This window comes from Rhopalosiphum maidis, chromosome 3, assembly GCF_003676215.2.
Source record: "Rhopalosiphum maidis isolate BTI-1 chromosome 3, ASM367621v3, whole genome shotgun sequence".
Lineage (NCBI taxonomy): Eukaryota > Metazoa > Arthropoda > Insecta > Hemiptera > Aphididae > Rhopalosiphum > Rhopalosiphum maidis.
In genome coordinates, this window is record NC_040879.1 from 43,593,984 (window position 1) to 43,738,162 (window position 144,179).

A 144,179-nucleotide genomic window follows, 5' to 3' on the forward strand; every position below is an offset into this window, starting at 1 on the left:
AATATACCTACCTTATACTTTAAAATATATGATTTATTATATTTTCGCGCAGCTAAGAGAAATCCTTAGAATATGAAAGCCTCCCTAGACTTAAAAACTCTAATATTAAGTACATAATAATAGATGACATCACAATATTTTAATTTTTCTATATATATATATATATTGTATACATAATATATATTGTAGATACGTATTAATAGACAACAGTATCAATGTATTATATTATATACAGCCATACGAATATTACATATATTTATATCTTTTTAATTATCATTTTTTTTATTATTATAATTATTATTTTAGATTATACTTAATATATTAATATGCACAATGCGCATAATATAATAAATTATTATAAAACAACCGATAGGCGCACATGCCGAGTACACCACATATGGTATATTACGAAACTATATGATATAAGTATATAACTTATGATTACAGTTAAAATAATTGTTCATGTTTTATCGTCTGATAAAACACATTTTCTGATGCTATATTCTCATTATTGATTCATGGATTTTGATGACTTATCGAGAATTCCTCGACAACAGAAGATGTCTCTTTGAGCCTTAGAGTGGCGTTCGAACAATGTCAGTAAATGATACGTGAATGTAGAAATGTAAAATATAAAAATTACGTGCTACAGCATTACCTAACTAGAATATTATAGTATTTTATTTTTAATAATATAATAATACAAGGAAAATATGAAGATAAAGTATATACACAAAAGATTCCGGTTTACATTTCTTGTGAAACACTACAATAAAAATATTGTCTTTAATTATTAAAAAAATGTAAAATATCTATGGTAAGACACTGGAAAGATTTGTATATACGAGTATTACTATGTATATTTTCTCTATTTACTCTTACAGTATTATAAATTTTCGAACGAACTCGGCTGCTACTGTTATTTCGATTGAAAATCGAAATTTCATTATCAATTCTATTTTAATTTATGAACCTAAGTTTCTATTTAGGCTCTAGTATTTTACATTTCTTTTTTTTTTTTTTTTTGTAATTAAAATTCGTATTCCTAACTTCTATACGCTAATAAGAAATTATTTTATATTCTAAGCGGAGAAATAAATATATTGATTTTACAATGACATGTGACATTGTTATTTTGTCTGGTGACTTCTGATAGAAAATTTCATCTAGTTCTTATTAGTTTTTTTTGGTAGAGGGGAAAATTCAACAGTAAAAAATGTTTGAAAAAAATACAAAATTAAAGAAAAATTGAAATTTGTACGTAAAATTAGTACTCGATAAAAACGATTTTGTTATTTATTGCAAGTATAATTCGAATATGAACAATATTTGAAGTTATAATCAAATATTTATACTGAAATTTCCTATATATAGTAAAATTTTCTAAAATATTTTACTGTTTTTATGCTATTAATAGGAATAAAAATTTTTTAATAATCTTTTTCTTTTAAATACAACAAATAAAAATGTAATTGGTCAAAATGCTTAAAAACTTAATACTATAAGTTCTTTATACTTTTTATTATACCATTTCCATTGAAAAATATTTAAAATGAATATTATACACAATTGTTTATATTAAGTAGTTCATACTGAAACAAAAAAATATATAATATATTACAAGCAACATTTTTTTCATAGACATTTGAAATTAAAATTTGGGTGAATTAAAATGTTTAAACTATAAATAATAATGTTCATAATTTTGTTATAATTAAAAATATTATTCGTAGCAACTCCACGTTTATTATTAGTTTTATTATGTACATGAAACTTTCAAAATATATAGATTAATTTATAGACAATACTTATTTATACCATGAATCTAATTACATTGCTTTATATGTTAGGTGGTATTGAGTATTGACTCATAAGATAATAACAATAATATAATATTGTATAAATATATATTATTATAATAACTAATTAAATATTTATAATATTTATAAACACAATGTTTTTGGCATAAATTAAATCAACCTGTCGTAATACTATTGTCTATTAGTAAAATAAATAACTTTATAAAATTAATACCATAACATATACTCAGTGGTGTAGGCTGATAGCCCATTTTCAATCAGAATCGTTTTTCATTAAAAATATGATATATTATTATTCATTGGATTCAAATTTAACACATCCATTAAGAATCCACTATCGACCTATCGACATTTACGACATCTACTGTAAAATAGTACTACTGTGTAGTTCTGTACAGCAGAACGGTACTCATGACTTTCCCTTAAATCTTATTCTCAGTTTAGCTTGTGGTTTATGATTTATGGCTATAGATTTTTGTATTTATTATTTTTACTTTTATTGATAAAATTTATATTTTTTAATATTATAATAACAATAATATCTTATGAAAATGAGTGGAAAAATAATAACACTGAGTTATAATATTACTTGGAAGTGGCGCAACTACTAGAAATTTAATAATAGAAAAAAATTTTAAAATGCACTCGCTATTTCCAAGCTCTTAAATCAAATAAATATTGTATGACTATGCAAACCGAATATTTGATTTATCATATATGTTAATTAAATGTTAAGTGTTTATTTTAAGAACTATAAAATCACAACCATGTTACAACCGCATATAACATGATTGTTATAAAATAATAAATATTCAAAATAATATTATTTTTGCTCTAATTTTCACAATATTTAATTATAACTACAATATGCATTTATATGTAGTCTATATTTTGGAATTCATCCAATAGGATAAAATACGATGCATTTTCTATTATTCATTTTCACCATGACACTAAAAATTATTATAATTGTTGTTTGATATTATTTAAATATAAATATATAATAACATATTCGAATAATATTATTATTTTTGTTTAAATAAAACAAATAAATCGTATATTTTTTTTTTCTTTAGCAACTCATTATTGTCTTTTAAAAAGCGACCTAAAATTTGTTTTTTCATCAATCTCCAGAATTACTGGTTATAAAAGCAACTATTAAATATTGCACAGCTGTTAGGGGTCGTACACAAGAAAATTTCATTAATCACAAATTATGTTAGTTATGTTGGTTACGGAATAACCATATTATATTGTACAGTTAGGTATAATAAAAATTTATGTTTGAGTCATTAATCGAATAATATTCACAAATATATATACATATGATGTACATTGTACATGGGGCATAGGTAAGTACATTTTTTTTCGCACACTAACTTTTACATAATATTGGAATTATGTTTAATCACTCGTGATTAACAATATATTAATTATCTGAGAAGTGAGCTGTGACTGGTGAGGACTTCAACCATCGTCGTTTGCCATTATAAACATTGAGGTGATTTATTGATGACACTTATCGTTATATTACTTATATTGCATATACATACATATTTTATGTGTTTATCCGATGGCTAATATTATTATCGTATTGACCTTTAAATAGTTTTGATAAAATGTAAAGATCTAATTTATTTTTATTTACATGTTACTCATTAAAGTTTGTGAATGCTATACAAATATAAATAATAATTTAATAAATATTTAATAACAGTGCATAATATACTCACTAAAAATACTTATTTTATATTTCAAGACGAGTAAACTCACGCGTCGACAGTTATCACCAAAAATACATAAATAGTCTCTAGTCAGAGACAAAGTAATTTAAAAATTTAAAACTTCAAGTAATAAGTATGGACAGTATGGTATAGTCGACGGGTGTTTAAAATATTACTGTATATTCAAAATGACATATGTACTAAATTCCGTTATTGTAAATGCCTCTTCAGAGAATTTATACTATACATAAAATACGGTATGTGAAGTATACAACTGCTGTCTAACATTAAAGTTCAATGCAAAATTCAAATCGTACTTTCATTGTATTCGCGATAAAATATTTACTGTATTAAAAAAAAAATCCAATTCAGAAATAGTAAAGTAACACGTAATTTACATTATAATATAAGTATATGAGGAGTATTTAAATGTGGACTAGATGTCTTAATACGTTTAGTCAGCGCATGGCGTTTGAAATATTCAATACATAATTTATGCAAATGCATAATACAATGCACCTTAATAGTTACAAACGAAAATATTAAAAACATATTTAGGGATATGAGTGGTGTGCATTCGGGAGATTTGAATAACGGTCTACAGCAATATGACGACTATGTGGTACATATTGAAACTTTTTCTTTTTAACTACATTTAGTATTTATCGTACGGGAAAATCAAAATATGATTTCACTCCATAGCGTTTTATTTTATTTGTGCATAGGACACGGGTACAGCCAACAATAATGCTGTATAATAATATATATATTATAATAATATTGTTGCGTGTCATGATCTAGTCGTGAGCGGGAAATTGCCCGTTGGCCACTCACCGTTCTCATTAAAACGTAAGACAAACCTCGAGTATCTAAGAGTTTATTGTTCTGAGTATAACAACAGTTGTATTCAAGGTCGATGCTATCTCGGACTCACTACCCGCCAGTCTCACTGTACACTATAATATGAGCAGACAAAAACTATGACTGTAAGCACGATATGTTGCATACTTAACTACCTACTCCGAACTGCAATGATTTTAATACTGAAAAACTATAATATTAATAAATACATTTCATATATTAAAAAAAGCAATATATATATAATACTTTTTTTAAGTATACTAAATTTTTTTCAAAAACCCTTCCACGAAGAAATCTTGAGCACGAGTCTGGCAGTAATCTTTGATCTTTTGTGATTAGTCACAACCCATTTTGGTGGTTGTTATTTTTTTCGACACAATGTGCCAGTGTCATGTTAAATTGACGAGTAAAAACATATACTCAGCATTCAATATTTAAAATATTGTAATAAATAGAGTTCGAAAATTATTGCAATAGCAAATTTTCTATAAGCTCTCGATTTATAGCAAACCAAGGTAGAAATCTATCCTATACCTATAGGATATAACCTATACACTAACGAGTTTAATATAGTTTAAAATATACATTTTTATATTTATTTTTTCATAAAAAAAAGTGCATACTTTATAATTTTTTTGTTTATTTGTTCAATATATTCTAAGCATTTTTTATTATAATATGTATTTTATTTTTCTAGAAATATGTGAATTATATTTGTTATGACCTGGTCAATAGTACATAATATTATGTACGTCACATGGCGAGATAATGGTAATATTATTTTTTTTTGTCTTAAGTTTTCTATTACATTTATTTTAATATCATTGTTATTTTTTATAAAAAAAAAAATAATATGGTTACTATGTATGTTATAGCAATATAGTATATAGTGTAAATATATATAATACATAATATTATTTATTTAATAAATTTGTTTGTATATTTTAGTTTTGTTTGTGCATATTATTGATACTTTATCGATTCATCTTGATATAAACTCTAAGTTATAATGTTTTACTAACTATTTACTGGTTTATATAACAACTATTTATTATTTTTAATTATCGGAGAAATTATAACTATGGTAATGAAGAATTTAAATCAAAAAAGTCAATAATAATAAATAACAATAAAGAATATATTTTTAATAAAATGTTCACTTTTTTTTGTTGATAATACATTTTTAATATGAATCACAGTTTGTCAAACAACGAAGATTTACATGAAGAATTTAAAACTCTCTTAATTAAAATTGAACCATACTTTGTTGCATTAAAATCAGATCTCGGTATTTATGAAGTTTTACTTTATTTATAAATCAAAGAATACCATTATCATTTATCAATATCGTATATTATTTTATTGAATAATGGCAATAAATAATTTGTTTTTGAAAATTAAAAATTTAATAGTATACTAATTTATACTAATATTTTTCGAGAAAAAAAGTTTACATAATCCTTTAATTATAACTAATAGTTCAACATTTTTATGTATAAAAGTAGTAGTATTAAGTTTTGAAATAAGAAATCAAAAAGTAAATTTTGTCATACACAATAACAAAATCTTAAGAACGACAAAGATAACATTTGATAAAAAGTATATTTTTGTTTAAAATACTTAGTAACGACTTAACTCAAGTACTTTGACTTATGAAGAATTTTAAGTATCTATTCATTTACAAGAAAATAATAAAATAAATACATTTTAATGAGAACACCTTTCAACATCGAACAAATTTGAATTTTAAACGCTCATAAAAAATTAATTTGACTTTCGGTATAAATGTTTTGTTTAATAGGTATACATAGATTGAAAAACATACACACGCACGCGCATATACAAACAACGAATTGAAAAATCAGTACATTCATCGCTCTGCTCGGAATCTAAAATGTTGATAGTTTTTTCTTTGATTAAATAACCACTCGGCACTCACTAATACTATTGTGTATGCCAATAATTATAAAATATATGCTTTTAAAATTTCAAATAAATAAATATAAGTATAATAATACACACACACACACATATATATATATATAGTACCTATATACGTTTGTATGTGTGTTTAATATTGTTTTTAGAAAAATTATTATGTCGAGAATGGTTACACAAGTTATTTAAAGCTGCAACTCAAGAAGAATCACTTAGAAATGCTTACCTAATCAAATTACTTGATCAACTAGAAAAAGGAGGGAAATTAAGCGAACCATTTAACAATCTTCCTAAACATAATTCACCTTTGTTACCTTTAACCACACATAATATACCGAAGCAGGTGAGTATATTATATTGGTTCTTCGATTAAGTAAATTTAATTTTGATTTTTTTTTATATATGCAAACCTATATTATTTGTAAAAACATGAAAATTTAAACATATACTTGTATATTATAACTATTTAAATAATTTAACGATGTTAGTTTTTTTTTACCTAAAAAATGATTAAAATTTAAAAAAATATTTAAAACAATTCTGCTTATAATTTTTCATTAAATTCTTTTTTTCCATCAGAATATTAATGTTTGTGATAAAAAAAAGATAAAAACAAAAGAGGAAACTTTGATTGTGGATGTGGTAAATGTTCACAATACTGTTGATAATCTTAAATCCACAGAAAATCATGAATATACTAATAAAATCAAAGGTAAATATAAATTTAAATTTTATAGTTTATTTATAAATAGATTATAAATGTATAGGTTAATTAATAATTATTAAAAATGTAAGTCTAATGTGTAAGCTTTTATACCTCTGGTCCTTTTTGTATAATTTTAGTTCTATAATAATAGTGTTTAATTTAATGATTAACAGTAAATTGAAATACTGTTTATCCTGTTATTTAAAAAAACTTGAATTGAACAAAAAATAAACCAAGTTTTTAATAAAAAATAATGTAATGTGAAAGCAATTTAGAAAAACTCAACACTCGTACTAGTATTCAAAGCTAATAAATGAATACAGTGTAAACTATATAATTTAAAGTTTAAAACAAATTTTCTCTGTATATTTTTGTTACTGAAAATAAATAAATATTTAAACATTCTCAATATATCAACTATGCTTTTAACACGTTTAAAGGATTTTATTATTCTATAGAACATACAAATTCCAACCAAGAAAAACAATTGGATATAAATGAAATTTCAGTTGATTCAGAAGGAGTACATTTGCTTGGTAAATTCTTATTATTTAATCTATAATTGACAGATGTAGCATAAGTATTTAAAGCGTTTAAAGTTTTGTTGAGCATTTTTTTGTATTATTTCTCTGTAGTGAATGAGAGTTCCAACCAAGAAAAACGATTGGATGTCAATAAAATTCCAGATGATTCAAAAGAAGTGCAGGTAAAACCATAAAACTCAAACTGATTTTAATTCAGTTTTTTATTTTGCAACGTGAGGAGGTTCAATTTACAATATTTAATAATTAAAAAACAACAAAATATTATATTCAGATACAGTGATATACTCTATTACTCTATACATTCTTAGTAAATCAAAAATAAAACATTAATTGTTATTTTTATTCAGAGCAATAAATCATAAAAAAAAATTTAATGTTTCTCGAAATACTCATAGTTTTACAAAAATATATATTTTGTTTGTTTAAAATATTTTATAATAAGTATTATTATTATTTTATGTTAAGTAAGTAATTAAGAATTTTAAATATACATCTCGAATAACGTAATAATACAAGTAATGACGTAATACGTATAGTATACCTTGAACTTAAACTCTACTCAATAAAAAATGTATTTGATGTATTCTATACTTAGATTAGGTATGGTTATCTATTGGTTATAAATGTTGTTCTTGGTTTTATAGCAGCAAAAACTAATGGTAGATAAAAGTGAAGGCGGCGATGGACTGACATTAAACGAAGAGACTAAATTAAAATTAGAATCTGTTGAAAAAGTGTCTAATGAATTAAAGGCGAGTATTTACCCCATCGTAAATAATAGACCGTGTGTTTTGATTAGTTTAAAAATATATATATATATCATAAAATTTTGTACGCAGAAAAAAAGTCAACTTCTAGCGGAACAACTTCAGGAAATTGAGCTGTACGCCGATAAAAATCTAATAAATAACGACCAATTAACTGTACTTAATACCGAGTTGAACAAGTTAGTTTATATCTGATATTTATTACATTATATTTACGGGTATCCGAGCTTACCAGACACAATTTATTAATGATTTCGTTATTACTCGCCTAGATGTAAAAACGATATGGAAAGAATGTGCAATGCTGAAGCGTCTGGCGAATTGTGTGTATCAAACTTACTTAAAATTATTTTGGACAAAACTACTGTGCTTGACGACACCATTGTATCAGAAATGCATCGTTTAAAAACTATGGTCGAGGACGCGTGTGCGAGTAAAAAATGGATGAATTTTGCTATGGAGCAATTGAAAGAAGAACACCGCTTGAAAATGGACGAAAAAGATAAATTCCATGACGAGCTGAATAAGAAATTATTGGTCGAAATTTCCCAATTAAAAGAGTACGTAAGTAAAGTTGAAGAGGATGCCATGTGTAAACAGTTTAGTAACGAACGTTACGAAGACGAATATAGCAGTACTTGATCGATGTTTCGACGTATCTTATTAATATACTTAAACGAGTATGCTTATTAATATTTAAGGTACATGGAATCGATAAACGAGCCAATATGATATTGATTGATTTTACTTATTCATTTTTGATAATAATACAAACATTTTTCAACTAATCCTTGTGACTTGTTGATTCAATACAACATCTGTCCATTGTTTTTTGTTATCAAAATTTAAAGACATTTATAAATGATTTTATACCAAATATTTTTTTTAATTCGTCAAATATTCTTATCAAAAAAAAATACTTATATACTAAATACTTATTTTTTTACTAGTATTGACAAAATATGCACAAATAAATCAAAATTATGCATTTGAATCTCAATAATAAAAAATGATGTGGCTCACATAGGTATTTGTAAGGAATATATTTTTTTTTATTTAGGCACATTTAATTGACAATTACTTTGTTCATTTTAATAAAACAATTACCATGCAATATATTACAAATGACAATACGACGACGATAAATTTTCTACTGTAAAAAAATGTCTTAAGATACGAAAATAAAAAACTAAAATTATTGTAAAATCAATATAGGTATTCATAGTGTCTACATATTAGTATATATTACACATAAAGAGTTAAAATATTTTGAAAATTATATCATACCTACCTTATTATTAGAAAATTTTTATCTTAACATTTAGTGAAAATTTCAAGTATCTATGATTCTACGATAATTCATTTTTATTACAAGAAAATAATAAAATACATATTGTCAAAAACTAAGTATTTTGATTGAGTATTAAAAATAAAAGTGGGGATAATTTGAATACATTCATAATATGTAACTTACATTATAAAATAATACATAATTTAATAACATTAAAATTGTAAATGGAAAAATAATATAATAATATCTTAAGTATCTAATATCAATAAATCGTATTATTCGTATTCGTTCACTTGTACAAGTATATCTATTATCCTTTTATAAGTATTAGTAGTATTACGTAGATATGTATGTGCCTTAAGCACCTATATCTTAATACTATTGGGTCCTGTTAACAAATAAATTGTGTTTTGATTTCCCGATTTAGTTGGCGCAGCAGTCCTTTTATGAAAAGTACTATATATATATATATATACATACATTTTTTTACCAGAAATCACCCTCAACCCTGTATATTAAAGCATCTTTTCTATTCGAAGCACGATGACAGACACACAAAAACTATACAATAGGTTTATCTATACACATTCATCGCTCCGCTCAGAATTTAATATATTGTTGCTTATCTGCTACATTGATATAATGATATTGTATTTTTTTTTTAATCAAAATAGTGGGATCCATGTCCCATACACAAAACGATTAATGTGACAATAACTTGTTGACAGACCGATTGTTCGATATAAGTTGTCAAACATCACCTCCTTCACACTGTACGTGCCGATTTCTTTATTCGACCACGTTGGACGTGTACCTTAGACAATAAATCGTTTTGTGTACGGGACCCTAAAGGTTAAGGGGTTTAACAATCTATATACATTATACACATATACATATATTTACAGTGATGTAAGTATGTAACAAGTGTTAATAAGTTTTCATAGATCATATCATAATAATATTATACCCTATTCAATGCACCGTGTTGCGTCTGCCGTCTGTGCGTCAATTTAATAGTTAACACTAACTGATTTTCAAGATAAACGGGCATTTGTACTATTTGTTGCTTGAATAGCATACCGTGGAAATTTTTTGCGGTGAAAATAAAATATTATTAGACAATAATTGAACATTTATTCCACTGTATAAAATGTATCTATCTTATTGATATTATTATTATTATTATTATTTATAATTTTTTTTTTCAGTTTTGAACCGACGACGCCGTGGGAACTGCTTTAGCATTACTTCCACGGCGCCGCCATCGTTTATTTGAAATCAATTACGCGTTAACAATAGGGGCAGTCAGGACAGTCCCCGTGACTTGCCCCCTTACAGATTACATTACATTACCAATACTTACTTCTATTTGAAATCTACAATTTTCAACTATATGACTACCTGTAATTTCTTATTTAAAATTGTTATTTTAATTATGTAAAATATTTACATTTTTATCTACTTAAAATAGTTCTAACTGTCCGCGCTTTTATTTTTTTAAGCTACCGTAGAAAGTGTACTGCAACCGATTTTTAATGGTTAAAAGTAAGACTTAAACAACGATATTACAATCCTAGGTACAAATGATGTTGCTATAGTCGTTATAGATATTACTTAGGTACCAACTTGGCTACTTGTATAAGAAGTTTTTGTTCTTTGCATAAAATAAAAAAAATAAATAAAATCTACCATAAAACCGACTTTAAAAAAGTAATGTTGTACGGTCCGTTGTTAAAATTAAAAAACGCGAACACTTTGCACGGTCGGATAAAAATTTGAGTTTAAGAATACGGACACTTTGTACTACGTATTATATACATAAAGTATATATTAATTTCTATAGTTGTATAACTAAGTAGTAATTATATAAAATGTAAAATTAAATATAAAATAAAAAGTAAATAACAAACGTTATAAAATAATAGTATATTAACTACAAGTCAAAATAATCAGTTCTTTTTAATCAAAATATTTTAAAAACCCTAACAAAAATGTTTACAAAAATACTTATTTTGTATAATATTGTAACTTGTAAGTAGTACGTATCTATACTATTTGTGAAATATATGTAAGTACTCATTATAATATTATATATTTTTGAAAAAAATAATATTTTTTAACAATAAGAAATATACTATAGTATAGTTATTTAAACATATATAGTAGTGATATATAGTAGGACTCACTGGTTGTATATGATTTGTAGAAATTTAGAAGATACTTTAATTTACCAAATAATATTTAAATTTAATAACATTTTTAATAAAATTGATCATGACTTCAGACTTATTTATATTATTTTATACTGTATACGTTATGTGTATAAATGTCGTATAATACGAAGTGTCTGCGTTTCGCACTTTTAATGCTCGACCGTACAAAGTGACTTGAGTTGTCAATTCTTATTCTGGGGCATAATGCGTTTGGGCGAATTATCATCTTACCTGTATATAACAAAATCAATGTGTTTGGACGAGTATGATACGTCCAGATTTAACATTCGTCTACAGTGAATCTATCTCACCAGCACGATTCCCACCGCCGCGACCGGCAAATGGATTATCTTTTCGTACCTATATGCAACCGTTGACAATATTTACTAAAATATAAATGATAGAAATAAAATTATGCAATAATAAATGAAATCTATAGTGAGTTTAATTTTAAAACAAAAATAATAATACATTACATTACATAAAACAAGTCAATTTTTAATCATACCAGTGGAAGTCACGAAAAGTCTCAAGTCTGTCAAAATGAGAGAAAAAATAGATTTATAAAATACTGTCAGAGTGTCCAAACGAAATTCAATTACAAATTCGCCCAAATGCAAACATTGACACATTACATACACATGCATATATAAATAATATTAAATATAACTACATCAATATTACACAATTATAATAATAAAAATAATGCAAATTATAAGCCTAACCTAACCTACTATATATAGAAATTACAATCAATATCTACATTAAAATAATTTTGAAACCATATATTGCAGTAAGCCAGTAAGTACATTATTACTTCAATAAAAATTATTAAGTAATATTGAGTAATTTATATGAAGGGATTAAAGATTTACCAAACGGCAAGCATAATTTACAAACATTTTTACCTTTAATGATACGAGTACATTTATTAAAATAAGCTATAAAAGACCACATTTTCAAACAAATAAATTATTATTTTAAACTTTTAAAAATTGTATTGTCACTAGGTTCTTCTTCTATCAAATAAAATAAAACCAAATATTATAAAATATTGATCCTTAAGAATTCCTACTTAAGGTATTGGAAGAAATTCATATTAAAACTGTTGAGAATATAATGTAACATTTTATTTGGATACTTAAAATTATACAGTACGATTACAAAACATTTGGTAATACGATTAAAATTATAAATATATTATTATACTTATGTACAATATATTTATATAAGTATTATATTATCATACACACATGTTATGTATATAAATGTATACCTATATAAAAATGTTGTATCGTTTAGGAACCACTCACACATTTATTACCTGCCCATTGTGAAGCAACTATAGATATGTTTTGGTATATAGTTTGGTACTGTACACCCTTTTCGTTTGCGATAAAATATAAGGTACGTATAGGGAGGCAACTCTCACATAATACAGACCGTAGACAATATGTATAAAAATTATCGATCTTCTTGACTGTGGGAGGTAACTAGTGACTGTGCCCAATATTATTAAATTTTACTATATACTTTACGTCGCACAACTGTAATAACTAACAACGTGTATAATTATATTAATAAATATGATTTAAATAAATTTGACTGTTTTATGCTTCCCATTTGTTTTTCATACAAAATATGTGATTACTGATTGCAATATTGAATACGGACCGCTTTAAATTTTAAAAAATAACTTTTTTTACGCATTTTCATTATTTTAAAGTTTTAAACAGTATTTTTTTTTTTTCATAGTAAATAATTTAAGAATATAAATTTTTATTTTTGTCCTGCCCACGAACTCTTTTTAATTCGTGAATGTGGCCCGAGAGTCCAAAAAGGTTACCTACCACTGGATTAAACACTATGCTGACTGTACTATATTATATAATATAATAAGACATAAAATATATTATTTAGTATTTGCTATTTGGTTTACTGCAGTAAATGGCTCGGGTTCCCACGATTCGTATGTGTTCGATGAATAATAATATGGGTATTTCATTAACTCGTGTCGCCATTACTGCAGATATTTCGCGGGAAGTTGGCGAATAACTAACTAATTACGATTTTCGAATAGGTACCAAATACCGAAAATTCGTACACAAATGTTTAACTCTTTTCCTACTACATGGCGAGTATCAACGAATATTGAATACTCTTCAAATAATAATCTAATCGTGCTGGGAATTCGGCTTTTTATAGGCATTAAGTAATAACAAAAAAAAAAAAAAAAAATTGAGAAACGTATAAACGCATAAACATTAAACATAGACATATTATTGTGTTTATTTCTATCTCAATTATCTTCAATAGACGGAGATAAATGATAATCATTTTTAAAAAAAAAAACGAGAACGTATCAAATACTTCTGAGCGGATGCTGATGAGTGGATTCTTGTGAAACGTGTTTATTAATGCCGTCTTCTGCAGGAATAATAGTTGACAATTTACATGCTTATTTCATGGCATTTTATTTTTTAAATAAAATGTCATTTATAATTAAATTACATAACGATTAGCTGCATCATTTGTCGCTCGTGCCTAGTAGGTATCAGTTTTATTCAATATTTATTCATAAAAAAATAAACGTGGTACACGATTTTTTTTCTTAATCGCAGTCCGTAGCCATTATATTAAAATAGTATATACTTTCTTATAACAAAGGTTGTGCAACTGCAACAGTTATTCAAGCATTGACTATGTCTGATAAAAATATTTCACACCACTTAATTAAATCGTTTCGTAAATCATAGTAAATATTAATCTTAAAGTGTATTAATGATTTACATACATAAAAATATTAAACATTGCTATAGATATTTGATTGACTAATCGATTTAAAAAAAAAAGAAAAGAAAGATGCCAACGGCACGTAGTAGTGTTCCCAAGCGGTCACCCATCCAAGTACTAACTACGCCCGACGTTGCTTAACTTCAGTGATCGGACGAGAACTGGTGTATTCAACGTGGTATGGTCGTTGGCGAAGAGCTGGTGTTGTCAGACCCGATCATATAATAATATGTCTACAAATAACATAGCAAATTTGATTTTAGTAGATCCGATTTAGTATGTTAATCAGTTGTTGGCTATTAATATTAGAATGAATTGACTTAAATTTTCAAAATGAAGATAGATACGATTACGATCTGTGCGTTGGTTTTTTTTCGGTATTTTAATTTTTAAGCTATACATGAAACATGATCATTTTTTACTATTTAGATTGTAATATTTTATATGCCTACTCTATACTCATACCTCGTTTAAAAATTAATATATCAAAATAATAAGCCAATGCTTAAGCACAGATAATGCTCATAACTTTGACAAAAGTGAAGAGAACAACACAAAATCAGTCCTACTTAACGCAATTTATCCATATTATATGTTTGTAAGACCGGGTCAATAATTGAGAGTTTTGCTTTCTTCCAACTCAGTTCAGTGTACCGTGTTCACCTAAAACATCCGGAAAGAGTTGTACGATTAAACGGCCACAGGTTGCGCTCCGGTCTCGTTCGTATTCATCTCATATTTTAATTTTTAACTCGTGTAATATAAAAACGTTAATGAATATATACCTAATGTTTTTCATTTTTTTGAAATATTTAATATTTTGAACCATGACCATACATTATACATTTTATAGCTTGTGAAATCACACATTCTTATGTAATGACTCAAGCATATTATATTATGTTATTAATTATTATTACTATAATGCTATTATAATAAATCAATATACTGCGGGGCCTAAAATACTGTGTGCCCTCAAAATCAAAGTGAGTCCCCTGAATGACAAATGTGTGTCCCAAGTTTTATAACGTGTTTTTAGTTTTGATTGCAGAAATAAGTAATAACATATATTTAGGAATTTCAACACAATTTAAAATATTTTTAACTTATTCTTGTATTTTTTTTTTTTTAATACCAGTATCATATAAATAATATTGATGTGACAGGTAAGTGGTACATATAAGCGGGGAGATTATGGGAGTTTAACCTCCACAGATTTTTTTTGCTATGGAAATCTGTCAATGCCCAAAGGTAATAGTTAAATTAATAAGTGTGTCCCCTGAAATTAGATGTATTTTAGGCCCTGAAATATAGGTAGCCTATTATATTAAGTTACACAACATCTAAGTCTCTAATATTTATAAATTATTAAAATTAACAAATTTTCATAACTAACTTAATACTTATTTTATTATCCCTGTATATATTACATATATTAACAAACCTAAACTATGTTTTCATAAATCATAACACCTAATAATATAAGTCAGACCACTCAGACTTAACCTAATTTAGTAATGCATAAATTCCAACGAGTCGTCCACCTTTAATAATATACAGATGAGTGACAAAAAAACCGCGAAAAACAGCAAGTCGCTCTGCTATATTTCAGTATTAGTAATAAATAATAACTAATACCTATGTTGTTGTTGTATTCAACAGTTGATAAAATTATATATCTTATTTATAAATTGTTTAAGCTACTTATTATAGTTTAAAAAATTATTTTGTACTGATTTAATTCTAATCAACCTAAAATTAGTTAGGAATGAACAACCATAAAGAATTAAAAGAACATAAGTAGATTTAGTAAAGAATTACTAATATTTTAAATTAATTACAATAAATTATTGTCCTATATAAACTAATTTAACTCAGTTTACATATTTATAACGATTATGTTCTTCTGAATAGATTGTGTTTAAATACATTTTTATTTTTCATAATTATTACCTAATTTACTTATCTTGTTTTTCGGGAATTAAACAAATTTTAAAAAAGTTAAGTTTAAAATTCAAAATATAAAACATTTTTTTTTTTTTTAATAATTTCTGTTACTTACCCGGTAATTTTGTAAAAAGAAACTCATAATAATGATCACTACAAGTACTTTACATTTGGTTTCATATTAATTAATACCTCTTACCTATACATAAGACATAAGACCCTGCACAAATTATTTTTTTAAATAATAATAAATATAAATATACCTATAGGTAAAAAAAGAATTTATTAGAATTTATAAAAAAAATGTTTATTTCACATTTTGATTCAAATTACAACATAATTCACTATTAATTACCTTATTTGATTATACAAAGTATGTTTTTATATGACATTATTAATATTACATAATGTATTTCAATTTTATATTTTAATAGACATCTAAAATTATTTATTTAAGTAAAGGTCATATTCAATAAAAATAGTTTTTTAACATATAGTAATGAATAGATTTACAAAATAATACATAAATAAATTAACAAATAAATAAACTAATAGAAATACATTTTTTTTTTTTAATTAGGAATATTTTGTATGAGAAATCGCATATATAATATGCAGTAATCTCAGACTAAAAACCTCAGCATTATACCAATATGTGAATATTAATTTATTCTACCTATTAAATGACAATTTATATTAAAAATTACAAACCAATTATTATCTATTGAACAAGGTTACTGGATCCTAAAAAATAGTAATATTGTAGTTTAGAGATACCCAAACTGTGCATGAAACTACTGGTTGAGTGTATTTTTTTTTTATTAGCTGTAGCATATGTGAGAAAGTAGGAAAAAATTTAATATGAGATTAATTGTTTAAGTAGTAACACTCAGCTTGAAGGGTAAAAACATTGATATTCTATACATAATTATTATTTAATTTGTAATCTAATATAATTGAATTATTTATAATATATACAATTATAAATAATTAAATATCAAACGTTAGAATATTATCTTTTTGTGTTCTTAATACATAATTCGAGAATCAGCAAAATGTTATGAAAACAATAGACAATGGGATGAACTAATTTGAATACCTCTGCTGTATATAATATCTAATATTACCTAATATTATATTAATTTTATTGTTTTAATAATATGGGCAAGTAAAATTTAAAACTTAAGTTTTAAATGATTAGAACTAAAGTACATGTGGTTCATATTGAAAACAAAAATGTATTTCTCTTAGATATAAATTGATGCATGGTAACGATAATAAGTAACTAAGGGCTCACAACATGGAAATTTATTAATAGTGCCAATTAAAAATAAATTAGATCCTAAATATTAAAATAAGATTTATGAGTTACATACCTATAAAAATACAATATTGTTTTGTTTTATATTTTTATATTATTAATATTATAATCTATATTATTCTATTTGTTATTAATATAAATAAGTTTTTAGTGTAATATACCTTGATATAAATTTTCAGTAACGACTAATAATTTCATTTGATTTGTTGTCTTTGGGTCATCATAAATGGTGGACACGTCGACTATCACATATTGGTATAATTTACAAACTTTAAATACTAAAACATTATACATACATAATACTTCTATGTAAATATATATATATATATATATGTATATATATTGATTTGTAATTACTATAAAGAATACAAAGAAAAAAAGAAAAGAAAAAGAAAAAATAGAATAATAGTTTAAAACAGATTTAAAAAGAAGTTTAATAAACAGATAATTCTTTAAAGTTAATTAATAAAACTTTAAAACTATAATAACCTAAATTTAAATGTATTCTAACCATAGGAAGTAAAATAAGATTGGATAAGTAACTAGTAAAATTATAAAAACAAAGAATAAAACAAGGAAAGACTACAATTTTTTAAGTATGGAATTAGTGGATTTAACTAAAAATATATATATAATAAATAGACTATGCAATAAAGTTCTCTTCAATGGCAACTTGGCTAAAATTCTTATTTATAAATACAAGCTAATTAAATTATATAGTTCCTATGTATCAGTCTTTATGTTAACATATTACTTTTTACTATAAAAATAAATAATTTAAATACCACATTAAAACAGAAGACTTAACATACCTAAATATTAATTATTTTAATTCACAACAGTTTAACTATACAAATATATTTAGCAATATATTATATTCTATAAAATATAAAATGAAACAATCAATAATTGAAAAAAAATTATCTACTTACATTAAACTATATAAAAAATTTAGTAACAATAATTAATTACATTTACAATTTATTACAATTTTAAATTAAAATACTCATGTCTAAATCTAATGCATATGTTCTGGGTCACATTTAATGAATCAATAGTAAGTCCTTTAAACATAATTAAATGGCCAGTAATTGTCCATTAAATTTAATTCGACTATTAATTAATCAATTTTTCATACAACCTGACAATAGATTATTAACATTTTGACTGCGGCATGATTTAACCTATGCTGAATATTTTTCGTAATAATAGTAGTAAATATAATAAAAATATAAAATACCCAGAATTTCAAACTACTGAAAATTAAACAATTTCAACCGTTTATCTGTGCAGTGGTGCAAGAACAAATAGCTTGACGTATGCTGGTATTATTGGGAGAGTTCAGAAAGTAATACAGGTTGTCAATGATGCGTCGACACCCGCCGCATAGAACATGTGCGATTTGTCGCGGTCAAAGTGTTAAATACAAAATTGGAAAAAAACAGCTTACCGACATTGTATTTTTATAGACTTAACCTATAGTTCCTTAATCTAATTTAGAATTTGGTACATAAAACTTTAAATTAGGAAAATAAAATTTGTATTGAATAAAAATATGGTTACTTAAATATCAAAAATATATTTATAAAATAAAAAACATAGTAATAAGGGTCATTTAAATGTTTATTACAGCTATACCTGAATACAACTCATTACATTTAACTAACAACCTTAATACTGGATTAAGATTGTAAGGAGTTAAATTATTTTTAATGAGTTGATCAAGACTTGTTTGTAAGCCCATCAATGTAGCCATTGTGCTTTGCAATTTTGTATCACAACAAAGACAAAACTCTGACCACCTATTGCAAATGAATTTCAACATTCGCATAATATACAACAGAAAACTAGTGTCACTACCCAACAATAAATCTAATATCAATTCATTTAAATCATTATTATAAGATGATGTTTGTAAGAATTCAACTAAACTAGCAGTGGGATTTAGCACTTGACGTAGCATCGGTAAAGAGTTACGACGATAACATAATACCAGTGAAATATCAAGGGTACAAACCATACTCTCAATAAGTACATCATTGCGATCAGAAAATAACTGTACAATCCACTGAGCAATTGGAGTTTCAGGTAGATAAGACATACACTTCTTAACACATGTGTCAAGCTTCCGTAAAACTTCATTGACACTACTTTCAATTATTGCCATCTCAGCATCTATTTCTTCAGAATCTTCTGATTCATCAGATGAAGAATCACTGGATGATGATTCATTTTTTGTTTCCTTGATGATTGTAGCCACTGCTTTTAAAATTAATAAGACTGTGTCTTGTAATAATTTTTTATCTCCTTCATCTTCTTCTCCTCCTCCAAATTCTCCAGGACCTTTTCTAAACGGCATGTTATTCAACATATTTTTAGTTTTGACAACCTTAACCAATTCTCTAGCTAACATACAAGGTTCTTCTTGCATAGTACCTTGTACAGCCAATGTAGTAGTGTAACATAAACTTTCATTGAAAAGATTAATAATATTCTTCCAAACTACTGGTTGGACTTTTGGCCGCCTCAAAAGAATGAGCATTTGTCCTAAATCTGCATAAAAGTATTTAATGTTCATAACATTCAGATTAGTTTTAATAGAAACCATGGATGTCCATAACTTGATAAATTCTATAATAGCAATATGACCCATTTTATGATCGAATTGCTCATTATTAAGATCTGTACAGTGGTCAAAAGATGACATATACCTAATAAATTTCAATACTATCATTTGCCATTGAGTTTGTAAAACTTCAATAACTTTAGTTTTAACTAGGCTTATTCCAAATTCATCATCCATCTCAATTTCATCGTCTTCAAAAATAACTTTTCTGCTAACACAATTTTCAGGCATCTTGATATTTTTTTCATTATCATTCATTAATGAATCTCTCCAACACAATACACGTTTAAAAACTGCTATAACAGGACATAAAGTTTCTGGAGATCGACGGAGAAATAAATCTGTCAACTCCTCCACCCATACATTGTCTATTTTATTTTGCGAACACACAAATATTTCTGCTAAAGCATTACTTGCTGCATATGATATGTAAGGATCTGTTCGTGTAAGTAAAGATACAACTTCGTTTACTATACCTGTTTTATTAGAAATCAAGTAATTGCTTAGCCGCTCAACACTAGTACATATAGTGCCTTCTGATTGTTGTTTGAGAGCAATGTCACAAGTTAACCGAGCTGAACTTAAAAAATTTAAAAGCCGTTCTTTACTCCAACTACTAACATTTGAGACCCTAAAAACTTCTTTTAGCATGCATGTTTCGGGTAATTGACACAGACAATGCTTTGTCAAGTTTAAACTAATTGTATCAACGTTTAAATCTACCAAACGATATTCACTGTCATTAATTTTCTGCTTCTTAGCAAGTGGCAATGTTTTGTTCATAGTTTCTTGTTCTTCCATACTCCCAAAAACAGCTCAAAAATCTAAAACAGATAAATAATTCAATAAAATTAATATTTGTACCCAAATATAATAAAGATTCAATAGTAGACACCTAAGAATAATGATATTTCTTGGTAAATGTATAGAGAAATAATTGTATCTGTATGAGGTGTATTATATTATGAGCTACAAAACCAAATACTATATTTTTTTTTTTTTTTTGTATTAATGTTTTTGGATTCAAGTCTGCTGCAAATTTGTTTATTGAATTTAAACTAAGGTATACACATATCTTTATAGCAATTTTTTTTTATAGAACAATAGAATTTAAGAAAAAAATAGTTATAACTGTTGTCAAAATAGTATTAAAATTAAAATCTCTATGAAAATCTGGAATATTATCAAGATTAGCTAATTCAAAAGTAAACAAGCCAATGAATTAAAAGAAAAAATTTAATTAAATTATTTTTTTTAAATATATTCATATATTTGTATAATAAAAATGGAATATAAATTGTAAATTGTAATACAAAGGAATATTTAATTATAAAATCTTTAATAAGTTGCCTTTAAAAACAAAAAATATATATGGTACTTAGTATGTTACATTTTTTTTTTTTAATAAAATTAAGCTGTTAGGTATACCTAATCAATTTATTTCATAAAATTAGTATGATAATTCTATTGAGTTCTATTAACATTAAAAAAAAATATACTTTATATTAGGTAGATATAAAATTAATGTAAAAATACCAAGGTTCATACACAATATGTTTAATAAAGTATATATAATTATAAAAATATACTTTAAAATGGCACTAAATATACTTAAAATCAAATAATAAATTGGCCTTGAAATGATCACAAATTGTGTTATTATCATAAGATAATCTAAAATGTATGTATAGTACTTAAATTTTAACTTTCTAGACAGAAAGGTAGGTTCCTAAACCTAAATACATTTTTTAAATTTGTTTTCATTATAAAAGTATGGTCTTAACTGTAAATTGTAATGGATTGTAATTTATGTATATCTAGTTTAATTAGACTGGGTATTAATAGAAAATAACTAAATTATATCTTATATGTAATTTAATACAACTTATTTTTTTTTATAGTGTTATAGTTGCTATATTTAATATTTAAAATTGTATATAATATTAAATAAATAATAGGTATCAATTGTATTTTAATAAAAATAATTCTGGTCCAATTATATTACATTTGACACAACAAATCCTACTCTCTAAACTGAAGCTGCTTTCAAATTACTTCATAATTTAAATAAGATAGGTACTAATATGGTCATTTTTTAGATGTAAGATAAAAATATCTTTATTAAAAACAACTGGATATAGATACATTCCAGTTTTGTCATTGATTATTAATTGGGGAAATAATCTACTAGACTGGTAATTTCTATTCATATTATTATAAATCAGTAAATTATCATACTAATGTGACATATCTAAGTAAATTATTCTACCTATTAATTCTTAGAGTTGAGAACTAGAAGACAACCCTATGCTTAGATTTTAATGACCATAACACAATAAATCTATTTTAGTCTATAGACATTATATTAGTAACAGTGAAAAAAAATTGATATATATAACAAAATGTTGGTATTTGCCTAAGTGAAAGTTAAATATATAGGACTCATTCAAATGAGAAAACATATCATGTATCAAATTATTAACAAATCAATATTTAAAGAAAATAACTTTTTAAAGTTACTAGATAAGTATCTATGAAATTTTTTGTTGTAATATTTTATTTGATACCTGCCTATGTGTAAGCATAAAATACATCTACTAACACCTAATCTACCTTTAAATACTATTTAGTACCACAAATTATGAGTATGTACCTGTAGGTACCTACTCTTCAATTTAATTGAAAAAATGTATGAATAAGAATTAAAATATTTCATGTTTGATAAATACTAAGTGTATTATAATTAGGAATATTTAATTTTAATAATTAAAAACCTACCCAATTTAAAACATTTTCAGAGTAACATTTACAATTTTTAAATCACCTAAATGTTTATTTAGCTTTTCAAATTTATTTTAAACATCAAAAACTTTTTAGATTCTAATTTTTGAATTTTGAATTGATGGGACAATAGAATTTTGTGCTCTAGTTAAAGTCCTGGTAGCCAAAAATTAGAACCACTCTCCAAATTTTTACAAATAATTAGTACTCAATACACTGCAATCCCCTACCTTAGTAGCTTGATAAACTAAATTATGGATAGTGACAGATGTGTAGAGAAATAATATAATCATTGGCAATGCTCAATCAATGTGTTAGTGCCAAAACGGATAAAAAATAAATAAAAAAAAAAGTAGGTAAAGGTACCTATCAACAAGTTGCAGCATAATGAAAAAAGGACGGTCGAACGAAACGAAATGATTTGAAAAAGAATCGGAGAGAGCGAAGGGGCGGACGGAGGAGATGAGTGAGAGCGCGCGCAAAGCTCGGCGCGGGCGCGCCAAAAGTTCAAAATGGGTCGACCGGTCGCCGTCTGCGGATTGCAGCCGTGGCCATATTGTACGGCTGCCGGTGTTACGCCGTAGGAATACCGGTCCGGCACAACGCAACCATTGCCGTGTCGGACGTCCGTACCCGTAACGTCCGTTACCCGTATATTGTACAAGACGATTAAAATAGGAAACTGTGCGGACACTCACTCAAAAGCCGTCGTCACGAAATCGTCCGTGGGGGAGGCGGCATTGTGATCGTCGCGCTTTCCGCCCGTCGTCGTCGTCGTCGTCCTCTTCGGCGGCGGCGGCGGCGGTGGCGGAGGCGGCGTCTGCGGTCCGGCGAACAGCACACGCGGCCGTGGCAGCTCACGGCGGGCCCGTCGTCGTACACACGGACGTCGCATGCACGGCTATCGTCCGGACAGGGCCCCTCAGCCGCGATACATCGCGACCGTCTGACGGGGCGGCGGTCGGGGGCGCGCGCACGCGCGTTATCGCTCTGGTATTTATCGCGGGTCGTACGCTGCGATAAGACGTGATAGAGGAAGAATTTGATTTCAACCCGTTCGCGTACGTAATGTACGAGCGTGAAGCGGCGGCGGCGGCGGCAGCGACGTGCGACTGTGCGACGTCGACGGTTGCCGACGTTGTTCGTGACTGCCGCGCGGCCCGACGGATTGGCGGAAACGCGCGGCGCGCACCCGACGGTGGCGCGGTGGTGGCGGCGGCGGTAACCTCATTGCGGCGGCGGCGGCGGCGTAGCTTATGGGAATAATTGAAGGCCTTCGTCGGCGGGCGGTCGCGCGGTACGACCGGTCGGAGGGCGAGTGGTGGGGGAAGCGGCCGTCATATTACATTATACACGTATGCACGCGAGCCGCGAACGCAAAGAATATTATCATTATTATTACTATTACTATTATTATCGTGTAACGTACGTATATATATATATATATAATGATATTATACCATATAGCCGCGGCCGCGTCGGAATAACCGTGTCGCCCGGCGGCGCGGCCGCTGCAGTGTTGCCAATCGCGTTCGGCGGCCACACGATATAATACTATAATATGACGATGATAATAAATAATTTTACAGCACAAGCGAGCGCGCGGCATACCGAGCGGACGACGACGCGACTTGTCGGCCGTTGCTCGCTCGCCTCGGTGCCGCCGCCGGCCGACACGACCGTCGACGGCGGGCTACCGGAATTTCGACAAAACTGCCAACGTGACGACGACCGCCGGTCGGTTCTCTCGCCGCGTTCCGTTCCTCGGAAAGCTTCGCGCATACGCCGTCGGAATAAAATGTACCGGACCAGTAACCGTTTTTATGTATTATGTATTATAACAATGTATACCACACAGGCATACATGCGACTTTCGAGTACCGTCAGTGCTTGCGTTTCGAACTTTGGTGTTCCATAGCTTTACGATAACTCTCTTCCTACCGTTTTCGTGATTTCGGTACCCAAACATGTTTATGTTTGTTTCGGACACGGTTAAGGCAAACTTAAGTGTATATTATAATCTTTAGGATGTGTAATGAAATTTAAACCTCGTGTTCTGTTCGAAATCCCAATGTTATTCTTGTTTCTAAATCGAATATCAATCAAACAGGTATCCAGTTACCTGACTCGCGATGGGGTAAAAACGTCTACAAAAACACCTTTGAAGGTCTTCCCTTTGTGCTCGTTCGAGTCGTTCGTAACTCGTATCCGTCATGGTTGCATTATGTTTCGTTTCTTTTCGGAATTGGTCAATTTTAAAAATAAAAACCTACCCGCTCAAACGAAAAAAAAAATAGGTACCTACATCAATAAATCTAAACCGCAGCGAGCGCATAAACCGTCGTACGATTAGTCTGACCTTGCGTGAAATACCTTTATTGTTACGTCTTGTAAAAGTTTCAAATACCTATCTATACAAATGGCGAGCGAGTGGGCGACGACGGTGCTTAAAATTTTTCAAATTGCGTAGGTACTGTTCCGCCACATATGCATATAACAATATTATGTATAATATAATACATAGTAGGGTTTAACTCATTTACTCATCGTGCTATTCAAACAAATAGGTACTTCAATCTTTGTTTAAAATACAAACTCTTGTGTATATAAGTAAATATCGTGTGATACCTAATATACATGTAGGTAAATATCAATTGATATCTGTTCGTGTAAGTAAATATCAAATAACAACAACTACCTTATTGAAGCGATTCTTAATATTATATTGGTGTAGGTTTTTTTTTTTAATAAGTAAACAAAATATTTTGACTCCATGTCAGCATAATTGTACAATATATATATATGCACATATCATTATTCACCATTCACCATTGATAATACTACACAATTTTCGTACCAAAATAATAAATTGCAATGTTCACGATTTTCGACCATATCAAATTAATTAATAATGTAATTTCTGCAGCAGTTATTGCGTTAAACAATATTTTTGCGCCAAGCGCGGGATGGGAGAGAATTTTATGGAGTATAGGTAATACTTACTTATACTGAAGAGATTTACATTTCAACAATAAAATGTGAAAAATTACAAAAAAACGCAGATTTTATAAACATAAATAAGTTTTACTTGAAGGTTTATACCTTTAAATCACTATTCAATATTTTAAAAGCTATAGTCGTATATTATATAAAGTACATGCAAAAGATTCCTCCAACTTGTATATACGAGTAAACGATAATGTATGACATTACACAACGACGAGTACTGTATCGACCGACGATTATTTTTCGTTTATTGTTTGATGGTCACGTGTTTGCAAGTATACAAACAAAAAAAAAACATTTTAATTGTAGAAAAGGTAAAGTCACTATAAGTCTATAACGCGTGTAATATAGCAACAAAAAGGGTGTAAAAGATTAAAGAGTCGTTTTTATGATCATACTATACAACAATACAACGTATAATATTTCAAATAGCGGTCAAACAGTTCACACCTGTCAGGTAGGTACGTACCCATTGACCGTCACCGTCTCTAGACACATTTTCTTTAGTCAAGTCTTCACAGAGAATTTACAAAATTTATTGGTTTTTGATTTTCACCGGTGTATGGGCGGAGGGCGAGAAGGTTCATTTTGATTTATTGGAATTGATATTTTCTAAAAGAGACAAAATCCCGCATGACAATTGAGAAATACGCGTCGACAGATCGGTACTTTCATGGTACTTTGTACATGCATTGTAGCCTGTAGATTAATAGAGTATTAAAAGAGAAGGAGACGTATTAAATCAATGATAATTTATTTGTTACACGATTTTATTTTTATTAAAAAAAAAACTTTAAAAATCATATAGTGTAAACATTCATCCGGTTATTAAAACACTTATAAGCTTAATAAATATTCATAAAGAAAAATACTAGGTACTGTTAAACGAACATTAGTCTTATTTTTATCTGTAAAATAAAAGTGTTATTTTATAGTTTTTACGTTTATACACAACGAAACACCTTAACGATCGTTACCTACATAGTAGGTATATTATACATACGTACAATATATTAGTGCCTATATAGCTTAAGGCTTAAGTGATTTTAGAACTATAATTCTACAAGATTTACTCGTGCCGTTAATTAAAACTGTATATGTATATAGTACAAGCTTTGTTTATTAATCGATGTACAAATTATTGTTTGAAAATGATTAAATAAAAAAACTATTGAGCGTTATTGCGTTAACAATAAGATTTTTTTTTTATAAAAAAAAACGGTTCTGAAAAGCTCTCAAAAGTGTCGTTTGCTGTAGTTTTATTTAATTGCAGTCACAGTACCTACTGATAATAATGCAATTATTGATATCCTTCGGAACAATACTGTTTTCTATTATAAACTAGCCAATGATATATTGTCGTGATTTGTATTTATTTATCTATATATAACTGCATAAAATACGGCGCTACATTTACAGTGTATTTCGGTTTTAGCGAAGCTCAATTCACGGTAAATCTTCATCGGCGTACCTATCTCATTTTATGAACTCATTTTACCGATTTTTACAATCCGAACGTAGCGAATTGGATATACTATATAATACAGCACTTGGTATATTTTCGAACGTGATCCAAACTACTTTCTAAACTTATACTGGATAGATCTAAAAACAATCTAAGAAACTTAAGTCAAAATCGGTCGAGTAGTTGTTTAGTCTATAAGTAACAGACATACAGACATTGCCTTTTGTTGTATAATATATACATTTGAATAACGAACAATAATTATTAAAAATATTATGTAATTTTATTTTATTTGAAAAAGTCTCAGAGCAACGCTCGGCGGTTGGGCTAGTTCGAATCAATTTGTTTTTAAATTTTATAAGTGTAACCAATAAAATATTCGATTTTTCAAGACAAGCACGAATTATCCGCTCTAATAGCAGCCCATAACAGTTGAAAAAAAAGCTAAAAACACCCTCAGCATATTATAAGGGATCTATTGATGATATAATACTTTTATCGCAATCGGTCCAGTCGTAGTCGCTGAGACTAACGGCTTCAAACATAATAACATACAAACTCTTCATCGGCTTTATAATAATATATTATAGTACAGCGATTCCCAAACTGTTTAGTTCACGCCACCCTAAAAATTAAAAAAAATAATTGCGCCCCCCCCCCCCCATAAAAAATTTAATTACAAATTACTAGTATTTAAATATACAAACATTTTTATTTCTATGACAATATAAGTTAACAGTAAATATTTACCACGCGGCTCACGCCTCCCCTGCCAAAAGCTCGCGCCTCCCAGTTTGGAAACCGCTGTTATAGTATATAGATTTGGACAAATGCTATAATGCATGATATTATCATGCCGTATAGGTTTTTCGATAAAGCGTATATGTGTGTATAATGCGCGGCGCGTATTATCACCCAGTACACCCGTGTCGTGTTGTGTAGTATACCGTCGTATTATATTGTATACGTTAAACAGGGGTGGATCCAAACCAAGATAACAGGGGGGGGGGCGATTTTTAAAGGGCACACATTCATTTTGATAAAGTATTTATTTAGGTACATACATATGTTATTTTTCACAGTCTCGAACAGAACAAAAAAAAAATATTTTTTATAGTAGATAATAGTAATAAAAAAATATATCACTATAATTTTGTTACCCTTGAAGTATAATTACGTCAAAAACTAAAATCAGGGACTTAAACTATTTTTTTTTTTGAGAGAACGGAGGGGGGGCGTTTGCCCCAATCGCCCCCCTCTGGATCCGCCACTGACGTTAAATCGGAAATGATTTGAGAACACAAATCAGGTAGGTGTGTGTAACTACACTCCAAATAATAAGAAAAAGAAAAAGTAAAACAATTTTATCACACGGTACGAACAACTGGAAACAATAGAGATAAAAACAAAATAGTAGGTAGAGGACGTATATATATACATATATAATATTATGTAGGTAGGCGGTGGTATGGGCATCATAAGTGTACTGCGAGTGGTTCTTTTTTTTTTTTTGAAGTGTGTCGAGTAACGATGTAATAATAATATAATGTACCTATATCATAATGGTCGTATGACGGGGACGTATACAACAGACGCATATAATAGGCGAGGATATTGTCTTGTTAATTATAATATAATACAATAATACGCGTACGCTGCCCGTTGCGTTTTCCGCGCGACATTGCAGCACATTATATTTTATTCATCCAATAATGACAATAATATGTAATACCGCGTAATATGTAATATGATTTTTAAAGCGCGCGCGTTTCGCACAAAACAAATATTATTGCAATAATATAATAATATTGTGTAACACCATAGCTGAATATTATATCGTAATATAATATTATTTTAGTTCAACGAACCGGGTTTTTGTTTTTTCCCGCCGCGGTAAAAACAATATGACGCGTATAATACTCGCACATAATATTATAATATCGTACATGTACACTCGTAATGGTAATAATAATGCTGTTATGCGCGTGTGTGCGTATAATGTGCGCAGAGGTGCCTATATAATAATAATAATAAACGTATGCCCATAATACCCACCACCACCGCCGCATATACGACTGCTCGCGGTAAGAAAAAAAATTATTGTTATTAAAAAATTATGCCCACTTCGAAGGCGGCGGCGTCGCGATAACGTCAATACTTCTCGACGAAAAATCACCGCCACACACACAAGCCTATTATATTATAATATTATTTTATACTCATCACGAAACGTACGCGTATAATATGTATTATAAATAACACACACGCGAGCGCCGGCATCATATGTGCATACACACATGCGGGCACGATATATTATATTGTAATATGCATATATGGAATCTAATGACTGTAATGTTTTAACTAGGTATGTGTGTGTACCTTTATGTATACGGCGGCGGCGGCGACGACGACGACGGGTATGTGTGTGCGTGTAGTATATATATATATATACGCGCAACAGGTGTATGTATGTATGCGCGCCCGCAACAGGTATGATGTACACACACACACGGGCAACGGCCCGCACTCGCGCGCACGCGGTCGCGGGCCTCAGACACGCGGCGGACAAACACACGCACACACACGCGCACACTCGCACACGCATTATTGTACGACGTACCTCTACTACACACACACGCACACACACACAACATAATATAATATTATATGCGCGTCGGGTCGACTTGTAAAGCGCGTCCGGCGGTACATACCGGTTTTCGGATGGCTCTTTTTTTTTTCCGTTTTTTTTTTTCCTATTTCACTTCTCTTCCTCTCCCCGGCCGAGCGAGCACACGCACACACGCACACGCGGACCCGCACACAATTGGTACGGGTGGAGGTCGTTTTGAAACCACTTTGTCTGCATGTATATACGTGCCAACCTCAGATCATGATCCTGTACGCCGCCGCCGCCGCCGCCGCCGCGGCCGACACGCCGGCGCACGCGCGCGCGCGTGTACGCCGCGTGTGATACCGATATTATATTGTAATAATATTATAATATTATTATTATTATTATTACTATTATTATTATCGTACGGGGCCCCGCGCGCCCGGTTATAATAACAATATACACGCCTGTACGTTATAACGATATCGGTCGTATTATTGCTGTTAAACGCGCACATTATGTAGTATATTACAGCTGAACATTTCGTTATTATAATAGTTAGGGGAGGGGGGGGGTGGTTCGCGTGGAATATTAACAATAATAATAATAATAATGTATACGAGATCGTTGTCACACACACGCGCAGGTGTCACACTGTTGACATTGTATTACACCTCGGCGTATTGACTGTCGTCTGTCATTGTTGTCGTCATTGTTGGGGCTCGAACTTTATCGTCCGATACATCCCCCCACGCCGAAAGGCGTATATTACACGGGTGTTTGACGTGGCGGCGATGTGTGCGGCGATTCTACTCGGAGAATTGTTTTATTTTGCGTTCAAGTATTTAGGTTTTGAACATTTTTCAGGTGAATTTTTAACATGTTATGGGCACGGACTTTATTGACATGCCCCGAACGCGTACACACTAAATAAATTTTGAATACTCGTGTGAGATTTTTTTTTTTTCCGTTACTTATTTTATCTTTACACGCGATTTCCAATTAAACTACACTTTTAGCACGGCATTGTTGTTTGGATATTTTGCATGCGCCTGTTATTGTTGGGGAACTACAGTAAGTTGTAGGGCTCAAACTTTATTGATATTTTCTGAAACCCGAAACCCGAAAGCGTACCAATTATACACGTACAGCCGGATATTGCGATTAGAAGACAAAAACAGGAATTTTTATTTTTATTTCTCTCTCGTCGCATATTCTTGCATTTAAAACTACTATTATAGCAATAGTTTATGGTAAAATACGTAGTTACGTTTTTAAACGTCTTCGGTATCTTCGCATCTACATACTATTAACTACATACAACCTACAATCACGTACAATGCGCATTTTATATTACGTACATATATACCATTATGTTTTAGAGTAAACTATAGTCCGTACGTTGTAATCGTTGTACCATAAATTCATAGAGTAAGTATGGGATTCCGATTACAAGATGTCTGATGTATTGTTGACCACATGTGTCGTATTGCATTTAGTTCTAGTTATATTTTATGATTGATATACGGTCTGTAAAAATAAGACGCACAATTCGCAGAACGAGGACGAGGATCAATGCATCACCATTAGAATTATATAACGACAGAGTCGCCACAGGAATCAAAATGTCACCGCAATACCTATTTACAAAAATAAAAAAAAGAACCCAAATGAAGGCGTTCATAGAATTCAAATGATGAAATCAGCGAATTCAGCAATGCACCAGAGAATATTATAGTATGTAATTGTCACCGAGCACAGTTTCAAATAAAAACAAACGACGACAGTAATAATACAATAGTATATTAGTACATTTATACATTTTGCTATATCGTATATAAGATTATTAGAATTGCAGTAATTCAATTACTTAATGACGTTAATGTTCATCCGATATTAAAATAATTACGATTATAAATTATATTATATTATAATAACTCCGTAATATCGGTCTTATTATTGTTATTTCATCAGCACACTCGATGCTTTTAGAAAATTAGTAAATGGCTATATTACAACAAGACTCGAGACGGTTTTGGATGAGTATGATGACGTATGACGTTATGAATTTCCGAATTCCTGAAGCAGTGCGTTTGTACTCGTAAACGCTATATGTAAATTATTTTTTTCACGTTTGCACCACCAATCTTATTATTATTGTCCAACAAACAATACACTTTTTAGTTTAATGTGTCTGGGCAGCTGCTAAACAGTGTGTAACCAATCATATTATTCACGAAACCGTTGTATTCGCCTTATGGCTAATACCTACTATTTATATATTATAGACTATATATAGTGAAAGGCTTTCATTTTAATTTCTATTAGCTGCGTGGCAAAACCAACAATAGATAGAATACTATGATTATGGTTATTTTATTAATAAATGAGTACTTACCGTATTGTCCGTATTTGTTAAGTCTACAGCGTTTTTAATATTGCACGTATCACAGTCCAATATTTATATATTTTACTGGGGCCGTTAGAATTACGTCTGGATGTATTCAGTTACCAATTATAAAACGTACACCACCAAATACATACATATTATAATATTATAAGATGCAGTTCAACGGTTCGTGAAGAGGGCCGTTTTTATATTATTATATGATAGATATAATAAAATATTAAAAATATTATTAATTAAGAACGGATTTTAATTTAGTAAAAAAGTAAAAGTATTTAAATATATATGTATATTATGTTAATATTGTTTATCCACAATTTGATATATATTTACATTTAATACAATCAACAAATATTTCATTTAAAAATTGATGGAAATTATATTTTCAGTACCTTTATTATATTAGTATAGGAATATCAACAACATTGTTTGTATAACTATTTATAATTTTTATATAAAAGTTTTTAATAAGTACCAATTTTACTAAATAAGAGGTTTTTTACATTTTTTTTTTATTCGCAATCGTTTTTTTATTATCATGTAACAACAATTAGAAACACTGTACATTTTTAAATACTCGATTTTCGTAATTTTATGTAATTATAATATACTGTTGAAATTACTATACCCACGCGTTATTCGTTAGGTACGATGAAGAGATAAAAATGGAATTTATTGGTTATGGCGACTACCCAATTATTTGTGAGAAAATTATTGTTGTTTCTTGAACGTTAGGTGACCACCTATAAATTTAAAAGATTAAATCGTTTTACGTTAGTTTAGGTAATTATCAAATCACGTTATTTACAATAGGTACTTTTTGAATATTTGAATCCAAAAATGTTTGTTGTCGTGAAAACCAATTTGTACTAATAAAATAGTACATAATATTATTAATATTTACATATTGTTAAGAACATATGCGTTTATTATTGAAATATTTAAAATATAATCATTGTTAACTTTTCGATATTCAAACTACGTAAAAATATTTGTTTCAATACAAAATTGTTTCTTAAATATTGCTACATAATATACTTAATATAGGTGCTAGTGTTTCTATACAACAAAGGTGGAAAAACAAAGATATGATAAATCTACCTTGTGGCTTGTATTACTAGCTTCGAGTCTCCAACAAAGTATACGAATTTATTGTTATATTATAATATGTATTATTCGTTCCATAGAACTGTGATAGTGTGATAGTAAAACAGAAGGCGTTTTAAATCTTTAAATCCTTAGAAACATTTTATTTAATCAGGAGGAATTGTTTTTAATTTTTGTGAACAGAGAAATCTAAAAATAGTACTTTGCTGTTTCTGTATCGTACTTATTATGTTATGATTATAAACAGCAATACATTTCATTATTTTAATATTATGTTATGTTGTTTTATTTAAAGAAAATTTTACAATCTGTACACATCTATTACAATAAGCAAATTTGATATATGTACAAGATTAAAATGACATGAATATGGTGTTGAACATGAAACCCATTCATTCACATACACACACACACACACACATCTTTAATTTAATGTTATAAACTTATAAAAATGCACAAAATAAAACGGTGCATAAAAAACGCCTGGGGATTGATCATCCTGTTAACCCCCCCAATAACATATTTTACTAACATTAAGAACTTGGACTACTTGGAGTACCTATTTCTTGAACTGCGGTGTATATAATATGTAGTGTATATCAAGAACATTAAAAAAAATTAATTAATAAAAAACAATAAATACATATTATGCAATACCCAATACTAATATAGACAATATACCTAGTAATATCTAGTAAGTACCTATATAATACAGTCGAGACAAACGTTAGCTCATTAGCACACTATATACATACATGATACATTTTAAGTTTTGACTCCACACTTTGAATTTTGAGCTGAGTTTTTAATTGACGGACACAGTTAAAATTGAACACAATTTATTGGGTCACAGATAGATTGAGAAACTAGCTGTTACAAATACGATCTATTATAATAGATTACACTAAATATTGACTCCGGTATGTATTACCATTATAATGCATAATAATATAGAATAATGGCATGTATATTATATATATTATATACATAATGTAGCCGTTTTGATTTACTCGCGGGAGGCCAATATAATAGACATAATATAGAATCATAATCTTTTCAATACAAGAAAAAAAACAATTATAATTGGGCAACAGCTGAATGCGCACTATTACATGCATAATATTTTATAAAGACGATAGTAAACGGCAACAGCTTTTTTAATTCTTTAATTAATCTTTCGGTGACAATAATTATGTACCTACCTAATCATTGTTATATCTGAAGACCGATATTATTATATATTAATTGTTATTAGTTATTGCTCATAACTCATAAGCCAATTTTATTATATATTATAATAATATGTTTATAACTGTTGCATAAGCGCGTAAAAAATTATTATATTAAATTAATCCGTAGTAATTATAATTTATTATATTATTATAAATTATACGACCTATTCATTCGGTTTAGCTTCCATTATCGCGCTAGTGTCGAAAATTATTTTCGTTATGTTTTTAATTGTTTAATAATTCGAGTCAATCAAAACTAATCATTCATAGATAATTATTTCTTCCAATTATTATAAATAAAGCATCAATTATGGTTAGGATTAAACCACAGCGTATCTGAAACATAAATTACATTCGAAGTATTTTTTATTCGATCCAAAAACATAGTAGATACTTGGAGTAAAATTAATAGAAAACTCGAGGATATATATAATTATTTAACGAAATAGCGTATTAGTATTGATAGTATTTAATAAAACCAATACTAAATAAATAATGCTCATTTATGTTACATATATTGGACGCCAGCTGCAGATTCACCTTATACTAAGTAATGTTATATATTTCATTCGGGTACCGATCAAAACATATAAATATAATACATAAACACAATTACAAAATAGCATCATCATATCGCCATAATAGTGCTAACATATCCGGATTCCGGACCGAAAGAAATCATTTTGTCACTGTAATTTATTACATAATGCCCGACGCGCGTGTTTCCGACGATAATCAGTTCTTGCCCCGTAGGCGGTATAACGATCAAAGAATAATACAAATACGCGTTTGTAGGTATATTATATACATTATATTATGTATAGAGACAACGTCGGCGACATATAAATTTATTACAACTCTGGACGCGGCTTTCGGTGTCATATAATATATTTTCTACCTGCAGAACTAATAAAAATTAAAACCGTCCGCCATAATATTATAATGCGCGTCTAAAACACTATAATGTGTGTACCCACGCCATTGTTTAGCGACTATATAATAATATATAATATACGCATATATACGCAATGACATTTCACACCGACATTTTTTGAGGCCTCGTCATACAGATCACCGGAATGGTGTTGTATACGATTAGTGTTCACGGTTTTGATATATTATTATAATTTATAAACATCACGCAAACGCTAACTACGTGTAGAGTAATGTCGGTAGGTTAATCAAATTATGCTTTATAATACACATTTTGTGATGTTATACAATAATACATTAGCAACGACGTAACTGCAGGGTTTTTTTTAGTTATTATTATACGTCATATAATCATAATTTTGAATCATCAACACAATTAATATGAGTAGAATAATTGCTGTGAATTTAATGATGAGATTTGCATTTCGTTAGATTTCGTTTAGAATTCAAAATTATTGGCATACAAAATTGATCCGAGACGACCGTTTTAAGTACTCATACCTATGAAAGTACGAAAGTACGAAATTATATTTTAATTATTTTTCCCAGACTTTAGACGTTAGTGCTTATATAAGTGTATTTAAGATATTTATTCTTAATAATATGTTTTTATTGAACACACTTAAGGAAAATAATTACGGATTTTGTTAAATCGGTACATACATAAACAATATTTTGATATAAAAAACATTTTTTTCGTAAATTATTAATTATCAACATTTTGTATTTCACTGCAGTTATTATAAAAATAACGGAATATGCGATTGTATATCATATAAATAACTGCAGTAAGTATTAACTATTTAGTATTTAGTCCACACTGGTTACAGTTAATGCGCTCTACAATAAACAAGAAAATACAGGATTCATTTAAATAATTAAATATATTTATTTTATCACATTCTTCGTATATGAATTATAAATAGTAATTGTACGACAATTGCGCTTATAGTAAATTTATACGTCAGTTGTTAACTACAATTTGAGTAATAAAATAACATAATAAAGTTTCTGCAATTAATATAAAATAATATGTATATATTATATACATTAGTATATTAAATTGAAAGATCCATACAATTTCTACAGTTTAATTTTTTTTCCATCAATATAAGGTACCTAAATACAACGATAATTGTATTTAAATATAAACAAATTATAGATTTAACGAGCTATACGATTCTATACACGGAGTAGGTCGTAGGTAGTATTAGTATACATATAGGTGTTAACTTTTATTGCTTATTATTATTTTTGTCGTACTTATCGCGTGAGAAACAAAACAAGACGAAATAAAAAAAATAAAGAAATCATTTCATTTTGGTCTTGGCTGCGGAAGATAAATAATATAATATTATCTAACGCACGTGTGATGCGTTTGAATGATATTCTAAACGGATGGGCCGAGGGGGTATTGCGTTTCGTTTGTAAAAGTACAATTAAAATACATTGTAATAATGAAGATTTATAGATTCGTTTGTTTAAATAATGTTTTAATCTCCTCGTTCGTTATAAAATATAATATACGCGGTCTTCATTGAATTGCTATGCATTGCATACCCAACAAAATATATGTATGTCGAAGAAGAAAAAAAATGACACGGAGATAATTCTTATCATATTAAATTACAATGTACATAATATATACACGCGCGCTGTACAAAAACCCATACGGTTAGAACAGTATTATAGGTATGTAATTTTGCAGCATTATGTAGGTCGGTTAAATTCTTTCTGTTCTATAACTACACAGTGTTTTGCGCACAAGTGAAAGATTTATCTTATAGGTATTTAGGTATATACCTGCGCGTCCTGCTACGACTATAATATACTTATATACATCTCAAAGTCGCTCTAGCCTCACCATACACCTATAGGTAATATAAAATAAACGCATGTTTTAATTTTTTTCTTCTACGCTCATCATAATATCATACATTATAACTACTGCAATAATATAATAATATGGTTTTTAACGTTTTTTTTTGTCTATAAACATTTTTTACGGACACCTCATCAACAGCTAAACACGTATACTATAATATGTTTAAATAACAATAAAGATAGAATATAGCGTATATACGAGCTGCCCTGTTCAGTTAATAGAAATCCGAGCAACTTGAGGTCCTATATGTTTTAATGCATATACATCTTAATTCAAAATGAAAAATTATTTTTAAATAAGTATAAATACTACGTGTGATATTTTATTCAATTGTAAAGTAACGTAGTGCGTGCCATGGTAAAATTTAAAGATATTAATCATTGTTGATCGTTTAATATTGTGATAAAACTTACAACAATTATGGATACCTACATATTTCACATATTATATTATATATGTTAATATTTTATGTACAACAAACACGTAAGTACGTTTCTGAAAATATTGGATTTGTTTCTTCTTGAATAAATTATTATTACTTTTTAATTACATCTTAATTAGTCGTATCGATATTTAATGGACTATTGGACTAATATAGGTAATAATGATTATTTTATGCTGTCTGTATATTTATAATACATACTATTTTTGTTTCTAAAAAATAATCATTGCAGTTGCGACAGTACTTAAAGTAATATTTAAAATAAAATAAAAACTAGACGTTTATTACACATCACGACTGTAACATATATGTTATAATAATAATATATTATTATAAAATGTTATTTACTTATATATATATACTTTAAAAATATAAAATATACTCTTAGGTTATGCTCTGAATAACGCATAGATATATAATAATATAACGTCGTTTACATATTAAAATGTTACTCGGACGTGGTATTATGGCACTATACCTGTACATGGGTTACCTGCACAGTGTTATAACCTACACGTTTTCACCACAATATTATAATATTATGCGTACTACATATAATAAATAATAATTAATAAAATACGTGTAATAATACCAAACATTATTGATGATTACGAACGATGGCGTTCGGAGCGATACAGCGCGCGTATAATACGTATTACATGTACTATTTATATGATATTTTATTATTTTAATAATAATGATGATGATGATATAATAATAATCGCTCGTCAAGAAAACGTTATTAAATAAACGACATGATAATATATTATAATATACGACCCGGACGGGTCTGACGGAATCCGTCGACGTGGTCCACATGGGGTGCAGTGGGGTGGGTGGGGAGCGCCTATCTATCGGCTAATCGTTTCGCGACGGGCGTAGGTATACGCGTTTCGTGCGCGCACGCACGCAAGTTTCCCGCAGCACTCTTTCGCGGGGTCTCGGGCCGACTGCTACAACAAATTAACGACGTCGTTGTATATACGAAATTCTGGTCTCGCGTTTCGGTATAATACCACATCACTATATAATATACCACGTATATTATAATATTATACAGAGCGATTCACCGAGCGTGCTCTGCACCACCCCCCGTGTTTTCCTCTAACATCGAATTCATTCAAATTCTGATTTTTTAAACTCTTAAATACACACCGTAATACATAATATATGTATATATATATTATAAGTGGACATATTTTCAAATAGTATTTATATTTTTTATACAAATAGGTTATATTTTTTTAGGAGTTTCCTGTGGCGATACCGACTATATTTTTTTTCGCTTTTTTTTTATCCGTGAATTGTTGTTTCGGATAACTTTTTTTGAAAATGTTGATGTACCTACATATTATCTAAATCGAAATGCAAGCGAGTAGTTTTTGAGTTATTTAAATTTGTGCGTACCTACTATTTACTAAGGATGGATGATAGGAATATTTAAAAACTTAAGTATACCTAATCAATATTTATCTATATATATCACGTTTTGTGATTTGCTAAAATGTCCAAGTATAGGTACAGTAAATAATAAATATAGAGTTAATATTACAGATCCACACTATTACATCAATTTCATATTTTAGTTAAGCCGTTTTTAAGAACCATCACTATCTTTAGTGTACGCACATTAATAACAATAATGACTATTCTAAATTTTGATTTAGATACATCAAAATAATTATCAACAAAATGATCTGCTTTACATCGAAAAACATACGGTGCACTGCTCTATACATATAAATAATCAGAAATATGTGGTCCTTAAGCATACTAAAAAATTACAAAAATCATAGTTTAAATGATTTTATTGTTAAAAGTGGTGATGGTACGCACGCTAGGAGAATCACCCTGTATTATAATAGGAGATATCGCGTGGGAGTCGTCTGCTATATTGGCGAATACTGTTAAAAACTAAAATTTAAAAAAAAAAACAAAACAATAATAATACAAAATAATATATGTACGTATGGGTGTCGTACGACTATATACGTATAGACTCTCACGCTATACATCATACATTATACGTCTTGTCGTGCCTGGTTGTATTCATCATATACTCGTGTTTATATATATACACACTTACAGTATATTATATATTATCATGTCGGAGGCGTACCGCCTCGAGACGAGGTCCGACGCCGAACAGTGTACAGGGTGTCCATTTCACCATCATTCACTGTATTGGTCCACGCCAACAACGTTTTCCTGATTAATATTTTCGATAAGTACGATTTTCTATAATCATTATGAGTATAGGTATACCGCAGTGGAGAACCACGAGTCACGACGACCTGTATTTTATATTATAACTCAGTATTTTTTATGTTTAGGTATATAACACGACGAGTATATGCGGCTAGCAAACACCAACAATTCTCTGAAATACGTACGTATTAAACAAGGATGCAGTCGAGATGCGCTTAAAAACAAACAAGAAACATTTTATTTAATTTTAGTTTCGTGGATTTGTATGTCTTAGCATCATTTTTATAGTTCAATTTAAATAAAATAAAATATTAATACAGTTCTCTACTTTTCATATTTACAATAAATTTGTAATAGATACTAATTATAGGTTAGTTTACCGTTTGGAAATGGAACATTTTAGTGTTTCTAAGATTCCTAAGGGGACAACGGAATAGAGATTAACTATAAACGGATTGTCTTGCTCAAAATGGGACGTATGGTCAGTGACCATTGATCACTTGATTCATGGCCCGTCTCACAAGATTAAAATAATAAATCAATGTATTTGTTTTTAATATGCTTATTAGTAAAATAAATATTTCCAAATATCACCAAATCTGAACCAAAAACTTTTGAAATTGTATTCGTAAAATTATAATAATATGAATTCATTTAGCTATGTCTGGTATTGGACAAACAACTATCTTTTTCTATTATATCTAAAGTTAAGTTTGTCCAGAATTGTACTCGTTCTTGTCACCGTCCGGCTTATTAAAGCAAAGAATACAACTGTATAAACGTGTAATTGTTTACTTTAAAATATAAAAGTTTGAGTTACAAGTGATGTGGGTTCATATATTACTACTACCAATAATAGTATAAATACATTATTGTAAGAAAAGTGACAACCATGTTGTTTTGTTTTCACCGAAGTCGGTAAATTTCGTCCACAAAAAATCATATAAGCTACATCACTACCTACGCAAATTGTGGCTCGAGTATTTTTGAAAAATACGTAAATGTAAATTGCGTAAAATGCGTTTTAGGATATTTTGTCATATTTCCAGTCAGCAAAACAATTTAAAGACAAGTTATAATCTACAATGTGGATAATGTGACACTGATAAAGTAAGCACCACAATCACAACAGCAATATATCTAACACCTTTGTTACATGAGAACTTGCATTGACATAGTTAGAACTTAGATTACTCTCCGACGTTATTGGAATCTATTTTTGTCGGGTGAGCTTTTATTATTTGTGTACTGTTAACTGTAACTGCTATAGCAGTGGTGTATTAACAGGGTGAGGGGGAGACATTCTTGGAAATTCTTGAGAAGAATTAATTTTTTTTGAGAAGTATTTTTTGGTCAATAACTAAAATATATTTTATCTATTCAAATTAATTGTATGGGTATACACAATTTTCCATCATAATTAAATAAACGGTTTGTAAAATTGTTTTATGTAATTCTGATTACATATATCAAAAAAATAATAATACAACTGAACATTATCTTACATGTGTATACTACGTCTCGTCCCAATAAAAAGTATTGGTCATGTTATAAGACATTTATATTTTAATTTTTACATAAATTATTTACACAAATCCAATTTCGATAAAACCGATTTTGTTTTTTTGATTTAACTTAAAAACGCATAACATTAGGTAGGTACTTGAAATTTATACTAATTATTAATATTATAGTTTTATATTTACAAATAAAATGTAAAAAATAGTTCACTATTTTTGAGTTATTTAAAGGCAAAAGAAATTTTCAATTTTTTTGGTTTTTTTTATAAATGTCGATTAAAATTTATTTGTTGGGTATAAATGCTTGAAAAATTAACACAAGATCCCAAAAAAAGATATTTTTATGTCTGTATAAAATTTTAAAGTTAGAATTTTAACGAAATTTGTCGAAATTACAAGAAATTAGAAGCTATATTTTGTAGTTAAAAATGTATAAAATTTTTTTTTTGTATTTTAGTTTCGAAAAATTTAATCCAAGATTCTTCATAAGTAGTTCATATTGAAACCATAAAATCTAATAAATATATTATCATACAATTATTTTTTATAAGCATTTCAAGTCCAAATTTGGACGAAATTACTTATTTAAACGATAAGTAACGATATGTTAATAATTTTTTTATAATTTAAAAATATTATTCGTGGGAACTTATACTGTTACGTATTTTATATTATTATGAATTTTAATACACACAATAACATTTTTCATTTATTTTAAAATCCACCTATAGTACATATTATTATTATTATTTAATGCAATTTATTATTAAAATGAGACGCGTTGTTGCAGATACCAAACGACTCAACGTAGTGAGACTGTAAGAGCATAATAATATACATGCTATCATTAGTTAATAATTACAAAAAGACCAGAAAATGTGTCTATTGCGTGATAATAAATACTGAAGTAAGTAAAAAGTAGAAAATACGTTACACCGGAAGACGTTTGCAGAAAACGTGTGAAATCGATATTTTCAACAGAACTGTAAACCCGTCCCGTCAAAATGTCACCCTGATAATGAATAATAGTAAAATTGAAAAAAAAAACTACCGATGGGAAATGTTTACCGAATACGATTAAAATCGGCGTGACCAGTCGCATAAATCATATTGGCACCCTGCCTACCCTTGGCGCTTTTATTATACAATGATTTATTATTTTATCGCTAAAAATTTGATCAATCGACAATCGTATTGTGTGACGTACGAAATAATAACAACGTATTATGTGTCACCGATATCGATACAGTTTTGACGTAGGTCGTAAATATATTTACACGTTTTTTTTGTCCGTTTTCTTGTCGAAAAGACATAGTAAATATATCATAACGGATTAAGTTGTCATTGCGTGAATTATTATGGGCACTTTGTTCGAAAAGGAAAAGGAAACCGCGTCAGCTGGCGGATATCCTATATAACGTAGATAATGCCTTTTATCCCGTTGTTTGAACTGTGTATACGTAGAAAAAACGATGACGATAACAATAATAATAATACTAAAAATGGCAAGTACATTATGTCCCTGTTAAATCGAACGTCGTCCTAATGATGTAGTGTGTAGATAATAAATCGTTGTGGACGCTGGACACACACGATAGTGTTTATTTTTTAACGTGTGGGGTTTCATTTTTTTTCGTCGCTGTTGTCCGGACTGCGATTTCACGACTGTAATGCTAAGCCGATACAACAATAGAAAAATATAATCGTAGCCGATCGGCGTCACATCATGTACATCTATATAGTACATAGTAATAACATATAATGATATTTTATATATTACACATATTATTATTATTATTATTACATCAACATAGGAACGAGGAAGAAAAATTACTCCGTAAACAATATTGTGCTCGGTCCTTTCAGACGCGTTTCGGGGTTGTCCGCGGGAGGTTCAGGCTAATGGTGTTTGCTTTGATCCCGTTTCTAATATACATTATATAATATGTCGTCCGATACCTGCGGGTTTCGACAATGAACTCAGCGCGCGTGTATTCCCGCGTACTATACATGTACATATTGTTATTATTATTATTATATACAGCACACGATGCATTGCAGGCACTATATATACAATATATATGGTTATACATAAATGTGTATATATATATATATATAGGCGCATACGTCGAATATATATACATATCAGAAATATAATATATATATATACTATATATGTATATAATATGTACGTGTTCGGCGCGACTATATCGAGTCGTTTTTATAATATGCAGGCGATTATTACATTGTACTTCGACGCAGACGATCGATTCTCACCGCTTAAGAGGACGTCACACCGAGAGGTTTGTCAGCTATATTATGGCGTGATATCTCACACGCGGAACGCTGAATAATGTACATATTATTATATGGTATTGTATATAACATCTACCTATTATATTGTGTTGTTGTACGGCACGGATCACGGACGGGGTGATGAAGCTCGACGATGATATGCTGCGTTAAATGATCGTGAATTCCGGACACGACTGCGCGACGTTTGTACAACTATTTCTGCCGACGAATGTACGCCTGTTACACCCTTAGGGCCTTAGAGTCGAGAGACGCCGAAGATATGAAACTGTTGTGGGTATATCGTGTATTATAATATTTATAATAAGGAATGAACCGAAGAGAGCGAGGCACTGCGCGAGTAGCGTAGCGCCTATACCGTATTGCCAATGAAATCGAGGTTTTATCCAATTAGGATAAATAGTAAGTATCACTAAAAAGTGGTACATCATAAAGGTAACTCACGATAAATACAACATTTATTACAAACGCGTACATATCACTCACACATAATTTTTAATATCGAAGCGATAAAAGTACACGCGATAAGTATATAGTCGATGAAATGTTTTAATTTTAAAAATTGAAGGTGGTTTCTGGTAATAAATTTTGTACTATAAGGAGGTTAAAGATTCAGGAAAAACGACAACTTTTACGTAAATCCAATTTTGACACAATCTATTTTGACGATGTAACTAGAAAACAATTAACGAATAACCGTAGATGCTTGACATTTTCACCAAATATTTATGATATAATTATTTATTAGATACAAAATTCTCAAAATATTTCGAGCTATTTATATAGACATCAGAAATTTTCATTTTTTTCTTCTGTACACGTCAATTAAAAATTATTCATTTGGCACAGATATTAAAAAAATTTAATTCAAGGCTCCTCATAAGATTTTATTTTCTGAATTGAAAGATATCGAAAATCTATTTACCTAGTCACTATACTTTTTTACAAGTATTTAAAGTAAGAATTTTGATAAAATTAAAAAATTGACGAAAATTAGCAAACTATTTTGTAGTTAGAAATTCATACAAATTAATTTTATAAACCTTTAAGGTTCGAAAATTGAATACAGTTTTATACTATATAACTAAGTATATTTAAATATAAATATATATAAAAATATATTATAAGTTTAGCAACATATTATGTGTAAAAAAAAAAATATCTACTACAAAACCAAATCAATATTTTATGAGCATTTGAAGTTTAAATTTTTATGATAATCGACCGTAAAATAATTATTTCTCCTGATAAACAATTTGATGTTTTGTTATATTAAAAAATTAAAACAGAAGATAATTGACATTATTATTATCATCATTATATGATCAAATTTTAAAATTTTTTTTTACTCTTTTGGAACCATGACATATTTTAATTTTTTTTCATTTATTTCTCCAATCAAATTCGTAAATCATATTAAATGGTATTAATGATTATACATATACATAAAAATATTTATCTATTGTTATATAGGTATTTAACGACTAGCTAGTCGTTTTAAACAAAAAAAACGAAAAAAAAAAAGATGCCAACGGCACGTAGTGTTCCCAAGCGGTCACCCATCCAAGTACTAACTACGCCCGACGTTGCTTAACTTCAGTGATCGGACGAGAACTGGTGTATTCAACGTGGTATGGTCGTTGGCGAAGAGCTCATGTTGTCGGACTATAAATAATTATATGCCTCAATTTTTTTTTCTTCTTACAAATAATTTAATAAGAATATAATGAAGTATACAATAAATAAAACTTAGTAATCCTCTAATGAAACAGTGCCCACGAACCAACATATTTTTTTAAAGTGAAATTCAAGTTTTGTTTGACTAAAATTTTGACCTATTGCAGTTTCATTAGCAAAATAATGTCAAATTTTGTAAGCCACAAATAGTATTTCAACTAAGCTTTAGGGAACTTTAGTGTCAGATCAACAACCTCACAAGTTACAACTAACCTAACCTTGAACGTCAATCGATATATTTACAAGCAAAAACATAAAAGTTTAGTTTATAAAATTAATTTACTCTATAAGAAAATTAGGAGCAGCATATAGGTAATTTATACTTGTATTTTATTATTATTTAATATTTATTTGTTTATATTTCGTATATGTATTAGGTAAACTAAAAAGTTAATAATAAAAGAAGTTGGCAAGTGGGTACCGCTCTGCTCCACATTAGATGTCGAGTAGATCAATGTAATGGATGTGTTAAATTTGAATTCAATGACATACAAAAAACGACACGAAAGGACAGTAACGGTCCTAAATTTCTAATCTAACAGTGACTCACTTGACACCTCCCGTACTCACATTTAGTCTTCGCCAACGACCATATCATGTTGAATACACCAGTTCTCGTCCGATCACTGAAGTTAAGCAATTTATAATTTTATAATAAACCAAGAAAATTACAATTTAGTTATTGTCTGAAAACGAATAACGATTAGTGAGTGATGTTTACCGACGCTGTATAATAGTCTGTTGTTTGTATTGTTATTATGGTGTATATAAACACTAATAATACACGTTATTTTTTTTAATTGATTTACGTTCATCCTTGTACATGTGTACTGATTTTAATCACTTTTTATTTTCCAGTTAAACAAATGTTAAATCTTTTATTCAGCTATGCTTGATGTTTATTTCTGTATTGTATAACTTGTGAGGTTGTTGATCTGACACTAAAGTTCCCTAAAGCTTAGTTGAAATACTATTTGTGGCTTACAAAATTTGACATTATTTTGCTAATGAAACTGCAATAGGTCAAAATTTTAGCCAAACAAAACTTGAATTTCACGTTAAAAAAATATGTTGGTTCGTGGGCACTGTTTCATTAGAGGATTACTAAGTTTTATTTATTGTATACTTCATTATATTCTTATTAAATTATTTGTAAGAAGAAAAAAAAATTGAGGCATATAATTATTTGTAGTCCGACAACATGAGCTCTTCGCCAACGACCATACCACGTTGAATACACCAGTTCTCGTCCGATCACTGAAGTTAAGCAACGTCGGGCGTAGTTAGTACTTGGATGGGTGACCGCTTGGGAACACTACGTGCCGTTGGCATCTTTTTTTTTTTCGTTTTTTTTGTTTAAAACGACTAGCTAGTCGTTAAATACCTATATAACAATAGATAAATATTTTTATGTATATGTTAATCATTAATACCATTTAATATGATTTACGAAGCGATTTAATGAAGTGGTGTGAATTGATTTTATTGGACATACAGCGAATGTTTGCAAAAATGTATTTTTATTTTACACTCACATGATTAAAATATTGCATTTTACTAATAGCATATTATACAATATATAATTTTTTCTTCATATTCATTTATTTATAAGTATATAGTAGCAAAGGTAGGGTACTGCTCTGCTGTACGGTAGGATTCGAATGAATAATGAGTCACTGTATAATGGATGAGTTAAAATTTGAATTCATTGACTAAGGAACGGATTTAAACGCTCTAAAAATCGAGAGTTTCTCGATTGCGTCCCGAAATTACACTTTTTTAATGTTCCGTGTGCGTCCCAAGAAAATAGGTCATATTTTTGACATATCTCTGTGCGTCTCGTGGGACTGCAGTTTATTTAGAACGATTTGTTTAGAATTCATTTATTTAATGAAACGCAATTTCACCACCATTATTTGTATTTATATAAAAAATAACGTTATAAGTAGTGTAAGGATAATGCTTGAATATGGCATTTAACAATATTTAATTGAGAACTTAATCATTTATTTTTTTAATTAATAACGTTTAAAAAATATATATCCACCATAAATAAATATTTATTATAAATTCAAAAATATCTTAATTTGTTCCACAAACATTTTCCTAAAATTATTAATACCTATATTGTATAAATGTAAAATAAGCATAAATAAAAAAAAATTAAAAATTCATAATCATATAATACATTTATTTTCAAATATTATGTTAATTAATTTTATAAATATTATGTTTTGTATTTATATAATCTTGAAAGCGTCAGTCTTAACCATATTTGTGGTAGATACTCATCAAATAGTTAAAAATATATTTAAAATAAAAAAAAGTTATGTTAAGATTAAGAAAAAACTGTGTATGTGATTAAAATTACACATTTGCACTGTTTTTGTAAAAGGTTTTTTTTTTATTGTTTAATATTTCTGATATTTTTATTTTTTGTAATATTCATTAAAACATTTAAAACTAAGGTTATACTTATGTATATCTTGGAACTTAAGTATTTTTGCCAGATAAAAAGTTTTATGTCCTTCACAAGCATAATTATATATATTATCTTTTTTATATAGACTTTGGAAGACAATAATAAATTGCATTTATTTAAACGTATTTTTCTGTTTATTATTACATTGTTATTTGTTAGCACAGTCGATGTTGTTTTAAATGATAAACATAATGTTTTTAATGATTCTACGATGTTTTTGCAATTTGTCCATTTGTCTTAATTATTTTTTTTAAATGTCAAAAATGTAATTACGTACAATATTTTAATTTTTTTTATTAAAGTTTCTCCGACATCTAATTGTCTTCTAAGCTCATTGTTAATAGAATTACATATTTTTGATATTTAAAAATACTTAATAATAATAGTATCTTAAGTCAGTAAGGATGATAATTTTACAGTGTAACAATTTTTTATATTCTAACTATATTATTATAATATTAGTAACAATATGATACATTTAAGTTTTAAGGGGGTCGAAGCCGATTTTTTTGTTTAGAACAGGAAAAACTCTTACGTCCTGTAGAATATTTGGATTTTGTTAAATTTTTTAAATTGTAAATAAAAGAACATTATGCAGGTCGAATGAAAGTCCGATTTTCAATATAATAATTATATAAAAGCTATTAGCTGAATAATCTGGCTTCGCTCGTGTGTTAAGTAATCGATTCGTACCTATAAAATTGTTTTTTTTATTATAATTAATTTTTTTAAAACCTAGCTATATAATACATAATATTTTTTTATAATTTAACTTAATTTACGATATTTATAACTGTAATAACGAATAAAATGCAATTAAAAATAATAAGAGTGATTTATTCGAAGGCTCATTAGGTACACCCTTGTGAAAATGAAATCGTTAAATTATATTTAAACAATACGCTAAAAAAACGTAACCTTTAAATATACAAGCCTCTCTCTCTGTCCCCTCAGACGAAAATAATGAAAAATCGGATGACACTCAGAAGAGTATCCCCGTGAAAAAAAATTGGAAAAAAGTTAAATTGTGTTGTCACAAAATTGGAACATAAAAAACGCCTATTCTTTTTTATGTATATGTACATGTATAAATATATATATAAAATGGTAATAATGGTATACATTAAAATAGTGCACAATTAATAAAATATACAAATACAATGTAATGTGCAGATAACATACAATTGACAAACTAATCGTGTAAATTAATAACATAGGTATATTATGCATTATCGCAAAAACGTATGAAATTAAAATTGACACGTTGGTACGGACCAACGTGGATATGGTTTGTAAATTTAAATATTTGTATCGATGTGAGGATGTTTTGATACTATTTTTACGATATTGGCTGTAGGCGTTTGGCGTAACGATAAAATGGTGTGAGGAACAAGCAACTTAAAATGATTATATTATCATTATTGTGAAAACGGAACTTATTGCCTTCAATAGTGTTGAATACCGTCGGAAATTATGTTAGTATAATATTAATTATCATTTATCAAGATGATTCAGCAGACTCACAATAGTTTGTGTGATAAACTGTAGATCAGGAGCAGAATATAGCCAATTTATATTTGAAATTTAATTTATAGACTTCATTGGCATGTCATCGACATATCAATATCAAACCTATGTAGCCGATGCTGTATGAAGTTGATAATAAGTTGATATTAAAACATACAGAACGTTTAATATATTATTGTGTTATAGATGTTATAACTGTGAGGACTGGGGAGAAATAATATGATAAAGTAAAAAATAATAATTTATATTTAATAATGTTTAAAAGCCACATAGTAATATAGTATATATTTTTAACCTCTTAAAATCGAGAAATCGTAATGGCAATGTTACATAAGTGTTTTCGTTTGATGTGTGGAACGTTATGAAACATTCGTTATTATCGTGTTATCATTAATGTTGTAATAATACAAATAATGTTGATATGAATCGTTTTCTAAAACACCTGTTAAGAATAAAAATCCTCGTCTATGAATAAACACCAAATATAAATTAAAACTAAATACTTATATGTTATACAGAGGCGGAACTAGGGGGGGGGAAGCCGGGGATTGATCCCCGGGCGTAAAATTTTAATAGGCGTAATTTTTTTGTAGGTATTTAAATTAATGTTTGGTTTTAGAAGTTTTTTTCTAATTTTTTATTAAAATATAATTACAATCTATACACAAACAATAGGTATTATTAGGTACAATATTTTTATTTCACTTAATAATGAAAAATAAAAATAAAATCATTCATGGCGAAAAATAATTAATCATTCTATTATTAGATCGCGTAGCTGCGCGATCGGCGGCGTACGTCGACGGTCGACAGTACATATAGATTATAGAGACAGACTAATAATACAAATTAAATATAAACATATATTATCAATAATAAATATAAATATAATAATTAATATGTACGTTATCGTCGACGCGCGGCGATGACGCGGATAAAAATAGTACAAAATTAATTACCATAGACCACAGTGACGAATTCTGCCATTTGCCATTTGAAAGCGCGGCTGAATCTCTCTGCGCACGGAATAGCCAGTTAGTTATAGACAAAAGACATCATTTTAGTTAAAGGTAAGATTATAAATAGATTCGTATAAGTATAAGTAATAAGTATATACCTACTATAGTCTATCATTATTAAGATTCTGAGTGATAGTGTCAAACTAGGTATTTATTAATGCTGTGTTTTCGTTAAAATGTCTGGTCTGATACCTACACAATAACTTTTATAAGATTATCAATCAACGTACGATATAATATTATATCTGTTTATTGAAAATTATGTTAATATTTTATAATATTATATATTATAATATTTACCAAGATGGTTATACATTTGTTTATGTTTAAAAAAAAAGATTTTATTTTTATAATTTGATTACATTTTTTATTGGCCTAAAATCTAAATTTTTGTATCTTTATCAGAATAAACGAATTTATATTTCACTATAAAGGTCTATTATAATTGAGGCACACAGAACCAAAACAGCAAAAGTGTTTTTATATAGGACAGGTGCCTATTCAAGTTTTGATTATTTTGCAACATTTTTTTTTCTTATAAAATCCACTCTAAGGAAAATAATAAACTCACGTTTTACATATAATTTCTTGCTTTTTAAACTAACTATCAAGCATTAACTCAATTAACGTTGATTAAGTTTTAATGTGGGTTAGGCCACTCAAATTTTTAAAAATATTTAGGCATACCAATGCTATGCTATTTAGTCCGATTCATTGAAAATTTGTTAATCACTTTAAACTGAATCTTTTTGATATAGTCTAAATTTGGTTACACCACAGTCCACAGAATAGATTAATTATAATATATATTATTATTGTTTATATTAATGCCTTAAACTGAAATTGATGAAAAAATAAAATTATGTTTAATTATTTTTTAAATTAAGGTTTATTATGTAAATAGTAAATATATAAAAATATAATACCTATATAATTGTTTAATGTTTACTATTGCAGACTGAATACAAACAAAAATAAACAGTTTCTATTTAAATACCCTATTTCGAAAAAAAAATATGTAACCACTTTAAGTTTTTAATGTTGTAAAAAAATTTTAATTCCATAAACTAAATAAAGATATCTAGTTGCATTCATCGCTTCAGTGGTTTTAATTAGTAAAATTATATTATGATTTATGTTAATATGTTATTATATTAAATTATATTATATTATATTATTTTAAAAAAAGCAGCAACTTTAAGTTATTGGCGTATTTGTTTTATAAAATAGTATTTTTCCATCCAATTTTGGATAACTTAAAAAAAGGAAAAAATATAAAACGAGAGATTATTTTTTTGTAGATTTTTATTGGTGCTATGAGCCTCAATTTATAATGTATTGTAAATTGTAATAAAGAGTGTAACAATATATCTACATATTACCTTAATTCGTAAATGTAGTTAATTATTCAATATTTTATAATTTTAATTATATTACAGTAAGCAATATAATATTAATTTAAGTAATTCAATAATTATAATTCTTAATGATATCAATACATTTTTTGCTTCACTCAGAACTTAAGACTGATTTTATTAAATTTTTAAAATTTCAAAAAAAAATGTATTTATGTGTATAAAAAATGTGTATTATTAATTATTTTAATAGTTAGAAAAGATAGAGCATACTCTTTAGCATACTTTAATAGTAGTGTAAAAATCAGAATAACTTTTATTTAGTTTAATTATTGTAACACAAGTAATAAGTAATAAGATTTTATGAGTATCAGAGTATGAACTAGCTTGATATTTTTAACTATGTTAGTTAACATTATTATGTGTTTAAAAATCAATAAGTATGTAGTATGTAAAGTATGTTTGTAATTTTAGTTCCATTTATTAGAAAACAATTAAAGGGAATGATATATTTTCAGTCTTGGTCTATGATTGGGCGTAATTTTAATATTTTCCCCGGGCGTAAAAAATCTTAGATCCGGCTCTGATTATGCATATAATTCAATAAGTAGGAATTATAGGTAATAGTTCATGTTAGTTGTTATTAACGATTGGTTGCTGTTAATGCAGTTATTATTATTTAATGAGTTACATTAGTGATCGTATTAGGTTGGACTGTTCTGTTTAGTGTTTATATATATTTTAAATATTATCAATTGACAATTTATATATTATAATTATTTTAGCTAACTTCACACAATATTATAAATTATAATCGAGTTAATTAAATATTTTGTTAGATTTTGATGTAAACATTTATTAAGTCAATGGAGCAATATTTTTTTGTAAATTGTACGAAGTAAAAATCTACAGATTTTAATCATAAACTAAGAATAAATATTAAAACACACCTAATCGTCATTATTCATTATATATCCTAAAAAAAAAAAAATCATATTTTTTGAGCATATAATTATTTTATTTATTTTATTGTCATAAATATTTTGACTTACACTTTTTATTTTCCTCGAAGTGCTTTATGAGCGGCGATTGACTCATTAATTTTAAAAATAAATTAAAAGACCGGAGCGCTTGTTTTATGTGCACAGTTGAGCTGAATCCAATTGATTTAATAAATCATTGTGGGTACACGAAAAAATATTTCATAGAAAGAGAGACGGATAATTTGAACTTATAACGATTATTATCAAATAAAATTGTGCGTATTTCTTTTTAATATTCTTAAATTGTTGTAAGAAGAACTATGAAGGGATATTGTATCACATTTTTACATTTTAAATAGGTATATTTATGAAAATATTTAAATTGATAACTCGATTATACAAAAAAAATAATTAGTGACTTTTTGGGGTTTGAATATATATGTTACATACAAAGTCTAGAATTGTACAATGTTGCTGTACAATAGAGTAACTAGATTGTACAAGTTACATTATAGAATTCGCCATATGTACAATAATCACTGTACAAATTGTGAAATCAACAATCATTGTAAAAAACACAAAATTTAAAAACATATTTTAAAAATTACAATTTTTCGTACAAAAAAAATATTATTATAAAACTACATATTACCGGACGCATTGTGATATAAAATAAAATACGTAAATCTATAATAACTGTTATGTTTTAAAAGTATTTTCTTAATAAACATTACATATTAGTAAAATATTATTTAATTGATATATTTTGTATTTTGGAGCACCAATTCGCAATGTGCACCAAAATCACTGTACAAATTGCGAAATGTATAATTCCGGACTTAGTATGTAACATATATATTCTATTGCGAAAACAAACCCAAAATAATCCTGTATCTATCAGGGGTAGATTTAGGGCAGGGCTGAGTGGGCTGCAGCCCAGGGGTCCCACAATGTTATGATATTTAAATTAGGATACAGAAAAATTATTTTATTTATTTTCAAATATATTTAATTAAATACTATTTAACATTATCTTTTTATCTAACTTATAATAGATAATAGATAGATTTGCACTTATTGACAACTGATTATTTTAAACATCGTAAATGGCAAAGTATAATAATTGTTTAAAATCAAATATCAAGTACATTTTCATAAAACATTCAAAATAGATTAAACTTCTTCTTAAAAGTTTTAAAATTCTAATATAATATTTTTACAATTATGCGCATATATAATTAATGCATTTTAATGGTGTACCTACCTAATGTACATGCATTGACGACAATTTACTGTTACATTACTATATTGGAATACAATATTATAGTGAGTTGTGAACCTTGTCCATCAACGATATTGACTAAATAGTAACGCATTTATTGACTATTAGCTAGCGTTCGATCGTTGTACCTCATTATATTAATGTAGTATTAATGTCTAGTATTGTTTTGTTGTACAGAAATTAGAAATCGAAAAGTAATCAAGAATTTATGGTTTTATAGTTTAGTTTCTTCTGCTCCAATCGTCCAATAGTCTTCAACAGCCGCAGTTGCTCGTATAATATAATTTTCAGTTAAATTTTTTTTCGTGTATTATAATAATTGTTTCGTCGTATGATTATTATTCATATTTATATTTTTAACGAATTTAATTTCTATCTGATACAAAAGGTTTATAATATATTTATTTAGTTGTATTTTAATTATCAAATTTTTCGTTTCGATATTGAATACCTATTCTTCAAGTATTAATGTACAATTTATACTTCTGTCTGCACTAGGAGAAACATGTCTACACAAGAAGTACCAGTGACTGCATCCACGAGTTTCTCGGAGTGTAATATATCTGAGCCTACACCTAAACAATCCCAGCAGACTTATCAACAAGCAATCAATGAGGTAAAATTACTAAAAGTATTAACCGACGAGGAAATAACAGGACTGCCTATAAATCGTATTGCTGAGTCGTGGACTGATTGGGAACAAAATCAACCAAAAGCCGAGGCGTTAAGTGAACTTTTTCATTGTTTACCGTCGTGGTTACATGAAATAAATGACAAACAGGAATTCTACCCTAATGATATTCTATCTTATATAGCCGCACAAAGCTCAAAAAATATGGGTAGAGATATAGATATATTGGTTATGTTAGGTATTGAGAAGGGAAATAATTTAGAAAAAATCACTAAAATATTATCACCAAAATTTAAATACGAATTTATAAGACTTAAAACTACATATAAGTTGGTCTCAAAAGCTAAAACTTCGAAATCGGCCATGACTTTATCCAGAATTTGTGAGAGCGTCCCACTAAAAACATGCGGGTATCTTAAAAATCATGCTAAAAACCCTGTTGTATCTTTTGAACTGATGGAATTTATCTGTAAGAACTATCCTAAAGTGATGATGACGTCTGCTTTTGCTTATCTCATACCAAACAAAGAGGAAGAATTTTGTCAATTTTTAAAAAAGGCACACTGTCTTCATCAATATGAGTTTTTCGCCAGAATTTCCAGTCAGAGATATCCGATTTCCTCTCATGATACCAAAGATGAATTAATATCTAAGGTTTACGCGAAAACTCAAGCAGCTATCAATAGGTCACATATGAAATACGATGTTCAAATTAAGTTTTTAAAAGAAAACGATTTAATTGTGCAAGGTGAAAACGAAATAACTGTTACCGAAGGAGTTCTAGAAGCAAAAAATTTGTGGGACGAAATAGTAAGACAACATGAAATAAATCAAATTAATGATGTAGACAAATTTGGTTATCTTAGTCTTCAACTATTCAAATCCAAGACTTGTCAAGAATCAATAGGTGAGGTAAGATTATTAACTGACGAGAAAAATACAGAACTGGCTGATAAAATATGGGTCGAATTGGAAAAAAATCAACCCGAAGCCGAGGAGTTCAATGAACGTGATCGTTATGTACCATCGTGGTTACAGCAAACAAATTACGAACGGGAATTCGACCCTAAAGTTATTCTATTTTATTTAGCCGCATCATGTTCGATTAAAAATGAAATAAATAGAATTATATGTATGTTGGTTAAGTTAGGCATTGAGAATGGAAACAATTTGGAAAATATCGCTGATAAATTATCACTAAAATCTAAACGTGAGTTTATAAGACTTAAAACTACATATAATTTGGTCTCAAATGCTAAAAATTCAAAATCTGCCGTGACTTTATCCAGAATTTGTGAGAGCGTCCCATTAATAACATGCTGGTATCTTAAAAATGAAGCTGAAAATCCTATTGTATCTTTTAAATTGATGGAAACCGTCTGTAAGAATTTTCCTAGAGTGATGATGACGTCTGCTTTTGCCTATCTTATACCAAACAAAGAGGATGCATTTTGCCTATTTTTAAAAAATGCACACTTGCTTTATCAATACCACTTTTTTGCTACAATTTTGCATCAGCGTCATATGAGTTCCTCTTATGATAAGGAAGATAAATTCATATCTAAGATTTACGGGAAAACTCAAGCAGCTATCAATGGGTCACATATAAAATACGATATTCAAATGCAGTTTTTAAAAGAAAATAATTTAATTGTGGAAGGTGAAAATGAAATAACTGTTACCGAAGGAGTACTAGCAGCAAACAAATTGTGGGATGAAAAAGTAAGAAAACATAAAATAAATCAAATGTATTGTACATTTGCATATGAATTTGGTTCTTTTTTATAATTTTATAGTATACAGGAATATAGTTTTCAATTTTATTTTATTTTTATATAAACGTGAATACTTAAAAACAAATTAATTCAGGCGAGTCTAGTTTTATATTATTAATCATTTTTCGCGTTAACATTAACGTCTTTATTAATAGTATAAGTGGTGTAAGGATAATGTTTGAGTATAGCATTTAACAATATTTAATTTAGAACTTAACTCCGTTGTTGGAAGTTATATGCAATTTTTTTTTTAAATTATGCAATAGATTATAATTAATTTCTAATTGAGTACTGTAGGTACATTAATATTATGATTTTTTTCATGTGTATAACATATAATAGTCGACTATACGGCTATTCATTTTATTCTCAAAGTTTTTATGTACCTAATCATAATTTGTTTTACTTCTTATAAATTTTAATTTACTAATAATATCATTTAATTTTTTAATTAATTAAGTTCAAAAAAATATATTCACCATAAATAAAACATATTTTAGTTTAAATTAAAAAAAATATCATTATTTCACAAACTATTTCCTAAAAATATTGGTATTTGTATTTATACTTGTATAAATGTATAATAAGCATAAATAAAAAAAATCTAAGTATTTAAAAATCATAATCATATAATAAATTTATTTTCAAATATTATAGTAATTAATTATATAAATATTATGTTTTGTATTTATATAATCTTGAAAGCGTCAGTTTTAACCATTGTTTTGGTACTCACCAAATAGTTAAAAATATATATTAAATACATAATTATAAAAAAGGGATATTGTTAATTATGGTATACTTTTGTATATATTCTATGGAATTTCTATAAAATCATTAAAAGGTTATGATTTTCATATAAAATATGTTAAGACAAAGATAAAAATGTTTATGCGATTAAAATTACATATTGAACAGTTTTTGTAATCTGTTTTTTTTTTAAATTTATTGTTTAATATTTCTAATATTTTTATTTTATTGTAATTTTTATTTAAAACATTTAAAACTAAGGTTATATTTGTGTATATAGCTTAGAACTTAAGTAGTTTTGCCAGATAAGAACTATATTGAATTCTCAACAAGCCTATATAGATTTTTGATGATAATCATTAATTACATTTATTTAAACGTATTTGTATATTTTTCTCTTAAACATAATAATAAACTTATATACTCATCATTATTATTATTACATTGTTAGCACACTCGATGTTGTTTTAAATGATAAAAATAATGATTTTTATGAATCTGCGATGTTTTTATAATTATTGAGCGGTTGAATTTATAAAATTAGGCATCTATACGGCTATACATTGTATGTAAATGTGTCTAAATACTATTAAACTAGTATATTTTAATTTTATAAATTGCTCTCAATGGCATCTAGTTATTTAATAAAATCAGAATAAAAACAAAATAATAAGTAAATACAGCTGCAACATAAATATATTATAATATAATATAATTTAATGTAATATAATATAATATAATATAGCATTTATATAATAACTGTAAAATGTCAGCACCAAAAATAAAAAATAAAATATGTATTGACTAAGCAAAAAATATAAGCTATATAGTATAACTTCTAATAAAAATTAATTATTTACATAATTAGTTAACATGGAAAACGTTTATCGATAAAATCTTAATGTGTAAATAAAATAACTAAATTCAAAAGTATAATAATATAAATAAACTTTATGACTATAGGCACACGTGCCGAATAACACCGATAAAATTATATTGTGAGGCACTTGAATTGGACTCGGAGAATTGAATAATGATTAATATTATTTATATATTAATGTTATGAATTATTTTAATTATAATTTGTATACCTATAGGAAGGAAAATATCTTAGACAAAATTACTGTCTTCTTCGTGGAAGGATATGGGGCGGCCATGTTGTTCACGTGTAAGTAACTGATGTGCAGCAGAATCCATTTCTTCTCTTGTCATATTTAACGCTTCGCGTAATTCTTTGGACGTGTTCTGCACAAACACTTCGTCACAGTATTTACCAAGACCTTGCTCCGCTAATATCTAAATACACGTATTATCTTATATTATAAATTATATATCAAAAGTATTCGTGAGTCATAATCATAATTAATCAATGTGTAACAGAAAAACGAAAGCTATCTAGTAAAAGCTAACTGTTAGGTTAGAACCATAGTTTATTATTAAACAGTTTTTTTCTTTATAAATAATGTAAAAAAATAAAATGTCAAAAATGTAGTTACGTACAATGTTTTTATTTTTTTACTAAAGTTTATCCGACATTTAATTGTCATCTAAACTCATTGTTAACAGAATAACATATTTTTAATATTTAAAAATAGACAACAACAATAGTACCGTAAGTCAGTGTTTAACAATTTTCTTTATTTCAATTACAATATTAGTAACAATATGATACATTTATGTTTTAAGGGGGTCGAAGCCGATACGTATTTAGAACAAAAACATGTCTTACAGGAAAACTCTTACGCCCTGTGCCCCTGTAGAATAGTCGTGTTTGTTAACTTTTATGCAAGAGAACATTATGCAGGTCGGATGAAAGCTTGATTTTCAATATTATAGTCATGGAAGCCATGGTATGGCGGGTATGTTTTAAAATAATTCACAATTAATACGATAATAAAATATACAAATGCAATGTAACGTGCAGATAACACAATAACAAATTGACACGTTGGTACGGACCAACATGGATATAGTTTGTAAATTTAAATATTTGTATCAACTGAATTATGATACATTTATAAATTTACATACTATTAGGCATTAGCAAAGTGTAAATTTATATACACAGCATTAGACATTTTTATTTACCCACATGGCTTATAATTTTCACAATACAAATTGTATTATTTCTAATGAATGAAATTAAAATAAGTTTTTAATATTTTATACATATCTTCTACGAAAATTCTATAAATATATATAAATGTATCTACTAGTAGGAATTTTAGTTCTTCTAAAAATGTAATAATATTTAATATTTTTTTTTTTTAGGAAATTTATTAACATTGAAAATAGGAATGATTTAAAAATTCTTTATTTTATAAATGATGTATAAATATTATCTAATATATACATACGTATATTTATCTTATTATCCTTCAAAATTTAAAAGTTTAAACGTATTACCATTTATTAAATAGTTAAAGTATATTACCCGTCCGACGAGGCTTTCCGCAGATCCAATAACTTCGGTTGAATTCAGTCTATCGTCTATGGGGCTTCCAGGTACAGAATGTGATAACCTGGTTAGGGGCATGGCTCCGTTCATTTCTTCTTTACTATCTATATATTAAATTAATCGAAATTATATTGCAATGATTAAAACCACGAACTAATTTGGTTTGACTGTTCACGATTGAAATCAAGGTATATTAGCACAAACAAAAAGGCTTTTAATAAATATAAAAAATATGTATAAAGTGACAATTTTTTAAATCAAAAATTGTATATTGTACAGCGTTAAAAAGGCGATTCGTGTCCATACGCTAAATACGTACATAATGTCGCATTCACGAATTGATAGGCACTTCAGTCGATTTAAGATAAATATATATTATATGTTTTTTGTGCGTGCAACAAAATAAATAAAAATATTATTATATACTATATGTCGTAATTTATCAATAATTTTAAAAGCCTTTCGAATTTGTACTTCTAAAAAATTATAATTATATACTGTAGCCACAAAATGTATACATTTTGTTTTAATCAAACTACACGGCATCACAGTAAAAATGTGATTAGTTATACCTTTGTAATGAAATGAAGCGCGTTGATGCATAATATGCACGGTTCGCTGGTTATTTTGGTCGTATAGCAATTTAGCAGCATTACGTTTTCGCATGGGCAGGTATACGTTATCGCCGCTGAAGTTCGACATATTATCATCGGTATCGGGACTTCTGTTTAGCCAATCGTTGTTATAGGGATATCCTCTAATGGTAGCATTTCAAAATAAAAGCAACAGAAATGTCAATGTTAGCGTTGCGTGCATCGTCATTCATTAGTTATATTTTATTGTATTAGATAAAACAAAAAAAAAAAAAAACAAATAAAATGTATAATATATATTTATGTTATATTCATGTCATTATCATTATAATAAAATATATAGGTATATGGTGCAAAAAAAAAAAACAAAAAAATAAACTGATACTAATATTAAAGCTATTGTAACAAGGCTGTTACGCGTGTAACATATATTATATACGTATAGGTAGATAGATATAGATATAGATAATACAAGCTGCTATTTAACCGCGCCTATGTCTATATATGTATACTAAATAAATGTCAACAGCAAAAGAACGTATTTAGTTTTGAAAACTGATGTAAATAAAAGAAGTCATATTTTAAACGAGAAGTACAGTCGTAGTTACACTATATACTGTATAGTTTGGTATAATGAAGTATTTATGTACGAATTTGTCTTAAACGTATATAGCCGAAACCGAAAACGAATAAATCTTTATGTTTACGGTGAGTACAAGTGTTAAGCATATAAATTAGATTTAAATATATAAATATATAATATAGATAGAATTAAGTATAGGTAGTGTAAATCATGTAATGTATTTTGCTTTTCATACCATAAAACAAGTTTGGTTAACTCCATAATATTATAGTGTGTCAATAAAAGCATTTAATATACATATGTTATTTGTTTATGAAACTACAAAAAATCAAAGAAGAATCACTTATTCCAAGTTAAGTGTATGTTAATATTATTGTGATCCCTAAAAAACAGCTTATTTCTTACCATTAAAATTACGCATTTGAACGGGTAAACGTCTGAAATATACATACATATATAATCTTGCGTCATTTGTACATCATACTCATTATTTGTTTTGGCTAAAAGACAAAAGTGCCTTTGGTTAAGAGAATTGAGAGTATCTCTTAATAAACTTAATAATATGTCTAGCGCTGGTCTACATATCGCGTCATCGATATTTTACTGTACCTATTTATTGAGTATTAATTATATACTACATAAAATTATACATCGTTGTCTTACATACATTTATATGGCTTGTAAAAACAAAATGGACATATTTTATAAATGATTAGGAAATCAGAATACTTACATATTGTTATTTTATATAAATCCGTATAATTGTAATTCCGTGAGATGGATTAAGATTTTAAGTGTAAATATGTAAATTTTTTTTTTTTTTTGTATAAATAGGCATACAATTGGTTTATTATAAATTCATGTTTTTAGACGGTATTTAGGGTCAATATTATTCAGATAGCTGTGTATATATCAATAATTCATTAACTATAATTGATAAAATATTAAAAATTGAAATAACTCGAAATTATATTTTATATTTTTTTTATGTATTGTACTCGTATAGGTAATTTTATCGATAGTTGTAATTAACAATTTTGTTAAGGTTAATATAAAAATATAATTCAGAGGATTTATTTTCACCGTCCATTATACATTTGTTGTACGAATCGTTATAAAATTGTATTTTTTTGTAGGATCAACGATGTAATAGCTTTGTATGTATCAACATATTATTGAAAACTATATTTTTAATTAATAATGACAATGTTACCTATAGTGTTGGTTTTTTAAAACAACTTAATTTTAAAATGATATATGATTTATTTAATGTACCTAAGTATCTTTATGTCTTAACCACATAGCTACGTTTTCAATAAAAAATAAAATATATATATATATATATAAACCACTTTTAAATAAGTCACTTATAATTCTACAAGTTGTATGACCCACAGAGTTTTGGTTCTGCAAAATGTACATTTAGTATGCATTGAGTGTGTTATAATATGCAAAGATAACAAATGTATAAGTGAAATTTAGAAATGCTCAAGTATTCTTTTGAAAAAAGAAAATGTAACTAAATAGTATACAAATGAAAGGTATTTTGATTGACGTCTAAGCAATTATAGATAATAAGTTGTTTATTAAATTTTATTTATGGATAGAATATTATAAGTAAATAATAATGGTTTAATATTTATAGTTAATGTAAATAATAACTAAATGTCAAGTATTAAATTCAAATATTTAGGTACTGTATCTAGATCCATAATAATATTCTGCCACAATGATAATGTATTCAGATTATAAAATGCAGAAAGAAGTATTGTGTTCATGTGTATTCAATAATTTTAATTTTAATTAATAAATTATAATTGGTATACACAAATATATATAGAAATAATAAGTGTAAACAGAAGTATTTAAATTTTAGGAAGGTGATCTAACCTACTGACGCTTACGAAAATCCATTACAACTCTGCAGGAAATTAGTAGTATTATAACATTTAATAACCTATCTACTGGGTTCTAATTTTTATCATAAAATCGTATTTTATATTATGAATTTTAATAACATTTTACCTATGTAGTGAAACAGATCCATTTTGAATTTTGGTATCTCGCTGCTGTTTTGCATAGTTGCCTGGTAAATAATCTACTTCGATTGAACTCGACGGAGACAGCTAGAGTAGAAGAACCCACGGGCGATTAATATAATTTTATTTTTTTTTTGGTCAATTTAATTATAGTGTTAATAAATTTGTTAATATAAAATTAATATTATTAGATATATATCAAGGAAAATACCTTTGTCACATTTCTTCCCGATACTTGTAAGTAATTTTTCTGAAAAATGTATAATTTCTATGATATTATAAAATAATTAGGTATAGGTTTATAACATTATAACTATTATAATATTATAATATATTTAAGAATAAACAACTATAACTATATTGAACACGGTAAGTTAGTACATTTTTTAGCTACATATCAAACGATTAGTTTTTAGTCCAATAACAATAACCACTAGTACCTATATTTAAAGATTTTTATAACATTATTGTTTAATGATTCACGTATGCACAAATTATAAGAGAATATTTTAGTCCATTAATAATTTTTATTCACATTTTACTTGTATTAGATGGGATATGCTACCACATTTGAAATAATTCAGTGGATACGTATAATTATTTTATAACATAATTTATTTATTATTTTTTTTTTGCTGAGATGTTTAAATTCTATTAGACACATAGTATGATGTACATTATTTAAATTTATGATAAAAAAAATAAGTTAATGAAAAATCATAAACTATGTAATTATTTTACGTAGTTAAATTTTGTTGAAGTACCGCTAGATAATTCGCTAAATATTTGTAAAATAAGTCAACATAATTATTTCATATGTGTATATGGTTATATGGATAACTAATAACTAATTTAATTAGCTGTGACGAATTCTTGTATTATTTTAATCGTGATGTAATCGAAAACATTATTTAGTAAATTTAATTATTGCTTTATAGTTTATATTAATTGTGAGATTATAGGCAATGATAATTTAAGCTCATAATACCATTTATGATTATGTTACAAATATTTTATTTATTCACAATTGGGTATAATTATAAATTGTTAATATGTATTACATAGCCACATAAGTATGTATTAACTATTGAAAGTTATTGCGTGTTAAGTAAAATGAACCTTTCAATTTAAAACATTAGTTATAATACTTCTAGTTACCATTATAATAAAAAATTCTAAGAATAAATACATTTTTCCAAAATTAAAACTTTTCAGTGTTTTTAAATTAGTAATTATAATAATATGCACTGTGCTTTTTAAATTTTAGTACGATGGTAGATACACTCTACAAACAATTTCTACGTTGTATAATATTATTATTTATGTTCAATAAGAAATATTTGAATAATAATTTGTATTATTCACACAATTAGTCACGTTAGTAAATACATTAAAGTTAGTTGCGTCTGTGTATAGGATCTAAAATCTATTTCAAATGCAAATATCAAGCATTTTATAACTATACAACATAATATTATAATATAATATTAAGCTTATTCAACTGGCATATATATATTAATATATTATAATATTTATGATATATTATTAGTTTATTAGCAACAGTAGCAACTACTTCTGGACCTAACTTTCAACGTAAAGCCTAAAAATTAAAACTACGCGCACATGTTTAGTAACTGTAAGTATGTCAACATAAAAAACTGTTAATTTTATATCGAGTTTGATCAAAAACTGAAATCACAGTCTATCAAGTGTGTAGCTTACATGCTTCTTTTTCGAATGAGTATTGCTTACTCTAAATGACCGTCTTAAACTGCCCGTCCTACGTCTCATCGATGACCAAACGCTTCCAAATAGCGAATGATTTCTCTTTAAATTTATAAACGGTTTAAGAACTGTATTTTCAAATTTATTAACTATGAATATGTATGATTAAAATAAATACCCTATGTGATGGTTCAGGATTATCGTCGATTAATTCATCAAGGTTTCCAGATATAGCCCTTTTGATTTCAGGACCAGCATCATGCAAAGTTCGTAAACCAGCCTATAAAAATATTTTTGCTCATGGTAAAAATAACCGTGAATTTTCCATGATATTTTTACCTGAAGAGTGACAGTATTACGCGCTTCTTTATCGCCTTCTTTGAGTTCTTGTTCTTTTCGTTTTTTAAATCGACGGAAATAATCTTGAATCAAGAATGTTGCATAGAATTTACCCACGGTGACTTCGTCATCAACTATTATAACACATTTTGATTGATAAATATTAATAAAAATTAAAACAACAGGTTAACAAAAACTATACCTCCCGGAGGTGGTACAACTTGGTCTAAGAGTTTTGGACTGGTTCGTTTCCAAATTTTTTTGATGACTGCCCTTAATTCTGCATTGGCATCATCAATGTTGCCTTCAGATTTGATGTGTAATGATGTTCTAACGACAGCGAACAATGTCGCATTAAATAACACTGTGCCATCACTATTTAAAGGCATGTTCATTGAAACCAGTCTCTAAATATTGATTAAAAATATTTGTGTCGTATTCAATACATTTTTAAGATAATCTGATAATATTCAGCAAGGCCATAACTAAAAAAAATGACGGGGGGATGGGTCCAACTTTAAAAAAAAAATATAAATTCTGAAAATGTATTGTCAATAAACTATATCCACTACTAAAATGGTTCTACTTTTAAAAATTTCAGTTAAGGGGGTCCGAACCCCTGGACCCTCCCCTCAGTTACGGCCTCGATACTTGGCGATAATTAGTTAAGATATTAACATAAATTAAAAATTAAAGATTATGTACCTTACACGCGACTCGATGTGGGCATAGTTTACCAAATCCCAAAGGGGGTGAAATCTTTCTCAACAGCGTTACAACGTCCAGATGCTTTATTCTACCTTTGGCATCGGGGTCGTATTCACTCCACAACCTAATAAATTCGTCTAAATGATGGGGTCCAAGTATAGACCAATCTCTGGTTAAATAATCAAAGTTATCCATTATAACTGCGACAAACAAATTGATGATCAGAAATGAACACAGCACATAAAATGAAATAAAGTATGGAAAAGCAAAATCAGAGCCACAGCAATTATCATCAGTTTTATCAGCCCCCTCATCGCAAAAAACTTCGTTTGGTCGGTAAGCACATGACATCATAATATCTTGCCAAGCTTCACCTATATACGAAATCATTAATTTTTTCACAGTTTAAAGTATAATGTATTATTAAATAATTTAATAAATTTACCGGTAGCAGAACGAAAAAGAATTAGAACTGCTTGAGGAAACGTTTGGAAATGATTGTTTCTATGGATTGCAGAATCTTCAGTGTCTTTTGCTATCCTTCCGAAAATCTATATCAACATTTATTCCACGATAATAAAATGTACTTTTGTGTGTTATTATATGCCAATGACAAAAATGTATCAACAAAATAATACATAATATAATTATAATCATTGAAACTATTACCTGCATTCCAATGACTGCGTAAATAAAGAACAGCATCACAATAAGTAGTGCGACATATGGTAGGGCTTGAAATGATTTTATGAAAGTCCACAACAATGTTCTTATACCGTCGCCACGACTTAATAGCTTAACTAGACGCATAACGCGAAATAGTCGAAAAAAGTTAATAGACAGTTTTCTTTCTTTTTTCTTCGGAGCGTTAGTGATATTAGGAGGCTAATAAAAAAAAAATTATCAAACAATATACTTATTGAGAAATTTTAAGTACAATATATAAATACATACGGACAAATTTTCAACAACAATATCTATGAAACTTCCCAGTACGATTATGAAATCAAATACATTCCATGCATCCCCGAAATAATTCTAAAAAGCGTTTAAAAAAACCATTAATAACTCATAAACAAAACCGTAATTAATAATAGGAAAAATTCGCTTTAAATTTATAAAAGAATAATACATATAATTTTTTATTACACAAAACAATATATCGTTTAATGTGGGTGCTTAACAAAATAAAAACTAATCGATAATACATTTTATTTAATATTGAACTTATTGATATTAACTATCAAGTGTAATTTGTTTTCTTAAAGGAATATAGATATGATAATTCAATATTGTTATAAATTTATTTATTATATATATATATATCTAAGATGTATTATTATTAGTGCTTAATATTTCTTTTAATACTACGCAAAGTAAAGTAGGTAATTTTTTTTTTCCATTTTACTTAGTTAAATAAATAGTAAGGTACATAGCGAAATGCTTTTTTCTAAAAATGAGTATATTATATATATTAATATATTATGATTTTTTTTGTGCCTAGACAATTATTATGATTTTAATACTTCAATATATCAATTCATGTTTAAAAAACGTATTTTAATTTAACGGGATTGATACATTAATATTATGATGGACGCAATTTAAAACATTGCAATGCAGTTTTAGTATTATTAAGTAATAAATTACTATTACATTAATAATAAATATAAAAAAATAATCAAGAAATTGAATTAATTTTAAGAACAAATGATCTAATAAAATATTTCAAATATTTACAAGCATTCACAAGCGTAAACGTAATGAAACTTTTTTATGTATATCATTTATATAGAATATAGATAGAACTGTAGAAGACCTATATAATATTTAAAAATAAAAATTGGCAAATGATTTAAAAAAATATTTATCCTAGTTATAGACTTAAGTTTTTAGAATAATTGTTAATTGTATTCTAATATTTCTTCGGAGTGAACAAACAATTAATAAATTATGCATACCTTAAAACGGAAAGCCGCTAGTTTGAATACGAATTCCAATGCGAATACGGCGGTGAAAAATAAATTTAACATATCCAAGATGCTATCGTAATATTGTGGTTGTTTGTAGAATTTCATCGCAAGTGTAATGGTGTTTACCATAATTAACACAAATATGGTATATTCAAATGGCTGTGACGTCACAAACCACCACACTTTGTATTGGCATCGGTGCTTGGGAATGTAACGACGGACAGGTTTGGCTTTCAGTGCAAATGCTATACAGTTTCTCTAAAAATATATTATAAGTTTATAAACAAAATATGACAAACATAGATAATAATATAACATAAACATGGTATAGACGTGTTTACAAAAAACATAAAAAATTTCGTATAATTTACTTGGTTTTTATCAAGTTCGCAATTCTTGTATTCCTGTTCTCCTTCGTTTTGAAACGTAACTATAACGAAACCGACAAATATATTCACCATGAAAAACGCTATTATAATTATATATATGATGTAATATGCGGCAACGATTGGTCTGTAGTTGTGTATCGGACCCTTTTCTTCCTCGTTGGAGTCTATTGACCTTTGCAACAATCTAAAACACGTACACACTTTTCGTTAACAAACCTCAACGTTTTTAGTGATAAAAAGAATGCATTCTTACGAAGGCCATCCTTCAAAAGTGGATACAGTGAAGAGAGTAAGCATTGCTTTGGCTACGTCGTCGAAATGGAACGAGTTACGTTCCCATTTTCTATCTTCCTTTTTAGGAGTATCGACATCACCATGGTCGAATTTAAGGTACAAGCCTCTGTCAAATGAAAACTTCTGACTTAGTAATGAAACATTTAGGTACTAATAAATACTAGAATCTTAAGCGTCAAATAATATATAACTTGCAATATAAATTTAAAGCATTAAAATTCAACAATCACGCGAAATAATATATTTTATTATTGAAATAATTAAATTATATTTTATACTAACTGGCATTCAAATTCTGTAGTTTTGGAAAGATCATTGCATGAAAAAAATTTCCCCTATAATCATACGTAAAAATCTCAATCATCGTTTTTGCAATACATAAAATAATTATGAAAATATTTAATGTTTAGATTGAAGATAAAGGAATCAAGTATTAATACTGTAATAATCAAACTAAATAGTAAGGATTATATACAAAGTTTAACATTACAAGGATGTGAATAAATTAAATAATTATCAACGTGCGTTTGATAAATAAAAACATGCAGATTGCAACTAATCCTATTAATTATTAGTAGGTAAATTATGTTATTATAACCCATAGCTCATACTAGTCATACTTATTATAGTTATGTTTAAATGATTAATATGCTTAAAAAATGTTATTGAAAATATGAACTATTATTATTATTATTATATTTGTTGTATCATATTTTAAAAATGAATCCGTACTATTGAACAAAATTGAAACGTGAAAAAATCGATATTTTAAAATAGATATCGAAGCGCATTTTGAAATTGGCGATTCGAAAACTTAAAAATCAATTTTTACAGCCGAAGAAACAACCATCCTAAAATCTCTTCATTTTGGTAATTTCGATTAATTTAGGAATCATTTCCAATTTAACAGACGTTAAACAGAATCCACAATATTGTAGTCGAATCCTTGTTACAACGATATTTCTTCTGCAGTTATCATAAATTAAAACACAAATTATAATTATTGTTATCATAGTATTTGGGTAAGTGGGTTATAACTAAATATAGATTATGACAACAATGCTGAAGGTAAAAAATTGGTAAAATATTTTATATAAGCCAATAAACTGAGTTACTAGTAGTTTAATGCTCCCTGACTGGTTCTACACGATATTAAAATATTACAATATTGGTACACTTAAAAAATATATCATAACCACACAGTTGTGGTGGAGTTTGCTGAAATACTTAATGGTAGTATTTGCAAAACATTATTTGAGATATAAAAAATAGCGTGTAAAAAATGTTATCTAATGATATAAAAAATGTGCACAAAATATGATCATGCAATATACTTAAAGAATTACATTCTCCATAGTATTCACAAATGTATTTAACTATTTTTATTAATTTAAAAAGTAATTACAAAATAATATTTTATCTGTTATGCAAAAGTGTCATAATATAACTTTAATGTGAAATATCTATAGTTTATAATAATTTATTAAATAAAAGACAACTGGTTTTAATTTCTAACTTAGCTTAATTTTGTGAATGAAAAGAGTGACAATAATGTTTCCATATCAAAAATTTGCATGGATAATTCAACGAACCATAAGAGTCTTATTTATAACAATCGCTCATCGCTTCACTAGTAAATTTATTTACTAGAAATTGTCATGTTTTGTTAAATAAAAATAAATTAAACACTTTTGCCTACCAGAAATCGTATAAATATTAGCTATTAAAAATGCATACATTAACTAAACTACATACGATCGCATCGATAGAACTACAATATAAAATAAACATTAAACTTACTAAAACCTATAATAGGTTATAGCGAGTAATAAAACGTTAAGTATAATAAAATTTTATACAAAATAAAATTGTTTTCATTACATAATAATACATTTTTTTTAACAATTTCTACAGAATATATTATTTGTACAAGAAAGCTATGGAATTACCTTAAAAAGCTGAACTCCTATGACAGCAAACATGAACTGTAGTAAATATGTAACCAGCATGATATTTCCGATGGTCTTAATTGCAACTATCACGCATTTCACTACATACTATAAAAAAAGGAAAACTATCAAATAAATATAATTAACTAGTGGTCTACACAATTTAAGTTATTATTAATACAATACCTAGATAAAATGTTCTAACAATTTTGCCATTAATTACTAGAGTTATAAAATTAAAAATACAAATCAATGAATACTTTTTCAAACTTTATTAAGAGGATGTTCAATTCCTAAAAATAAATTAATAAGTAAATTCCTAAAATACAAAAATATAGTGTTTAACAATAATTATGATATTAATGATAGCACAAACCATCCTCTTAATACAAAACTATGGTTATTTTTATATACAAATGAAAAGTAAAATTAAAACAATATAAATACTTATTTATAGTATATAATTATATAATAATAAATATTAATATAAAAGTTCTTTAATAAAGAAAATATTATACATAAATAATTAAAACTTAAATATAAACATATTTGGATATATATAATTCAGTCAAATTATATAAGTTTTATACTATCAAGTCTAAGGGTTATGAATAACTTAAAAATACATTTTAAAATTAAAAGTATACAATTACCTATTTAAAAATCTGAATCGACATTTTTTATTAAATAATAATAGATTTTAATATAATTTATTGTAAACTTGAAACATGTGCTCATTACATTTACATGTCATTATAGCTAGTTAACAATAGCAACAATACACATTTTACTATTTAATTACTTTGATAAAATTAACTAAACTCAATTTAAACATAATATGTGTTTAATACAATAATTATACTTAACATTTTCAATCGATTCAATGACGCTGTGTTAAGAAGATTCGATACAGACAAATTCTAAAAAATTCAAAATAGACAATATTCTAAGTGTGCGCGTGCTAATTCTTGACAAATTCATATACGTTTTCAGAAAATTAATCATACTTCTAAGATAAATAAAATTGGCATAACATAAAGAAATAATAAATCTAGCCGGGACCGAATCCCCTTAATCTTACTTTTTTTAATCAGATAATATTTTATTATTATCTGTTAAGTTCTTAACAAGACAACAAAATATACTACACCATTGTTATTATAAAATCAAAGTTTTTCTTATTTTTTACTTGAAAAAACTCGATTTTAGAGTTTCTTACTAATATAAGAATAAAGCAACTATACATACACAAACGTATAATGTGTAGCCACTAGCCATACTCGTATAATCATATTTGTAAAATAAACATAAAACTACAATATTATATTTATCCAAATAATTAAAATATAGGTATATTATCCAAATTGAATTGCTACAATGTTTACTATTTATATAAAATGTCACATGTTTTGACTTACGTCAAAATTAACACATTAATAATTTCGGTACTTATATAGTTATATATAATATATTTATATGTATAAAACAATTTTTATTAAGAAATAACTTATATTAGACGTGGTAAATAATTTACATTTATATTTAATTCACTTATACTATTTCAATGTAAAATATACATTTTAGGAATCTAAGAATATTAAATAATTTGGTTTTACTTGGGATTTTAATATCGTGTAGATAATTACTATGAATATAGCAACGGTTTTTCTTTGTATTTTTTATATTTACGATAAAATAAAACACAACAAATCTACATAAAACAACAAAATTACTATCGGAACCATGTATGTAAATCGTCAAATATATATTCAATTTTAAACAGATTATTAATTGTTAGGATGTTGCAAATGCCACGACGCCAGTTAATTATTTAACTCATAGGTAATAGTTATTTTGGTTAAATTTTTGTTTCGGAAAATGTCATTAGATAAAAACACTGAATATAGGATACCAGTGATTGCGGGTCGATACAATAACATTACAAGGAACGAAAATTCGGGTACGCAATACGCATTTATGCCTCTAATCAGTCGTACCTTAAATAATTGAACTCCGATTACAGCGAACATGAACTGAAGAAGGCATGTTACCAGCACTATGTTCCCGATCGTTTTGACCGCAACAATGACACATTGCACTACATGCTAAACATTTCGTATTACTTCATTTGTTATACCTTATAACTCATAAAGTATGGCTTATATATGTATTTATAAAATAAATTCAGTATTATAACATGTATAACAGGCAGTCAGTATCTGATGGATAGCATCATCATAAAAATTGTAATAAAACTATTTCTATGAAATGTCAAAATATTATAAATTATAATGTAATTGAACGGATGTTTTAGTTTTATGAAAACGATGGGGAGTAGATATGTTGTATAGACGTATTTATAGTAAGGTTCGAGTGTACCACGTAATTTAATTGATCACTGTAACCTAAACGGATCCAGGGGGAGGTAAAGCTATGTAATAAATACTTGGATTCTGGACCTTTTCAATAAAAAAAAGTATGTAATATAAAAAAATAAAATTAATTTAAAACAATAGCGAAAATACTAGAATACATAACGTAATTTGTATTAATTTTATATTTATTATTTATTTTTAAATGTTTTTATTATTAGTTATCACATACTATTTATATTTACTAAGCACCACAAACGATTATTTAATCATAAACACAAGTGATAAATTAGTTATTTATATGGGTAAAAATTTGAATTACAAAATACTTTTGATTAAAATTTGTACTTAAAATACTTTTCAAAAAATGTTGCCCATGCCTTTTTAAAATTATAAATTTGGTATTTTAATGCAACTTATGAGAAACTGTTTAATATTTTCAAGCTAAGAATTTTGACTGAGAAAAAAGTAGATAAAAATAAATGGAAAAAAAATTAAAAATATTAAAAAGTTTATAAAAGGCAAAATACAAAAATATATTTAAAAAAAGCACTACAACTATAACACATATGGCCCCGTTCATAATCTAAAAATATAAAAATTATTTTTATGTGTCTATGTAAAAAAAATTACATTTTACGAAAAATGATTCGATAGATTATAAGCTATAATATTATGAGAAGTATTCAATCCATATTTATTTTTTATCTACGTAAATATTATTATTATTTTAATTTTTTTATAGTAAAACATATAAAAACCTAATGTAAATATTATACCTAAAATATTACACGAAATCAAGTTTTTTCTGGATTTTTTTATATAGTGTCTTTCCGTGTTTGTAGTGTTGGTACACTTCGGTAACTTTTACTATAATTCTTCTATTATTTAAATATGATAACAAAATGTTATTATTATAGAGCCACAGTGATTCTAATTCACTGTAATTTTTTGGTTTACTTACTTCAAAATAAAAAAAATAAAGCAATAATTTTGGTGCTTCATAGAAATCTGAAACTGCTAATTAATATAAAACTAATTGATGTAGTAGCTTTAAAAGATTAATTTTAAGTTTTCATTAAGTATTTATGTAGTTACATAAGTATTAAGTTTTGACCGAAGGTGGGTTAGTTAGAAGTAGTTTATTATATAATTTATACACTGATGTATAGTAGGTGGATGGGTGTAAACAAGGACAAATATTGTGAGACATTGTATAATATGTGCATAATATTATAAAATAAAATATTGAGACAAATATTTATAATTTAGAAATTATTTTGATTTCATAGTTCAAACACTGCAACATAAATACACATAATATCGTTTTGAATTAAATCATTTAATTTTGCGCAACATGAAAATATTTAATTAAAATGATATTTTTATATTAATTGTTCACCCATTTAGTAAACAAAATAGCATATTTACGGTATCAAATTTCTTAATAGGTTAAGCGCTTCGTAAATTATATAATATTATGTACTGAGCGAATGACCTGTATTAAAATTAATATTAAAACTACCTATTGATATATTATTGTTATTATTATTATTTAAGCATTATAGATAAGACTGATGAAGATAATTCAAAATTAATTAAACTGCAATAAAAATTGTATTATTATTTAACTATATTATACGATTTTAGATGTATTAAATAACACAGGTTTTATACAAACTTGGACTAACTCATAAATACTAATTACTACAAATTCTACTATTTTCTAGTTACTTATAAGCTATAAAAATATTAGATAGGTACTCATTCTAAATTAAAATACAAAAACTTGACTACACAAAATACAAATTATTTAAAACTACTTAGTATAAGATTTAGTATTTTTGTATTATATCAATACAAAATGTATGACTATAATGTTGATTCTGTGTATTTATGTGAACCATAAAATCAATGATCACATTATAGAATACGTGTAATGTGTAATACCTTTATACGTCAATGGAATTCAAAATATTTCTTCGAATTCATAAATATTAAAATATTAAACATTGACTACTAAAATAATAATAGAAAATTGATAACACGTCAATATTAATAAATGTTTTTTTTTTTAGATAATATCTAATATATTATATTAGATATCTAAGAAAAATTAATGTAAATTTATAAAATATACTCATTTAAGAGAATATTAAAAAAAATACTGGAACAAACTCTAATAATATATTATATTAAAAAAAAAAGTCCTTAAACATTTCTTTGTAATATTTGTACTTACTTTCAGTCCTTTTGCTCTATTTATAGCACGTAAAGGCCTGAGTACTCGTAAGACCCTTAAGACTTTTACTAATGACATTGGTCCCGCGCTAAAATTTTGAGTACTATTATTTTAAAATAGTATATACTGTTCCATTTTTTAAAATAACATACCTTGCCATTTTAGAAATAACCGTCAACAATGAAACAGCCACAACTAAAAGATCTAAGAGATTGAAAAATGATCGACAGAATGCTCCATCGTGCAATACAAATCCGTATGAAATTATTTTTAAAATTATTTCAATCGTGAAAACTGCCGTGAAGAAATGATCAAATTTCTTTAATACCTTTGAAAAAAAAATAAAATTAATTTTTTATAATTATACGATTTTTCAGTAAATATAGTTTTACTTACGTTATTTCTTTCTGAATCTGCTTTTAACGGATCTTCTGCAGCTAATAACGCTGAAGAAACCATAATACATACTAATATAAAATTACTGAAGTATGTATGGTTATGTAACCAATGACAAAATGTTCGAACCCTAAATAAATTATATAAATATCTTATTAGTATTAAATTTAATCGATTTGTATAAAAAAAAAAACTTTCTTAGAGTAGGTATTGGTTAGGTTGTTATAGATATACCATTAGAAGATTATATGTCATGGGTTATTAAAAAAGATAACATATAATTAGTTGATAAAACTATATGCTCCGCCTATAGCTGATCCTAAGACGATTTGCTGACTAAGTTTTTGTATTAATTTACATTTTAAGTAGACTGTTCGTAGCTTTTTATACATTAAATTCATTGGTTCTTTGAAAAAATAGTTCGTGATTGTAAGATTCATTGATTTTTATTATCGCTAATAATCAAAAAAATTGAAAAATTAATTTTTTGTATATTAATTTCAATAATTTGTATTCGTTTGCACTTGCCACTCAATATTTTAATCTTTTATAACTATTTTTTACATTTACCTAATTGATAAGTGTTAACTATAATTTATAATATAGTAAGTATAACAAGTATAATATTTTAAACATGTACCCGTGATCTATAGATCTCTATTAACAATTTAATATTTAGGATTTGTGTGTGGTTGCGAGTGATTTCAAGTAAAACGAGTCATCGTATTTAAAATTTGATTTTTTAAATACCTAAATTTATGTTTATGTATGTATGAATGTATATTATTTTTAATTAAAATAAATGATGACCGGTAAAAAAAACGGTGGTCAAGTGGGTATTGTTTTGTTGTATAGTACTATTTGAATGTAATGACAGGTATCATTGTACACGGAAAACGATTCTGAACGGGGATCATTTGTCAGTCTAGGATATTTAGTAGGATATATTATATTATTAGTTATTACCTATATTTAAACTGTAATATATCGTTATTTTACATGATTTGGTAAAAAATTAAATTTCATGAGTTCACAAAATGTTTTCTATATTGACGCTAGAGTTTTTTTTTACAGTTATTTGAAGGAAAACTTATGGAAAACTTCATATTGGATTTTTTATTCTTAGGTATAAATTACAAAAATTTTATGAATTTTCAACTTCAAAATGCTTTGCTAATTTTTGTGATTTTGTAAACATTTGAACTTTAAACGCTTATAAACAAAAATTGTAATTAACGATATTTGATTTTTTTTTTACTACGATAAGTACAAAAGTACAATTCATAATAAACCTTGTATTAAATTTTAAAGATTTTTTGGAAAGCCAAATTTTTTTTATCGGCATTTTAAGAAAAAAAATGTAGAAAAATCGAAAATTTCAATTGTCTGCAAATAGCTTAAAAAAAGTCAAAATATTTTGAAAACTAAATCGTAAGTAGATAACGCTAATATAAACATTTGGTGAAAATTTTAAGTATTTACAATTATTAGTTTTTGAGTTACATCTAAATTTAAATAAATAAAGCGATTTTGTCAAAAACTGATTATGCGTAAAAATTCCAGTTTTCCGTTACTTTTTTAAGATTTTTCCTGACGCTTTGGAAAATTACAGGACATTTTTTATTTTTGACTTTCCGAAATACCAAATGGATTCATTTTCCCTTTCAAAAGGGGGCTGAAGTCTAAATTCAAAGCATTATTTCTACTCCAAAACGTGATGATAGACAAAAAATAAAAAAATAAAAATTAAAAAAAAACATATATCATTGTTAAATCAATATATTCCTCACTTCTTTCAAAGTCTAGTATAATTTTAAGTGTCATTGGTCTATAATTATATAGACCAAAAACAACTGCAAATATATCACCTTGGAATTTGTTTGCTACACTACTAATACTTTTTTTATATATATACTTAGTTGAATAAAAATAATTATAAACTTAATAAAAATTATTTACCGACTGGTCGGTGAAAATATGAAAAATGAAGAAGCTGGAGGAATAGGCATCCCTTTATTTGCATTGTTGAATTCTGTCATTGGACGGACGCCATCTTCATTTTCTTCATTTTCTAGAATAAATCAGTAATATTATAATTATTTCTTAACTATAAAATGACGCAGTCTTATAATATAACCTGGATTTCCATTTGGTTCGAAGTCGAATCCTTCTAAATCGATTTTGATGTTACTGTCGCTTTCGTAATCTTTTCTTGACGAACTGTATTAAAAATATAAAACCTTGTTAGATTAAAAAAATGAATAATAAGGTTACATACCATTCGTCTGAAAGTTCTTCCTCGACAGAAATACCTTCAGAATTGTCTCCTTGATATTCGTTGTCTCTCTCTTTCGATTGACTATTACTTCGAGATTTTTGTTGTTTGTCGGGTTGCTTAATGACGAAAACAAATTTAATAAATGTTATGTATAAAGTTGGAAAAATATTTTGAAAAATCTTACTTCTTCTTCCTTATCTATTGCGGTTAAAGACTCTGCATCAGCTAAATTATCAACAGCGATAGCCAAGAAAACATTTAACAGTATATCTGGTATATTAATATATAGTTAAGATAATTTAATTTATTAAAAAAAGTTTTGTTTTTCCAAAAACAAATGACATGCCTAGTCGCGTAAACTTAATATTTTGTATTTTTACTGATTATTAAGAGATATATATTTAGGTATCCATAATTATACAGGTTATTAAATTAGTTAAAATCAATCATACTGAAAAATATATATGAAAAAATTATGAAAAGTTTGTACAAAATAAAACTGATTTTTTAGCTGTTACTTTAAGTGGTACGTCGGACCTATTCTTATGAAAGAGTAAAAATTATTAGATTTCTATTCTGAAGGTGTGATTGAAAGAGTAAAGTTTCTCGTGTGTTAACATGGGTATTGGCAAAATGCGTTTATCGATAAACAGTGACGTATATTCAATAATGAATAAATACTAATTAGTAATTACTAATTATACATTACACACATTTCAGAGAACTACTTACATGATACAGCGTGTTATAAAACCATGAAGATAATATCAGGCATCGTAGAGTTATAGCATTTTGTGTTATTACAAGGTCTATTGTAAATTACAATTCAATAATTTAATTTACACTTGTATAAAAAATGTATATCTATTGTGTAAATAGTATTAAATGTCTAATTATTTTGTTAAAGGATACAGTTACCACAGATAAATAATATAATGAAGTAAATGCAAGCTAAAATACCAGGTGATGATACACCATTGTAAGCTTTTATACCATTGTACATCACAACATTCCAATCTTCACCAGTTAATATCTGAAAAATACGTAAGTGAATTAAAAATATCGAATCAATAATAATAATAATGAATAAATTATGACTTATGTTAAGTATATGAGTTTATGTCATTCAAATATAATTAAATCTGAATTAAATATTTAAATTGATTAATGCTAATAAATCATAAATATTTAATTAACTATAGATTATAAATTTATAGATACCTAAATATAATATAGTTCTTAATAATTATTATTAATAATACAAAATTAGGATTTGTTGTAGATAAATTTATAATATTTTAATCAAAATTAGGGTTTACTTTGAAATCGGTAATACAGTTTTGTGACTGTAATTCGTAAAATTTTAAATTACTTAAAATATAACTATATTGGTATGTAGTGACGGATATAGGATTTCTTTTAGCGAGGGAGGAGCTCAACATTTATCATATTAGTTTTGTAAACTCAATATTTAGGGTTTGATGTTAAGCCTAAAAATGAAGTATTACTCCAATTTTTCTAACATAAAAAATTTAATAATAATATTTAATTTATAACTAATGCTTGTAATTTATAATTTATAAAAAAAAGTTTAAAACAATTGAAATATTACAAAATAAAAAAATATAACTTAAAATGTATTAAATCAATTTATATATTATAGTAAGGAAAACTGTAAACGTCTAAGTTATTGTTTGTAAAGATATTACATTGATTTCGTTGTGATTATTAAGCAATGTTCATCCATTTATAAAAGATTTTTCCCCATTGTAATCACTAAGTATGTTTTTATTAGTTTTGACGTAGAAAACGATCGCTCACTCGTATATATTGTTACTGGTAATACTGCTAATACAAAACTGCCAAGGGAGTGGACTCCTCGCCTCCCCGAATCAACCACTAGTATTAAGATATTATTTTATACACTGGATAATGAAATAAATCATTTAAATTTGTTGTGTGTTTAACACTGGCGAGGCGTCATAGGAGACAATGGGACAACGTCTAACCACTAAGAAATTAGAACACAGGACAAATAATTTTGTTTTATAAAATATTTATAAATTTTAACGTCATTTATATTAGGTATAAAAATGATATAATTTATGTTTTAATATTTGTTAAAATTGGTTTTTCGTTGCACAGTTATAGTCGTTAAGAATTATTAAAATAGATTAGATGCGCGCGATACGACCGTGCGGGTCTTCCAAATATTATATTATATCAAAGAGACATTGCGATGCAACGTCTTCCAATTAGTGGTGCGCGGGTACAGGAGGGATTTTAATGTAAGAGGGGTTTACTATCTTCGCTATGAGACACGTCTCGCTATTCGGATTTCTTCAATTATCGACATCGCCATCGTCCCCTGTAAATCGCTATTACTGATAGCCGATAGGTACCTATGTGTTTCTTAATATTGTTGTTTTTACATTGTAGTTTGTCCTCATGGCTGATGATTTAATTTATGTCATTTTGAACGATGGAATTATTAATTGCTCATACGAAAAAAATTGCATTATCAAATAGGTAAAATAAAAAGGGAGGAATCCAAGCGTATTAGTGTCATTTTATTGAATGTCTCCCAAACTAAAAGCTTAAGCTTCGCCACTGGTGTTTAAACATTAAATTTATATTGTAAGATCATAAAACTAACATTAAATATTAAATTTAAATATAAAAATGTATATAAAACAAAATAATCATATCGGGATAGATTTATATATACCTAATGAGTAGAAATTGTAGACTTACGTCATTTAGTTAATATTTAATCAGTATTTAATAATGAACAGTACTCAATAATTACTATGGGTATCTTTAGTGTACTATGGTCCGTTATGCATAAGGGTCAAACATAATTAATATATTTACTTACTTGAAATACGGTCAGTAAACTTTGCCAAAACGTATCAAAATTACTACGTGGCTTATAATCTGTGGCGTCAAAGTTAAACTTTCCACCAAATACTTGCATCCCTAACAACGCAAATATTACGATGAAAAGGAACAGTAAAAGCAGCAAAGAGGCAATGGATTGTATCGAATTGAGCAACGAGGCCACTAAATTTGACAGCGACCTCCAATACCTATGGAATAAAATAATATTATATTATTTAGTACCTATTAATATTATTATGATATAGTGAATTATTACTTTGTAACTTTAAAAACCCTGAGTAGTCGCACACAACGTAACACTGATACTCCAAGTGGTAACATTAATTCCGTTCGCGTTAAAATCGTTTCAGTTATACTTCCGATGACAACAAAACAGTCAAAACGATTAAAAAGCGAAACAAAATATCCCTAAAATAATAAAATAATCTTATAAGGGTTTTACGTTGTCACAGTTGCGATTATTATTGCAATGATTTGTTATTGTTCACGAAGTGTTTTCTTTTTTTGCTTTACCCTTTGGCTTTTACTCTCGACTATTATGGTCACACTTGTCTTGTATTTCTAAAGCCCCCCTACCTTTTAATTTCACATACCAGCCACTTTCATGTCATTCTCTATTCTGTCTATCCATATCTTCTTCAATATTCATCATGGCTGCGGGCCTCACAACTCCTTTATAAACTCTAATTTTTAATCTCAATAGAATCCTGTTGCCATAAAAAATACGTGATGCTTCTCTTCACTTTAGCCATCCACACATAATCCTATTTTATTTACGCCATCCTCAAAACCACCATTCTTCTGCACCACCAATCCTAGGTAATTGAAGTTTGAATCTATTCATTTCACACGCTATATCATCAACATTATTATTATTTACGTTTTATATTGAATGCATAAAATATTGTCTAAATGTGTGCAATATTCTTACCTGTATTCCGAGACTATACATTTTTAATAACATCTCTAATGTGAAAAGAGTAATAAAGAAGACATTTGTGATTTCTACAAGTAAAAAAAAAACATTTTGTTATTTATTTAAATCCATTGTACCAGTGACCAATTATAAAAAATTATTTTATTTATATAATATCATTCATGTTAAATTAAATACCTTGAAAATCATCCAACCACGTTGGTTGCTTATAATGCTCTGTTGCTAAAACGCCAGTGTTTAAGAACACTAAAATAATAATTAACCAATAAAATGCTTGTGATTTTACAGCTTTACGGCAAGCTCGTCTTGCTCTACGATTAATTCTGAAAAAAAAAATAATAAATCAATTTTGGATTAATGATACAAATGTAGTTTTTAAATTTGATTAATTAACATCAATCTATAAAACTAAATACGAAACTTGTCAAAGTCTTTTCGTTTCTTTTTCCACCACGATTTACTTGAGTCGACTTCATCCCGTTCCACGTTGGTAGATTTGTTTTCATTTGCATTATTATCTACTTGAAATGCATAATAATAGTATAAAAGTTACAAATTCACCATATCAATTTTTTAAATGCAAAACATCATAAAAATCAAATAATTTTAAGATACCAATTCAAATTATTATGCAAGTACCTACTGTAATAATTTATATTTATTTAACAGATAATTATAGTCAAATAAACTTTATTGTAATCTTAATAGAAATATGTTTCATGAAACTAGTTAAACATAAGCGTTATTATGTCAGTAGATAAAAAATAAAGTTCAATGTTTTTAAAATGACTATTTATTAATTTTAAATAAATTAAAATTTATAAAAGTCTTAAAATTCAACTAGGTATTAAAAATGTAACGGAATTTATAAATAAGTTTAAAAATAGTAATTTACCCTGTTGATTAGAAGATTCGTCTTTATCATCAGCGTCTGGTTCAATATCTTCTGCTTGGGTTATCCAATCTAAATAACCCCTCAAGTCCTCCTCAAGCTGTTGCTTTTCACGAAGTTTTTGAAAATCTCCTCTAGCTTTAGCCTTTTCTCTCTCTTTAGAAAATTCTCTAAAATTCGTTAACATTAATTTACATACTGTTATAATATATATTTACTATTTTAGTATTTTATTAGATTTTATCTTATGTAAATGTATTTAATGTTATTGTTATCTGTTCATTTAAAAGTATTAAACATACCCGCTTAACACACCAAGAATAAGATTCATAACGAAAAAAGCGCCTAAAATGACCATGGAAACAAAATATATCCACTGCCATGAACTTCCTAATGCATCTTCAATCTAAATATATAAAATTAAATTTTTTATCAAAATATAATTATAAATAAAATATAGTTAAATATACCTAACAAATATTTTTAATTTCATTCATTAATTCTATGCTAACATGTTGATATATATTCGTTAGTGCTGAAGTTTAAAATAGTTTATATTTTTTTAATACAGTTTTAAAGCAATTTTATAATAAATATTGTAAAATAAATAAATACATGAAATAATTGAACTTTTTAGTTTTCTCGACTATTCTATTTTTATTGTGTGTGTTTAATTAATAATATATTATGTGAAGTTACACGAACAAGTTCCTATAAAAATTTAAAGGAGCCTTAAATATTTCACAACACACGAACAGTTCTATAAAACATTGTATATATAATATACTCGTATATATACTCCAAGCGAGAAATCTGGATTTTTGTTTTAATAATAATTTATAACATAGGTATTAGGTATATTATATGTATAAAAATACAAGAAGTATTAACTTGTTACATGTTTAATAATGAAGTTTTTATAAAAATTAAAAAATCTATAATTGTTATAGATGATAGTGTGTATATGATTTCTGCGGTAATGATTAACTAAACGTTAATTAAAATATATTTAGTTAATTTATATAATAAATATTTGTAATGTTCGTAAAATAATTAAATATTAAATATTAAATAAAAATTACACTGTATAACACGTCTGTCCATCCTTCAAGAGTAATACACTGGAAAACGGTTAACATAGACAAGCCAAAATTGTCGAAATTGGTTATTCCAGAATTTGGTCCATCCCAAGGTCCACGACAGGTGAAATTCCCTTCGAGAGTAGCGCAATTAAAACCACTAATATCTCCATAATTACCTTCATCACATGGATGAGGACTGTCCATCACTGTAATACAGAGTAAAATTGCACTTAGTTTTTTTATAAATAATTTAAAAATATATATCTTAGGAGGCCTAAGATAATGAAAAGATTTTTATTTAGTAAATTTTGGAAAAAATAATTGTTGATTTAGTTAAGATAAAAAAAAAATAATGAGTTTATAAGGTTGGATTGAACGATTAATGCTCCGAATCTTCCTACTGTGCCACTAGTTGATAGATTAATATAATTATTATAATATATTCTATTAAGTATGTATGTATATAGTACATTAGTATCTACATATTTATTTTTTTTTAGTCATATAGTTCCCACTAAATGGATTAGAAATTGATATTTAACAACTATGATACACAATACACATAATATTCATAGTACATATAATATTATCCAATTCTGATATTTAATCATCATCTATTATATTACATTTTTATATTATATTATACGAATAAATAAAAATATTAATTAGTTAATTACTCTGCAAAGGTGTAGACCTATTTAGGACTTATTATGATTATTTGTATTACTTTATGAAAGTATATACGTAATAATACAGAGTTATATGATATTATGACAATATGGAAAGTAATTGAGAGTACTCGTATCTTAATATCGAGTTTCGTGTTTATCAAACATGAAATATAATTTTTTTTTATTCAATATGACTTTATAGGATCGTTAGTGGCCGCTTTCATTAAACTAAAAGTTTATTTATAACCACCAATAATATTTTAGGGGACTTTGAAGTGTTTGCCCTTCAAGTCCCTTCCTAATTTTGTTACCAGAGAATTTAATCAACAAAAAATATAAAATATAGTTAAATAGTTTAGTAATTATTTCTTTATAAATTAAAATTAAACACATAACACATAATATACTCACTACACTAGAATACAATTATTCAATTAAAATTAATAAAAAAGCTATGTAACGATAATACAATTTTATAAAAATTATAAAACAATACTTGTGTCATTATCCCAGCAAGTGGTATGCAAAGTCCCAGAGAATAGCTCTAATCCGATAATTGCATATATGATGATAACAAATATAACTAAAAGTGCAATGTGTAATAATGGTACCATAGCCCGTAAAATTGAATTTAATACGACTTGCAAACCTGTAAGTAAACAAATAAAACGTATCAATAATATTGTAATCATTAAACAGCATGCATATTATTAAATATTCTATCATATTAAATGTATTAATACATTTCAGCATAAACAAATAATTTTATTTGATATTCAGTTGATAAAGTTGTGGATTTGTCGAGTCACGATTTGTGAAAAGAAAAATTATACTATAAAGACTAGATATAATTATTATACATTATATTGTGTTATAGTATGGGGTGGTATGCCTATAATTTAAAATTATACTATTGCATTTAAATAATATAAAAGAAAAAAATCGGTATGTGAAATATTGATCGTGAGTTTATATAATAATACGAAGTAAAATTTTATTTTTAGACATTAGAATGCACTTTTTATTTAGGTTTGACATAAAAATCATGAAAATAGTAAAATTTTAGTCTAATGTTATATATAATAATTACTTTGATTTATTTGACATGAAGTTCAAAGAAAAACGTTTAATCGTCTTGTCAAAAACGTTTCTCTAATCCATCAAATATAGTCAATATTGATACTTGACACTTAGCTATTTCTTATTTATATATTACTATATATGTACTATACACATAAAATATGCATAATATTGTATACTAGTGTTAATTTCTAAGACTTTTTTTATGGTAGTATGGTGTATATATAAATACACATATGGGGCATTTAAGCATTTTACATTGGGCTCACTTGAAAGAGGAGTTCGCCAATTACAGGCGAACAAAATTACTGTATTTGTAATTATATTTTTTTATTCAGTAACCCTGTGTTTTGTCGATATTATCGATAAGTTTTCATAACTGAGAAAATATTTGTGGAAACTTCATTAAAATTTGACTTAAAAATTAAATTTTATAAAAATAGGTATAACTAAAATCAAAAATTTACAAAATTTAAAAACAAATATATTGATAATTTTTAGTTTATTTAATTATAATAGAAATATTACATAGGTGCTTAAAAATGTATAGTGTTCTTGTATATTAAATAATTGTGTTTAATCACAACAATTTTATTTAATGATTTAGAGATGAGATACAATATTTTAAATTGTACTGGGCTTATGAATTGGTAAATCGGGACCTGAGTACGCATAATAAGTAGCTCGAGTTAAATATAATATTTCATAATACTAAGTACTAGACTTTGGAAAAACCTATATTTTATACATCAATTTTATTCTCCGATGTCCGCATTATATTTGGTTAAAAACAGACAAAATTATAAAGTAGGTAATTATTCGACTATTTGAGTAAACATAATTACAATACTTTTATGTTTTCCTTTTAATATTACCTAATAAACTATAATATAAAACCAACAAATATTTTGATGTAAATTCAGGGACTAGAAACTCTATGGCTTTTTCAGTTTTAGTTATGGTACGGTTCTGTCGATTAGAGTATCATTACTAATTATGTAAGTCTTTAAGTATACACAGAAAATCCAAAAACCATTATTTTAATAAATCCATTATTAATATTTAAAATATAAATGAAAGTTGAGTATGTTTGATGAATATACTAAATGCTAGAATTAATTTGTTATATATTCGTACATAATGTTAAGTAAAATAAAATTGCTTACTTGGTACACCCGATACTAATCTAAGTGGTCTTAAGACTCGAAAGGCACGTAACGCCTTTACATCAAATCCGTTGATTATACTGATACCTCTGAAAAATAATAATGAAAAATTTATTTTAAATTGTAAAATATACTATTCATGGCCAAGTTACCCCATCAGAACAATTGTGAAATCCAAGAAATTCCAGCCATTTCTTAGATAAGCGCCTGGGTGGGCAACAAACCCGTATGCTATAATCTTCATTATGCATTCAACAGTAAATATAACTAAAAACACTCGTTCAATTCTATCCTAAAAGTCATAATATTTATATTAAAACAAAATTGGTATTTGGTATAACTGTATAAGTCTTTATTTAATAAAAAATTAGTTAAACTTACTAAATAGCCATTCACTGTGTTTGAATCATTGCATGGATATGGTGTATACACTGCGAGAGCAACGCAATTAGCAAATATTGTCATTAGAATTAAGTATTCAAATGGTCTAAATAAATTTGTTAAGAAAATATAGTTTATGAGTATAAATTATAGATTTAAGAAATCGTTTTTTTCAGATAATTTTAATTTTTAGTCTACACTAAATAATATTGTATATATTTCAATAATTGTAATTTTTAGGTACTATTATAGAGAATAGGCATAACTTGGTAAATTCATTTAATTTTTTATAAGTGTTTCGTCTAAAATATTTACAATTTATAAAAATAAACTTGTACAAGTACATAGTGAATTGATAAACAAATTACTTTTCTAGTGGCTGTATTAAATATGTGTACACAATAATGTTTAACATAAACAACCTGAAATATTAAAATAGTCTATTACAAAAATTACATAACAAAAACTTTTTTCTATAAAAAAAATTTTTGTACAACCTTTTTAGCAGTTTTATAATTTAACTGCAATATTGTACCAAATTAATATTGAATTTACTCTAAACAAAAATTGCACAATACAATATACATATTTTAATATTTAAAAAAGATTTTTAAAATATCAGCAATTACCAATAATTATTGTTTTATAATTATTTTTTAAAAATATTTAGTAAACGTTTTGAATAAAAAGGATACTTCCATTCGATTACACCAATACATAATTTCCGAAGAGGATTTTTGAGAGATAGGCAGCATAATGCTCTTTGCGGTCTGTCGGGGAGCTGTTTTCCAGGTCTTCGAATAGGTCTTTTCGTTACCTGTTTGGTTTGATTGTTCGCTGGATTGTTATTATTGGTGTTGTTGTTGGTGGTGTTATTATTATTGGTGTTTGTGGTGGCATTGTTGGTACTATTGTTATTTGACACCCCATTAGGATCGGCATTGTTGTCATTTACAACACTCATAGTTTTTTTTCAAAATACACAGAAAGAAGTAATGAATATTACCCTACTAAAGTCATGTTCCACAATTTTACCTAAAAATATAAAATACAGTTAGTTTTAAATCGTATATTTATTCAAGTATAATATACATATATAATATATTATTATGTATAATTTTCCAAAAATTGTTTTCAAGGTATAACGCTAAGTAATATTTACTTATCAACTTAAAACGTGGTCTATCCCAAAAATATCATAACCTAATCAGTTTGTTTATATGTTGATTATAAATCATGATGTTTTGTAAATGCGCATTTAAAGAAAGTATACGTTATTTAAATCTTGTGAATAATTAAAATAATTACTTTAGAGCTTATCTTTGTTTATTGAAAAAAAATTCCACTCGAGTAATTGTTTCTTTAAAAAAACAAAGATGCATCTGGCAATGTTCTATTGATTCAATCATATATGATGGTGTATTGGTGTATAAAGAATAATTAGACAATTTATAATTTTTTTAAAGTTCTAGCACAGTTTATTTTGTATTTGTTTGATTACAATTTAATTATTATTCCATTTTAAGTATTTGTTTAAACGTTTATATTTGGTGACGGAATATAAATTATATTTTATGTAATTTATAGTGGGTTAAAAATTCTGCCAGTTATCGATTTTAATTACAAATTATTAATTAATATCAATTAAAAGGTGTAGTACGATTGTGTAGATTACTTATCAGCGGTATCTTTTTTGTAACACGATTCCGTGCGTTAAATTTATTTTATTTTTATGTGACGTTGCCAAGCCAAATTATACGAATTTTACAATGGAGCACAAATATATAACTAACAAAATAAAATAAATTAAAAGGGTACAGAAAACTCATAAAAAACGTACAACAGCCAATTTTATTGTGCTCAACCACCAATGCATATGTAGGTAGTTATATAAATATTAATGGAGAGTCAAGTTGAAACAAAAACAAAAACGTGTTCAATCTCAACACACATCCACAATAAAATAAATCTTTCAGATTTTTTATGTCAAATCTAATGAATCTTTGTAATGATTTTAACTTCGATTAAAATATAATAATTTTATAAAATATATAAATATATAATATAATATATTATTATAAATGTGAAATTCACAAATTATTTAGATACATATTCATATTCAATTGGAAATAAAAATTTCAAGAAAACTGTTTTAAATTATTTATGATGAACTATATAATATAGTAAGCATTTTCCGTATTTAAATTAAATTAAATTTTTATAAAAATTATTTTAATGATGATATTGAATTATAGTTTAGTGTGAGACTGCAGATTATTGAGTGTAATTTATTAGTTTTTAACTTTTAAAAATAAAAAAACAATTTAACATGATTTTGTTATTTTGCAAATTGTGTAACTATAAATTTGACATGTTGAAGTTTATTTTAATCAAAATGTAATTAAGGTATCCCTTTATTATTAGGAAAATATATACACAATCATGTTCCATGAAACGTTTATCGTACGCAACTAAATTCACATCAATATTATGTTAATACATATTAACATAACATAATTAAATAAAAAAATGAAGTTTCTATGTGATTATATATAATTTGAATTCAATTAATTTAAAATAAAAAAAATGTTAAACTATGTTCAACATACGGTTTTCGATTCTTACAATTAGAATTAAGTGATAATAAACCTAATATTTAACATCATATTTGAAGTACCAGTCACTCATAACTGATAACTGATCAAATAAAATAAATGACGAAATTCTCAAATTTGAGGATTTTATAATATCGATACTCTTCGGAAAATATAATAAAAATTATTCTAATAATTTTTAGATATTTAAAAAAAAAATATATATATACATAAAAATGTAAGTATAACTTCATTAAAAATATAATGATTAAAATAGGTACTAAAATATTTTGTCAATTGACCTAGATTCATACAATGTTATACAATTTAAACAATATAAGTGATAGCTTATAAATAAATTATTATTGATTTTATAAAACTTTTGTGTTTGAGGGAGAGATATCTAGATAAAATAAAAGAAGTTAGTCAATGACGGTCTACAGATATTATCTATTTATGTAGGTACTTATATATTGTTTTACAAAGTTTCACAAGTAAAATGTAATACGCGTATTAATAGTATGCTTTCAAAGTTATAACTATATCAACGATTACTTTTTTATAGATAAAAATCATGATTTTTATAAAATCAAAACATTATTATGTATAATAATGGTTGAAAATTAATAGATAAGCAATAAACTATCAACATATGTTTATAAAGATAATATTAAAATTTTCTAAATGATTCGATTACCATGCCTAATAAATTCATAAAAAATAAAAATACTACACATAACTGTATTTAACTGATTTAAAAATGTTAGTATCAAAATCATAATAAATAATACTTGTTAATAAAAATGAGGTCTGTAAAAAAGAATCGTATTTATAAATTAAATCGATTAAAAAAAATGTTTGACATAAAAAAACGATATAGAATAACTCATTAGCTTAATAGCTATAGTACACTAATATACAATGCATCTGAATGTAATTTAAATAGAAAAATGTCCATAAAAATAATATCGTGAATTAATATCTTATACCTAACTTGTATAAAATATAATCGTTGTTAAAACAACTAAATTAAAAAAATAAATAAATTATAAAGTGTATCAAAAAAGACCAGAAAAATTGTCCAAAATTTTCAAAATAATAAATAAATCAAAATTTGAAGTATCTTTTATGTGTTATTTTTGTTTTAAACAAAGTAATAATAATTGAATTTATCGCAAAATTTACTTTTTATAAAACAAACATAGAAATTCTAAAATTATATTTTTAATCTATCGATATCATCTACTTATGTTAAATTACCAATGCAGTATATTTGTTAAATCATGAAAAAATAAAAAGTAAAATAAAAATAGATTACACATTGTTTGTATGCATGAGGAAAATAAAATAGTAAAAGATAAAACCCAATATATATTCACTCGCAGGCACATATCAAATATTTTCAAAATGTATTTGTTAAAAAACAAAAATCAGTTAAGTGAATTCCAAAACAACACAATATCATATAAACCCGAACACGCAAAATACAAAACAATGTAATATATAAACCCATCATAGTACCACTGCAAATAATAAACAAACGAATACAAATATACAATAGATAGCAGACATTATTATAAAATCAATACACTCCACGCTCTGATCAAAATTTAAAATTGTTTTCATTATTAACATTGTACAATATACTGCGGTAGGTAACCCGCCATGAATATAATTATTCCAACATGAGGTTAATATTCTGCCACATAATATTTTACTTGACTAATTATTTTAGTAAGTACTTCTTGTTTTATAGTATTTCAGATTTTAAATTGACAAGGGCGTATTTGAGTGCTAACTTCTGGTGAAAAGGAAACCCCTCACCCAATAAAAAATACGCACTTAAATAGAAAATAACTTTACTATAAATTTGATTTATACTTATTTTATGCTTGAAAGTTTGTCAACAGATAAAGATACAGAATTTTAAATATTAAGTAATAAAAAATCCGTTAGGCGATATTGTACCATTTTTTTTTTTTTAATCTCAGCGATGTAGGTAAGATAAGATTAGTATCAAATATTAGTAATTGATACTATACATATAATGCATTAAAATTTAGAAGCGTAAAAAAGCTGTGTTTGGCAGGTGTAACACTAATAGGCAAAGATGGAATTAATAACTTATAACACAAATCATTTTAACACAATATTTGACTAATGAAAAAATATTTTCTTAAAAAAAAAAAAACAAAATGTTAATTTACATAGAAAAATATTGTGGGAGGTTGCTCATATCAACCCTTCAAATACATCATTGGAAATTATGTCTTTAATTTCGGGGCGTGCCTATTGAAGGATCTAAACGTTTCTTAAGCGATATCAAGAAGCATAATATTGAGGGCTATGCATATATTATTTTAGCCTTTAGGTAAAAGAAAAATCGATTCACCATAAATAAACTCGCATGAAGAAAAGTCCACAACACCGCACTACATACGCACAAGTTACGGTTAGTTCATCATAAATTCATAACGGTATTTTTTTAAATGACTTTGGAGCTACATTAATCATTTAGAGATACTCAAAAGCAACACGACTTTATATGAATGAAATGACATTTACCTACTACTATAGGTCCTAGTGAATATTAATATTCAACTCTGAAAATCCTGTATAAATTAAATGGTGGAAATAATGTAAATATCTACCATTTATCAAAACCCATACTTATGGCGAAATAATATATAGATAATGTTTGTTAAAACAAAATATGGATTTGAATATTTAATACTATATTATAAACATTTTAATAATATATAGGTAAATACCTACTTATTAAATATGAATTTATACACTATTATTATTATTATTTGTGAAACCTTCAACTAGATTTTCAGCACATATAAATTCTAGTTTTTAGATTTATTTTTGTGTTAATCTCTTTATAGTCGTAAAATTATAATGAGGAATATATAAATAAGCTTAAAAAACAAAAAAAATGGACAAGTAAGTACCGCTTTGTTGTCGAGTGGGTCACTGTAATGGATGTGTTAAATTTGTATAGGTACAATGATATATCACATGATACATCATTGTATGCGAAAAACGATTTTGAGCGATGACGGTCTGTCAACCTATATCACTAAGTATACTTCACGATATGTTTTTTAATATAGCTATTAAATTCGTTTATTTTACTATTAGTGTTGCGGAAATTTGATTAAATTTTTGTCGACAACATTGCATTTATTATATGTAATAGAAATATTTACTGCAATAATATAAATTTATATTATATTATACCAATATAATAAACTTTTGAGTTAATCACACTTTAAAGTTGGAATTTCTTTAATCGACTTTTATAGAAATAAAACTAAAAAAAAATTGAAAGGTCTATACAAAATAGCCTAAAAAGAGTTATTTTTATATATAATTATTTTGATGAAAATTTCAAGTTTCTACGGCTATTCGTTTTTGTATTATAATAAGATAAAAAAATTAATTTTGTCAAAAACTGCTTTAGTGCAAATATAGTTTTTCTCGACGATTTTGAAAAGTATTGATTATTTTTTTATTTTTGAAAAGTTCCCATTATATCCAATTTGCTACCAAAAATTACCCTTGAAGTAGAAAATCAAAACATTTTTATTTTTCCAATAAGTGATGACTGATGACAGAAACAGAAAAAATAAAAACACACATCGTTATAAAACTAATATATATTCATCCTTCCACTCGGAATTTAATAAGCATATCATTAGTTTCATATAATAATTCTTTATTTAAAAAAAAAACTTAAACTTAAGAAATTGTTTAAAAGAATTTTGAATTTTCTTTAAAAATAAAACTATGTTATAAGTGGTGTTTTATTTTAAGAGGACCTCGTATCCGTATGTGTTAACTGTCTTATTAATGCATAACATACCAAAATGTACGTTCAGCAGTTCCAATTTTGTTTTATGAAAGTGAATTGAATTATTATAAAACTTAAAGGTAATAAACTAATAAAATTATTTTTATTTTCTTCGCATTTTTTATGATACATTTATTTGTAAACAAGTAATGAATATGTAAATTGTTAAAATTTAAAAACTCTGATAAATCATTTAAAAATTAAAATATTGTATAAAATTCCTAGATGACACATATAATGTTTTTTTTCATTAAAATATTGATAATAGATCAGTTCGTTAATATAAATGATAAAAACCCAAAATTGGAAATTTAGAATTCATATTCGTTGTCAACCATTTATAAGACGGAGACAGCGCATTCGGCGCTGTGTCTGAAATCACAAAAGTTTTCAACAATAATAATACGAGTATATTACGTATTATAAAAACATATTTTATGTATAATACATTCATATTATATCAAATATATAATAAATACTAAAAAACAATATTATATGTAGAAAATATTTTTCAAAATTTTTCAACATGTATGAAGATTTAATATTTTCAGTATTGAAGTTATCCACACCAAATTAATATTTCCTTAATTGTATTGAAAATCACTCTTAAAATATTTTTATTTTATTTATTGTTTTTTAAATGCAGTTTAGTTTTTATCATCAGCGGATGATCTTCATATTAAATTGTATTCAGAATGTGATGATTCATCGCTTTCAGATTTAAAATGCCAATACTCTGTGCCAGCTGCCAAGTCGCAAGCCTATAGTGAGTAGTGAGTCATGCGTTAAGTTCTTTTTTGAAATATATTCAATTTTATACTTATTTCTTGGAGTAATATTAATACTCCAATACAAGTTAATGATTTAATGGTTAAATTATTTTAAATTAAATTAATTAATCTCTATATAGTTAAAGTTGTATTATTCAACGATAGGTAATAACTAGGTGAGAATATATAAGTGATTATTAAATCTAAATTAATCGTAACAAATTTAAATTACTTTTAATATTATTTTTTCTATTACGTAAATCAATCGTGAAAATATTTTGTTTTAATTCAAAATTCAACAATAACCTAATAAATTATTTATTATAATCGCAATGTTTTTATATATTTATATTAATGAAATTGTATGACAATTTCGATTGATAATTATTTTTATTAAAATACATAAATTAATCGTTGATAAATACCTATTGTAATTCTGTACAATATGTCGATTCGATGATGCAGTACTTCTGTTTGTTATTACGCTTCCACTAAATTGATTCAAAAGTATATTTTGCATTTCTAATAGCTCAATGTATATTGAAATAAAATGTTTTTACCGAAATAAAATTAGAACCTGTACAAAAAGTTAGCGTGGGTTATTTTTAATATTGTAATTTGAATGTTTTATGATGCCTATCATAAGTATTAAATCATAACAAAGCTCTTAAAATATAATTATAAATATTTCAAATAATGTACACTGTACAGAAGGTAGTAACTTTTATATACTTCAAATTAACGATGTCTTAAATTAAAATAACGCACATTTACATAATATGTAAACATTGTAAACAAACATTATTGGGGAACTGTATATCTGTACATATTATATATAATATATCTTAAATATATGGAAATCGATTTTTCTTTTTACAGTAATGACAGAATGAAACAGTTTTTAATTTTTATTAGATGATAATTTATACATATGTACATTCTATTATACTGATAATCCAGTTTTAATGAAAAACAGTATAACATGATAAACTACGCCTGAAAAAAGTTTTAACAATATAAAAATATTACTTACCTACTTTTCCTTTTATTATGGTATAAAAACTCTTTATTATACTCGTATTTACCATTTACCCGTATTTTCCAAACATAAAAATGTTTGTACCTATAATATTGTATTTTTTTACTCAATAATCAATACTATTTGTTATATGTAGTACCTATACAGTAAATTCTACAATATTACTTTTAATATACCTATGCTTTTTATTTTTTTATAATAACCTGTATGAACTAAATTCGAAAATTGTTTTAATGAAGTTTTTTTACAATTGAAAATAAATATGTTATAGTTCCGTGTATTTTTTTTGCCCTCTTATATTTTATAAATTAGTACCTATCTACTTAATATTGTTTTTTCTGGATTTTTCACGTAATCCCAATTGTTTACTAATTTATTAACGAACAAGACAAAATATATTAGCTTATCAAATTAATAGTTTAAATAAATTAAATAATATTATAATTTCTAAGCATACCTACTTATACTTGCACAAACTTTATGATTTATAAATATCTCAAGTTTCTTTAAGCTACTATTACTTTTAATTAGTAAACTATTTTTGATGACTTATGATTCATAAATAAATAATTGTATGTCATATTAGTAGTTTTAATAAAAGAGTTTTTTCGCTTATGTCTAAAATAAAATCAAAAATATAAAGTTTATACAATTGCTACTTTTAGCTACTTATTATAAATATATTTTATTATACATATATTATATATATGCTAGGTTAGGTATATGACGAATTTCAACTAGATACTAATTAATTATGATAATATCTAATGAGCCATACAATTTAATATTAATGCATTTATTTTAAACATGTGTTATTGAAAAATATAATATTAGTTACAAGTTTGTTTAATCGATAATAACGAATAAAACCACTTGTGCCATTTTTATATTAAAAAATAGTGATTAAAAATTAAAATCATAATACGTAGCAGGTAACATTGTGTTAGATTTATAGTTAAGCAAGATAAATCAATTTCACATTTTCTCTATGGGGTTTTTCTCAAATCGTACTCGAAACACTAAAAAAGCTTAAAAGTTGCATGCAGGAACCCAGACACGAAATCAAATCAGAATGTTACCTAAAGGCTTAGAGGTATTTTTTTTTAACTCTGAATAAATTCTGAGAAAACAGCAAAAACACAATTGTAATAAAATGCCGTAAGCAAACTTAAGCACATTTTAAACGTAGCCTATAATATAAAATACGAGTGTGTCACCCATCTTTACAATCTCAATTTTTTTTTATATATATAAAGTGTATTATATTATTTATCTCATATCATGAATTTTGATGATTATAGTATAACTAAAAATCATGTTTAAGCGGATTTAATCCACCTCATATCATAAAAATATCAATGGGTTATCAAGATATTAAACGGGATGCAGTGGGAAAAAGGCAAACGATCAAAAGTTCGTGAGAATTACAAATATATACGATTCACTACAAGACATTACGAAATTATGAGTAAACGAAATCTCTTCGGGATCATAACATAAGAAAAACGTGCCGTGCGAATGAAATGAGTGATCGATCGCGTTTCAGCATGGCAGCTTATGAGCTTAATATATATTATTATTTTTATTATTGTTGGTTCGGCGAAACGTCATAATTTGTATGTTTTGATATCAGTTCAATCGCGCGGTTAAGTCCAAAATATTGTGGGTAGGTATATAAAACGATAATATTATTATTTATTACTATGCTTATCATACTCGAGCGGTTTTCGCGGTACTTACACGGCTATATGATATTGAAACATCGTCTATAGGTACAATAATAGCGTACGCAAAAATAGTTATTTTTATTATTAGGTGTGTTAGACTGTGAAACCTCATTTAATGCCTTAAGACACCTCTGAATAGCGGACAAAATTTCAGTGACCAGAAGCGATCACTATTCGGAGGTTTCGCTGTATAATATTATTACATTAGATAACTAATTATTAGTGACTACGACTCGGTGCGTTCGCGCAAAAGGGACTCGCGGCCGACATGCGCACGCGGTGAACCTAACGCAAACTCGCGGCGTGTGCACAACATGCGAAAATCATTTAAACCTACCGCGGCAGGCAGACAGTGAATAATATGCAATTTTTTTATCTCTCCGTCGTTCGACCCGTACTCGTCATAGAATAATATCCAATAACGACCGTATCATTTTTATTATTTTCGTGAAGATAACGCAAATAACGACATTATCCAAACGATCGTCAAAGTTAAATTTCTTACAATAAAACAATATCATTATAATAATGCCTGACATGGCTTGGCGTACAGCCGTGTGTCTTATCATACTATAATACCGTGTACGGGTTCCTTTTCGAGTACGATACACAGATAAAAAGGTACGATGTGTGATATAATAATGCGATAATGTAATATTTTATTAACACACTACTGCAGTATTCGGAAAACGCAACGAAAAGATTGGCCGTTGTCTCGCTTATGATTTTATTGTAGTATATTATATATATATATATTGTACTACGGTGGTTGTAAAATAGATAAAAAAAAAAAAAAACAGTAAGTGTTGTTTAAAAAAAATTTTAAAAAATAACACACGACTTGGCCTACCCTTCTTCGGAACGGCGAGTTGGCGGAGCAGCGGCTTGCAGCTACCGTCGTCGTCGTCGTCGTCTTCGTCGTCGTCGTCTAGCCAGCGGTCTTGCAACAGTGGCGTCAGCCGCGGGCGGTCGTACGGCGGCAAGTGCCCAATATAATCTCGCGGCGCGCGTGCGACGACGAAGGAGGTGGAGGGTGCACGACGACGACGGCCGTCGGTAGCGTTCCGCGGAGGAGTGACGTGCGCGCGCGCGCGATCGCATCCAACGGGCGCTGACGGTGACAATATTATTATTATTATTATTATCGTACAGGAGAAGATCGTCCGCGCGTCACTGGCGAATGAAATATATTATTTTAAATTCGCGGCGGCGGCGGGAAAAATTGAACTCGAGATCGGCCGGATCTCGTCGCCCCGCGAGTGAAAACGAAACGACCAGTCGTCGTGGGTCGTCGGAGCCCGGCAAATTAGACGGCGGCGGTTTACAATTTTAAAAACCAAACCAAAAAAATCGCCGAAATACGAAATATACGTGTATTGTAATTTTATAACATCAATTTATTGTGATATCGTATCGGCGACGGTGGCGGTGACGACGACGACGACGGCGACGGTGGACATATTATAGTGTATATACGTATTACCTATTAATGTTGTAGAGACGAAAAAATAAACGGCAAAACGGTCGCCGGCGCAACAGTGCGCGGCGGCAAAGTTCTAAATAAAACTATCGGGTGGCCGTTAATCCGTCGGCGGGGTACGTGGGTGGTGGTGGCGGGGTGAACACACTCTCTGCGCGCGCGCTCGCGCGTTTCGGCCCCGTTACGGCGGCTGTGTTGCTGCTGCTCCGGACCGCTCGGCCGCCGGGCGGGTGGACGCCGGTGGCCACCGCCGATGCCGCCGCCGCCGCCACCGCCACCGCCACCGCTAACGTTTCGCGTGTGTGCGGTGCGCATGCGTCGCCGTAACGTTTTGACGAATTCTTTTCGGATTTCCGTCGCCTCGCGCGGCACTTCGCGTCCCTTCGCGCCTCCACCGCCGCCGCCACAACCACCACGTACACCTCCACAGCCGACGACGCGAACGCTGAGCATCGCCGCCGATCTGGAGACGGACGTCTGGAACGGACCGAACGACGTTCGCGCGGGCTCCCTCCAACTGCCCCGACGTATTGGGAATTAAACGGCTATGTATTAATAAACTCCTACCGGACGGTTTATAAATACCGCACGCCGCCGCCGGGTCCGTCGACTCGAGTGCCCAGCGGTACGCACTACATTTTATTATTATTTATTTATATTATTAGGCGTGTGTGTGTGGTGCGTTCTATCAACGATCGAAATCCATCACACACGACGACGGTCGTGCGCGAACGTGTCCTCCCCGCGATCTTCCGAGATTAGGTCGATCGTTCATATACCTTCGTCTATTTTTTTGTTTTTTTTTTCTACCGTGTAGTTCTTTTTCCAAAATGTTCATATCGCATAGACCGTACAACGAATCGGTGCACACTTAACGCGACTAACGTTATCGCAGTCATATAATTATATTGCTGTCTTTCTAGTCCTACCGTCACATATCGCCCGTCGGCCGTCATCTGTCGGTACCACCACCGGTTAGGGTCACACCGCCACGCTTAGTACAACATGTAATACGACATATCATATAGTTTGAAGCGGAGCACGGACGTAGTAAAAATTATGAAAATATAATGAAATTAAAAAAATACGAATAATAATAATATTTAAAAAAAAAATACTAATCTTCATTGATACGTATGGGACATACACCGGCGTACTACCTATACGCAAAAAATAAGAATATTTTAACTTTTTTTTTTGTAATTGAAGGAATTACAAATTAAAGTTTAATTGTATACCTATTTAATAGGTAAATGCACTTTCATTAGCTATTAATAAAATTAATTATTTAGTAGTATTTAATATTAACAATACGTATATATTTTTTTATGCGATATGACTGCTGCAGGTTAATAAACGCTTGGGAATTGAAAATGTTCTTCAACGTTAACTGAAATTATTGGAACATATTATACTATATCACCCATTATACTTTGTACACATTTCTTCTACTAGCAAATAAATAAATTTAATATATATTATGGCCTTATATAATTATATATTATACTGAGTCTTAATAAATTTAATCAAACCAAACTCTTACTACATTATTAATTTTGTGTAATACTTTTAGTCGTGTGTTTTTAGAGAAAATAGTAATTGATTTTGTTTCTAATGTTACCTCTTGGACCCAGGAATGTCGTTAATTTTTTCTTCTAGTTCATTAATTAAAGTAAAACTCTCATAAGACACACTCTACAAAGTTTCATGATGTGAACAAATGTTATCTCATTTATAACTGATTCGTGTTTAATTATATCAAGAACTTTTTGAACACATTCTGGGTCGTATTCAGCGAGCTTTTAAATATTACCTTTTGATATTTCATAAAGCTTTCCGTGTGATATAAAGTGGCGACTTGCCATGTCCTTCATCTTGTAATTATTACTAGAGTGGCAGGTAAAAGTACATTTTCTATTTTGTTTTATTTTATTTTTACTACTATATAATTGATTAAATTTTTAATATTTGGAAATAATTCTAAAATTTTGTCTGCAATACGATTTAAAACGTGGGCCGTACAACTATATTATAAGTTACGTGTAACTTGTATTACGTTAGAATAAAATAATGTTAAACACTTAAAAATGTTCGTGATCTCAACATATTGTAAGGTAAAAGTCTTTGTCAACAGGAACAAGTAGCAATTCACTTGTTCATATGGAAAACATGCAACATTGCCAAGACTATATATGTCTATAATAATATTTATAAAAGAGTCATTTATGGTTATTATTTATTTTTTAATCAATCACTTAGATGTCAAAAGATAAAGTTTTGTCCAATGAAATCTTTACGTAGGGCATATAAAAGCAAATAATAAGTATATGTATTAATCCCGTGCATTTGTAGTTGCATCTACCACGACGTAAATACAAGTTGTTCTTTCATGTTCTTTATTGATTTTGATAAAAAAAAAATTGTCGTGTCCTATGTAGAGTATATATAGACAGCTATTAATATTATAATATAATGTAATACACATAGGGACACTATAAATTATAATATATGTTTTAGCAATTTAATAAATAAGTCACTAGTACTATCTAGTGGCGTAGCCAAGGGGGGGGGGTTAAAGGGGACATAATTATTATCACCCCCCATTTGCCGTGTATTTTCATATTTTTTTGAAATATTTATATTTAAATATGGAAATCGTCTTGCAAATTTTAGTTATTTTAAATAGTAAATACGTTAACGGCAAATCAATATTAATATGTTATCATTAGTTTTATATTGTTATTGTTTTTGATTTTCAATAACTCAAGTTAAAAGTATTTAGCCTCGCCCATAAAAAAAATCCTGGCTACGCCTCTGCTACTAACTAACAATGGTAGGGCCTGAAAATCAAATTGCGCAGAGGCAACATGATATTATGTAATTTAACTCAGCCGTCGCCAATACATAGTCCCTCACCGTCACCTATATTTATAATCAAAATTGATATGATAAAAAATTAATAAGTAAAATCAAAATGTACAACTATGATTAAGTAATAGGTATATAGTAGGGAAATTCAGTACTATATAATATACACTTTACACGCTTTATTAGAGCGGGACGTCAACTTTACAAAATATATGTAACTATTTAATATCATAATTCACCCTATAAAAATCAAACATATAAAACATATTAAGGAAATAAGTAATAACAATAAAATTATTATAGTCTATAATATAAGTATACAACATTTAACGTGACGTAAAATTAATTTTGCAATTAAATTGTATAATGCTTTGCTACGAATTATTATATTATTATAATAATACATATTTCAATTAATATTTATAGTTTATACATGGATCGAATTAAATATATAAAATAATAATTATTAAAATGTATCTATATTTTATATATTTAACACAGTTTTTACTAATAATTAAATGTTATTTAAATATAATATATAGTTTAGTCAAAATTAGTAAACATTCCGCCAGTATATCTGTATATTATCTATGCAGAGTAGCGTAAAATAATAATGATTAATTTAATGGTTCACTGAAATTTAATGGACCAATCATGTTTAAGGAACTAAAGCTCACTATTGATTCGTTAAATGAGTAATTGTTCATGCATCACGGCATTTGTATTTTATTTACGTCACCAACTTTAAATAACAATTTGTTCATGTGACATGTACATTTACAGCTTTATTTTATATTTATAGTTTTCCATTAATTTATTTAACATAATATAATAGAAAAACTTCCAATTCGCTCTGCTGTATAGTTGGTTAATATAGATTATTCACTTTTTGTACGATGTGTATCTTCAGTTCTAAAAATAAGTCTATATTTTATAATTTTTTATTGTTTTCTATTCTTTTATTCATAATAACTATAATATTTGATAAAAACATAGTATATTATTATAATATTAACAATTTATTATTATTTATTGTTACCTGTTAGTTATATAAATTATGCGTGTGTATTCGTGGTATAAAATATTATATTTTAGTTTAAAATTAATCTAAATATTTTGAAAATTTTACAATATACGTATTGGCAAAAAATTTGAAAATGTAAATGCTCACGATTAATTATTTAATAGTTTTTGTATTAATGAAAAATAATGTAATAATATTAAAATCGTTATTTTTCGTTTAAGTTTTTAATTTCAAACGCTTACAAAAAACAAAATGTGCCCATGTAATCTCTGTATTTTAAAATATAGTTATAAAAACACCTTATGCACGAAAAACCCGAAATTAAAATCTCAAGCTTTTCGATCGACAACAATGCAGATATGTGATACGACTATATTATGACCAATCGATAATAAACATAGTATAGGGCTATAGGTAATGTCCGTGTGGCTATAATGCGCGGGAATAAGTCAATATCAGTGTTGCTGGCCAGTGTTGGGTATTTTTGTGAAAAGAATACACACTTTATACCATACGGATATTTATTTTTTATTGAACTGTGATAAAATACGCGACAGCTTGTACATAAAACGCGACGTGGCGAGCTCGTCCCGCAGTTTATGTGGGACTAGGATCTGACGCTGATGATTTACGTGCGTCCCGCCGCACCTTTGCGAGCCTGTTCCGCTGTCGCCCGCGGCCAAATCGTCGGTAATTTCACCCCCGGAGACACAACAGCTACGCCTCCCCATTCTGCGTTTTTTCACGCCACCCGTCGACCACCTCCGTTTACTGTTACTCCGCTTCCAGGTGCCGCAACCGCGAGAATCGCCGCCGTCGCTGGACGAACAAATGTCGCTCGTCTCATCGTCTAAGTCTGACTCTTCTTCGTAACCGCGGTCTTCACCCGAGTCGCCGCTGAGGTGTTGGCCGTGCCCGACGTCGGATCTCGATCGACCCTGCTTTGTCGATCGGAAGCCACGTTTCATTATTATCGCACCGCCACGTGCCAAACCGTAGTCGGAGTTGCTGTCGTCGTCGTCGTCGTCGTCGTTCACCGCAAACCTCGACAGCCTCGAGAAACGGTCGGCCGCGGATCGCTTCGAGACCGTCGTCCGTTTGCGCATAGTGTAGACCATGACTATAATAATTGTGTTTACTTAGTCATGGTGTATACTGTAGACGATAAACTAAATTAAATATTATTGTTGCCTAGTAAAACGATATGTATAAAAAAAAAATTACTGCACGACGTACAAGACTGATAACAGATTGACACACGACCGTGCGTGCGTTTTCATTTCAGCATGCAAAAAAAATAAAAATAGTGATAACTAAAATCCGTCACCGACAATATTGTGTATTATTAATTACAAAAGTATCGTATAATATAATGGACTGACTTTCGACTATTCTTAAGACGACGACGTCACCGCATATTATGTGTGCAAACCTGAAGATACTGTACAACGTTTTATTGAAACAAGCTATTAATTGTGCAGTACCAGAAATTACATTGCCAATATTCTTCCTTTCTATCCAGAACCTAACCTAACCCGTGTTAAGAATTAAAATTAGTTGAACTAACGGTGCAATCGACGCAGTTACCTATAAACGTTGGTCGTGTCACCGACATTATTATATGTAGTTGTTGTCTATAACTACTAGTGGCGAGAGCGGCGTATATATAGACATTTGGCGCCCTATACAGGTAGGTATACACAATAAAATTGCATTCCAACAACATACGCACAAACATCACGAATTAAAATATATTTTAATTCGTGGCATCAGATATGTACACGGAGTCTCCACAATAAAATAAATGTTTATAACTTTATAATTATGTAAAAAAAAAAACAGATCTTAAAATCAGATCCAAATATTTATGAAAACAATTATTACAATAATTATTTTTTATTAATCACTTTCTTAATTAATTCTTTTGTTTTCCTTAATTTCTTTACCTTAATGATATCGGATTTTCATCGGCTTTTAAGCATTTGTTTAACCTGTTTGTAGTTTTTAATATTTATATCAAATGTATATTCAGAATATTAAAAAGTGAAAAACATAAAATTAATCATTGTATCATAAATTACAACTAAAGAGCAACAGAAAACGATAGAAACATAGATTTATTTTAAGTTTGGTTAAAGTCGGTTGATACAGTAAGTAAAATGTAAAATCAATAAAACGTATAAGATGATATTTTTGGTCGGAGTATGACTTGTGTTCAAAATCAAGAGTTATTGAAAAGTCATTAATGATATTAATATTATGTTTTATGTTTTTCATATAATGCCTAATTCATAATATATATTTATTTACAAACGGGGAATTTCGTAAGTTATAATAGTTTAAAATTATAATCAATTTTTATACGATTTAAATAATCGAACAACATGATTGTGTTTTGGTATTTAAATAATCATTTATAAGGGGTTTTATATAGGCAATATTTAAGTAAAATGTACATTATTACATTAAAATAGGATAAACTGATGAATTTTCATTCCGACATACCGGTCAATATTATGTGATTTTAAAAATGAAAATGGATTCTAATATTTTAATGTGTTTACTTTGGATCCTACTATTTCTATAAGTAATTTTTTACATTTATATTTTATTTGTTATCTGAAGAAACACAATTCACTGTTGAATACATTATACATTTTTTAAGTCAAATTTTGATAAGTGTAAACCCAAATTTGTTATAGTAATATTGAAAGAATATAAGAAAAAACGTCAAAACATTTACATCTCATTTAAAAATACTAATTATGTAATTAATTCAATGATTAGATACTTACGTAATGCATCAGAGGATATACGAACTACTTACCTTGTCAGTAAATAGATACCGTCAGATTCATTCGTGAACGTCCTTTCCATATTGCACCAGTTGTATGGAGTTCCTTTGATACTTCCACATCAAAACTGGTAACTCCATAGCTAGTTTCGTGCAAATAGCGTTGAATAGAAACATCAAAATGTTATTATCCCGAAAACTTATTGTAGGACGTAGGTACTATATACTCGTACGTCATATTGTGTAAAATATGTGTTTAGTGTTTGTATAATGTCTATAGAATATTCTATTGTACGATTACTTTTAGCATACGTAATATTGTTTTAATAAATTATATTTTTATAAAATTCTTAACGCTGTCCAATAAAATTTCATATTGGTACCAATTTTAAATTAAAAAAATAAATAAATAATTGTTCACATTTTTTCAGTTGAGTCATTGTGTAAAATAAAGTTATGCTAAGTTATGTTAAATTTGTTCATATTTTCTGATCACGTAAAGCATATGCAATATATATATATATAAGTGTATTTAATAATATACCTATGCTCTATAACTTTTATTTTCCATTATACTAGTTCACGAACTTTTCACTTTTACTTTTCAATAGATCTTCTTTAATACACACGGTCAAATAAAATGTTTCTGTTACTTTCGATTTTCAACGTAAAACTTAAGTTTTTAGCTAAATCGATTGAAACAAACTAGCTATATAATATAGAAAGACAATGTATCCGGGTATGAACATTCTATCTTCAAGGTTTTCACAACTTTTTTAAATATGTAGCTTATCATTTATAAAATGTAATAATATATGATTAACGATAACATGGAAAACACGATGGAAAGACTCGGGTGTACGAGGAGTTACCTTGATCGAAAACCCAGAAACAAGAACCCCGGGTTTTGATCTTCCACGGAAGCTATGGTCAACCTTGAATAGAATAAGAACTGAACAAGGCAGAAGTAAAAGCTTACTACATAAATGGGGAATGGAACAATCCTCTCTTTGCTCTTGCGGAAACGAACAAATTATCAAGCATATTGTAGAAGAATGCCCAATTATTAGATTTGAAGGAGGAATAGCAAAATTACATGACGCTAAAACAGAGGTAATTAATTGGCTAATCAATCAAGAAATACCACTCTAATAAGCAACAAAGTTCCTGGCCCAGTTACCTTTAAATTTAGGATAAGTATAGGATAGTTTTGACACATTTTAAAAGTTGTTATGTTATTGTAATTTTAAGTTTATATTTATCTAATACCTATTTATTGTTATAATTTCTTACTTATTTAACATAGTTTAATGTATCTTTGTCTACTTTATTGTATTTAACTAACATTTATGTTTTATAACTAAGCCGATTAGTCATATGCAAAATAAAATAAATAACGATGATATATTATATTCTAAATAAATTAATAATGTATAACATGTGTTTAAGCTATAAAATTAATAAAGATTATTCAAACCGTTCATATTATATTCCAAAAAAAAAAAAGCTTTTATTTGTATTTTGTTAAGGATACCTACAGTTTGTATAGGTATTCATTGAGATCATACAAAATAATGCGAACACATAAACTGTATACATTTCTATAGACAATTTTCAAAATCCAAATAGATAATGTGTATATTTTATTCGTTAATAGTAAGTAAACGTCCATCACTGTTTCCGTATAATATCTTTTCAGTTTTATCAAATAAACAAGCGAAGTACAACTACGTCAATCAAAAATTTAACAGTATAAACAACGAATTTTCTACTAAGAAATGACATCGAGAAGCTTCAGTGATATGTTGACGGTATATTATTCATCATATAATACTGTTGATATAAATTTGAATATTATCAGCTTGCCGAAAGAATATTTTTTATTTGATTTAGAAAGTGTTGACCATGAACGGTTTACATATTATTATGAAAAAAAATACATAGAATGTATTTGTAATGTATTTTTTTTTTGTATTTTTTTTTTGTTTTTATCGTTATGAGGTTGTAAAATTCAAAATTGAATGATAACATGTAGTGTCACTGATATACAAACAGATATAAATTCAACATTCAGATAATTTAAAAATATTCCATAACGATAATCGCCATACGCATACAATACAGTACTTAAAACAGAGTTGAACGATACCTATTATAATATACAGTTCTATTCAGTAAAGTATTATTAAACTGTATGTATATTTTTTAAAAGTATTTTGTATCTTATACAAATCATACAATTAAAAAAAAAAATACGCTTTTAGTATTATTCCTGCACTATCCTGTATTAGAGCAGTGTCGTCTACTTGTATAATATTTCTGTTATCGGTATATTCTTGTTCTTCGATAAATTCGATAAAAATATTAATGATTTTACATACAAAATTTAAAAAAAAAAAATACTAAAATAATGTCTCAATCAATGATCCCGCGAAATTTAAAAGGTATCAGATGGGTGGTTAATAAATTGGATCATATTTAATCTACCGGCTTTGAATTCAATATTTTTTTACATTTTATTACCTGTTTTTTGAACCACAAATAATGTATACACCTATTTTTAAAAGATACTTATTAATTATCTATATTCTATAATAGAGCTACATGAATAGACGTAATAAATTATAATTAAAATATAAATAAAGAATAAATGATAATTATAAAATAAAAATACATAGTCAATTTTTATAATATGTGTACTACATGTATAGTCTCGGAATTATATTAATAACTAGCTAAAAACAATGCATTTTTTAAAATAATAGTAGTATAGATTTAACAAAACAAAATAAAATTTTTTCCCCTTCTTTATATTTTTTTTTATACACTTATGAATATATAATTCTTTTAACCTAAAATCCATTTACTGATTTTCAGTAAACGTATGTTTTTTATTTTAATGTATATTTCTTTCTGTTCGTATAATAAGAAAGTAAAAATAAATTATGGATATTGAGATGTGACAAATGAAAATTATATTTTTTTAAATGCAAATAGAAAGACTCGACGACATTTGTGTTGGATTTAATAAGTATATAGCTAATGGCTTTTGGTTTTATAATTAAAACTGATTTCAATACATAAAAATAAGCTCGTGTGTGATACAAATTAATAATTATATATAACAAAAATATTTCTTTAGTAGGTATATGTAACATTTTAAAATAATTTAAAATACACAACAGGGTGTTTATATTGTAGCTCATACGTAAAAACATAATAATACTTAATAAAAAATTAATATCCAATATCAATCTAAATCTTTACAATTGTAAGACATAATGTTGTTTTAATAATAAAACAAATTTCATTTTTTAAAGATTGATTTTTAGGTCTTTTAAATAATGTCTAGTACTTGTATCATATTATCTAAAAGGTAATAGAAAATATATACACATTTTAAATTTAATTAAAATAACGAGTTATTATTGTATACGTAATCTATAAACGAATGTTTTCATATATTAATATTATTTTGTTAACGTTTATACAACGTTACATTTATATATTATATGTTTATTACATAATAAATAAAAAAAAATATTATACATTATATTATGTTTATTATATCATGTTCATATAAAGGCGAGTTTACGTGTTTAGACATTATAGAAATAGCTAACGATACCTGCGAATTTAAATTAACTTATTAATTTTATTTTATTTTTTTATTTAACGGAAAACCTGATTTTATATAAGGATCTATCCAAAAAATTACTCTTGGTCAGATCTATGAAATAATGTAAAAACACGCCTATGACCATGATCGATGGGTGAGATTATTGGGTGAATAAATGAATTTGGCCATTTTTCAATTATACTAGCTCGTAGAAAACAAATGTTCTAAATAAACGTCTTTTTTTTCTTATAACGGATTTTCTATAAAAAAAATTAAAAAGCAATTTGAATTAAATCTGGAATAAGATATTTTTTGTTTCCTAAACAGTAATTTATACGGGAAACCCAAATAAAATCCATTTGTCATATATTCATATCATAATATTAACGATTATTTTATTCTACATATAAAATACATAGTCCTGCTATTTAAGTACTGTACACTATAGTTCAGTCACGGTTTACAATTTTTCATTTATCAATATTAATTTATAAAAAAATTTCGAATTATGGATAATCATGAAATGTACCTATATAATTCGAAAACATTGATTAGAATAAAAATATAAAATAACAAGATTATTTGATTTCTTTCTTTGTTTAATTATTTAAATTTGAGTAAATTTAAGAAGGTATATACAGTGAAACCTGTCTTAAGCGGAATTGCATGAGTTTAATACCAATTTCTGTCTAGGACAGGTTTCCATTTTACTGAATAAAAAGAAAAATTTCGTATTTTGGATTAAAATGTTTGTACTTATTTATAGTAGATGCTTATAAAGCAATAAGGCCATACTTTGCATTTATTAACTACCTATATTAAAAAAAAAATTTATTAGTCATCATTTTCGATATTTTTCACAATTGAATTCATTTAAATTTAAAAGAATTTAAAATTAAATTTTTTTATACTTAACATACTTGTATTATACATGTTTTTTAAAAAAAAAACTCTAAATATAACTTAAGTATACAACATTAAATATATATATTTAAACTTCACAAGGATAATAGTAACTCGTTTGTAAAATTATGCAAGTGATGGTAAAGTTGTTTTCTTCAAAACCATCTCTTACGAAATTATGATACAAATAAAAAAAAATTGTTTTCTGTACAAGATTTTAAGTTTAATGTAAAAACCACTTTATTTTTTTACGAATTTACGGTGTTCTTGTTATGGCATTAAATCGTGCTTATAGAAATCGTTTCACCGATGATTTGTTGTATATTTATTACGCTCATTGAACTACATTAAATATTAAAATAATATTGGCTTGAAACAGCTTAGTAAGCTGCGCTGTCTATAAAATTATAAACATAGTAAAATTTATTCATAGCTCATACATAAAATACACATATTATATAGGTACTTACGACTTACGAAAATTATAAATTAAATGTCTTGGCTATTACAATTCTTTCATATTGTCAATAAATTGTTTTTCAGTGCGTTAAAACTATTATTTATGCTATATTATATCTATAGCTCGATAATATAATATAATATTGGTGAAGATATTATATAGATATACCTATTTATATATATTATTTTTTGAAATATAAATTATAATATTACAACAACATCAGATATGTCTTGCTGATTTTATAAATGTCAAATTTATTTTTAAATCCTTTAATGAGGTTACTCGATTTTTTTTTGAATCGACATTCCAAAATGATTACTTTTATAATAAATGCACACATTTTTATGAGGCGGTATATATATTATACAAGGACTCGGAGACGACCATACGCTCGAATAGCTTTTAATTACTTTAATTAATTAGAATAAAATTGAAATTCTTTCAATTAAATTAATAGTAATAATCTTCAGTATTGTATACATCAAATATATAATCGTATACGGTATACAAAAATGTGATAAATTAGGTAATATGTTCAAAACTGGAATTACTGCCATTGAACCAATCTAAAGTAGGTATTTCAATTGAATCCGTAATATGAACGTAGGTAGTTTCAAGTGACATTTTTTTTTTATTATAGAATATTATTATATAACAATATATAAGGTCAATATTTTTTTCAAGCGGCATTGCGATAATAATGACATTTTGTGTTTTCTAAAATAAATAACAACTGACGTGTACTATCTCATCAGTTGTTATAAGAACCTACCTACATTATTCGTCTATAATATAAATTATGTATGCACATAATATAGATAGGCACTTAAAATAAGTAATAATAATATATATTATTATCAAATATACACGAAAAAGATTAAAACGTTTTTTGTATATTTTTTTCACAGGTATTATATATAGGTTAGGATAACTACGGTAATATATAATAACTGCCTGCCTACATGAGAGAGATCTTTACAATCGTTCAGCCGTTGTATAACACAAATACGTTATGAATTACGATGTATATTAGATAGAATAATATGATATATAATATTATACGTACTTATACCTGTACGCATTTGTGTGCATTTCATAAACATTAAATATTGATAGAGTTTTAAACTTTCTTGTCACGGCGAACACCTGCAATATACAACACAGAAATGTCAAATCAACTCTGAATATTTACTTACAATAAAACCGGACTACGAACACGATAATTCGCTGAATTTATACTTGTTATCTAACGATCCAATAAGTACCCGTGTGTTGTGTACCTATCGTCTACCGACTATACTTCCGTCCAAATAGAGTTGTATTTTTTCGGGCAAAGTTCGTTTATACAGTTATATGAGTACCTACTCATAATATAATACTTATATACACAAATGCATATATTGTATTATATGCGTGTATATCGTACGTCGTCGGGTTAATACTATATTGATATCCATACAAACAAATGCAAACAATGTACACAATACCTACGCAAAACATTCAAAATATATTTCATTAGACACGATCGAAAAACAAAAAGTTGAAAACTATACGATTGTACCATTATAATGAGACCTCCAGTTAAAAATGTTCTTAATACATTGCTTATATTGTATTACATTTTATCATATTTTTTATATTATAAATTGACAATGTTATAATATTATTTTATACCGGCTGTTTATAATGATGATTTATAATATTGTTGTCTATTGAGGTTTATCTATATAACTATTGTATTTTATTCAAAAATAAACTGTTGAATTTATTCATCATTGGAAAATATAATAATGTTAGGAATAAAATATTATCACAATAAATTAAAAAATAATTAATTAATTTAAAAAGATCAAAATATAAATTTAATAACTATGTCGTCTATATCGTTATTTAAGAGTTCTACATATTTAATATTTTTACAGGTCTATCTATATCTACAACCTAAGCAACATTCTAGTACTTACTAGTTAAGTATATATACAAAAAAAAAATGTATACCTACCTACTGCAAAGACTCGCACAAGCCAAAACTGAATTATTATTATTCTACATTTTAAAATTATATTATAAACATTCATATTTATTACACCATTACGTGTTCGGTTAAACTAAAAATGGTCAAAATTTTGTTAAAACTATCGTACTTACATATTTCGCCAGTTTTAGCGTTTTTAAAATGAGTTTTTTTATAAATATTATGACCACAAAAACTATAAAATAACTTGTCTAAATAAGTACCACTCGTATTTAATTTTTAGTCGATTCATTACTGAGCAATAAAAAAAAATTGGAACGAATTTCTGGCACGAGAAAAATCCAACAATGTTCGTAGGTACTCAGTTGAGAATGTAATTGGTAGTCACGTCATATTCGTATGTGAGTTAAAAGGTATTCAACTTGTGAAAATGTAAAAACAACAAAGTTGTTCTTTTAGTAATTATTCTATTCGATTTTTTATTGTTTGAATATTTATCGAATTTCAACTATTAATAGCACGGATGTGACCTACACTTATATAAAAAATTGCATTTTCCATCTCAATTTAAAATATTCAAACTGTATTTCCTTATACGTTCAACACTTATGATTATTATTATTATCATACCTACGCAGGTATAACTTCATAAAATTTTAAAAATATATAGTTCTTATGTTCGTTAAATAATAATGATAATAATAGTAATTAACTCGAATAAAAAGCTTAAAACTTGGCACAGTCTCTTCTTCAAAACTATATTTCTAGACTTTTCTTGAGTTGGCGTAAACATTTTACAATCATCATATTAATATAAACACATAGTACGTACATGTCTAAGCCAAGAACAGTACAGTATATTACACTATTATAGAGTAGGCACATTGTTCATCTAATCAAATATTACGAATAAATATGAATGGGCCACTGGGGTATTAAGAATAATTATTTGATAAAAATATACCATGGATAATCTAAAGACGAACTTACTATCTATTTTATCAAATAGCTCAATTTTACAACATACAAATTATATTCTTCACAATCTTCACAGTCTGAGTAGATCATATATTCTTTTATTTATATTATTATAATAAATTCAACGCATAGATACTCAAGACAGATATCTTATTATAATTATTAATTTTCAATTTTAAAACGACTATTATATCATTTCGAATATGAATTTGAATTTAAATTAATTTAGTCAAGTTTAATTTTATAAACTAGCAAATTATAACCTGAATTTTTTTTGTTGTTGTTAAAGATACGTTGTAAGGTTTGATGAATCTATGAAATGTTTTTGAATTATAAAATATTTTAAATTTGTGGGCTAAATGTATAGGCTTAATAACTTGTAACTTTATTTCAATTTGAACGAATAATACGACAAGAAAACAGTTAATTATAATTCCGCAAGAAATGTGTATTACCTAAATTTGGCTGCTGTCCACAAGTTTCACAAAATAATTATCATGTTCTAGCGTTAAGTCTAATAAGCGTGTACCTTCATTTTAATTATATTATATTATAACTAATATAACTTGAAGAATAATTAATACTATTTACCTACTTATATAGTTAATTATAGGTACTTTAAACATAACTTAATTATTATTTTATTAAATATTAACAAAATAAAATAATTACAGCTATTAAGTTATTAAACTATTAATAGTATTATATTTTGTTGCAGTGACCAATGGATAATTAGTTATGATGACACGAAACAAAAATATATGACTACAAAATAAAACAAAATATGATAATATATTACTTTAATAAAATGCGTAGGTATATAAATTTAAAGAAATCATCAGCGTTATTTTGGTGAGACAAAACAAAGTCAAGTTAAACAGATGACTGCTTTATTTTTCAGAGATTAAAAATTAAATTAATACCATTTGTATTTATGAAAAATTATAAAAATTAAATTCAACCTGTATATATACAGGTAACATATAATATAAAATAATAACAAACATTAATATTTAATAATATAAGTACTTAAGAATGATTGCTTGGTGCATATTTATTAATTTGTAAAAGATAAAATATAAACACAGAATGAATTTTTAACCATTGTCTCTCAATTTGTATTTTGAATTAAATGTATATTTATTAAAATTGTGATTTTTTACATTATTAAGAAGTCTTGCCAAAAAGTGTTGTACTGCGACGTTACAAACCTTTCAAATGGATTATTGCTGTTTAGATGCGATTTATTAAGAAGCTCTATTGAATTGCCTAATGTATTGCAATCGAAATTGAAACAAATAGTCTTAGAACTGTCGTCCTTTATGCGTATGTGTATAGGACAACGGATAAAAATCACTACGTATAAATATATTTCACTTTTTATTTTTTTTCGTATCTACGACACGTGTAGTATTGATATAAATCCGAACCCTACGACGACAGCATAACATAATGGGATCGGTTAAACTTCGTCTATTGTCTGAAGAATACTATTTGACACAGATGATGCTGCTGCAGCATAGTTTTCGAAAGGAATGCGTTTGCAGCCGATCTCGGTGGCCGTGATGGATTCGGAGTGGTATAATAAAATGAAATATATAATGATAAACGAAAATATCACCGCAAAATATCGAACGACAATCAAGATCATCGCAACGTAATAAAAAAATAACGTTTATAAGTATTGCCTAACGCGCGTCTCGGGGGATGGCGACGATATGAAGACCGCCGCCGCGCACATCTCTAATACGACGCGACGTCTTCTTTGCGGACGGGAAAAAAACTGGTCGCCAAAAAGCCGTCGCACGAGTTTCGCAATAACGACCTATACATTATACGTATTTATGTGGTTATAGGTAATCCTGTACACTTATGATAAACGCGCGACACCGACCGATTTTCGACGCGGAGAAAGTGTCACCGGACAGCGGGAGGGGCATAAACGAAAATTGCGATCGGACGATTTATCTTTATTTATCAATTTTCGGGCAACGAACGACTGGTATATAAGCCGGGGCCGGCAGACCGTTTGGCATCAGTTCACTCCGAGGATCCATCGCAGTATCCAACACACAACACAAACCGCGCATAGCTATATCGTTTAGTCTGCAATCGCATCCACCGCCATGGCACATTTCAAGGTAACACCAAAACACACTTTATACATTATATTGTCGTTTGTCATTTTCATATATCCTACACTGCGGATGGGTTACCCACACGGGTCCGCCCAGTGTAGAGACATCGATTGCACGGTACGCTTCACGAGGTGTGACATCCGAGCCGAAACGTCCCATGCGGGACAAAGTCTCGCGCCTCGTGAAATAGCCAGATCTCGATTTCCTTTTATTTTGTTTATAATACAAAACAACCAACTCCGATTAAAAAAAAACTCTATTTTCAAAAGTTGTATAAACGTTTAAATTTAGCACAAATTTTTGAGTATTTTTCTTTCATTATTTAAAGTTAAATTTAAAAATCGGAGTACTATAACGTAACCTGAATAAAGTTTTTCATTTTCGTATAAAAAAAAAAAATTAACGATCAAAATCTGAAGACTTGATCGTTTTTTATTGTTTTTGCCCGAATTGTTGCCCCTCAGTAAATAGGTTCTTAAGTATTTTATCGTTTTTGGAAACGGCGTGCCAATTATGCGATGCGCACATTAGTATAGAGCTCCCTCTCTTATATATGTATGACTTTAATTCTGTGCAATCGACTCGCGGCCTTAATGAAGGCCATAAATTGCAGTGCACAGAGTTGGGCTTGATTTAAATTATTTGCAACAAGTCTACACACTAGAAAATCCCTATACGCGCTTCACCTTGTATTAATTACATTTATTATTATTTCTATCAATTTGGTTCACAGAACGTGGCATAATATTATAGACGTTTAAAAATCATGTAGGCTAGCTCCGATGTCGAACGTCAACCGTGTCCGTATATGGTTATCACTTATCATCACACATATAGTCTCATACGCATTCCGTCCGTGAACAAAGACCAACTGGTACTTATGACTAACCGGCGAACGATTTTATATTTTTCAGGCATGCATCGTCGGTTTGGCATTGATCGGTCTCTGCGCAGCCGATACAGCCAAGACCACTGACACCAAAACTAGCAACAAACGAAGCGCCGACTTGTCGTACGGTCTGTCCTCTCTGGGCTACGGTCACGGAGTCTCCTCTTACTCCGGTCTGGCTTCCGGATACGGTTTGTCTTCCGGCCTGTCTTCCGGCCTGTCTTCCGGTCTGTCTTCCGGCTACGGTCTATCTTCCGGCTACGGTGCAGGTTACGCTTCCCAGGCCGTACCAGTCAAAGTGAGCCAATCCGACCAGGTCGTTCCCGTGTCCGTGCCACAACCGTACGCAGTGCCCGTCACCCGTCACGTGCCAGTGTCCGTGCCCCACCCCGTCCCGGTGTCCGTACCCAGAGCCGTCCCAGTTAGCGTACCACACCCAGTCCCAGTCACCGTCGACCGCCCATACCCCGTTGATGTACCACGCAGCGTGCCAGTCAGCGTACCACACCCAGTCCCATACCCAGTGAGCCGTGCCGTCCCATACTCCGTCCCACAACCATACCCAGTCGAAGTCCAACAACACGTGCCAGTCTCCGTCCCAACCCCAGTGATCGCCGCTGCACCAGCTTACTCTGTCGGATACTCCGGCGCTTCATCTTACGGATCTTTGGGATACTCCGGTGCTTCGTCTTACGGATCTTTGGGATACTCCGGTGCTTCATCTTACGGATCTTTGGGATACTCCGCTCCATCCTACGGATCATCTTACGGATACTCTGCTCCGTCATTCGGATCCTCTTACGGATACTCCGCCGCCCCAGCCTACGGATCCTCTTACGGATACTCCGCCGCTCCAGCTTACGGATCCTCATACGGATACTCCGCTCCATCCTACGGATCTTCATACGGATCGTCTTACGGACTCTCGTCCTTGTCGTCCGGTCTGTCTTACGGACACGGTCACTCTTTCGACGAATACAAGAAATAATAACGATAACAATATTAATATATCACAACCGTCACATCACGTCCGACAATAATGTTCTACCAAAATATTACAATCTAATACAACGATATCGTGTAACCGCGCCGCCGAAACCCAAACCCAAACGCACAATTATCGCCGCCGTACACTGTCGCACCGTTGCCGCCACTCATCAAATCAGATTGTTAAGATATTAAATGACGTGCGTTATAATATTGTATTATCGTATATGCGTGTGTGTGTACGCGAACCGGTGGCTATATGGCGTTTAATGTTTTCACACATACTCGGGTTACTCATATGGTATACGCACGGTATTGTGTGTACAATATTACATGGTTCGTCGCGGTCGGTTATCGTATATACATTGCATATTATCGTTATATACACATATTATATTACACTAAACTCATTTTCTATACTTAATAGTCAATATTATTATTATCATCATCATCATTACTACTACTATTATTATTATTATTATTATTACTATATTATTATATTTTGTTATTATATACTTTATATTAAATGTTACGCGCTGTATATTATACATGATAATATTATGTGCAGTAAAAAACCAAAATTTTCATTTTGTCTCAATAAAACTCAAAAACAAAATTTAATACCATAAAATAGCTGTTTGTTTTTATTTACGATATATATATACATACAAACATAAGTTTATTAGTACTTGTTACCTATATAGGTTATATATTACATACGCTAAATTGCTTAACTTACACTACCAAGTACCAACGTTTTTTGCAGATGGAAATCTACATAATACGTTTAGTATACACATTACTGCAGATATACCTACTGCATAATATATGTACAGATGAATAATAATATATCCTGCAGTTGTCCCCCCTCCCTTAAGTGTACAGATTGTGACCTTTTCCTCAAATAACGATTGATATTGTTTATTAGACTTAAATGCATATAAATAGTAATGCTGCAATACAAAACCATTAATGTTAAGTACCACTTGTAAATGAAGAACACATTAACAATTATTATAAATAATATTAAGTTAATTAATATTATAATATACTACAACTACAGGATTATGAGATGTTAAGATGACATTTCGCCCGCATTTTGTTGTCTCCGTCTCTAAGTCTGACTGTGACACATATAACAATTCACGTTCAACAGTAACTTTACGTTTAGCTTCGTTAATTGACCGATTAAAAGATCTTATTATCAAACCTCAAGTCAGTAGTATACCTACCTATTATACAAATTTTCCAGAGCCACTGGTAGGTTGTTTTTTACATTTACTTTACATATTACATTTACCTATAGACAACGATATAATATAATATCACAATATTTCAAGATGCTCATAATTCACTTATAAATGTAAATATATACAATAAACACTTATAAAATACGTTATTATTACGATGGCGTTAGAATAGAATTATATCTAAGAATAATTTTGTTTTAATTTATCAATAAAATAATTCAAACTCTCAGTAAGATAGTGGGTATCCGTGGATTCAAACCGTTTTAACGCCGTCGTATAATTAGACTGGATAATATTCATAGCATATTAAATTTGATAATAAAGGACAATTTGCTTTAATAATAAAGCTATAAACATGAAATGGTTCTACTGAACGCGAATTGTCTATGTTAGTAAGCTGGGGACTAGTGGGACCACACACGCGCGTGTAATATTATTTTATAGAATACAAATAAAAAGTTAATAAAAATGATGAAAACAGTTGTATGCCACTTTCAATTTAAAATATTATGATAATAAAAATGAATATTATTTATATGTTAACAGTAACTTTTATATTAAAGACAAAGAATTTTCGGATACATAAAGTACATATATGATTATTTATACCTAATTATACCGTTTATCTTATGTCAAGTGTTTAACAATAGAAGCCGAAAAGGTGTTAGGATTAACCTTTTCGGCTACTACCCAAAAGCGCAAGTTATTTGCTAACTTTTAACTTCAATTTTGACGCTTGTATAGTATAGATTGAACCTATAGTATTGTTGAACCTATTCAACTTTTAAACGTTGTGTAGGTATTTCTGTTTAATAATATATAAATAAATTACAACAAAATTAGTTATAACTGAAGTGTACTCATGTCTTTAACAGTCGTAACTCGTAACCACGACCAATTCTTAGATTTTTATCATGATTTGTACATTGTTTTGACTACTATTTAAAAATTTTAAATTGAATTAAATGATTATTACAACATTATTTTAATGTATATAATTATTATAGGCGAATTATAATAATAAGGTTTTAAAAATCAAAATTTTCAAATTCGATCAGAAATTATAAAACTAATTATTACACCTAATTATTAAACTTTTTTTTAAATTATTATGATGTATCAAAACATATTGTACTTTTTAATAATTTTAATTATTAACTATTATTCGATACATATAAACTGACAATACTCAAACTCTCAAAGGATAGACAAAAATAATAAATATATCATATTATACTTGATTAATTTATACCTTCTTACTGTAGATATATAAAAAAAAAATTGAATATTGTTTGGCGACCTGAAGGAAAATATCTAAACTTATTACGATCTCGGATTGTCATCTTGTACAATCACTTCCAGATAAACATAAAATAAACCTAATGAGCCTATTGAGGAAAAAATACTTATCTCACAACTTGATATTTTTTTTCTATTAGAAACTTCTATGAGTTATAAATAGGTATGTTTTTAGGAGAGAAAAACAATAAAACAATAAACTATAAATTAGTTCTTTTGCAAAGGAAAAAATAAAAAGTAGCATGGTACGTTTTTTTTTTTGTTATCAAATTATGTAATGGGTTGATTTTATTAAGAACCAATCACAAATAATAATAATAAAAAAATATTTTAGTTAAATAATAAATGTTTATTCAATGAACAAATTTACACCAGTTACATGTCACACCCAAGAGCGGCTATGATGAGAAGAAATATGAAATATAATTAATTGCGTACAAAAAAGAAATTGTAGTTAGGTTTTCGACATGTATTCCAGCTTTATTTTTGGTGTTTTATTAAATGATTAAATAATTGACAATTATTTATATGCATGGTTAAGTTTTTAATTACCAACTTAAAAAAATATCTAATAGTCAACGTAATACTCATGGTAATTAGTACTATATTAAAAATATACAATAATGTATTCAATTTAAATTCTTTAAAAAAAAATTAAAAATTTTTGTTTTAGATTAAAACTCAATGTAAGATGAAAACAAATCTGAAAAAAGGAAAATAATTATCTCAGATAATTAACCAAATAATTTTATTTATCTATTTATGTATCATATCTACAAATACACCTTTTTAAATGCATATTTTAATAGTATATTTAGTGATTCTTTAGGGCATAAATACATGCATATTTTAAGGTTTTTAGGGCATGAAGTCCCTAGCCCTATATATAACGTTATTGCAATTAAATTATAGTACATAGTTTTTAATATTATTTTATTAATTTTTTAATAATATAACAATAGAAAATAAAACAAAATCTACTCGAATGTCAAAAAAATAAAAATAACAATAATAAATAAACCAAAAATAATAAGCCGTTCAATTGGCCCATGCCTGATAAACATAATGTTTGCCGTGTTTAATAAATTTAACTTAATACATTAAACACAATGCATACTGTTATATTCAACATTCAACACCTATTTCAATAGATAAATAATTCGTTAATACATCATAACAAATATGAAATAACAATTTTTTCCTATGAGCTATTAAATCAAATTTAAATCCTTTTTGGTTTTCTGGTTATTTTAGTAGCATATACCCTTAAAATAAGATTTTACATTGGGTATCCGCCGAAAATCGAAAATCTGCTGACGAGGTATACGGCGTATATATCCGCGTACTGCACATTAAATAATAATATACGATTGTATAATTGTATAATTTTACTCTAACAAGAGAAGACCAAAATATACGTACTTACGTTCGTTCTCTTATCACACATCAGTATAGTATTAGGTGGTTTTTATATTATATTATAAACTTAAAAAAAAAACAAATAAATAATAAAGCAAGTACCTAAACCCAACTTACATTTTATTATGTAAAATATTAACATATCTTTTTTTGTTTGCATCTAACTTTAAGTACAATAGGCATAGATAGAATATAGACATAACGACGACTAGTACTTATTTAGTCTATAATATTTAATCGATGAGATATGGATATATCGATTTACAAGGTTTTTAATAATTTCTGTAGAAATGTATACCTTTAATTCCGTATGGATATAGATACAACTATAGTAACCTATATTTACCTAATAACGATGACGCTTAAACGTAGTGCAGGAGCTATTATGATACAAGGTGATTTATATTATATATAGGTATAGGTAACCAGGTAAGGTATATAGCCATTATAGGTAACGTAGTCTTACCCGTTTCCGAAATCGTGATAATAATAAATAATATTACTGCAGTCAATGGCATTATGGTTACGGGATTAAGATTTTTGACGTTCTGCAGGGTATTATAGGATGAGAATACCTCTTCTTAATAAATTCCACAGTTATATATTGTGATAATGCTGCGGCTACACTAGTACACTACACTGTGTACAGCTTCTCCGCCAACTTTCTTCGTTTGGAAAGTAACATTTTACTATATAATAATAGATGCCTATCAATGTGTATAATCCACTAATAGTTATTGCCTATATTATGGTCGTTATTTGGTTTACGTAACACAATACATTATATTATTGTAGTTTATTTCTGTGTGTATATATCATATTTTTGCGGGAAAAAACAAAGTTCCGAAAGTTTTACTGAACCTAAATATAGGTAAGTACTGAAGTTTGCCCCAAAAGTCCCGTCCCCGTATTACTGTTAGTATCTCCATGGGAAATCAATGTATTTAAATGCGGTTTCCTTTACAGTACAGTTATGTATAAATAGAGTCGAAACACTTGAAACCGACCGAGCAAAAGCAAATTAAGTTGTTGATTTCGTAAGAATAATAATTATTAGCTATGTTGTCGGAGGACAGATCGCATGCTTTAATAAATCTCGATTAGAACGTGCATTTTTGATATCTAATTATTATAGTGAAGCTTTCAGCAGAGATTAAAATTATTAAAAACAAATATAATTCAAAATAATTTATATCTAAAACGTTTAAAATTAAAAAATCAAATTTTAAAAAATATAAATTGTTTTGATTAATTTATAGCTATTTATTATGTTTTCTAAAATAAATAACAATAATTGTAACTATTATTTTTTATTACATCAAACAACTTAATTGAATGGTTATAAAAAAAAATAATTATTAAATAAATAAATAATTTTAATTGAAGCTTCAAGTACCAGCAAAAACAAAAGAAGGAATTTTGAAATGGCAGTAAAACTATTAGAATACCTATGTTTTTTTTTTGTACAAAATGGAATGAAAATTATTCAATTTAAAAAATGATAAAGACATTAATGTGCAATTAAAATAATATTATAAAATTATAAAAATGGAAAAATAAACAAATTCTAATATTGACTTAACAAAAAAAATGTATTACTCATCCATTTGGTCCAGTAATTGTTTTTTTTTTAATAAAGTCTGTATCACCGTTATAATCTTTAAAAATTTTTCCTGAAATTAAATAACAAATATTCTTAGATTATGACTTCTTAGTATTGAATTAAACACAAATAAAATTTTAATAGTGTTATGTATAATGTATATGTTATATTTATATTGCCAATACTAAATTATCGATCATCCCATGGGCGTAGGTAAAGGAGGGTTTTGGGTGTTCAAACACCCCCTGAAATTAAATAAAACAATTGTATTATTTAATACATATAAATAAATTATTCATAATTTTATATTATTAATATAGATTAAGACAAAAATCCTCTCCGAAAATATTTCCTACCTTCGCCTATGGATGATCCATTTGGAAAAAGTATATCAAACGACAAACATAAATTATATTATAATATCATATACCTATAATATATATTATTGGTATAGCCTTTTGGAAATATGAGTAGGTAATATAATTACTAGTAGATAGTATTATAATATTTTCAATTTTCAAATTAGAAATAACATAAACGAGTAATTTGTTTTATGTGATTCATATAATGTGGTTAGTGGTTAATAGAAATGTTAAACTTCTCAAAAAGTTGTTGGAAGAAAATAGTATATAATATAGTAATAAGTATATATTTGAACAGTAGCATAACGCTTTACTGTAAAATACCCAGGTGGGGGCAAAATAATTTTTCATCAAAATTAAAACCATAACCTTACTGTTTGTTTTTACACAAATTTTAAAACTTATTTCATGCCTTTTGAAAGAGATCTAGGTACATATATTGTTAAATAATATTAAATACCATTATAAAAAATCATTAGGTAAATCATTATAAAAATAGTGCTAGATATAACTTTTTTGAAAATATAATTATATGTGATAATAAAAATTATAATTATAATTATTCATGAAATTTTATTATTTGACTTTTTTTGTGACTTAGATAATGATATTATAATGTTGAAAATATAACAACATATTACAAATTCTTTCAGTCATAAATAACAGAAGAAACATAAGATTAACTCACTTTATGCAATAAATTTCGGAAAATTTTTTTTTATATTATAGATGTATGTTAAATGCACTTTTTTAATTTAGAAAAAAAAAGATTTCTATTGTTGGTATATCAGAGACCAGAGGGGATAATACATTCCCATCCACTCCGAAAATTCTATAACCAAATACGTATTTGAGTAATTATTAAAACCTAACTAAAATTATAAACAATAATTTTAAAATGTTGCTTACCTCTTACAAACGCTACCGTTTCACTTATCATAACTTATTTTGGTATATTCTCTACAACTTTGATTATTATTAGGTATTATTTGGACTGGAACTTCTAATAAGTTGAACTTAAGTGTTAAGTATGTGAATCATCACAACTCTCATTACATATTCTTGTTAAATTGTCTTTTGTAATTTAGTTTATCACTGTAGGTATATATTTTTTTAAATTTCTTAATACATTTAATTTCTTTGTTTAGTTGCCACCATTTCATACCAATCATCTAAATGAACATATGATTTGGACTCATTTTTAATATATTCAATTTTGCGAGCACCAAACAATAGGAGAAGAATAAGAGTTACCACGGTAAATTCCTTACAATTTATGTTATTATACGTATATTTTATGATTTGTATGACGTATTCCTAACAAAAAAAATATATTTCATAATATATATTTTATAATTTCTATACTTCTAATTGTTTCACTTAAATTAATATTGTAGACAGTGGCGGAACTGGAAAAAAATCTAAGGGGGCAATATAAAATATTTATTATTATCAAAACCCTGAAACCCCTTCCCACAGTTATTTGACATAGGTGTACCTATGCAGCTGATAAAATGTGTTCCTTAAAAATATAAATGCCCTTAAATAAATGTTTATTTATTGCCTTAATAATATTTATATTCAATGCTTTTTATTAAAAAAATTAGGTTTTTCAACATTTTTTTATGTTAAAGAGTAAAAACATATTTTTGTTGTCACATAATTGAGCCATAAATAAAACAATTATTTTTTATACTTTTAAATATTATCTAAAAAATATTATACGCTTTTTATTGATATTATCATTTTAAAGTGAGTTATAGCTATGTAAAATATTACAACTTTAAAATGTTAATAGATTCTTCATCTCAAATATTATAACATTTTATGTAAAGAAAATAAAAGACAATTATTTAATATAAATGACTGGTGGAAATACTAAGAAAATGTTCTTAATAAAGTAGCATTAATAACTATTTACTGTTGTTCTATAAAGACGGATTATATGATGTTATAAACCATTTTGATTAGAAAAGGTATCTATCTTTTAATTAGGTAAATTAATTAATATAAATAAAAAAATCTGTCTCCTTTACATTTCAATAATATATAAAGACAAATATTACAACATTTTAATTTTGTACTAAACATTGTTTTATTTTTATTCATAAGGAAAATAATATATAATTACACTAATGAGTAGTCTGTTAATTGAGGAAATATTTTTTTTTATTTACACTGTGCTGATTATTTATATATATTCTAATAGAAACTAACGGTCTAATTATGATTCACCTAACCAGTGAACTACTTGTATTTAGAAGTTCAAAATCAAAAAAATCTAAGCCTTACTTAGTATTCAAACTTGGGTAACTGTAACAAATGATCTGTCCTAGGAATTACAATAAAAATAAAATAACAACAATATATATCTGTTTAGAGTTTACCTATAGAAGGCTTGTAGTTTATTTCTTAGACCTCTTAAACTAAACTGTTTTCATCTGTCTACAAAACAAGAAAAAATAATAGTGAACATAATTTGTCAATTTTGATAAACTGATCAAATATTTTTTTAAGAAATACAATATATTATAACATAATATTTTAAAAGATCTAGTCAACAACTAAATACCTAATATTTAAATTCAATAATTTATAAATGTTTACAATCCAAAATAACTCAGTAATTACAGTTAACATACTTTACTGAATAACAACTTAAAATAATGGCTTAGGCATTGTACAAAAACAAAAAAAAAACATGAATATTATTGCAAATAGGATTTCCATTTTTAATAATTTGACAGTGTCTTTATTTATTTATTTGTTTATTAGGAAAAACATAAAGCTTAATTAATAATAAAAATTATAGCTTTATAACATTATGCTTTTTTACTTAAAAGTGCTTTAACGTCTTCTGCATCTAATGTTTCATACTTAAGTAATGCTTCGGCCAAAAGCTTATGTTCTTTATGGTGAACATTTAATATGCTTTTTGCACGTTCATATGATTCCTTAAACATATAAAAACATTAATCAATAAAAAAAATTTATCAAATAATAGTTGATTTATAAAAATTAAAAAGTAAATTATGAATTTTATGATAAAATAAAAATCAATAGCTGTTGACTAAATTAAGTAATACAAATTAATACAAAGGAAGGTTGGTTTTGAATCAAAAGGTACAAATTTATAATAGTTTAATTTTGAATGGATCTTAACAAGAGATTACTGTTTTTTAACTATAAATGTTAGTTGTATAGGTTTTTACCTGCATAATTCTTTTAATTTCATTATCAATGAGTTCATTTGTAGCTGGACTTAGATCATTAAAACTCATTATTTCATTTGACTGAGACTCATGTGTACGAAGTCCTACTTTATCTGACATTCCAAGTTCTTTCACCATCCTAGTTGCAATATTGGTAGCTTGCTAAAGAATAAAATCAACAATAAATTGCTAACATCATTCTAATAAAAGTTATTACAAGTTAACAAACTTTTAAATCATTTGATGCACCAGTTGTAACTTTATCTGGTCCGAATATTAATTCTTCAGCAGCCCGTCCACCCATCATTGTATCCATTAAAGCTAACATTCTAGATTTTGTAACATGGTATTCTTCTTTTGCTGGTATATATGCAGTCTATAAAAAAAATTATGTAGAATAATATGGGCACTAAAGAATATTTTATAGAGATTCTTACATGGCCTAATGATGATCCTCTTGGCATTATTGTAACTTTATGAAGTGGATGAGAATCTTTGGTGAAATATGCAACAATTGCATGTCCACCTTCATGGTACGCAGTTATTGTATTTGCTTCTTCATCAGGAATCTTTGTTTTTTTTTCTGGACCTAAAATTTTATATGCATGTGTTAAATTATCATAAAATTATGAACTATAATTATTTATTTTTATCATAAAAAATAATAACCCATTAATATTTTATCTCTAGAAATTTCCAAATATTTCATAGATACAGTTTTAGCTCCATCACTTGCAGCTTTAACAGCTGCTTGGTTTACCATATTTTCAATATCAGCACCAGTAAAACCACTGGTCCCTCTAGCCAAGAGATCTACATCAATGTCCTTGCTAAGTATTTTCTTTAAATATAAGTTTATTATCTGTTTCCGTCCCGCATAGTCAGGAAGAGGAACCTACAAATTAAATTAATTTAAAAACAATAATAATATTCAATGTATTATATTATAATTTACATCAACTTCAATATCGAAACGGCCTGGACGAAGCAAGGCACGATCCAAATCTTCACGTCTATTAGTAGCTCCAAGTACAATAATATTTTGATTTTGATGAAACCTAGCAGAAATAACAAATATTTACTAGTTAATATAAATAAAATAACATGATTACAAATATTTACCCGTCCATTTCAGTTAGTAACTGATTTATTGTTTGATTTGCATATGGATGTAAAACAGAATTTGTTCTTTTTGCACCAACAGAATCAATTTCATCAATAAATACTACACAAGGTGATTTTTCTTTTGCTGCTTCTAAAGTTGAATAATAAATAAATTATAATAATATTTATTTAACTTAAAAAATGCATACATAATTATCACATAATAACAATATGATATATTATTCACTATATGTAATATAATTGAGAAAAGGAGTCATTCAGATTACCTATAACTAAGGCCCAGATTTAAATATCATAAAAACCAAAAAAATGCTCTACATATGTAGACTATATATATAGCCTTTTTAACAAAATAATATCTTTAAAAAAATTTACCAACATTTTTTTATAAACACACAACCATACAAGTGATACATTGAGCATTTTTAATACTTAAACTACTTTTTAAACTAAAAAATAATAGAAAAACAAAATACCAAAAATTGCAAACTGTATGCATACTGAAAATAAATGTAATCGCGATATACCTATCTCCAACTGACCAATTTATATTTTTTTATTTGTTTGTACAGATGAAAAATAACCTAAAAACTATTAATTAATATAATCTTTTGAATATCACTTATAAGTATTTGTTACATGAAAACTAATTATGTACAAGGAATATATTTAATTAAAACACTCAAAAGATACTGCACTGCATTTAAATATGAGCTCTATTCTTAAATTTATTATTATTAACATCAATTAAGTTACTCATTTAAAATGTTTAGTTTTTTTCTAAAAAATGTATGTGAAAAAGGTTGTGTTAAACGATTATTATAACTAGGTCTTTCGGATTAATGATACTATATTGTAGATCTAATTATAAGAATATTAAATACTGATATTTAATCAATATCTGTAGAACAATAAAGTCACATTAAATGATTTCAATAAATTTCTAATAAATTTCTGAAAAAAATAAGAATATAGTTTGAGTAAAACTATATAAAATATTAAATGCTTACTAAAAAGATCGCGAATTCGTCTAGCGCCTTGTCCAACTAAAATTTCATCAAATTCAGAACCAGCCGCATGAAAAAATGGCACTCCTGCTTCTCCAGCAACAGCTCTAGCTAAAAGTGTTTTACCAGTTCCCGGTGGTCCAACAAGTAGTACACCTTTAATTTATAATAATTATTAATATCATTTTGATTGATTTTTACTGTATTTTCTATTTGGTAATAATAAATATAAAGAATTTCTTATTTGTTATAGTAGGAAATTTCTGGTAACCATCTGACATCTATTGTAATACTATTATTGAAAATAGATCTTGAGTAATACAAATATTTTTTTTAAATATCTTTTAAACTAATATAAATAATATAAATATTGTACAACAGTATTATTATAGTATTCATAATAATTAAGGAGATTTGTCTTAAAATAAGTAAATAAGAGAGAAAATTTTCAGTTTATATTAATTTAAATTCATTGAAATTTAATACAACAATTTAATAATATATGTATAAAATGAATAATGACTATATTATTTTATTTGTATTATAAAATATCTACTTATTAACATTTACTCATAAATAATATAATTTTTGAAAATAGTTGTGAAACATTTAAATATTTATACCTTTTGGTAACTTGCCACCTAAAGACGAGAACTTAGTTGGATTTTTAAGAAATTCTACAATATCTCTCAACTCTTGTTTAGCTTCATCTACCTTTAAAACAAAAATAAAACAGTGCAAAATAAATACATTTTATTATTTAATAATATAATAAACTTACCCCTTTAACATCATTAAAAGTTACTGTTATTTCTTCAGAATTTACTTCAACCTGATTGGTGAGTTGTATCTTGAACATAGTTCCTGTTAATATCACTAAAAATAAATTAATGAATATAACAAATATACTTAATCTAATAATTTCTAAATTATCTAAAAAGCAAATTCAGTACTGATTACTTGTAATTAGTAGTAATAATAAAGACATTTTATAAGTACATTCTTTACTAAGTGTCAGCTGTAGACGTTTTAAAATGGACAATTAAATTTTAAATACATTTCAATATTGGAAAGAAAAAAATATAGATAAACATTATATTATTTTATTATTATAATATATTGTTTACTGTACACAATTCAATTTTACATTGGTTTCAATACTTTTATCTTTTGAAAAATCATAAAACTGGATCATTCAAATTTCACCAGAAAACTACTATCCACTTTTATATTCAAGCTGCACATATCTTTGTTCTCTCTACAAAGACTTTTATAAATTTTTTCAATTTTGTTTTATGCCCAAACCACATTGACAATACAAAGTTACTATTAAAATAAAACTAAAATATTATAGTAAGTTATTATATTAAACATGTACCACAGCATTCGTAAAAATTCATTAAAATGTAATATTAAAAGTATTGGTTTAATGCTAGGTTTAATCAAATTTAATACTTCATCATTCGAGATAATATATTAGGATAATATATCCTAAATCCTTTATTAGACAAGAAGACTTAAACTGATTTTTGTCATGTTTAATAATATTGGAAATAATTTTTGTGCACTAATAAATTATACTTAAAAATGACTGCTGCATTTTTTATAAATTTGTTAAAATAAAAGAAGTGTTAGTCTATAAATACAAATACAAATACAATTAAGTATAATAATATAAATATATATTACCAAAAATAGAAATCAACGAACTAACTAACAACCCAACTATAAGTGAAGACTGGACAATTTTCCACCATTTTTGAGATTTGGTAGTATTTCCTTTTTGGTCTTTTGCTACTAGATATCCTTCCGCAAAAGATATTTTTAACCTATCTAGTTCTTCTTTATTTAAGTTTTCATTTTTTAATTGATCTACAAAATAAATATACATATATTACTATAATAAATTATAATTTATACAGTTAAGATTAAATAAATAAATTACAAAATACCTATGCACATTATCACAAAACTACAATTATTTACCTTTCAATTTATTAAATTCCATGCCTGAAAATAAATCAGTACCTTTCAAATCACTTCCTTTGGGAAGTAAAAGCATTTCTCTCAAACGATTTATCATTTTTTCATCGTTTTCCTTACTAGAAATACGTTCAGTCTTAAAGCTTCTGAATTGAACATCTAAAATAAAATGTTTTTATAAGTAAATTCTTAAATACAACTCATAAATAGTATTATTTAGATGCACAATAGTAGTGCTATAGAATAATATAGTAAACACTATGATGAATTTTCAAAATAATAATTTCAATAATTCAAAATTAATTTTATTATATCAAAAAATGTATCAATTAAAAATTGTATGACATTACAGTATTGTTGTTTTCAAGTACGTAAAAATCATTTTTTTTATAGTTAAAATAATAGTTACATACTAAATTGTAAAGTAAAAAACAAAATATAACGACTATAAATAAATTAATACATATGATAAAAAAAGTATTCTTAAAATAGATTTATTAATCAAAACAATTAACAGGTCATTGTGTTTTTTTTTTATAGGTTAAACAGAAAATTATGATAAAGAACTATATTGCTTTTTTTTTATGTACCTACTATAAATAATTAAAAAAAATAATAAAACTAAATACCTGTGAAATAAGGTCTAGGACGATGTAAAAAGTGTTTAGCAGATGAATCACGTGTATTTGATACAATCAAAATATGATTGTTTATATTGTCCATAGTATGGTGACATTTAAGACCAAATTTTTTATTCACTGTTTTTTGCAACAAACGTACAATGTTTTGATGTTTCTTTATTTTACAATGAACTGTATATGTGGGCCTGTTCATTAAATATTCATCCACTTTTTCAACAGGTATATTATCTAAAAGCTAAACATTTATTAAATTAATATATATAAGTATAAATTTAACTAAAATAAATATAATTTTCAAAGATTTTAATTAAATTTAGAAATATTAAATATTACTATTGTCTCTTGTAATGTAAGACTAGTACATAGTATATAGTAGACTGGAAATTATTACAAAATTAATTTTTATTCTTTCTATTATACTTTAAAATAATGATTTCCAACAAGATATTATACTCACACTTTAGAGAATTTAATAGTGAAACTTGTATTTTATACTTATTATTATTTTTCAAAGCATTTTGATTAAACAATATATATGAACAAGAACTTTAAAGGAAAAAATAAGGGAAAATAGATAACCACTATGTTGTAAATTAGGTGTTAAGTGTATTTCATTTTTGAGTAAGTCAATGTAAAATATGGGTAAAATTTGAAATGTAGTAATTTATACACAAAATATAATATTGAGCGAACACAATTTATTAGCTCATATTTTTAAGTACTTATATATATTTATATATATATTGTACATATTATAATATACCTATTTATATTTCTATTAAATTAATTAATTTTACTATTACTAATGTTAGTAAAATTACGATAGGTTTAATTACATTTTACTGTAAACATTTCATTTGAAAATATTATGTGTATAATACCCTGTAAAAAATATGATAATATATCTACAATAAAGTGTCAAATTCTTTAGAAAAATTATTATTCTTTGTTTAAATACCTAATTTTGTGCAATTTGGAGCCTTATATTAAATTTTCAAGCTACTTAACCAAGCATATTTTTTTATTATCAATATGTATGGAAAAAAAATTATACCATGAATAAAAAATACTAACCTAACTCAAATATTTAGTGAAAATTTCAGTACTTATAGTTATTTGTTTTAGAGTTACATAAAATAAAAATAATAACAGTTTGCATAAAAATTTTTACTTTAAACCCCCTCTCCCAAGTATCAACTTGAACCTATCACAACCACCTTCAAAGTTTAAAATATTAGCATGCTCTTAAATTGATGATACATAAATAAATTTGTTCAGAATTTAAAAGTTTTTATAGGCATTTGTAGACATTACATGGACTAGGGTTGTCATATGTACCGGTTTTGCTGGCACACTACCGGTTTTTAACCAAGTAACCTGGTGCCCCGAGAAAGAAGTAATTTGTCCTAGTTTTAAAATTTTACTTGATAAAATTCCGATTTTTAATTAGAAGAAAACATTATTATCTTTCATATTATGGTGATAACAAAAAAGTTGTTGAATTAGTTTTGTTTTGCTGAGTTCAAATTCAAATGCAGCTTTGTGTGTTTTCATTCATGAACAGCACATTTCAGGAATAGTAGATGCTTTATCTATTATAAAAACTTACTTCAATAATCATCTTGTGAAGAATTCTACAGCCAAATTTTGGAAAACAAATCTTTATTGAAACAAGATCATGGTTCAGCCAAATATTTAATAAAATCTATAGGAGAAATCCTGGATTCCAAAAGTTCCGAAGATTGATTAATGAATTATTATTACATTTGTTTTATTATTTTTTTACTGACCTTAGCCACAAAATTTGATTGAAAACGCGTGTAAACCATAATTAATAAATAATATAAATAATAGGTTTTTGTATATTACTTATTATTGCATACATAATTCATCATAAAAAAAATATTATTTATTATTATATCCATTTAAAATACCAGGTTCGAGAAAGTGTAATATGGTAATAACCCTAACATAGACACAGGATCCTTGTAAATTATGTTTTAAAGGATTATAATTAATGAATTAATATAAAATAATTAAAATGTTAGGTATAGTTATATATTTAGTATTTGTTAAACTGTTTATATTGTTATGTTATAGTGTATCAATACAAACTATACACCTAATAATAATTTCAAAAAAATATTATATTAACTACTAATATTTATAACTATTAATATTTTTGTTTATTAAATAATTGTTTATTTTTTAAACATATTTGTTGTGACTACTATTTATTAAGATATTATTTGATCTTTTATCAAATGTTTGTTAGAGTACTCAGTTTTCAAGTTACTAGTATTACTACTTGTTATAAATAATATGCAATTACCGATTTAGCATAGTCTGGCAATATATCTTCAATAGTTTTGTTTTTGACATCAATTTTATTTTGTTTCAATTTAGATTTCTGGCCTTGAATGGTTATTCTAAGTGGAAATGCCGCAGCTACCTAAAAACATATTAAGAATAATATAGTATTTAATAGCTGTTATTAACCTAAATATTAATAAATATCGAGTAATTATAAATCTCAAATAAAACAAATCAAAATTTTTTATTATAATAGATACACGTAGATATTGCATAACATTACTCAACATTTTAGTACACAAAGTATATAGGTGTTGAGGGAAATTAAAATAAATATCAATACCAAAGTATTAAATTTTAATAATTAAAAATTATTAAGTTAAGCCTTGTAGAATAATTGTTCTACTTTATAAATAACATCCTTAGTTTTATAATCAACATTTAGGTTAATAGCTAGAAATTGTATGTCTTTCATTTGTTACTTATTGAACGGATTATTTAATATGTACACAAATTAACAAGCCAGATTAAAGGGAAGGGCTAAGAGGGCCATGGCCCAGAGCCCCTTAAAAAACGGAGCTCCCTAGAATATCAAAAAATAAACACTTATATTTTTTTTTATATTAGGGCCCTCAAATATAGAATAGGTCAGGGCCACTGATTACATTAATTCGGCTCTACTTATAAAGGAAATACTATTGTCAACAACACCGATATATAATGACTATTAATGTAGCTGACATTGGAGAGTGTTGTTATAGTTATCTACACTGAACCAACGATATATTATGTACAATTTCAAATTAATTAAATAAAAAAATATATATTATTGGTTATCGCAACTCACCTGAGTAGGTATAGCAAATCCTAGTGTGAACATAATTGTAGATATTCGAAGTGGTAGTGGGTAGCGGGTGCCTGAACCCAACCTGATAATACTATATTGACAATTACAATATGATTATAACAACAGAACGTTTTCAATTGCAACGGACGACCGAGAACTATAGAATACTATAGCGTTGTCGGAGTCGATGGGAAACATTCAAACGGTGGCGTTCGCGGCGTCCGAAATCGTAGGAAAACGAATCGGTATTTTCTTCTCGAAAACGCGTGACGACAACACACGGACGAAATTGGCCAGTAACGATTATGGTTTACGATGTAATATGGTACGTCAAACTAAACGCACGACGGTGGTGTGCAAGAGTCGAGTCACTCGTCGCTACCGCAGTCGGCAAAAGAAATCGTGTTTAGCATAATAAGCATAATTTAATATTTTGGCCGTTCCGCGTAGCGCTTTAACCTAGTAAAATATGAAAATGTCAAAAAAAAATTTTTCTCTCTCTCGCCCCTCCTCCGACCACGAAGCTGATAAGAACGGTCGCACGTACACGATAACACGACTCTTTACAATAAAGTACACGAAAATGATCGCCGCGTCGTCGCGGACAAAGGGTACGCGGATATCTGGCGGACAGATGGCGCGCGAGATGTATTGGCGGCACGGACCGTGAATGTGCTGGAGGCCGACCGAACGGTCCGAACGTTTTCTGTTATCACGACCGACCGATCGAGGTACCGAACCACCGGGGCACCGACCACCGACCGTGCGGGCGGCGGACGCGAACTACCTACTGGATTAGTGTGACTACTGACTGCTCGAAAACGTTTTCATAACGATATCGTGGCCCGCGGGTCGTCCGTTGGCAGTTCGGAAATTGAGCGCTGCTGCTGTGGATGAGATGATTTTGTAAGTAAATCGTACAAATTTTTTTTTTTTTAAAACACGTTCTCATCCCGTCGGCACGTCGAAGAATATATCTAAACGACGTTCTGCAATTTCCGAGCGAAACCACCCAGCACGCGACCGACGAGACGAGACCCGCCATATTTGTTGTGGTGACGCCGATATAGCGATCGCGCAAGAGAAATTCCACGAGTTCGAGTATTACCCGTCAACAATGAAACGATCGCAATCTACATCATTTAATCATCACAAGAGGTTCAAACCATCGAACGGTAGTAATAATGTTGCTCGGGATAATTCACCAACCACTTCCGATAATCTCATTTCGGTGAGTGCGACGGCGACATTGTCGAATGCACACGACATTCAAGGTTTGGAGTTTGGCGTAGGTGTTTATGTCAACCCAGAAGAATGGGTTGCTGATGAAAGTTTCGACTTGCCACAATACACCAGTATATGGACTCCCGATTAAGTTGACAAAACATCAAAATACCTACCACTAATTTGTGTTCAAAGGAACAGGTAAAACTGTTCCTTACAATAATGTGAAAGACTTGTAAAGATCTGTTTTCATACTGCGTACTGCCAGAATTCACATTTAAGGATTCCAGAAATACATAGATTGTTTATTTTCCAATCTCATTCATTATAAATTACTTATCTACTATAATATGATTAATAACTATTTTGGTTTCTTAAGTCAATATCATCAATATTGTCTTTCAATGAACAATATTTTTCACAATATCATAACAGCTTTATATAACTTTTTTGAGAAGCTAAACGAAAAATCAATATTTATAATTTATACTGAACCTTAATTAGTTATAGTTGTTATAGTTAAATTATATAGGTAAGCATCTCATCTTGAATCTCATCAAATTTCATCTGCTCAGAGTTAACTATGTATTCCTGTAAATTCATTTTTATGATTTTTGAGTTTTCTTGAGTTAAATCACTTATCTATTACAAAAATTATAGAAGTGAATATTATTAAGATTTGGCATATTTTTTTATATTTGTTTTTCAAATAGTAATGTATCTTGTAAATTTAAACTGATATTAATTTATTTTGAGACAATATTTAAACAAATTTATATGTCCATACCCTCCAAAATATTATTTTCTATCATTTTCGTGATTAAACAAAAATATAAAAACATTATTTTACGCAAATTTGTTTTGAAAGAGAAAACAATTCAACTCTTGACATCCTCTTATTGTCTATTTTCTAAGATTAATTATTTTAACAATATATTTTGTAACCAATAAGTATACTAACTGGAAAAACAAGGTATTTTAATTAAATATAAATATAATCCTGAAAAATATTTTTTAAAACTAAATATGTATTTTATAACTATTTTTATTATATTATACCTACTTCATATTTGTTAAATTAAAACTTAAAAGTGCATTTATTATTTTATAAAATATATCTTAATATACTGCAATTACAAAGTATAATTCTATTTTAATAGCTTATTATTAACTATAAAAAATTATATTTATAATAATAAATAAACATGTTATAGTAATACTTATATATATTATAAGTAAATTATAATCATATATGAAGACTAATTTGAATTAATTTTGTAACTTTGTAAAACAGATAAAGTATAAAAAATTTGTATGTTATATATAAGTATAGTATATCTGTAGCAGAGATGGTGAACTTGTTCATATATACAGGCAAATATAAATTGTTGATTAAATGTTAGTTTGTTATGTAAATAATTTAAAAGTATAAAGAACAAGTTAAACATTAAATTATTAAACAATTTAAATATATTATATTTTTTTGAAAGTTGTGCTTGTCACTAAAAAATTTTTTTCAAGTTACAAGCATATTATAGGTTCGCCATCACTGATCTCTAAAAGTTATTGTTTTGTGTTTAATTATGTGCTAAACGCGTTGTATTAAAAATGTTTATGTTTTACGCTCAATACAATACATAGTTGTATTCTTAGTGGAAAGTTAGAGACCAGTCTTTACAATATGTCTTTTTCACTGAACTGCTAGGTCAATGTAGGTACTTAACATTTTAAATTTATTAATATTTAGTATGTAATATTGTGTTTTATCAATATCTAATAGCTGTGTTCATTAAAAATAAACAAGTAAATAATTTATTTTGTATAATTTTAACAATTAACTGAAATAAGAATATTTAATTTAATAACCGACTGTTATATAAGTAATCATCTATGTAATCTCTATAGTCTATAAGTCTTAGAAATATAGTTTTATACTATAAATGTTAGTGATGCAGAACAATTGTAACTTGTATATTTATTTTTGATATTGATATCAATATAAATACATTATATTTTATATTTTATATTTTTTTTTACATTTTGATTACAAATTTAATAATTTTATCAGATATTGCCAATCATTTAGCAAGTATAAATATCCCAATATTTTTTGATAATACCTATTTATATTATTTTATTGTTTATTATGAAAGTTTAATATAAAATAATATTTTTAAAAATGTTTTATTATAAGTGTAAAAAAATTATCAATCAATTTATTTTTAATATTATGATATTGGTAGGTATTTGATGTTGATATTTATAAAATGAAAATATTAATACTATTAACATATTGTACTGCATCACTTATGATTTTGTTAGGCAGAGGCACATATTAAATAATAAAAATACATTCTCGTAATTTTTTTAACCATACTTATAATTAATCTCAGTATGTATGTAAGTAAAAGTTAAGGATCAATAACACAATTTTAGTGCATTTATTAAAAAACCTATTATTTGTAAGTATTGATTTAAAATAGATCTTAAAATATAACAAACATTTTTTATCCACAAATTGAGTTTTAGTTATATTCCAATTACCTACATCAAGTTTAGACTGTTGCATAAGAACAAAAATAAAAAATGAAAATAGTCGTTTAAAAAATCTTTGAGCACTATTTAGATGTGATATCATCAATAAATTATAAGTAAAGTAAATTTAAACAATTCAATGTGTCAACATTGAAAACAGTTGTGAATTTGCAATTCCATCTAAAAATACAGAAGGTTGTATACAAGTGGGTTGAGTTTAAGTAACATCAAACAATATTATTAAAATAGTACAGTCATTATATCGATTAACTAGTTTTTAACAACTTTCTGTAGTCTATTAGTAATACTTGGTTTTTAGAATATGGTTAATATATATCTTTTTATGCTAAAATAGCACAACTTTTTGATTATTTAGCTATGATTTATACAATCAAAAGTGTTTTTAAATCTCAAATAATACTTTGAACTTTAAGCTTATTGTCAAGATAATAGATACAATATTTATAATAATTAAATGTTATAATTAGAATACCTATAATTAACAGATTGGAACAAAGTCTATATAGATTATTAATAAAGCATTTTAATTAAATTCAATAATAATTTTATTTTATTAACTTATAATTTATTCATGATATCACTTTTCTATATAGTGCTTTAACATTTTTTAAATGACTATTTTAATTTATTTAACAGTTTTTACATGAAGTTTTTGTAATGATATAATATCACATAATTATTTTATTTTTATTTTAAATGGCAAAACATTAAAAAATGATTTACAATTATAAGAAAGTTGTAATCAGATAATTTTTGAATACAAAAGGGTTGAAGTTTTAGAGTTAAAATGAGTCACTTTTCATCTATCAGATGTATGGGGTTTTAGGACTAAATGATTCTTTAATCCAGGCTTGTATAAACCCTTAAACTATTTTTAATTTTACTATCAATTTACATATGCAAGCACGGCACTAGAATTTTTTTCCAGGGGGGGGCAGAGTAAGGCAAATATTTTTTTTACATGAACCAAGGTTTTTTTAATCATCAATGAGGTTATTTAAATAAAATATAAATATTTTTGTATCATATAACATAATAGGTACAGGCGTACAGCTATTAGCATAGTACAAAAGTTTTTATATTTTATACTCTAAACAGATAATATGTACAAACTTTTGAATAGTTAAAAATGTTTTAAGAATAATGTCAAATATTTTTTATGTACCTTATGTAAGAAAATTTTTAATCATAGTCTATAGACCTTCAACAACTATATTAATAATGATTTACAAAAATAATTTCTTTATTAGGTACTTTAATATTGCATATTTTTGGGAATAAATGATTATGTTTCTTTTTACTTACATTTCATAAATATAAATTAAAGTAATTGTATTTAGTAATGAACAGATAAATTTATTTGACTCAACTTTAATGTAATGATTTGGGATACCTATGTTTGTTTATTTTGAGTTTTGAGATACCATATAGAGTACCTATAGACACTTAAATTTTCGAAGTTACAAACTCTATAGTTTAGTCGTATTAGTGATTTATTATTTATTTATTTGTTTTATTTTTTATTTATTATTTTTTATTTATTTTTTATTAGTCGTATTGGTTATTAGCAGTTATGCGGTGAACGACGTTTGTCTAATGCAATTGCTAAGGCAAATGACTTAAAAATTAAAATTGGTGTGTATGAATGTATTATGTATAGTTAATTATCATAGTATTTTGTTTACATTAAATTGCTGATCACCTATTGCCTATTGGTCTATGTTCAATAATGATAATGTTAACGGTATAGTGGGTGGGTCATTGTTTAAATACTTTGAAATACTTGTTTGAAATATGCTCGCCACGTTACTGGTTATTAGTGATGATATGACATTTACATTATATAGATCAACTAACAATAATCATCATTATTTCAGCATTGGTTCGTGAGCATAAATCTGTGCAAAAACTGTGACGAATGTACATAATACATGTATTGGTAAGCAGAATAGCAATTGATATTTTTAGCTTATATAAATAAAAATCATTGTGTAAAACCGGCAGCGACGCTGTGGAATTTACGATAACGTTTGCGCAAAATAGTCGTCGCCACTGTTTTCACAGTTTTAACACAGTTCAAACCATGATAAATCTATTAATCATATCGAAGATATAGTAATCCAATTGTTTTATACAAACATATTCGTTGCATAATATATATTATATTATTATAAATTATTAAAATTGCAATAAATAGTTGCCGAAGTGTTGATGAGACAATGGACCGTTGAATCAGGGGCCTATAGTAGTTGAAAATTAAATCCAAATCGTTTATTGTTATCGATAATGAAAAAACTTAAAAGAAGTTGTATGATGATTATTTATAATTACTAATAGGTTCGTCGTTTGTGAATATATTATGATAGTAAGCTCTAAAAGCCACACATTTATGCTATAATGCATGTTAAAAATATGCATTAAAATGGATTAAAATAAAACATGTTAATTGAATTATTAAAATTTGTATTTTATATTTTTTTTCTTTTTGTAAAATTATATAGTTTCCATATAAATATTAAATTTTTATCTGAACCTTAAAAATAAAAACCAAATCATAGATCAATCTTCAATATACAGAGATTGTTATCGGCGGAGAGATACTCGACACAACTTAATGCAAGCAAGGCACACAACTAAAATGTTGGTAAAATAATAAATTATAAAAGTGTTGACTGCAAAATACATTTTATGAACAATATATTTTACCAGTATCTATGTTCTATAGTTGTAGAAACATCACTATAAATAATGCATAAATATATTCTAATAAGCAACATTTTAAAATATGCAAAATAAAATTTTGAATTAAATCCAAATTAATTTAATTATAAATTTTAATGATTTTATTGAATAACTAATATTCTAATGGTACATTTAAATAGAAATATAAAAGAATATTACGCAGCAAACAAATTGCGTTCCATATTATATTATTATATTAAAATGTTATTATAATATTATTTATGAATTGGTAAAAATTTGAATGATACTGTTTTGATATAAATGTTATAAACAAAACGTGTTATTTCCTTCATGTCATTAATATTATTTTTTATCAGTGGTGTCATTTGGGGGGTGGACGCTGTCGGGCCGGTTATGTGCTAGTTTTGGTATGTTTTGTTTTATTTTTTGTGAATAACTTTATACTCATATTTGGCGTAAATAGGACATAAATTGAGGTAAAATTCCCCTCAAAATAAGTCGTCATATAGTAGCTATTATATTCAATGCTAATAAGTAATATTGGGTATCTTTCTACATATTATATATGTATTATATTAGTCATTGTTATCTCTCAAAGAAATGTGTTATTTATGCCTAGAGTACAGATAACCGTAATAGTAACTACTAGTTATTACCCTAGTGTGTATACAATTATGTAAGAAGCATAGGAGGACATTTGATTGTATTTTTAGGGGGGCTATAATAATCCAATGTAACCAGTGACCTGCAGGGGCTTCACCCTCGCCACCCCTTTTTACACAAGTATAACATATTACCTTTGATTTTTTTGGGGGATAAGCCCCCCACCGATGTTCACCTATGGTAAGAAGGCTGTTTATATTGAGATAAAAATGTAATTGTTAGCTAGTTGTTTTTTTTTTATTTATTATGGGCCGGTCAAAACTTTTACCCCCTCCTCTCAAAAACTGAAATGACACCACTGTTTTTTTTTATACATTCTGTCATTCTAAATTTAAACACGCAATTATTAGTATTATAGTTGTATAGAAAAACCGGGACGCTAATCGCAGTTTTTATTTAAAGAGACGCAATTCGTATGCAGCCGAATATTAGTAGGTATATATAGTATAAACATTTTGTATTCCTTAAATAAAATAAGTATATGAGATCCCAATTATGATTTTTTACCCTTGATAATAAAATGTAATATAAAAAAAAATCATGCAAATGTCAGAAGACTCAGAAGTCATTAAGCTTATAATTAGTAATTACTTTGGTACTTACGTATAATGTTTAATTTATTTTTATTAGAATCACTGTATAATAGCTTACATCGGATAGATAAAACCACTAAAATCGCGATTATAGCATTAGAATTTAAATAAGGTATCTAAATCAGTATTGATTATAATCATATAAATAACATAAGCATTTTTTAAATTAAATTTCAATTGAACAATATTTACCATATACATATATTTTATATTTTTATCTTTGTCGACAAATAAATTCATAGCTAATTTAGAGTTTTAAAATTAAAAAGGAAATAATAACGAAGACGAAAAAAAAGGATAAATTTTAATGAAATATCTGCCATTAATAATAATAAAAAGCTGTGACATACCTAATGAAAAAGGGCTGCTGCAGTCATATACTATTCAACAGTTAATTACTCCATAAATTATAGTCGTATAGAAACTAGGTATTTAATTTTGCTATGAAATAAAAATTACTTATTAGTCATTACATATAAATATATAATATTATGTTAATTTTAAGTTAATATGAAAACAAAATTAAGTACATGACCCTCAAGTGCAATTAATTATTGATAGTTTTTTTCTTTATTGTGCATTTTCTCTCTCTCAATAATGTTTAAATGCGCTTTATTTTTATTAATTTTGTAAATTTATTAAAAAAGAAAAACTAAAATATTTATTTTATAGAATTAGTCGGTTAATACAATCAAAATGACCTTTATCAATTTGATCACACTTATTCTCACATTAAGCGGGATTTGTATATTGACGTAGGTAACTGTATATTGTGACTGTATATGACTTGCGATGCATGTAAGTACTAAGTATATAACACGATTCATATTGTTGTATTTAAAAATTTCAAAAGTTCTTAGCAGATCTCAATTATTGAGACCAAGCTTGTCTAAAAAAACTTAAGACATCTGTTGGTAGATTTTCTATATTATGCTTAAAAATGTTTTGAGAAATTTGGAAAGTTACAACATTGGAACGCTTACCTACCAGCTATACCAACCATATAATATAATACTCGATTCCTATTTATAACGGCGTGTCATATTGTGCAATACGTGGAAATTCTAGCAATGCATTCCTTTTATTAGTGAAATCGTGTTTTCAACAAATCAAAATGTTAATAACAAAATACTTATTAAGATAATAATCAACATAATTGTAAAAACAATTATTGATACGTCACGCATTTTTCACTTCACGTTTTATTCAAAATAATTCAATTGACTTACTTATATGCAAATCTAAAAATTAAGCCAAATTATGATAGGTTGATGAAAAATTGAGTAGAAATATATTTATTTTACTTGAAAATAGAATCTTTAATATAAATACACAATAATATCATATAGGTATAGGATAAATTGAAAACTCCTGCAGACCAAAATTTAACATAAGATTTAATCATATAAATAGGTATATCAGCTCAAATTAAATTTGGAATATGCTTTCTGTAATCAATTCAAACTGTATGAAAAATATTTAAGTCTGAATGTTTTAGTGAGGTTGGTCAGAATTAAAATATGATAGTTATGATTTCACCGACTACATCTACTTATCAAACTGAAATTGTTTGAGTTAATGACGTTCAATTTTAAAATACATCAACCAAGCACAGTGAGTATAATTTAAAATGTTTAAATTATTATTTATATTATTTTTATCTTGTGATTTTTAAATATCACGTTATTTATAAATTATAATAATTCTGTTATGAGTACTTATTATTATATATCGTATAAATATAACTTTACAAAATAAATATCTTACACACTGGAAATCATTCAGTTAGGTAGGTACTTGTTTCTTTTATAATTATTGTTTCAA

At 27.2% G+C, this 144,179-nt stretch overlaps 6 protein-coding genes and 3 non-coding genes across 17 annotated transcripts; 4 read left to right on the top strand and 5 right to left on the bottom strand.

Annotated features, from left to right (window-relative positions):
• Positions 1 to 5,593: 5,593 nt before the first annotated feature.
• Positions 5,594 to 9,003, top strand: LOC113555725. Its single transcript, XM_026960246.1, has 8 exons — positions 5,594 to 5,693; positions 6,493 to 6,686; positions 6,935 to 7,055; positions 7,508 to 7,585; positions 7,685 to 7,755; positions 8,239 to 8,346; positions 8,434 to 8,540; positions 8,634 to 9,003. Exons 1-8 carry the CDS (start codon positions 5,594 to 5,596, stop codon positions 9,001 to 9,003), a joined length of 1,149 nt encoding a protein of 382 aa, XP_026816047.1.
• A 5,725-nt stretch (positions 9,004 to 14,728) lies between these two features.
• On the bottom strand, positions 14,729 to 14,850 carry LOC113559488. Its single transcript, XR_003405990.1, has one exon. It is a non-coding gene; the product is annotated as a 5S ribosomal RNA (ribosomal RNA).
• Positions 14,851 to 18,854: 4,004 nt separating this feature from the next.
• LOC113558585 (protein lines) lies at positions 18,855 to 24,464 on the bottom strand. Its single transcript, XM_026964080.1, has 2 exons — positions 24,032 to 24,464; positions 18,855 to 21,376 (listed from the first exon to the last, which is right to left on the bottom strand). The coding sequence occupies exon 2, from the start codon at positions 21,351 to 21,353 to the stop codon at positions 19,542 to 19,544; it is 1,812 nt and encodes a 603-aa protein (XP_026819881.1). The 5' UTR covers positions 21,354 to 21,376; positions 24,032 to 24,464; the 3' UTR covers positions 18,855 to 19,541.
• A 21,524-nt stretch (positions 24,465 to 45,988) lies between these two features.
• Positions 45,989 to 46,107, bottom strand: LOC113559477. The gene has a single exon (XR_003405979.1). It is a non-coding gene; the product is annotated as a 5S ribosomal RNA (ribosomal RNA).
• Positions 46,108 to 47,411: 1,304 nt separating this feature from the next.
• Positions 47,412 to 47,530, top strand: LOC113559476. Its single transcript, XR_003405978.1, has one exon. It is a non-coding gene; the product is annotated as a 5S ribosomal RNA (ribosomal RNA).
• Positions 47,531 to 51,197: 3,667 nt separating this feature from the next.
• Positions 51,198 to 57,299, top strand: LOC113557463. Its single transcript, XM_026963000.1, has 2 exons — positions 51,198 to 51,278; positions 55,346 to 57,299. The coding sequence occupies exon 2, from the start codon at positions 55,353 to 55,355 to the stop codon at positions 57,264 to 57,266; it is 1,914 nt and encodes a 637-aa protein (XP_026818801.1). The 5' UTR covers positions 51,198 to 51,278; positions 55,346 to 55,352; the 3' UTR covers positions 57,267 to 57,299.
• Positions 57,300 to 58,777: 1,478 nt separating this feature from the next.
• On the bottom strand, positions 58,778 to 98,506 carry LOC113559335 (voltage-dependent calcium channel type D subunit alpha-1). Of its 7 annotated transcripts, none has more exons than XM_026965034.1 (40): positions 98,291 to 98,506; positions 88,147 to 88,486; positions 87,452 to 87,557; positions 87,223 to 87,362; positions 87,071 to 87,159; positions 85,321 to 85,473; positions 84,154 to 84,359; positions 83,374 to 83,477; positions 83,075 to 83,241; positions 82,601 to 82,697; positions 82,357 to 82,502; positions 82,174 to 82,247; positions 81,499 to 81,650; positions 81,220 to 81,430; positions 79,254 to 79,374; positions 78,526 to 78,611; positions 78,342 to 78,457; positions 78,201 to 78,283; positions 78,023 to 78,134; positions 76,064 to 76,193; positions 75,820 to 75,995; positions 75,668 to 75,770; positions 71,054 to 71,161; positions 69,387 to 69,439; positions 69,064 to 69,210; positions 68,793 to 68,994; positions 68,410 to 68,679; positions 67,403 to 67,486; positions 67,118 to 67,333; positions 66,894 to 66,999; positions 66,446 to 66,822; positions 65,943 to 66,147; positions 65,741 to 65,874; positions 65,580 to 65,681; positions 65,399 to 65,503; positions 63,888 to 63,926; positions 63,663 to 63,763; positions 61,034 to 61,218; positions 60,438 to 60,565; positions 58,778 to 59,299 (listed from the first exon to the last, which is right to left on the bottom strand). In XM_026965034.1, the coding sequence occupies exons 2-40, from the start codon at positions 88,413 to 88,415 to the stop codon at positions 59,114 to 59,116; spliced, it is 5,589 nt and encodes a 1,862-aa protein (XP_026820835.1). In that variant the 5' UTR covers positions 88,416 to 88,486; positions 98,291 to 98,506; the 3' UTR covers positions 58,778 to 59,113. The 7 variants fall into 7 exon arrangements, 6 of the variants coding, with proteins under 6 accessions (XP_026820835.1, XP_026820831.1, XP_026820830.1 ...); XM_026965030.1 differs by having other exon boundaries at positions 82,601 to 82,700; XM_026965029.1 differs by lacking the exon at positions 71,054 to 71,161 and adding an exon at positions 73,051 to 73,158 and having other exon boundaries at positions 82,601 to 82,700.
• Positions 98,507 to 115,525: 17,019 nt separating this feature from the next.
• On the top strand, positions 115,526 to 118,186 carry LOC113558756 (zinc finger protein 512B-like). Its single transcript, XM_026964284.1, has 2 exons — positions 115,526 to 115,682; positions 116,594 to 118,186. Exons 1-2 carry the CDS (start codon positions 115,668 to 115,670, stop codon positions 117,554 to 117,556), a joined length of 978 nt encoding a protein of 325 aa, XP_026820085.1. The 5' UTR covers positions 115,526 to 115,667; the 3' UTR covers positions 117,557 to 118,186.
• Positions 118,187 to 125,857: 7,671 nt separating this feature from the next.
• On the bottom strand, positions 125,858 to 135,116 carry LOC113557229 (ATP-dependent zinc metalloprotease YME1 homolog). Of its 3 annotated transcripts, none has more exons than XM_026962622.2 (15): positions 134,617 to 135,116; positions 133,789 to 133,908; positions 131,445 to 131,691; positions 130,861 to 130,974; positions 130,522 to 130,704; positions 129,614 to 129,708; positions 129,456 to 129,546; positions 128,836 to 128,988; positions 127,823 to 127,955; positions 127,656 to 127,758; positions 127,370 to 127,595; positions 127,138 to 127,289; positions 126,930 to 127,076; positions 126,701 to 126,862; positions 125,858 to 126,442 (listed from the first exon to the last, which is right to left on the bottom strand). In XM_026962622.2, the coding sequence occupies exons 1-15, from the start codon at positions 134,647 to 134,649 to the stop codon at positions 126,311 to 126,313; spliced, it is 2,091 nt and encodes a 696-aa protein (XP_026818423.1). In that variant the 5' UTR covers positions 134,650 to 135,116; the 3' UTR covers positions 125,858 to 126,310. The 3 variants fall into 3 exon arrangements, with proteins under 3 accessions (XP_026818423.1, XP_026818422.1, XP_026818421.1); XM_026962621.2 differs by having other exon boundaries at positions 129,614 to 129,696; positions 130,819 to 130,974; XM_026962620.2 differs by having other exon boundaries at positions 130,819 to 130,974.
• Between the last annotated feature and the right edge of the window lie 9,063 nt (positions 135,117 to 144,179).

Coding starts and splice junctions, on each gene's coding strand:
- LOC113555725 (XM_026960246.1), top strand. CDS start 5,594: ATGAATCACAGTTTGTCAAACAACGAAGATTTACATGAAGAATTTAAA. Junction 7,586..7,684: donor AGAAGGAGTACATTTGCTTG/GTAAATTCTTAT, acceptor ATTTCTCTGTAG/TGAATGAGAGTTCCAACCAA. Junction 8,541..8,633: donor CTTAATACCGAGTTGAACAA/GTTAGTTTATAT, acceptor TTACTCGCCTAG/ATGTAAAAACGATATGGAAA.
- LOC113558585 (XM_026964080.1), bottom strand. CDS start 21,353: ATGGAAGAACAAGAAACTATGAACAAAACATTGCCACTTGCTAAGAAG.
- LOC113557463 (XM_026963000.1), top strand. CDS start 55,353: ATGTCTACACAAGAAGTACCAGTGACTGCATCCACGAGTTTCTCGGAG.
- LOC113559335 (XM_026965030.1), bottom strand. CDS start 88,415: ATGAGTGTTGTAAATGACAACAATGCCGATCCTAATGGGGTGTCAAAT. Junction 71,162..75,667: donor ATAGAGCAAAAGGACTGAAA/GTAAGTACAAAT, acceptor CTTTTTTTATAG/TATGTAGTGAAATGCGTGAT. Junction 67,334..67,402: donor TTGTTGTTGAAAATTTGTCC/GTATGTATTTAT, acceptor TTTTTTTATTAG/CCTCCTAATATCACTAACGC.
- LOC113557229 (XM_026962620.2), bottom strand. CDS start 134,649: ATGTTCACACTAGGATTTGCTATACCTACTCAG. Junction 127,290..127,369: donor TAGAGATAAAATATTAATGG/GTTATTATTTTT, acceptor ATAAAATTTTAG/GTCCAGAAAAAAAAACAAAG. Junction 127,077..127,137: donor GAGGATCATCATTAGGCCAT/GTAAGAATCTCT, acceptor TTTTTTTTATAG/ACTGCATATATACCAGCAAA.